This window comes from Macrotis lagotis, chromosome 1 (assembly GCF_037893015.1).
Source record: "Macrotis lagotis isolate mMagLag1 chromosome 1, bilby.v1.9.chrom.fasta, whole genome shotgun sequence".
Lineage (NCBI taxonomy): Eukaryota > Metazoa > Chordata > Mammalia > Peramelemorphia > Peramelidae > Macrotis > Macrotis lagotis.
This window is the reverse complement of record NC_133658.1, coordinates 788247486-788369648: the sequence shown is the minus strand read 5'-3', so window position 1 is coordinate 788369648 and position 122163 is coordinate 788247486. Positions and strand designations below refer to the sequence as shown.

At 35.9% G+C, this 122163-nt stretch overlaps 2 protein-coding genes and 2 pseudogenes across 2 annotated transcripts in view; all 4 read left to right on the top strand.

The window, feature by feature from the left end:
- The window catches only part of LOC141488410 (interleukin-18-like), a 12223-nt gene extending 10329 nt beyond the window's left edge, over positions 1-1894 (top strand). Inside the window, exon 5 of the mRNA XM_074188457.1 lies at positions 697-1894. Coding sequence (XP_074044558.1) covers positions 697-954 — 258 coding nt within the window. The 3' untranslated portion in view covers positions 955-1894. The remainder of the gene's footprint in view (positions 1-696) is intronic.
- A 14314-nt stretch (positions 1895-16208) lies between these two features.
- LOC141507039 (adenylyl cyclase-associated protein 1-like) lies at positions 16209-44274 on the top strand (annotated as a pseudogene).
- Positions 44275-58733: 14459 nt separating this feature from the next.
- Positions 58734-82194, top strand: LOC141508250 (interleukin-18-like). The gene is made up of 6 exons (XM_074216685.1): positions 58734-58863; positions 68320-68449; positions 69565-69576; positions 71956-72084; positions 77458-77594; positions 79896-82194. The coding sequence occupies exons 2-6, from the start codon at positions 68329-68331 to the stop codon at positions 80133-80135; spliced, it is 639 nt and encodes a 212-aa protein (XP_074072786.1). The 5' UTR covers positions 58734-58863; positions 68320-68328; the 3' UTR covers positions 80136-82194.
- A 37208-nt stretch (positions 82195-119402) lies between these two features.
- The window catches only part of LOC141507033 (uncharacterized), a 16759-nt pseudogene continuing 13998 nt past the window's right edge, over positions 119403-122163 (top strand).

Sequence of the window (122163 nt, the reverse complement as noted above, 5' to 3'; positions counted from 1 at the left end):
TTAGAGAAGTCTTCCAAATTCAGTACAATGCTCTCTCTCTGTTTCCTATCATTTTCCATATCTCACAGTTCACAACAGGCAGTATTCTATCTCCAAACAGTTGGACAATAGAAAATGATTAAACACTGAGAGAGGTTATAGAATATTCCATAGGGTTTTTCAGTGAGATGAACTCTTAATAGATGAATTACCCGGGCCCAGTTTATGTTCTTTGGGGACTAGAGGGTGATTACAGCAGTGAGCTTCTGTCTCCAACCTTGTGACAAGGCCAAGGAAGAACTATTCTGATGATCTCCCACTTCCTGCTGAGGGGAGAGCAAAGTCTGGCACTGCTCTACCAGAATCTTATCTGCCTGTGAGTAAAAGAGATGCCAACTAGGCAAAGGAGAAGAGACTGGGTATGCTGGGTTTGGGGGTGTGCTGGGAGATACACTGGGGTTACAGATTATCACGGAGGTAACAGCACACACATGCACACACATATATATTTATATATAAATAAAATTTGCACATATATATGAATAATATATACATATAAAATATATGTGTATGCTTTGAACTTTGTAATACACACATGTATACACATATTTCCACCCATATTCTATATAATATAAATACTTGTACTTCTTCCCATTTAAGCTGTCTATGGCCCAACATCATAATATCTGACATATTTTCCTTTCTTTTTTCCTATAGGATGGTGATTTTCCAGAAAAGATTGAAGATAAGACCCAGGATATCTTGTTCTGGCAAAAAAGAATTATAGGCTTGGATAGTATAAAATTTGAGTCATTCTTGTATCCAGAACACTATCTAGCATGTGAGGAAAATTCAAATGATTCCGACAAGTTGGTTCTGAAGGAAGAGCTTGACAGTGATGAAACATCTACAATGTTTGTTTACAGAACTTGTAAGAAAAAAGATAAGGAAAACTATAAGAACTCTGAGAAGTGAATATTTTTCTCTTGTATTTAATAACTAGTTATTGAATGAGGACCAAGTTTTTCCCCCTCTTTTCTACTTCTTCATCCAAAAACCCACCAGTGTGAGAAATTTCTCTTAGAGAGTTACCCAAACCAAAACCTAATAAGACAGTAAAAAAAATTCTAAGTTTGAGCTAAGGGGTATATTCTTGCCCAATGTGTTTATGCTGACAGATTAGGGAAAATGTTGATTTTCCTTTTTGTCAGACAGGTGATATGAAATGGATAACCAAGATTTAAATCACCCAAGTCACAAACTCCAAGACCCTCATTTTAATATAGCCCACCTCCTATTATGTTAACCAATCAGAGTTGATTGGTTACCCTTTAGGAATACCTACTTTTCAAAAGGCATATAAACAGCAAGCCCACCCCCACCACCATGGTCTGAGACAGACAGCAAATGACCATCCTTTTATTTTTTTTTGAGAAAACATTAGCAATTTATTAATTTCTTCAACATAACTATAGCACTAATTTATGCTTTGGGGTATTACCTTCTCCTTTACATTATGGAAACATCAAGGGAGCACAAAAATAATAATCAGATACCTAGCTGGCTACTATAAAAGTTATCCACTATAAGTTTCTCTCTTGGAATGAGAATAAGTTTGTTTTCATTCGGAACTTTCTAACAAACTGGACAAAGTGATACAGACACAAACAAACTGTCCCTCTTAGAGATGTTTAGCTGATGACATTCTTGTTACTGAAAGAGAAAATAACTCAGTCTTGGCAACAACCAATCATATATTTTACTCAGTTGTATTGGGTCATATAAAAAATATCATAAGGCAACTGTTTTGTTTTGTTTCAAATAACTCTCCACTGGAGGAAAAAACAAGTAAAGATGATTTATGTTTTGCAAGATTACTAAATGTTCTGAATACCTATAAAAATTTTTAGAAACTCTTCTCTCTTTTCAAATAATAAACATATCTTCAATAAGAGGGCATAGTTTTTGGCATTGTTTTTATAGTTTTTACAGTAGGATTAAATCTCTTCTTTATTGAGATTCAGAAATCAATCTGTGTTGCCTTCTAACATTAGACATGTAGGTCTTACCCTTTATAAATCATGTGGATAGGTTCTATTGCTAACTGAGTTTTATTAATTGGTGAAATAAACTGTTAGCTTGAAGGACAACAGGTTCTGAGTATTTTAGACTACCCTTATTTAGAATATATGATCAACCTAAGAGGGGCTAGGTTGAAATTTATCTTTGTTTGCTTTTTTAATAGATAGTGAAAATTCATGCTATAAATGAAATGTAAGGAAGAATTTTTTCAAAACACCCAACATAACTATTTCATGCAACCTCAGGTATAGGAGAATGGCCTAAAGTTACATACAATTAATATGTTGAATAAGAACCATCAGATCTGGACCTTTTATTTGTCCTGGTGACTCAGTTAGAAGAAAGGACCACAGAGGCCTTGAAATCTACCCCCTAAGCTGAACAAGAACTTACTCTACAATATCCAATTTTTGCTTGGAGATCTTGAGAACCTGTCCTCACCCCAACCTATCCCAAAATAACCCCATTTCATACAATACAGCTCTAATCAGGGGTTGACTAGTAAATATTTAACAAGGGGAGAGAGAAAGAAAAAAATGACCCCATAACACACTTTAAATTTAACTTGTATTATTAATATTGTTTTTAAATCCTTCTTAGGTCTAAACAATTTTAAAAAACTGATAAATAAAGTCTAAATTTATCAATTTTATCCATTTATCAATTGACTCCAGCATACTCCTAGCTCTAGTTATCAGGAACTTCTCTCTTATATCATTATTAAAATTTGCTTCTTTGCAACATCTACTCCTGGTTTTTTCTCCAAGCCCAAGCAGAACTTTTTTCCCAATCCTCATTAATTCCATCTTTTTAAAGCAATTACTTCAGGGACTACTGAATATTACTATTAATACTACTATTACTATTACTATTACTATTACTATTACTATTACTATTACTATTTATTACTATTACTATCACCACTACCATCATCTCTACTACTAGCTAGCTAGCTAACATTTTTTATAGAACTTTAAGGTCTACAAAGCATTTAACTTATATCACCTCATTTGATCCCCATAACAATTCTGCAAAGCTATTGTTATTATCCTCATGGTCAGTTTCATAGAGGGATCTAGAGATATTAAACCTGGAGAAGAAAGGATTTATTGGAGATATGTGAAGGTCATTTTCAAGTATTTGAAAAGCTTTCATAGGGAAAGAGGGATTAGATGTATCCTGCCTAACTTCAGAGTACAAGACCAGAAGAAATAGATGAAAATTTTGGAGACATTTAGCTGATGAAAGGAAAAAGACTTCCAAATAATTGAAGTTATCAAAAATGGACTACTTTAGGAAGTAACAACTTCCTCATCACTGATGGCAATCAGATGAAGGCTTGATGATGGTATGTCACAAGTAGTCTAGTGGAGATTCCTCTTTAGGGACAGGCCAGGATAGATTACTTCTGAGGTTCATTTTAACTCCATTTCTGTGATTGTATGACATGCTGGACACACTTTGGATTGTTGATCTGATAATGCTATATAAAAAACATCTCCCCAATATCATGTGGGCAATATAATTTTTGTTTTATTATAATTATATTTGTAATATCATTTGTTTCTCAATAAGAAGCTGGTTGATTGACATTTTACTGTAAGCTATTGGTGGGCTGAAAGCTCTGGAAGCAACAGCTGCTTCCCAAGAAGTTCCCAAGCCCTGCTCTGGTTTGTTGGGACCAGATCTGCACTGGACTATGCTCCACTCTCACTGATTTCTAAGTTATCTTTGGCATTCATGGGCTGAGAGGTGCTGCTGCCACTGATTCAGCTCCCCCAAGACCTACTCCTGGTTTTCTGGGACTGGGGAGCTATGCTGAGTTGCTCTCACCCTGGAGTAACAGACCTTTTCTGCCAACCTTCCAAGTTGTCCAGGACAGGAAAATTGTTTCACTCCTCTTTTTTGAGTTTTTCTGTTCTGGAATTTATTTTGAGCTATCATTTGGGGTTTGTGGGGAGAATTCAAGTGAGTCCCTGCCTTTACTCTGCCACCTTGGTTCCTCCCTCCAACCATCCTTTTATTATTAAACCTGCTGATCTTATTAATAAAATGATTAAATTACCCAGAAACTATATCTCTCAGAATTTTTTAATCATCACTGAATTTTAGATCTGGCTGGGACAATAGTGTCACATTGTGATTCTTAACAGCTAAAGGTCTTCTTAAATTGCTTTTAGTCCAAAAGACATTCAATCAAACATTCTTAGGGAAGTGAGTAACAAAGCGTATATTAAGATCTATAAACAAAAAAGCAAAAATTATATTAAATTATAATTAAAGCAGCAACTGTTACTGTAGCACTGAATTTTTCTTCTTAGGGATGTGTGGTGAAGGATTGGGTACATAACTGCCTATCCCAGCAAGGGATAATATGAGTCATAAAAATCTGATGAGGGAATTTTTAAACATGAGCTTAATAATCCTAGAAGAAGTCTTTGAATTCAAAAGAATTCAATTATATTGAAATTTATCTTGAATACATTACCTGGAGGAGTGATGGTATATTAGGGATTCAGTTCAATTCAATGAACATTTATTAAATTCCCACCATGTACAATATGCAAAATTCAAGGGATACAAAGACAAAAAACAAACAGTTCCTGCCCTCATGAAGCTTCCATTCTTCGGTAACATGCAATATAAAAGTTACCCAAGTATTTCTCACCTTTGGAAGAACCTGCAGATGATAAGTTGTTCCATGCTTAGCAAGGACAGTCTAAGATGTGAGAAAGTCTATCTCTGGGATTACAGCAAAGCTTTTTTGGCTTGGTAGAACCTACCAAAGCTTACATTGTATAGACATAATCATAAGTGATGAAGCAATAAGCATTTATTAAGTACCTAGCATATACCAGGACAATTAAGTAGTGCAGTGGATAAGGGGGCAAAAAAGACCTGAATTCAAAAGTTCCTGAATTCAAAACTGGCTTCAGATACTAACTAGCTGTATAACCCTGAGTAAGTCATATCATCTATTTGCTTCAATTTTCTCAGTTGTAAAATTGGCTAGATATGAAAATGGCAAACCACTCCACTATCTTTGCCATAAAAATGACTGAACAACATATACCAGACATTACCATAGACTCCGAGGATATGAAGTCCTCCAAGATGCTGTTTCAAATCCTCTTCTCCTATCCTTCCATACTATTTTTCTTGGTGATCTCATCTCCCATGGAATCAATTTTATTCTCTATACTAATGATTTTTAGCATACCCTTATCCAACCCTAAACACTCTTAGCTCTGGACTCACAGCTACAATTGGCTACTGAACCTCTCAAACTAGATGTAGACAGATTAAATTCAACTTTTTCAAAACTCAACACATTTTCTCCCCTCTTGAACCTTCCCTCCTTTCCTAGTTCTGACAAGAACACCATCCTCCCAGTCACCCAGGTTTGCAACCTAGTTGTCACCTTTGACTCTAAGTCTCTCTTGCCTAACATCTCCAATCTATTGCCAAGATCTGTCATTTAACCTTCATAATATCTCTTTTATATGCCCCTTTCTATCCTTTGACACTGAAACCACCAGAGTGCAGGCCCGGATTCCCTTACTGATTGACTATTGCAATCCTGGAAGGGAAAAGGAGTAGAGGGAAAGGAAAGGGAAATTGTGATAGGTGAAAGATGAAATGACAAAGGAAAAGGTTTGAACTTTCAAGCTATCAGTTTATTAAGCAATGCATGCCAATTGCCTAACAAACTGAAACTAGTCACCTTCTTTTGTCATTGAATACAAGGAAACATATTATTATTCATTAAAAACAATTAATCAAATAAGTCCAATTAATTAAGGGGAAATAACAAAACATTAGGTAATCTGATTTCTAATAGAAGAAAGTTTAGATACTTTCCAAGTTGGGAGGTATCCCACTTTCCACAAGTGTCTAAAAACAATCAAAAGAATATGGAAACAATAACTGATTGATTAGTATGGAGCCAGATTTCAGAAAAGACATAGGAGTTGCTTGAGGTGTACAATCCTGAGAAAATACCTTGCATCAATATTCAGATCTGACTTGTTTTCTGGCCAGCATGACTTAGATCCTCAGTTAAGAATCTCTAAGCAGCAGGCAGAGGTGATCAGCCTTCCCTTCCACACAGGACTAGGATCAAACAACACAATAAGATTTTCTCCCAATTCCTACAATTAGATAAAGTTTTCTTCCAAAGTAGAATTTGGATTAGATCCACAATTGAATAGAAAGGGAAGTAGGCCAACTACAGAATTAAGTCCAAGAAGGATTTAGTATGGCTCATTCAATCACCACATTTAGCCACTTGCTTTCTTAATCTCTTCAATTCTCTCGAGAAGGGAAGGAAAAGATGGAGGCAAAACCTTTATTACAAACCTATAATGTCCCAGATATTATGCTTTACAAATAGTATCTCATTTAAACCTGCTACTGGTCTCCTCCAAGCTGTCATATTAATTCTTCTTAAAACACAGATCTGGAAGTTTCACATACAAAATACTCAGAAATTAGTCGCATATTTCAAGAATGAAGACATAGAGAGTATTTTGTATATCCCTCTTGGGATCTTAAGAATTTTTTTTAATTGAGCCAAATTATAGTGCCTATTTTCCTTGAAGATAAAAGTGAATCACCTAACCTTCTCAAATATGGCAATGAGCACAAAACCCTTTAATGGTTGAAAATTAGTTCAATTAAATCTTTTTTGTTGAAGATGTTGTCCAACAATTTTTAAGTAGGCAATTTTATGTCATCTCAAGGCAATTCTATGTCATCTTCCCTCTGAACTACCTCTTCAGAGTATAACTACACTTAAAAAAATCAAAGATTACTTTTATGATTCTATACTCTTATATTCATAGCCCACCAGTTAGGTTTTTTCACCAAAAATTATTAAGAATTTATTTTTTTCTCATTCCTTCCACTGGGAAAAGATAAAACAAAAGCAAAATCCTTATAACAAATTCATAATCAAGCAAAACAAATCCCCTTATTGTATATTTCATTCTGTATCTTTAACAAATCATCTCTTTATTAGAAGGTTTCTAGCATCAGTCTCTGAAATTGTGATTGGTCATCTAATTAATCATAGTTCTAAGTCTTTCAAAGATGTTTATCTTTGTAAGATTCCACAGAAATTGTTTCTTTCATCATTTCTTATAGCTTGGTAAATCCTACAATATGTTTTATTACTTAAGTATGCCATGATTTTGTTCAGTCATTTCCCAAGTGATAGAAATCCCTTAGATTTTAATCGTTGCCACTGCCCCCCCCCAAAAAAAGGTTGCTATAAATATTGTGTACATCTGTGTTTTTTCCTATTTCTTTGATCACTTTGAGAATAGGCCTAAAAGTGCTACCACTGGATCAAAGAGTATTTTGAGACAGTCAAATGGTTTTCTAAAATGGTTGGACCTTACCAACAATGGTTTACTGTACCTGTTTTCCCATAGTTCCTCCAACATTTGTTATTTTCCTTTTTTATCATCTTTTCCAATCATGCCTGTGAATTGGAAATTCAGAATTGCTTTAATTTAATTTGCATTAAATTTTTCTGTTCCTAAGTTAGAACATTTTTACATATGACTGTTAATAGTTTAGATTTCTCCCTTTGAAGATTGTCCATTCATATCCTTTGACCATTTCTGGGAGGACTCTTCTCATCAATTTGAACTAATTTGATCTTGGAAGTGAAATCTATATCAAAGACATTTGTTGATAAGATTCTTCTGTTAAAATTTTCCCTTCTAATATTAGTTGCATTATTTTCATTTATGCAGAAACTTTTCCATTGTATGCAATCAAATTACCTGTTTCATCTTCTCTGAACTTCTCTATTGTTGTTTGGTTATCCAGATAACTGAAATGAAATTTTTCTTTATTGTTCTAATTTGTTATGATGTGATCTTTTAGTGTAAGTCGTGTATCCATATAGAGGTTTTCTTAGAATATGTTGTTAGACTAAATCTAAAAACTAGACTAGTTTGTTTGTTTGTTTGTTTTTCTCCAGTAGTTTTTGCCATTTAGTGAGCCCTTATTCTAGTATCTAGGGCCTTCGGTTTTATCAAATGCCATATGACAAGGTTCATTTGTTCCTAATCCCTCTACTTTTTCAAAACAGTAACAAGTCATTTTGATGATTGAATTTCCACTTAACAGTCAGAAAGTAGATATCATTATCCCAACCAATGGCAATTATTTACTAAAAGTCACAGCAAGAACAGTAGCAGTGAGACATCCTCCACCCTCAAACCTGGGCCACATGCTCCCACAAATATTCATAACATCTATGGCAATATAACCAAATTTTGGTACAATGGGAATGAGACATATATTCGGGAAAACATGTGGTCAAAGCAAATCACACTTCTGGTACTACAAGTCCTCAAGATCCTTTGTGTCCTTATGGCCTTATGAGGCTCCTTTGAGAAACATTTTCTACAGGTGAGTAATCACCTTTCCTCCCAAGGAACATGCCTTTCTTGTAGCTCTACTCTCCATGGCAGAACTAGTTCTACCTAGACTAAATGGTGACCTCTTTTCTGCTGCCAGAGGGTGTGTTTCTTGAAACTGCTGCCTCCTTTAAGGAATTGCTCTGTGTGACCATATCTTTGTGGAGATTGTCTCTACTCAAATATTAGCTACTGCTTAAACTATCCTCAATCAATGAACTCTTGCACTGATGGATGGGATGTCTCCTATCAAATGAGAAGTTCTAAAATTAGACATCAAGGCTGATGGGGAAACAGGAGAGAGAAATCCCTTCTCTCCTCCCTTTACCCTCTGGCACAAGGGTGACTCTTTAAAAAGTCACTCCCATATCTAATTCATTCAAATTAAATGAACTATCATTTGACTGTCTTTTTAAGGGCTTCCCAATGAATGGCCTATCTTTTCCCCAGCCAATGGCTGGACTCCTTTTCTTATTCAATAAAAGAACTCATTTCATAAAGGCATTGCAGAGTATGACCAACTCTTTATAGTTAGTCTAACATCTACCTTTTACTTTCTGTGATTAGATCCTGGGCTTTTTAGGCTGGGAACTTGTTAAAAGTCCAGTCCCCCCAAGCTATATAAAATAATAGTTTTTAAAAACCAATAATACCATTTCCTAACACAAAAGGCAATGGTATTCCTTTATGAGATGTGCAATATCCAAAAAATGGAGGAAGCTACTGGGGGAACTGCTTTTGTTTACTGATTTTGATAACAGGAAAGAAATGACTAGAAAGGCTAGAGATTTGAATAGATGTCATCCCTTGTTTTGTAGCACTTGATTTCAGTGTTTATTGGCAGCATGGCATAATAAATAACTAACACTTTTATAGCACTAATTATGTGACAAGCACTATACTAATCTCTTTATAATTATAATTTCATGTGATCCTCACAAAAACCCTGAGTATAGGTGCTATTAATATCATCATTTTATAGATGAGAAACTGAGACAAACAGAGGTCCACTGACTTGCAGAAGGTCACAAAGCTAATAAGTGTCTGCAAGTGGATTTTGAACTTAGGTCTTTCTGACTCCAGGTCTTGGCTGTGTTTTCTGCTATGTCATTTAACTACTTAAAAAACTATTCTCAGACCCAGGAAGATCTGGGTTCAAATCCTGTCTCTGAAATAAACTGCCTAGTTGACCCTGAGCAAGTAATTTAACCTCTTATTCTAGGCAATTCTACAAGACTACAAATCAAAGAGAAGTTGTCAACATGATCTAATAGAGGAAATTTTCCTCATTCATTTCTCATTCCTCCCATGAAATTCCAGATCTAGTATTCTTGCTGCCCTTTGTTGGCAATTAAATTTTTAAATTAAAAAAACCATTTTTTTTCTCAAAACCAAGAATAATCCTTTGAGAGCACCAACAGGGATATTGATCATACACCAATTCTCTAAGAATAAATGGAGGCTGGAGATGATTGTTAATGATAATAAGAAAGGCTTTGAGGGCCATACTGTGAACAAGAGGAAGATCAAAGAAGGAAGACTATCAATACTTGGACTGGATGGGAAGATGAAAGAAAAGAATGGAGAGAAGGCATAATTATTTTTATTACATTGTGTCTGTTATTTCTACCAAAGATATGAATCTTTGGGTCAAGGATGATAGAAGAAAAATGATTGACAAAAAATAAGAATATCAGGGAAGGGTGTAATGTCCAAGATATGGAGAGAAGAAAAAATGAATAAATGATCAAAATTTATTCTAAATAGTCAAAAAAACCATTTGAGAATCAATTCTAAAAGAACTGCAAATATCAATAATTGACAGTCCTTACAATTCCCTTGGAGACAGGGTAATGTAGGCTATGATTCATTTAGGTGAGTTGGGAACAAGTCATCACAAGGAATCAGAGCTGTGTTGATGTCAGTTTGAAGGCAGGAATCTAGAGTTTACTGGATCTGGTCTTATCCAATGAAGATGAAGCAAAAATGAAAGTATTTACAATGCAGGCTTGCTATGTTTATATATGACATCCAGTTGATAGACATAGCTAACATAATATATTAGTCAGGTTCCAAAAAGATTTCATCATGCTACAATGAGTCATATCTAATAAGGAGAAATTTTCAAGGATAAATGCTCAACTTTCAACTTCATAATAACAGAAAGGTAGATTATTCTCTCTTTTCTGCCCTCTTTTTCTTTTCTGATCTCTTCTCCCACATGGAGCTAGAAATAAGGCAAGTTTATATTATTTGCAAATATTATTCTCCACCCACTTCACCTTTCTAGTCTCCTCCCATTGAAACAGCAGATATAAGGCTCTCCAGAAACGTCAGCTCATCATTTGTGAAGAACCTTCCACAACTGCACCTGCAACTGGCAGAAGGTAGGAACAAACCAGTGAATACTCAGTGGTTCTCATGAGAATGGACACGTGCTAGAATTTGGAGTTATAGATCTTGGGGTCACAGGAGTTCCTGAATTGTGCAGTCAAATAGATGCAGGGGGCAGAGTAATCTATATCTCCTGCTTAATTGCAATGATAGCAGGATGAGCAATAGTTCCTTCAATATTCTCGTCCTACTCTGTTTTTTGTCAAGTTCTTAGAAGTTCCAACCAATTCTTTTCTTCTTCCAGAAACATTGAGACAGCAAGGGGAACCTGGATTCATAGAATGTTAGATGAGAAGAGACCTTAGATATAGTCTGGTCCAAATCTCTAATTTTATTGATGACAAGCAGGATCAGAAAGGCCATAAATTATCTAACTTAGAGCTAGAAGAGGCTTTAATGATTATCCAGTTCTGGTCCTTCGTTTTACCAATGAGGTCATCAAGGTTCAAGAGGTGAAATATCTTTGCCTAAGACAACATAATAGATTGAAGGAAGAGTCAGGAGTAGAACCCATATTTCCTGGGTCCTCCATAAATCATGTAAAAAAGTAGTTACCAGGCTAGGCAGAAACATGAACTCTTAAAAATAAAGAAATATATTTGATGCTTCAATGAGAATAGTAGATTATTTAGAAACATAATCCACTTTGTCATGTCTCTTAGCAATATTTATTACCTGTGTGCCTCAGTTTCTTCATATGTAAAATGGGGACACTAACAGCACTTACTTGTCCAAGTAGTCATGAAGATAAATAGATAATATTTTTAAAGTACTGAACCCAGTGTCTGATAAATGATAGCTATGATATAAATGCTTATTCCCTTCTCTGCCTTCTATTCCCATGGGTCTCACCACTTCACTTAAGTTGCTGCAACAACCTCTTAGCTGTTCTCTTGACTCCAGTCTCTCCCTTCTCCAATCACTGTGCTTACTGCTCCCAAACTAATCTTTCTTATTCATTACCTAAAGAATGCCCTTCCCCACCTATGATGCCCCTCTATTGTTTATCAACTTAAGTCCAAACTCTTCACTCTGGCATGAGGATAAAGAGGTCATAGTATCATAGGGATCATAGATTTAGATTTGGAGGTCATCAAACCTACAGCATCCCTTACCCCTACTTAGTCCTCTACTGCTCCCAGTAAGAATTGTTGCCTTCCTATTCCCCTCGTACATTATTTGCATTGTTCCACATGATTTCAGTGCCTTTGTTGCTGCCATAACTCAAACTAGAAGGGTCTATCTTTTCTACCTATTGAAATTTCCCTCATCCCTCCTGTCCCAGCTCCAGTTCCATGTTAACCACATAAAAGCTTCCCTTAAAACTTTAATTCACATTGATCTCTCCCCTCACTCTCAATCCTTGTAGGACATTAGTATGTCCCACACAGTGTTTTTTAAAAATGTATCTGTGAGTGTTATCTTCGCTACTAGATATGAAGCTTCTTAAAGGCATAGAGCTTGAGACTGCCAGGTAGGTGGAAGGCGACAGGAAGGAATAACAACCAGGTCTACTACTCCTGGCCCTGCTGTGAACTATATATTCTTAGGCAAGAGACGACTTCCTCCATTTCATTTAACTAAATTTTAAATGTGGATAATTATGCCTGTCTTACTTGCTCAAGCTCTCTGTGAGGATAAAGAGGTCATAGTATCATATGGATCATAGATTTGGATTTAGAAGGGACTTATTAGGGTCATCAAACCTAACTCTTCCCTCCTTTTTACAGATGAGAAACCTAGGACCTTGACTCTAGTGTCTGTTAGGATTCAAACCCAGGCCACTATCCTATGTTTCTTTTGACTATAAATGAGAAACTTGTTTGAAAATTTCAAAGACTGGATGATTTTCATGTGTAATTAGTCTTGTGTATCCCTCCTGACTCTTAATAAATGATTGAGCATGTAATAAATTTTGGTCTGAAAGAACTGAGTACTCAGGTGAGAGTTAGCAATCGGGTGAGGTTATGGAAAGACCATTTTAATTTTTTTTTAATATTGAGGAGACCTGGGCAAGTTTATAAGAAGAAGAGAAGATGATTGCCAGAGGAATGGCCTGATAGAGGAGATGGAATCAAGGAAACAAGCTGAGGAATTAGCCTAAAGAAATAGTAGGGACACCTTTTCTTCCTAGACAAGAAGGAAAAAAAGGGAGAACAATAATAATAATGTTGAGTTTTGAGGAATGAAGGTGGAGAACTGGGGGAATTACCTTGGGAGGGGGAGGGTCTCTAGCTTCAGAATGCAATTATGAGATTTAAATCTCCAAAAGCACAGAAAACACCATTATTCTGGGAACTCTGCTCTTTTGGCAGTTAGGTAAATTTGGCACTGATTGAATGTCTAGAGCATCAAAATAGAGATTAATAACTATTGCCAAACTAGAGGGAACTCATTCCTCTTGGCCCTGGGCTGATTAACATTTTTATGAGGAATTCGGATGAAGAGATAGATGACATACTTATTAAACATGTATGTGACACAAAACTGAGAGACAGTCAATATGGACAATGGAGTTGGTATCAAGAATGATCTCAACAAGTTAGGATGATGAGTTGGTTCTAATAAGATGAAAATAAATAAAGATGAAATCACCAAAACAAATATAGAGTGACTGGACAATAGGTTTTATGATAAAATATCTGGGAGGTTTAATGGACTGCAAACTCAGTGAAGCAAAAATGCAATATAATAGCCAAAAAAAACTGTTCCCATTTTGTATCAAATAAATATATTTCTCATGACCAGAATTAAGTAGGTGTTCCTTCCTGAAAGCATCATCCTGATCAGATTTCATTTGAAACACTGTATTTGATTTTGGCATTATAATAAAGGAATGTCAACAAACTTGGACTAAATACAAAGAACCAAGATGGTGAAAGGACAGCTCACACTAGATCTCTTCAAGCAAATGTGATAAAGGCCTGTGAATTGAAAGAATTAGATATGGTCTGCCTGCCACTGACAGCAGAACTAAAAGCAATGAATGGAGACTGATGTTGAGTTCAATTGGAAAGTGAAACTTGTTAATAATTAGCAACACCCACAAGTGGAATTAGTTTTCCAAAAAAAAAACTGAGTTTCAATTCACCAGAGATTTTCAAGTAATTTTCAAAGACCATCACTTAAGATAATTTTCATCAATGGAAATCTTAAAGTGATCAACCAGATGACTACTTGTAAGAGAAATTGTAGAACAGGTATGTCCAACCATAGGCTACATGCAGCCCTCAAATCCTATTCCTGCTCATTCATGTGGCCCATGTCTCATTTGTTATTATACTCATTGGTAATCATAAGTTACATTAAGGCAAGCATAGCATCTAGAAGGAAGGAAATCAGAGTGTTATTGTACTTAATGCTAAGGTAGACTACATCTAGACCATCTGTCTGGTCAAGGACACCATATTTAATAAGGATTTGACAAGAGGACAACATTCAAAGGTTCATAATTAGACTAGTAAAGGAAATCATGCAATATAAGAATCAGTTGAAGGTAATAGACTATTTTGTAGAAACATATGAGCTGTGTTAAGGTACCCAAGAGAAACCACTGTAAATCTGTTCTGCTTTTCCCTAAAGGTAAGAAATAGGAAGAAGTATGAAAGAAGTTGTGGAAAGGCAGGTATTGACTTAATTTAAAGATAAATTTTCTAAGACTTAGAGCTGTCCCAGAGGGGAAAGAACTGCCTTGGAAAGAAGGGCATTCTTCATCACTAGGAAGCATTCAAGCAGAAACTGGACAATCATTTGTCTGAGATGTTGTAGCATGAATTTTTCTGTAAACCTTAAAACCCATTGGTATGGGACTCTCAGCAGAATTGGAAAAAAACAAGAGGGAAGAGATCCTGGCTTTGGGGGCTTCTAGTGGGTTTCCTTGACCAGGAAGATGGTCAGTCCAACCTCTCTCCAGGTCAACAAAAGGAGAGAAAGATTCTGAAAAGAAGACAATATAAGAGGAGCTGGCAGTCTCTATCATGTCCTTACCTAATTATTCTAGAGGTTTCCAGGAATTTTCTGCCTGAGTGAAATCTAGAATCTTTCCCCTGTGGTTGAACTAAAATATCCTGCTCTCAATAGAAAAGCTCTTTCAATCTATGTTGTCTGGCATATATTTCTGTACGTATTTGTTTCTATGGTTTTTTTATTTTACTATCAGCTTGAACAAATTTTACTATTTACTATGAATGTTCATTGCAGAATGATATTTGTAGGGGAGAGCATCAAGCCTGGGATATAATACTGGGGGGGGGGTCCATTTCCCCTTTAACCAACATAGATCAAGAATTTAGCTTAAACCTAAAAGTTACTTCCCCCGGACAAATAATATTTTAAGGCAGAAGATGAGATATCATTCTAGTCCAGTACCCCTTCTCTAAGGATAACAGAGCATATAGCCTCTGGCTATACTGTTTCCCCTCCTAGTAGGAATTAAAATTTTCCTTAGAGGCGTATATTCTTGCTTGTGAGAGCCACATATAAAACATTCATGTTTATTCCTATTTAGGTGCAGATTGTATATCCTTTCTAACTTTGAGTTTGTGACAATTGTGAAATTTTTGAAGTTTGTGATTGGTGCCTTTGATCTCACCATTCTTTTTGTTTTCTTTTTCTTCATTCATGAAATCTGATTCATCTTTTCAGGCACCCAGAATTTCCCATTTACTAACTTCTTTGCTCTATTAAAACAGAAAAAAATCATGTTATCATTTCTACATTGATAAAAATCATTCACATTATTATTGTTGGTTCATTCATTTGTTCATTTAACAAACATCTACTGAATAAATGGTAAATTCAAAGTACAGTGCTAATGCCTGAGAGTCAAGTATTCAGCAAAAGAATTCATAAGTTTTTACAAAGAATGACACAAGCAGTCACCTATCTTGAACTAAGTTTTACTTCTAAAAATATGACAAGACTATTCACATGATTAGGAGAAACCCCTCAGATAACCAAGAAATTAAACAGTCAATAGAATACAGCATTCAACAAATACAATATGAAATATTCAGAATTCTAATTGAAGAACTGACTTCAATTTTAAAAATATATAAATTAACTACCTACATTGCATGTGCAAAGCACAGTACTGAATGCTGCAATATAAAAAGATAAAACTAATATAATATTGCCTTCAAGAAATTTATAATATAACTTAGAAAATAAAAATATCCCTAAATAATAGAGTGCTATCACAGCAAAGAAGACAAAATACTAACAGGGAAAAAAGTGCTCTAAGAAATATGAGTTGGGAAAACAGAATAAGATGTCAAAATAACTTTGGTTATCTTTTAACAGTATTCATTAAATATAAAGATGGTAGGTGTAAATAACTGTCAAGAAGTGGCCTGTGCCCCAGAAGTGGACTGTAAATTTAATCCTGATTTTGCCAATACCATGGAGCCAGAATTTGGAGTGGATGCATACTGCAAAAGAGGTAAGCAGCCATAGGCATATAGTTATAAGCATTTTCGGACATGCACAGCATGTGGATTTGTTTTGCCTGACTCATTTATTCTAATGGTCATTATGATTTTGTTTTTTAAGGTGGAAGGAGGGGAGAGAAAGATTTGGGACCAACAATAGTGATGAAAGGAAGACCCATATAAATGGGACACTTTTGAAATTAACATAATACACACATTTTAATGTAAGCTATATATCATAGAGATTTGTGCTTTCATGTAAAAACCTTTTTCTCTTCTATATATATGAAAATGTTCATGTTGATATTTTTTAAGTTCAGAAGAAGGACAAAATAAAGTTAAGTAGGCCTGTACATCTATTTTAAATCAAAAGAATTCTTAGAAATTCACTCACAGCTCTTCTTTTTAATAGGTTGTTGTAGACTTTCTTTGTCATTGTGCTCCCTATCTCAGGGGATTGCCATGAGGAAAGTGTCTGATAAACTGTAGTATGACATTAAATAGGAAGAAGGAAAATCAGAATGGTGGATCAGTGGAATAGATTAGATGCAAAGGAAATAGTAGCACATGACTATAGTGATCTGTGTTTGGTGAACCCAAAGACTCCAGCTTCTGGAATAGGAACTCACTCTGAGAGTTCTGGAAGAACTGGAAAAACTGGAAGATAGTTTGGTAGAAATTAGGCATAGAACAACATCTTACACCCTATACCAAGATGAGGTTGAAATGGATACAAGATCTGTACCTAATAAGTGATATCATAAGCCTATTAGGAGAACAAGGAATAGTTTATCTGTCAGATCTATAGAAAAGGGAGCAGTTTATGACCAAAGAAGAGATAGGGAGTATTATAAAATGCAAAATAAATCATTTTGATTACATTAAATTGAAAAGTTTTGCACAAATAAAACCAATACAACCAAGATTTAAAAGAATACAGAAAGCTGGAAATAATTTTTACAACTAGCATTTCCAATAAAGGACTCATTTCTAAAATATATAGAGAACTGAATCAAATTTATAAAAATATAAGTCATTCCCCAACTGATAACTAGTCAAAGGATATCAAAAGGTAATTCTCAGATGAAGAAATTAAAGCTATCTATAGTCATATAAAAAATGCTCTAAATCAGTGTTGATCAGGGAAATGCAAATTAAAACAACTCTGAGGTACCACCTTACACCTACCAGATTGATCAATATGACCAAAAAGGAAAATAATTAATATTGGAGGGAATGTGGGAAAATTGAGACACAAATGCATTGTTGGTGGAATTTTGAACTGAAACAACCTTTATAGAGAGCAATTTGGAATTATGGCTAAAGGTCAATAAAACTCTGTATACCCTTTGATCCAGAAATACCACTATTTGATCTATATTGCAAAGAGATCACAAAAAAGAATTAAAAAAAATCATTTGTTCAAAAATATTTATAGCAGTTCTATTTAAGGTGGCAAAGAATTGGAAGCTGAAGGGATGTCCATCAATTGGGGAATGGTTGAACAAATCATAGTATATGAATGTGATGGAATATTATTGCTCTCTAAGAAATCATGAGGGACAGGATTTCAGAAAAGCCTGGAAAAACTTGCATGAACCGATGCTGAGTGAAGTGATCAGAATCAGAAAAACATTGCCCACACTAACAGCAACATTGTGTATTGATCATCTATGATGGATTTACTCCATATAATATACTCAGTATAATAATCAAAGATAATTCTAAAAGAATTAGATGAAAAATACCATCAATATCCAGAGAAGGAACTATGGAGTTTGAATGCAGACCAAAGCTTACTATCTTCAGTTTTTAGAAGTTGTCATATATTATGCTTTTTTCTCTCTAATGTTTTTCCCCTTTTGATTTGTTTCTTCTTTCACAACATGATTAATATGCATATATATTTAACATAGTTATATATGTATAACCCATATTTGATTGTTTTCTGTCAGGTGGAGGAAAGGGAGGGAAGGAAAAATATATAAAACTCATCATCTCACCAAAAATGTTGAAACTTATCTTTGCATGTAGTTGGAAAAATAAATAAATAAAACGTTTTTTAAAAAAAAGAAATTGTATATAACTACAGAAGTTATAGGAAGTGGAGCAAAATGGGGAGACAAAATAGTGAGGGAAAACAAGAAGATGCTGAGAGAAAATGAAAACATTTCTCTTAATGTATGATTTAACTTTTTTCTCCCTACACTGATAAAAAGAAAGGATTATTTGGTTTATATAAATATCAGTTCTAGATGGGGAAGGAGAGGACAAGTTTCTTGTCAGGGCATACCCATATTCCCTTATCAACTTTCTCAGCTATGAGAAAAATTGTGTCTCCATGGAACAGATCTGGTTTGAGAAGCTTCCATGAAAGGGATGTGAGTCATATGAGCTCAGAGTCACTCCTACTGTATGAAAACAATGATACTGCAAGAAGGAGACTGTGGCCAAGTGTTCTTTGTTGCTCTGGAAATTCTTCAACTCTCAAAATCCATCCTATTGGGGCAGCTAGGTGGAGCAATGGATAGAGCTTCAGCCCTGGAATCAGGAGTACCTGACTTCAAATCTGGCCTCAGACACTTAATAATTACCTAGCTATGTGGTCTTGGGCAAGCCACTTAACCCCATTTGCCTTGCAAAAACCTTTAAAAAAATCCATCCTATTTACACTGATTATGTGCTGCTGATCAAGGCACGATACAAGAAGGAAATCATAGGTTCTCTGAAATGTCCAGGAAAAAAGTCAGGTACATAGTATTTGATGCCAGGACATCAACACAGGAAGGAATTTATAAACAAAGGGAACCTGACCATTCATACTTTGTTCTCATTCCACCTTTGAGACTGTGCTTGGAAATATACTCCATGGAATAAGAGGAGTCTGTTGCTGTGTTTTGAGACTTTAGTCTGTCAGTCAGTCAACCATTTAAGTGCCTACTCTTTGTGGAGAAGTGGATGGATAGCATGCTAGGCCCAGAGACAAGAAGACCTGAGTTCAAATCCAGACTCAGGTAGTTACTAACTATATGACACTGGTCAAGTCATTTATCCCTATTTGCCTCAGTTCATCATCTGTAAAAATGAGTTGGAGAATGAAATGGCAAACCACTCCAGTATCTTTACCAAGAAAACATCAAACGAGATCATGAAAGTTGGATGCAACAGAAAAACAACTGTGTGCCAGATATTATCCTAAGCCTGTGGATTCAAAGAAAGGCAAAGGACAGTCCTTGCTTTCGAAGAGTTCACATTATAATGGGGAAACTTTACAATAATTATCTCATTTGATCCTTATGACAATTCTGGGAACTGGGGGGCTACTGTTATCCCCATTTTATAGATGGAAAAAACAGAGCCAAATATAGGTGACAAGCTAGGATCACAGAGCTGGGAAGTATCTGAGGTCACATTTGAACTCTGGTCTTCCTGACTCCAGGTTCAGATCTATCCATAGTGCCATGTTATTCCCGCTGTAGGCTCTAGTAATATACAGGATAAATTGCAGTAATCTCAGAGGAAAGGCTTTGTGAGATTAAATAAATCTCTACAAAAAATGTAGGGGATTCTCTCTGCACTTTCCAGACATTGTGCTTCCATGAATCCCTATAGGCTCTTGAATATGGATGGTTTCTCCAATTTTTAACTACCTTTTTCTTAAGGAAGTAATTGTCATTTATTAAAGACCTACATTTAGTAGGGGTAGCTAAGCAGTGCCGGGGATAGAGCACTGGTCCTGAAGTCAGGAGAACCTGAGTTCAAATGTGACCTCAGACACTTGACTCTTACTAACTGTATAATCTTAGGCAAGTCACTTAACCCTGATTGTTTTGCAACTAGAACCATCTCCTATTGTACTGATTCATATCTGGCCACTGGACCTAGATGGCTCAGGAGGAGACAGTGAGGCTGGTGACTTAGCACAGCACTCCCTCATTCAAATCTAGTTCACATGCTTGTCATAGTATCACCTCCCTGATGTCATGGTCTTCTTGAAGAATGAAGGACAAATAACACCTAAGCACAAGATATTGTGTAGGCACTGAGAACATATAGACAAAAATGAAAAATAGTGCTTACCTTCAAGATGGTAAAAAAAATTCCCTTCTCTCTTTGTTTATTGTAGTATTCCTTACATTTCTCAAAGAATTCACTTTTTTCTATATCTGTGATTATCATGTGCAATGAGTTCAAAGAAATAAGTAATTTTGTGATCAATTTTTGTAACTAAAGGTGGTCATCAATCACTATGAAAAAATTAAGCCTAAGGTCTACTGGTAAATGTGAAAACCTCCCATTTGTTGTTTATTTAAAACAGGTGCTGCAATATGCAAAAATATTGAAAATCCCATTTGTGTCATGTTAAGAAATTCAAAAAACAAAGTTCTCTTCTTTGTGAAAAAAGAAGAAATGGCCATCTTTGAGGAGATGGTTGATATTGATACCAAAGGTATGGCATTCATTTCATTTCATTCCAAAATCATAGCATAGGAAAGGATCTTAAAAAGAGTTAATACAAGCCGTCACTTTACAAATGCAAAAATGACGTTCCTGGAATAAAATAAGGATATAGGTCTGATAGAAGTTAAATGACTTGTTAAAGGTCAAATGACCAGTTAGTAACAGAATTAGCATTAGCAACCCAATTGTCCTGACTACCAGTTTAGGGATCTTTCTTTTTCAAAGACCCAAGTTCTTTGTTCTTCACACTCTGCTTTGCCACTTAAATTCCTAAATCCTGCTAAACCCAAGTCTTAAGTGAAAGATACAGGAGTAGGTCCAATTTAATGCTACTCATACCAGACTGCGTTGGAATTTTCCATTTGTCTTTGTTGGATCTGATTATTAAGTACACTGCTGGGGACTTCATTTGAGAATCCAAAACCTTACACATTTCTCTTCTTCTCTATGTGGTGTTTATGCAGCTCATAGTTGTTATGGGCTTTTATTTGTTTTACAGAACATTTTGTAATAATTATCCTTATAATCTAAGAATCTTCTAATTGGAGGAGGCTTAAATGGTTATTTAGTTCAAACCCCATCTCTAGCACCCTCCTATCTAATTCAGGAAGTCCTATTACCATTCCTTATGATGATTATCCAAACCTCTACTTGAACACATCCACTGAGAAGGAACTCACTGCTTCATAAGACATTCCATTCCATTTTCAAATAATTCTCATTAAAGAAATACGAAATTTTTAGTCAGATGAGACCAAATCCCTGACCAAACTTCATTTCTTTCCAAGCCTTGAGGATCATGACAATTTTGATTTTTTATTTTTATTTCCAATGCTAACCACAGTGCCTAGCACTTAATAAACACTTACTAAATTTTCATTCATTTATTCATTCTAGAATAGTTAAATATTATCAAAACAATATTCTCATCTATCATCAATTTCAATTTTATGATCTTGGCTCTATTAGTTCAAATCTTAAGAACAGTCTCCTTTTTAGAGAAGACATAAAACATGGCCCTTCATTCTCTTTGAGTTTCGATCAGTCCTGCTGCTGATACAGAATTTGCTATAGAAAGAGAGAAATCCAAAATTATCTCAACTGGTTTTTGCCTTCAAATATGGCCTTAAAATATCTCAAAATAAAGTCAACTTCTTGAGCCTTCCACTCTACAAATTCTAAGTCACCAAAAGAGTGCTAAAGGCTCTGATTGTTCTTACTTATGAAATATGTCAAATTGTGTTTCAATAAGAAAGACTAAGAAATGCAAGCATCAGAATTCTGACTTCTGAAATGAAGTAAAGGCTCAAATTGGATTTTTAAAGTTAGAAAGTATATTAGATAGGCTAGAATTTTTTGCATGTAGAGTGAATATTAAGAAGTGTGAAGTAGTCATGGCAAGATAAACATATTCTTCTAGTCCACTTCAACTATCCAGACACAATGGAAGATCAAGATGAAAGTTCTGCTAGAAGAACTTAGTAACTCTTTTTAAATGTTCAAATGTGAAGGAAAAAACCTTTCTATTCAAAATAATCCTAATTCATAAATATTTAATCTCAGACAATGTACCCAGGACTCAATTAATCCTGCAGTACTATAGATGTCATGGTTCAAAATCCCTAATAGCCATTTCTGTGAAGGACAGAAATAAGAGCTACCTACTATCCTGCAAAAGTGATAAAGAACTTCAATTTAAGGTAAGATTAAATCTCTTAAATTCTTAGTTTCCTTTCTAGGAAAATACTAGAAAGAACTCCCAGGGGCAGCCAGGTGATGCAGTGAATAGAGCACCGGCCCTGGAATCAGGAGAACCGAGTTCAAATCTGACCTCATACACTTAATACTAATTTAGCTGTATGACATTGGGAAAATCACTTAACCCCATTGTCTTACAAAATAAAAAATAAATAATTCCTAGTTCCTGAAACTAAACCAAGGTCCAGAGAATAAAAAGGAAGTGATAAAAAAATTATAATGATTTGCCAAAGTCAGTGAATGACTTTTGCTCATGGGATGGACCCAGGATCAACATTGAAACCTAATTCATCTCAACAATTAGTTGGCACATCAATTATGGATTATAACCTACAAAGTGAATTGCTATATTAGTCTGAAAAATGAATGAAAGCATAGTTTTTTGAGCTTCTTTTCAGGAATGAACCTTTAATTCTCAATGAACTCACTTAGCCAAAAGAAAAGAAAATTAGCAACGTAAAAATGCCAAAGTGGAAAAAAATTATATGTTATCTCAAATTATAGTTATTTATCAGTCATGTATGATTCTTTAGGACTCCGTTTGGGGTTTTCTTGGTAAAACTACTGGAGGATTTTGCCATTTCATTCTACTACTCATTTTACAGAGAAGGAAACTGAGACATAGGGTTAAGCAATTTGCCTAGGTGTCACACAAGAAGTGCCTGAGGTCAGATTTGAACTTTTGGCCTAGTACTCCATCCACTGTGCACCTAGGTGCTCCAAGATATTTCAAAGTTAATTATAAGCTGTCTTTAATCCCCTCTTCTAAATTAGTAGCATCATCAGGATTAGGTTTAGGGGATGAAGAAAATATGGGCAAATCTCATTATATGGTTTTCTTTCTACCCCTTTAACAAAAGGAAGATCACTGAAGTGAACATCAAAATCAAGCTTAAAGGTAGAAAGAGATCATTTTGAGGAGAAAGCATGAGCAGCTGGGAGGATAGGAAAAGGTTTTGAAGTTTGAAGCTGAGTGGAAATCCTTTGGTGGAGAGGATATTGCAGTGGGCTAGGAATCAAAAAGAGCTGAGTTCAAATGTGGCCTAAGATACTTATTAGCTGTTTGATCCTGCACAAAGCATTTAGCTCCTATTTGCCTCAGTTCCTCATCTGTAAAATAGGGACACACTGGAAAAGAAAATAGCAAACTAATCAGTATCTCTGCCAAGAAAACTCCATGGACAAGTGCTTGGAGTCATAATGAGTCAGGCATAACTGAATGATTGTACAACAACAAAGGAAATAGAATTGGGGACAATGCATTCCAGGCTTGCACAAAGTCATGCAGAGAGGAAATGGAATGTTGTGCATGAGGAGCAATGGTATCAGTTTGTTATAACAGAGATTGTATGAAAGGAAATAATATAGAAAAACCTGGAAAGGTAAGCTAGCCCCAGGTTTTGAAAGTCTTTAAATGCCTATCATGAATACCATAGGAAGCAACCAGAGTTCATAGAGTTGGGGGATGCCATGATCAGATTCATGCTTTTGGATAATCATTTTAGGTATCTGTGTGAAGGGTGGATTAGAATGGAGAAAAAATTGGAAGTAGGGAGACTAATAAGGAGGCCATTGTAATTGTCCAGGAAAGGGGTGACTTGGGCTTGAGCAAAAGTAAACACAAGAGGAGAAATGTTAAAACAAGAAAAAATTGGGAAAGAAATTGTATATTGAGGTACAAAAGAGTGAAAAGTCAAGGATAACAGGTTTCAAACCTGGATGATTGAATGATTCATAATGTCCTTGATAGAATAGAGATAGCTAGATAACTTGATCCATTACTTAATAGATGAATGAATGCATAAAATAGATAGATGAATAAATATATAACTAAATAGCTACATAGAATATCTCTATTCTATGAGGAGATATTATGTTAGAATTAGAAGAGTTCTTGTGCACACAGGGTTATAAAGCTCTGTATAACCTTTGATCCATCAAAGCGATCATAAAAAAAGGGAAAGGAGTCATATGTACAAAAATATTTATAGTCACTCTTTTTGTGCTGGGAAAGAATTGAAAATTGAGGGGATGTCCATCAATTGGGGAATGATTAGACAAGATATGGTATATGAATTGAATGGAATGCTATTATGCCATAAGAAATGATGAGCAGGCAGAAAAACTTGGAAAGACTTAGATGAACTGATGCTGAGTGGAGTGAGCAGAACAGTACCAGCAAATTTGTGTGATGATAACTATGATAAACTTTTTTGTGGGGGAGGGTGTTGCAAGGCATTGGGGTTAAGTGACTTGCCCAAGGTCACACAGCTAGGTAATTATTAAGTGTCTGAGACCAGATTTGAGTCAGGTCCTCCTGACTCTAGGGCCGTTGCACTATCCATTGTGCCACCTGACTAACTCTTCTCAGCAGTTGTCCAAGATTATTCCAAGACTCAAGATGGAAAATGTTAAAATCCAGAGAAAGAACTATGGAGTCTGAATGTAGATAAAAGCATACTGTTTTCATTTGTTTATTTGATTTTTGTTTATTCTTTCTCATGGCTTTTCTGTTTTATTCTGATTCTTCTTTCAAGAGGGACTGATGTGAAAGTATCTTTAACATGATTGAACATGTATAACCTATATCAGAGTGCTTGCTGTCTTGGGGAGGAGAAGGGAAAGGAGGAGAAAAGAATTTAGAACTCAAAATCTTACAAAAATGAAGGTTGAATAGTATATTTACATGTAAATGGAAAAAATATTGATAAATATAAAAAGAATTAGAAAAGTTATTAATAACTTCCCAGTCCAACTGCCTCAGATGGGAAACTGAGTCTCAGAGGGGAGAAGGAATTTTGTCAATGTTATCCCAAAAATCAGTGACAAATGATTAGAGAGCACAAGTCCTAAGAATTTTGGTGTTGGTACAATTCTCTCTCTCTCTCTCTCTCTCTCTCTCTCTCTCTCTCTCTCTCTCTCTCTCTCTCTCCCTCTATCTCTCCCTCTCCCCATACTATTTTCTATATCTTACGGGGCAGGAGGCTCTCAGTTCTTGGCAGTTGGATTCTTGTCTCCAGGCAGTTGGACAATGGAGGAAGTCACAGAATATTCTATTGAATTTATCAGTAAGATGAACTCTTGATAAAGGAATTAATTGGAGCAATGTATTTCTTTGGAGAATGAAGGGTGATTGCAGCAATAAGCTTCTGTCTCCAACCTTGTGGCAAGGCCAGGGATGAACTACTCTGTTGATCCTCCAGTTCCTGCTGAGGGGAGATCATAGTTTGACTACTGTCCTACTGGAATCCTGTCTGCCTGGGAGCAATGAGATGCCAACTAGGCAAAGGAGGAAAAACTGGGTGTGCCAGAAGTATAACCATGGTTTGGAACGTGCGGGTAGATACACTGCAAGAGAATGGGATTACAAAGTATCACAAAGGAAAGAACAAACACACATATGTAAATACATACATATTTATGTTTAAGCAAAATTTGTGTGTACATGCAAATATGAATACATGTATGCATACTTACACATATATTGCATATATAAACTAATATGTATATACATATAATATGCATGTAAGTGTGTGTTGTTAACTTTGAAATATACATATGTATTAACACTCATATTCTATATAATTTAATACATATTCTTCCCATTTAAGTAGTCTATGGTCCAACATTTTAATATCTGGATCTTTTCTTTTCTTTTTTCCTATAGGATGGTGATTTTCCAGACAAGGTGGAAGACAAGGACCAAAATATATTGTTCTTGCAATCTAGAGTTATAGGTTCTAATAAAATAGAATTTGAGTCATTTTTCTACCGAGAACATTACCTGGCAAGTGAGGAAAACTCTGACTCTGATAAGCTGGTTTTAAAGAAAGGGCTGGACAGCAGCGATACCTCTACAATGTTCACTTGCACAATTTGTAAAAAACAAAAGAAGAAAAACTATAAGAACTGTGAGAAATGAAATATTTCTCTCTTGTATTTAATAACTAATTTATTGAATCAAAACCCAAAATCAAGACCAAAATTTTTCCCCATTTCTTTTTCTTCATCCAAAAACCCACCAGTACAGAAAATCTCTCTTAGAGAGCTACCCCAGGCCAAGATCTAATCAAACAGTAAAAGAAATTCTAAGTTTGGGCTAAGGGGTGCACTCCTGCTCAATGTATTTGCTCTAACAGGAAATGTTCTCCCTTTTGTCAAATAGGTAATTTGTAAATGAATAAATCTCTTTGACCAAGATTTAGGTGACCCAAGACACAACCACAAGACTCTCATTTTACAATAGCCCACCTCCATTTATGATTGACCAGAGTTGATTGGTACTCTTCAGGAATACCTACTCTTCAAACTGTGAGCCCATCTCCATGAGGGGCCTTTGATCTAAGACAGACAACAAATGACCATCCTTTGATTAATAAACCTGTTGGTCTTATTAATAAAATGATTAAATTGCCCAGAAACTAGGTCTCTATAGTATCTCATGATTTTTTTTCACATTGTGATTCTTAACAGTTAAATACCTACTTAAATAATATAATCAAAAATATTCAATCAAAACTTTTTCAGGGAAGTAGATAATAATATAGAGAAAGTATATTAAGATTTACATGAAATGGATAGAGCACCAGCCCTGGAGTCTGGAGGAACTGAGTTCAAATCTGACTTCAGACACTTGATAATTGCCTGTGTGACCTTAGGCAAATCACTTAACCCCATTGCCTAAAGTAAATTATTTAAAAAGATTTACATGTAAAAATTAAGTTGTATTAAATTATAATTAAAGTAGTAGTTGTGACTGGAGTCTTGAATTTCTCTTCTTATATGTAATAGTAATAATATGAATCATAAAAATCTGATGAGAGAATTTTAAAAGATAAATTTAATACATCCAAGCAGTAGTATTTGAATTCCAAAGGAGTCTGAGAATTGGCTTGAATTCATTACCTGAGGGAATGATGCTATATTAAGAATTCAGTTCATGATGCTGAGTGAGATGAGCAGAACCAGAAAAACACTGCGCATCATAACAGCAGCATGGGGACAATGATCAACCTTGACAGACTCAATCATTCCAACAGTGCAACAATCAAGGACAATTTGGGAAAGAACCATGGAGTCTGATCAAAGTCCAAGGACTATTTCCTTCAATTTAGGAAAAAAAACTGATATCTTATTGTCTGATCTTGTTATCTCTTATACTCTATGTTTCTTCCTCAAGGATATGATTTCTCTCTCACCACACTCAATTTGGATCAATGTATAACATAGAAACAATGTAAAGACTGACAAATTGCCTTCTGTGGGGGGAGGGAAGTAAGATTAGAGGAAAAATTTGTAAAACTCAAAATAAATAAAATCTTAAATGGAAAAAAAAATTCCAAAGAAAATTTGAATCTTAAAAAAAAAGAATTCAGTTTAATTCAATGAACATTTATTAAATATTCACTGTGTACACTGTTCTGAATACAGAGAATACAAAGACAAAAACAAAACATTCCCTGTCCCCAAGGAACTTCCATTCTTCTATAATATGCAGTATGAAAGATATCCAACAAGATGACTAAAAAAAAAAGATGCAATTCAACATCAAGCTTAGGAAAACCACGAAATCTCCAACAACAATAACATTTTAACTGTTCCATTCCCTTTATGATAAAAGTATTTGTTACCTTCAGATGAACCTGTTCATGAAAAGTTGCTCCTTACATAGAAAGTCTATCGCTGGGATTGCATCTAAAGTCTTTATAGCTTAATAGAACCTACCAAAGGTTACATTGTTTGAGAATCCAGGATTACCTCTCTACATCATAATTAATTGATGAAACAAAAAGCATTTATTAAGTACCTTCTATATACCAGATAAGGGCAGCTAGATGATGCAGTTGCTAAAGTCCTGGGCCTGGAGAGAGGAAGATCTATCATCCTGAGTTCAAATTTGGCCTCAGGTACTTGCCCCAGCTGTGTGACCATGGGCAAGTCACCTCACATTATTTGCTTTGGTTTTCTCAACTGTAAAATGAACTGAAGATGGAAATGGCAAACCAATCCAGTATCTTTGCCAAGAAAACAACAAATGTACAAAGAGTGGGACATAACTAACAATGACTGAACAACATATACCAAACTTTATGGTAAATTCTGGGGATATTAAAGTCAAAAATGAAATAGTCCCTCTCCTTAAGAAACTTAACAGGGAAGTTGACATTTCAAAGTGGCTTTGGTCATACTTTTAGAAATAGATCCAAATTATGAGATGTGTGTAAATATGCATATACATATATGTGTGTTTATGTACATATTGTTGACCTTCATGAGTTTGATTTTTTTTAGGGTTTTTTGCAAGGCAAATGGGGTTAAGTGGCTTGCCCAAGGCCACACAGCTAGGTAATTATTAAGTGTCTAAGACCGGATTTGAACCAAGGTACTCCTGACTCCAAGGCCGGTGCTTTATCCTACGCTACCTAACCGCCCCTAGTTTGATTTTAATAACTAATTAAACTAACATGTATTAACCTCTAGAATTTGTCCTAATAAGAAACAAACAGAATTAGGCTAACAAATGTTAAGTCTCCAGAGTTTGGTCCTAAGAAAGAATAAAATTAGATTAGAATTAGATTATAATAGAATTAGGTTAATATAGATATTTGATGATTTCTCTAAACTAGAGGATTATTCTTCCCAGTAGGATTTGGAGAAATGGTTTTTATACAATTGCACCATCAGAAAGCAGGATCTGATAAAGCTGCTTCTGCGCTCATACATCAAGGGAGCAATCCTCAATTCAGGATGTGCTTCTAGTCACATTCCTTAAAGGTAAGGAATTTGCTATTGAAAATTCCATTAGATTAAGAGTTCCCTTTCTCAACTCAGAAGCTCTGTGCTCATCAGTTTTGCTAAAGACCTTCAAAAGTATGAAAATCTTCCCCTTCCAGGATGTAGGTGCCATCCAGCAATTGTTGATACAATGAAGAGATTCATATTTGTTATTTGAGAGAAAAAAGCAGACAAAATTTATATTTGTTTTAGATGACATCATAAATATATATATATATATATATATATATATATATACAGATTTATAAGATACTTTTAACACAACAATCCTATGAGACAGGTAGCAGTATACATTATTGTGTCCATTTTACAAATTAGGAAACTAAGACTTCACTAAAGTATAAAATTTGTTTAGAGGTACTTTGTTTAGAGCATCAAAAGAGACATTCTATCAATAGAATCACAGCTAAATCTTTTAATATCTTTTTAGCTAAAAAGTCAATGGTCTTTCCAAGAAAATATCCTTCCTCCCTTTCTCAAAGTGTCTGGATTCATGAATGTGCTCCAGGATTTACTTCCACCACAATGGAGAATGAGCGTAAACCTGTTATATAATAATTATGCAAATTACCTATTTTTCAATCTGCTTAGTAATGACAATAGCACCAAATGCTTATCCTTTGGGGAGTTCCTGAAACATTTCATTAAAAAATTTATCTTAAAAAAAAGTATAGCTAAAGCACAAGGATTCTATTTATCCTATTATTTGATGTAATGTTTGTCCTTTGCTCTCAAAGAAGGCCATGACATCAGTAAGGTGACGCCTCCTTGACAAGTACATGAATTGGATTTGAGTGAAGGGGTGCTGTGCTCACTTTATCCTCCAAAGCCATCTGTGTCCAGTGACAGATATGAATAAGAGAGACAGGAGATACCCCTGGATGTGAGGCAATCAGGATTAAATGACTTGCTCAAGGTCACACATCGAGTAAGTGGCAAGTGTCTGAGGCCAAATTCAAATTCCTATCCTCCTCATTCCAAGACTAGTGTTCTATCCACTGTGCCACCTAGCTGCCCTTCCTATTTAATAATGGTAACAATGACCGATTGCATAACTGTACAATTCTCTTATTTCATGAATATTCCATGTGCTAGTGTTAATGATGGGATCTGAGGTAAACAGATAAGCATAAGAATTTTGGGACCACTGAAAAACAAAAGAATTTGTGCACACTCTGGGATGTTAAAACTGCACAGGATTTTATTATGAAAAATAACAAAGTAAACAGGTTAAAAACTTTTCCTCCAGAAGAGTCAACCAGCACTTTACGACAGGGTGAATGACAAAAGGCTAGGCTTGGTAAGACAGAGGCTGAGACAAAGAGAGAGAGAGAGGGAGTCAAGGAAAGACAGTCAGAGAGAGAGTTGACTGGGTCAGAGAGAGAGAGAGAGAGAGAGATGGCCGAGCAGAGGTCCACTCAGGTTTTATAGCCTTGCCCCTTATCTGGGCACTGAGAGCAAAAGGGGAACTCCCTCCCCTCTATGTGACTGCAACCAGGTGGAAGCTTGGAAACTGGTATTGGGAATGAGGAGACAGGACACAAATTTTACACTAAACAATAAAACAGTAATAGTCAATTTACATCTCAAGAGCAAAATTCCTCCACCCATTAAAGAAGAGTTAACAGCATTTAAGATTACAAAATTTGTTTCTGAATATAAATTTTTACATTCATAATTCTTTACTTATCAGAATTCTTTTTATAAGAACATGGTTCCAATATAGCACAGATTTATTAATGGAGGTCACATTAAGTTGTAATCAAAAGCTCAAGAATAGTATAAATAAATGTACTGAATAAACATTTTAAAAGTGCACATGTCCAATAAGCAATTTGCCACACAATTTTCTATTTTAACTTTGGCCATGTTTAGAATGAACAAAAATTGTAATTGAAGAATGGATCTCTCCTTTAAAGCAGTTTAAAAAAATAGACCAATAGGCATTATCCTTATATAAGTAGCCATACTGATATTTCTTTTTCCTAAGGAAACTTGTCATGATAGTCACATCCTATGTTTTAAAAAAAGGCCAAGACAAAATACTTGCCATTATTTAAGATTTAGAAGATAGAGTTCCAAGGACTCACTCTCAAACTTAATTATTGTGCATGCACCTTATGGTGCAAGATTATGCCAATCTGCTAAGAAAGAGCATGTTCCTTTATGTATTAGATATCCTTTATAGACAGAGGTTCCAGACAATCCTTTCCAATGAGCCAGATTTCAGGTCTGCCACTTTAAAAGAATCCTACCACAGTTGAGGCTGAGATCTTTCTCACAAAGGCCACTCACTCCCTCTGCAGCAATAAAATCAAACCTCAAAGGTTTAATGGCTTCGGGGCGTGCTGCTGTTTTTTTTTTTTTTTATTTTAACATACCTGATGTCAGACAGATCAATTATCAATATATTGCAATATAGCAATTACCTATAATCAGAACTTCAGGTGGCTTGAGTACTAAGGGAGAATCAAGAATGTGCCAGGATATAATTTGGTATGAGATCCAGGGGGAAAATTATAATTCAATTGCTGCTCATGTATCTATGGACAGTGCTGTAAACGAAATACAATAAGCAGACTTTGAGATGTAAAAATAAAATAATCCTAATTCACAATTAGAACTGAATTTTTATAAGAATAACTTTTTGCAATGAACCCATTTAGTTATTAACTATGTTTAAAATAATTAAACACCTCCTTCTGCTAGGAAATTGCCCATCATCTCCTGGCTTCTTACATAACAATTAGCTACAGATTGCCACAGAGAACTCTCAAATTATCACTATTATTTTAATCTTCCTCATGTTACCTAGGTACTTTTCCCTCAAAGCAAACAACCACAGTTTTGGGATATAAATATATATTTATATATTCATATGTACATATATACATTCATACATATATACATACAAATATACACATATATATATATATCAAAAAAGTTCCAGTTTACATATATAGCTAGAAACTTCTATACATAAACTTCTTTAAGGACTAGCTATTTTCAAAATGCAAATTATTATTTTCAGAATGTTTTGAAACCATTAGAAAATCTTAGGTGACTTTAAATTTCCAACATGTGTTGTTAATTCCAATGTAATAAACCAATAGGAAGAACAACCAAGTAATCAAGTTAATTAATACATGACTTAATATGAGTTAATAATAATATGATAATGAAATTTTATAAAATATTTTCATTATCATATTATACATTATGTAGTAATATTTGGAATCATAGTGGCGGTCTTGGTTTTGAGATTTCCCTTTCATTATCCTTAAAAAAAGAATCAGGTATTAATTCCAGACTTCAATACTCTTACAGTATTCAAATAGCTCATATGGTCTTAAGAGTTAACCAAATAATTACACAGATGACATAGCTTTACAATATGATTCTCTCAAAACTTACAATATTTGCTTAAAATTCCTAGTGATAAAAAATCTCACTTAGGTTGGAGGGCAAATTTTAAAAATAACAAGATTTTTTCTTTCCTCATTCAAAATGTCTCTTGAGTTTTGTTCATCAGGTAAGGAATTCACTAGTGCCATCACCAAGATGATCAGGTAGTATTGACTAAGTCAGCATTGTCGGAGATAGGATTTACATAGCAGAGTGACATTTTATAAGTATTAGTTAAAGGATAAGAGACTAATTTCTGATCAGAAACATGCAGTTCAGAAGTATTGATTCCAATTTAAAGAATATCAGATTAGACAATACATTTTCTTATTTTCAAATAACAAATGCTAAGTAGATTTTACTTTCAGTCTCTCTCTCTCTCTCACACACATACACAAACACACACATATTCCCTTCTATAAACATATAATGAAAGACAAGATTATTACAAATTTTTTTACCAACAATAAGACCCTGTGAAATTATTGATAAAGTATTGTCAATATTAATTTAACATCAAAACAAATCAAATTATAAAATTTAGAACAGTATTTTCTTTCCCATAAAAAATCAGTAAATATACCTGGAAACATAATTATGTATTATTCAATATCATAGATTCCCAAGTTTCTTCACATATAGTCAATCCCAATTATATATGTCTTCTTAGTAACACATATAAATTTCCAAATTTGTTACAGAACTTCCAAATAGCTTAAAATTAAGAGGAGATTAAATTACTCTTCAATTCAGCATTTTTCTTTTTTAACCACAAGGAGAGATTTTTCCTATCAAAAGCCTTCCAGTCCCCTTTTTAAAGCATCTTGAGGGCAGGATGTGCCCAAAAAAGAATTCAGCACTTTTTCCAAGACAAATGAAACAAGTCAACAAATAGCTGTATTTTCCTAAACCCAAGAGAATACTTAGTCTCAAATAATTGTCATAGGTTGAATACAGCTGTCAATCAATATTAGGCTAACAAAAACTTAGCTCACAGATATTTTGCAAAGCTATTCATAATACAAAGCTCATAACTTACACACTTTCAAATATAAACCACAGATGGATCTCAGTTAACAATCAGGAACTATTTCAGATCTGAATTACACACAGAGAGGAGTTTAGTCACATAGACGCAAACACAGAGACAATTTTTTTTTTTTGTACAAAGATTAAACATTTACCAAAGTAAGATTTTTGGACACCCTGATAGGCATCAAAGTCTCAAATACAGAAACATTTTCCCATCTTTCCAGGTCAGTGGAGAGGTGTGAAAACATCCAATTGATGTTTAAATATACACATTCACACAAACACACACACACACACACACACACACACGCTTATAATATTAATTTTGAATTGTACTAATTAAGACCAGTCAAAAAATAATTTTTAGAATCAATTAGAACTGGGGGCAGTTAGGTGGCACAGTGGATATAGCACTGGCCCTGGAGTCAGGGGTAACTAAGTTCAAATCCGGCCTCAGACACTTAATAATTACCTAGCTGTGTGACCTTGGGCAAGTCACTTAAGCCTACTGCCTTGCAAAAAAACAAACAAAAAAGAATCAATTAGAACTTCTTGAGGAACCTCATATGCACATTAAGATTTTAAAATAGCCAATCAATAGTGAAAATTCCTTAATATAATCAAATGTATTAGTAAGTTACTTTATAAAATTCAAATACAGTTAATTAAGAATGAAATCTGAATTTCCCAACACAAGTTCATTCTTTCCCTTTCCTTCTTTTAGTCAACTGACCACGAGGTCAGTCCCACTTCCCATTTCCCCCTCCCCTCTCAAGGGTGGGCCTTCTCGGCTGAGCTAATGCCTTTAAGGGATGGAGAATTAATAACCACTGTTAAGTCTCTAAGGAAAAGACAAATCACCCAACCCCATTCTCCCCAACTCAGAAAGAAGATATGGGGCTCCCTATTTCTAAATTATGGGGCTAGACCAGGTTTGGGAGAGATCTTATCCATTGGTAGTATAGATTACATTCCAACTAGGACAGAAGATAAGCCTCTGCAGCCTAAAAAGGGTGAAAACTCTTTTCTTTCCTGCTCACTATCCTAAGAGGATAGGGAGTTGCAAAGAGGGAGAGAGTATTTTACTCTATTCCTGCCCCTTTCAGAGACAGAGACAGAGACAGAGAGAGAGAGAGAGAGAGAGAGAGAGAGAGAGAGAGAGAGAGAGAGAGAGAAGCACAGTGTGAGTCATAGGACTGAGGGAAACTATGAACCATGCAAACCAGATCTATAAAGTCCTCCCTAGTCTACTGTGCAAAGTTTGCCAGCCTCCCTAGGGGAGCAAGGACACTGACTGGAATTTTAGCTGGTTAAAATTATGTTACCAAGTGACCCCCCCAGAGGTCCGAGAAAGAGTCACAGTGCCCCCCTCAAAAGTAGGGGGGCCTAGTCACAGTACCCAGAGCACTGCCTTCTCTTGTCAGTGTCTGACTCCCTGCAAGGGGGTGGGGCACTACCAGTAACCCCAACCAGGTGCCCCTGAAAGAAAAGTCAGCTGGTCAACCCAAACACACCACAAAACACAATTTTCTCAATGACTGGCACAAAGGACATGGGGTCTCCCCCACCACCCCAGGAGCAAAGGGAGGGCAAATAAAATAAGAAGGTTTTGGCTAAATCCAATCTAGTCTGATCTGGGGGAAAATGACCTAGTTCAAAGTTTCTCTCACCTCATAGACATCCAAGCAGATCCAGAGAGATTCAGTGTGGTCCTTTTGTGGTTGCCAAAATGTTGTCAATAGGATCTGGGGTAACCAGATAAGCACAGGAATTCAGGGGCCACTGAAAAGCAAAAGAATTTGTGTGCTATCTGAGATGTTAAAACTGCCCTGGATTTTTTTATGAAATATAACAAAGTAAACAGGTTAAAAACTTTTCCTCCAAAAAGATTCAACAAGTACTTTATGACAGGGTGAATAACAAAAGGCTAGGCATGGTTGCTTGGTAGACAGAGGCTGAGACAGAGAGAGGGAGATAAGGAAAGATAGTCAGAGTGAGCTGACTGGGCCAGAGAGAGAGAGAGAGAGAGAGAGAGAATGCTGGCCCAAGTGGAGGTCCAGCTCAGGTTTTAAAGCCTTGCCCCTTATCTGGGCACTGAGGGCAAAAGGGGAACTCCCTCCTCCACTTATGTGACTGAAACCAGGTGGAAGCTTGAAAGCTGGGGTTGGAAATGAGGAGAAAGGATACAAATTTTACATTAAACAATGAAACAATAGGAGTCAATTTATATCTCAAAAGCAAAGACCCTCTACCCAATTTAAAAGGATTTAACAGCATTTAAGATTATAGAATTTGTTTCTAATTATAAATTTTTTCATTCATAATTCTCTACATCACTAGCTACTTGTATATTCTAGTCTCAAACATCAAGCCTGCCTCATTTGTCTTCACACTATTGGCATCTGTCTATCCTACAGAGCTCTATCCCCTGAACTTGGCTCCTAACAGCTTTAGGCTTCCCATTTTGGACCAGTGTTAGATTAATGATCACTGTTATCCCCCTTAGCCAATTAGAAGACCAAGCTGAAGTTGACAGCTTGACGTACCACACTCATCCTCATAGACAGTAAAAATTCTAAATGAATTGAACTAAAAAACATTTTCTCATAAGAAAACTAGAATAAATTCAATAATACACCTATTTTAACTGTGGCAGAAAGGTAAATTCCTTATTGTTGAAGCAATGGAAGAAATTATCAAAGGACATGATAATTTATTCAATTATGGAAATATTTTAAACTTCCACATCCTCCAAAATAATAAAACTAAAATAATTCACATTCTATAAAATCCTTTAAAGTTTGCAAAGCACTTTATAAATAGTGTTTCATTTTGTCCTCATAACATCCCTGGAAATTAGTTTCTATTCCTATCAAGAGTTATGTGACTTGTCCCAGGTCAGCTAGTCAATGTCCAAGGTAGAAATAAAATTCATTGCTAAAAAAAATAAAATAAAATAAAACTCATTGCTGCTGTTGTTATTGTGGTTGCTCAATGGTTTCAATCATGTCTGACTCATTGAATTTTTTTTTTATTTTTGGCAAAGATCAATCTGGAGTAGTTTACCATATCCTTCTACAGTTTATTTTATAGATGTGAAAACCAAGTTAAACAAGGATAAGTGACTTGCCCAGGGTCACCCAGCTGCTAAGTATCTGAGGTCAAATTTGAACTCAAGTCTTCCTAACTCAAAGCCTGGGACTCTATCCACTAGGCTACCTAGTTCTTTCTTGAATTCAGAACTTATAACCTATCCATTGTTTCTGGGGAATCTACATGATCCAGTGGATAAAGTGTCAAGTCTAGAGTCAGGAAGATTCATCCTCCTGAGTTCAACTCTGATCTCACATATTAGCTATATGATCCTGTGCAGGTCACTTAACCCAGTATCCTCATCACTAAAATGAGGTGATAATCACTCCAGTATCTTTGCAAAGAAAATCCCAAAAAGGAGTTGTACAGATACTTGTATTACCTAGTTGCCTGGAAATATCCATAGAAAAATATGCCAGATAAGAACTTGATATCATGAATTTATAGATGTAGCATCTTGGGGCACCTCTTAAGTTGCATATGAATTCCCAAAATAGAATTGGAGATATTCTGAGTCTTCAACCCTTCAAAACCATAGTTGGTGACCCTATAAATGTATTTACCTGTACCAGTCAACTAGAAAATAACATTAGTTGAAAGACTAGAAAGATGTAAATAAAGAACATATTTGGAGTGGGAACACATGGGCAATAGAAGGAGAAAACACACATGTTCAGGGCTCATGTACAGAGAGACAAAAGGGGAAGATGTAGACATCCTGGTTCTGTATTAAATTAGCTTAACTATTAAATTACAGAATTATGTTTCAAGGAAATGACTTAAAAGAAAGGAACCTATTTACACAGGAATGTTTTCATTTAACACATATATAATAGCAAGGAAAAAAACAGGAAACACCCCAAAAAGCTAAAGCAAAAGAAGTAGCAAAGAAGATTTGGATACATTAACAAATTTGAGTATCTGAAAACAAGGACAACTCTGAAGTCTATGCAGAAATCTGCAAACTTCTGTTTGAAGTACTATCAAGTTTAAAATCAACTCATGGGGTCAGCTAGGTGGTACAGTGGATAGAGAACCAGCCCTGGAGTCAGGAGGACCTGACCTCACACACTTAATAATTACCTAACTGTGAGACTTTGGGCAAGTCACTTAACCCCACTGCCTTGCAAAAAAACACAAACAAATAAAAAACAACTCAGATTGAAGTGTGTTGGTTCCTTGGATTTTTAAGGCTCAGAAAAATATAAAGTAAGGTTATTTGTTGTACCTATTTTGATGGTTATGTTGAATTTTCATTGTAGACTTCCTTTAATAGTCAATCAATAAAAGCCCATCATCTCCTTTGAAAGCTATCATAGAACAAATGAAAAGATGAAGACAAAAGGAAAACATCAAGTAAACTAAAAACTGAGCAGGGATCTTTACTTGACAATAAAGATTGAAATAAACATACGCTATATGAAGAAAGCTGTTATTTAGTTATTTCGGTTGTGTCCAACCCAATTTGGGGTTTTCTTGGCAAAGATACTGGAATGATTTGTCATTTCCTTCTCCAGCTCATTTTACACAAGAGGAAACTGATACAAACAGGTTGAATTGACTTGCCCAGGTTCACACAACTAAAAAGTATCTGAGATCAAGTTTGAACTCAGAAAAATAAATCCTCCTGACTCCTGTGCAAAATTCTTCGGTGACAAGAAATCTATCAAAAAATCATCATTTATTATCAAATATATCAGTTGTGTCCAACCCAATCTGGGATTTTCTTGGCATATATATAGTGTTTCTGAGGGTGATTAATGTCTAATCTGCCTGAAACATAGAATAGGACAGAGCTCTTAAGCTGGGATATATGAACATAGACTTATAGACAGATAGATAGATGATTTTTTAAGAAGTTGGTAATACGTAGACAAATGTTGTTTGTTGTTGTTTGTCCTTTGTTCTGGAAGAGAAACATGGCAACAGGGAAGTGATGCCAAGACAGGCATATGAATTGGATCTGAGTGAGGGAGTGCTGTGCTAAGTCACCAGCCTCACTTTCTCCTCTGGAGTCATCTGGGTTCAGTGGCCAGGTATGAATCAGGACAACTGGAGATGGCCCTGAGTGAGAAGCAATCAGGGTTAAGTGACTTGTCCAAGGTCACACAGCTAGTAAGAGTCAAATGTCTGAGATCAAATTTGAACTCAGGTCCTCCTGCCTCCTGCCTCCAAATAAAAGAAAGATACATACATACATATGTACAAAGATAGATAATAAATATTAACACAACAAATTTGATAAAAGGAATATGGAATTTATAACAGATAAGGAGGGAACGTCAGTATGATACTCCTCTAAATTTGGGGAGAGCAGATTACAAAGATTTCAAAGAAATGGTAGTTAAGATTCAAGAAGGATAAAAAGTTCTCAAGATTTAATTCAGATTTCACAAATACAAATTATTATCATTAGGAAGAAAAGTTGTAAGAATAATCAACTAAAATTAAATCACAAAAAAGTTCAAAAACTTCTGTTGGGAAATCTAAAGCCCAGAATAAGCTGAGACTTGCAATGAATAAAAGAAAGCAAATAATAAGGAATTTTATTTATGTTAGTGACAAGAAGAAGATTGAGAAGAAGTAGAACCACTGCTCAGGATAAAAGGTTGATAATAATAGATGATCAAGAGGAAAGAGGGATAATAAATTCATTTTGCCTCTGACTAGACCTTTACAATGGAAAATATAGAAAAAATGCCTAACAGTAAATTAAAACCCCAAATAAGTGAGAAGATAGAAAAAGAATACCCAGAAGGCTCAAGAAGTTTAAGTCACTAGACCTAGGAAGATATATCCCAAGGCCTTGAAGCACTTTATAGGTTTGATTTCTGAAGTAGGGAATCATAATGAGCAGGACAGGGGGTTTAGGACTAAAACTAAAGGCTAATGAAATTGTGAGTTTGTACTTAGAAAGAGCAGCTAGGTGGCGCACTGGGCCTGGAGTTAGGACAGTTTTTCTTTGGGCCTAAAATGCTCATTTTCTTCAAATGACCTCATAAGCCTTGAACTCAGCCTAGTAGCTTTCTTCTACCGGGATGGTTTGACAGGAGCCTTATGATGTTGTGGTTCATCCTTTGTTTTCTAAAGATGACCAGTGGCATCATAGGTGATGTCTTGACGAGGATGAACTGGTTTGAAATGAGGCCGAACTGCACAAGTTGTCAGAGAAGGTCTTCCTGAGCCTTGGGAAAGATCTTCCTAAAATATGCTACTTAGAACTGAAAATAATACTCTAGATGTGGACTGATCAGAGAAGACTACAGCAAGACTATGGCCTCTCTAGATCTGGATATTTCATTTGCATCAGGAAGAACTGGGTTCCAATCCTGCCTCACACACTTGGGATCAAAGGGTCACCAGTTTAAAGTTTAGCTAATCACTTAACCTCTCTCAGTTCTATTTTATCCATCTGTAAAATGGGATGATAATAGCAACTACCTCAAACCATCAGTGATTAGGGGGTTTACCCTAATCTACCCCAAGCATGGGAAGACCTCTCCCAGAGGAATGGGTACAGGAGAACAATTACATCCAACAGTCATGAAGATGACTGAAGCATATGCCACTGAGCACTTGGAGCTTGGTCAGATATGGAAGATGATGAGGCCATTAACTGCATCCCAGACCATCCAGGCCAGTCTTCCTGACTGTTGTCCTGCCACTGGACTTTGATGGCTTGGGAAGAGACCTTCTCTGACAACTTGTGCAGTTCGGCCTCATTTAAAAACCAATTCATACTCAAGTCAAAACATCACCTATGATACCACTGGTCCTCTTTCGAAAACAAAGGATGAACCACAATCTCACAAGGCTCCTGTCAAGATCAAATGAGAAAATACAAGGCTTTGAAAACCTTAAACACTATGCCAATGTTAGCTTTTATTGCATGACATTTCAATTTTTAGTCAAGTCATTGACAAAAATGTAAAACAGAATAGGTCCAAATAGATTCCTGTATTTTGGGGCATTCCACTAGAAACCCAATTTCAAGTAGACCTCTGTCAATAATGATTATTCCTTTGGTGAATCTATAACCCAGCTCCATTCAGCTAGTATTTAATCCATCTAACTTTAGCCATCATAAGCATAGGAGCGCATGTGCTTTGCATGGATCTAAGTAGATCTAAGTAAACTATATATGCTGCCTGATTAGGCTGACTGACCTGGTTGACCTGATTGACTTGAGGGGACTGACTGACCAGTTGAGTAGTGCTACTAGAAAAGGAAAGTAAGTGAATCTGTCATAACTTATTTTTTTCTTAAATAATTTTTTTGAATTTATTTTTGTTTTTCTTAAATTAGGAAACTGACAAATATGACCTTTTTGTATACAAAGGGAACAGAAAAAAGAGAAATGCATGTGAAAGCTTAATCTCCATTATATACTTCTTACATTTTCTTTTCAAAATTTATCATAAATTCAATTGTTAGTTTCAAGTTATACTTTGGCTTTCTGTTCTCTCCTGTTCAATTTTTAATGCTACAATGATCCACTTTTATTTTTTTTATAACTATCATTGCTATCCTCTCAACCTTCCCAAATTCGACCCCTTAACTGAAAAGAAAACAACTTGTAATAAATAATCACAATCAAACAAAATTAAACTACACAATAGCCACATGACCTGTCCCTGATAGGAACTCTACTGGTTGTCTTTAATCATGACTTCTTTTTCTAGAGATTCACTACCCATCTCTTTAACAAGTCATTCTAGAATTTGACCAGGAATCTAAGACATGGTTTCTGGCCTAGAGCTTACATACTCAGTCCTCTAGCCTTTTTTGAAAATGTGTCATTTACCCTTCACTGATCCTATGATATGATTTCCCTTCTTCAGTCTCAGCAATTGTTCTGCCAACTCTTTCCGTTCCCTGGGAGGTAGTTCATCTGGGCCTGGTGACTTGAACTCATCAAGAGCAGCTGGGAGCCTTCTTACATCTGCCCTGTTTCATTTGAGTTTGATTTGACTCCCCATTAATCATTTCTATTCTAACCTTTACAATTCAAAGATCTTTCTCTGTGATGGAGAAAACAGAAGAGAAATAAATAATAAAAAGTATCAATACTGTACAAAAACTCAGATCAATTAATAAAGTAAAGCAGTTATTCAGGGTCAAGGAATTGCAATGCACCATCTTGGGGAAGTTCAGGGGGGGGTTGCAGAAATTATATACCCCAGAAAAGGGGGGGGCAGCTATGTAGATAGATGGCACAAGTTATTTATTGAAAAAAATCACAGAATCAGTTTAAGCCACCTCTAAACAAAAGAAGCAGGCCACCAACCATGCCCCTAGCCAAGGTCACCTGCTGGGTCACCAGAATAGAATGGAAGGATCACAGGCTACTGCTGAGGCAGACAGCAGGAGGTGGTGAGCTATAGCCGATATGCAAAATCTGGTGGAGAGGTTGAAGAAAATAGTAGGCCAGCTAGAGGCTGTATCCCACTCCACTGGAATACACGGAGGAGACAGTTCTCTGAAAGGAGGATTAGCTCCATATGTGGAAGCTTTTGACTCTCTGCTTGCTGATGCAGTAGCAGAATATCTAAACATCAGCAAAGAAACTAGGGGAGATGTTCAAAAACCATGCTGAGGTGGTCCACAAAGGACTGAAGATTGAACGCTCTCTTTTGATGACAGCCTCTCTGTGCCAGCAACCAGATGGGAATAAACTCTCATCATTATTGGCACCCATTTCTGAGCAGTTCCAGGAGGTTCAGACCTTTTGGAAGAAAAACTGAGGCAGAAAATTGTTCAATCATCTGTCAGCTGTCAACAAGAGTATCCCTGCTTTGGGTTGGGTGGCAATGGCTCCAAAGCCTGGCCCTTACATGAATGATGCTGCAATGTTTTATATAAATCAGGTATTCAAGCTGTTCAAAGATGTGGATAAGAAGCATGTGGACTGGGTAAAAGCTTACCTAAATATCTGGAGTGAGTTTCAGGCATACATTAAAGAGTACCACACCACTGGCCTAGCCTGGAGCAAGACGGGACCCACAGCAAAAGAATTGAGTGGCACGTCATCAGGCCCCTCAGTAGGATCAGCCCCTCCTCCTCCTCCACCTAGACCTCCTCCACCTGTGCCCACTAGCACTAGCTCTGATGACTCTGCCTCTAGGTCGGCATTATTTGCTCAGATTCATCAGGGAGAGGGCATCACACATGCCCTGAAACATGTATCAGATGACACGAAGACTCATAAGACCCCAGCCTTAAAGAACCAAAGTGGACCTGTGTGCAGTGGACTCAAGCCTTTTACAGCTCCCAAGCCTGCTGGCGGTACCACTCCCAAACCAGCCACCAAGAAGGAACCCCCCAGTCTTGAAGCTAGAGGGCAAGAAATGGAGAGTGGAAAACCAGGAGAATGTTTCACCTAGTGAAAAGTGATACAGAGTTGAAGCAAGTGGCTTACACATACAAGTGTGTGAGTTCTACACTCCATATCAAGGGCAAAATCAATTCCATCGCATTAGATAACTGTAAGAATCTTGGCCTCGTATTTGATGATGTTGTGGACATTGCAGAGATCATAAACAGCAAAGACATCAAAGTTCAGGTGATGGGTAAAGTGCCAACTATTTCCACCAATATGCGCAGATGGCTGCCACATATACCTGAGCAAGAATTCTCTGGACTGTGAAATAGTCAGTGCTAAGTCTTCTGAAATGAATGTCCTCATTCCCACAGAAAGTGGTGACTTTAATGCATTCCCTGTCCCTGAGCAGTTCAAGACAATGTGGAATGGGCAGAAGTTGGTTACTACAGTGACCAAAATTGCTGGCTAAAGAGAGTGTCACTGTGTCCTGTGCCCTCCTCCTTCCCAAACCATGGGATACACCTGCATTCAGATGATTCTCTTCTAGATTTCCTCTACCTTTCTGCTCTTAAAGGCTTCTCTCTCCTTGGAGAAGTACAGCTTCCTGCCTTCACTGAATATACCTCAGGCTGAGATGTGGGTTGGGCATCTGCATGTGACCTACAGGTTTCTTCTCCATGTCAGCTTGAACCACCCCACCAATCTGTTCTTGGTGAACCCAGGACCCTTTTAAATAAGCTTCAGTTTGGGGAGGGGGACACATATGGGTCTCTCAAATGAATGGACCAGCTTGTTCCTGCAATGGTCAGGCCTTTTTGTAAAGTGGAAGCTGATGTGTAACCCCAGCTAGATATTCTAACCAAACTAATTCACTGGCACCAAGGGCCCTGGTGACACAGTTACCCACCCTGGACCAAAGGTCAACCCTTGGGCATACAGCATTCCAAGCTGAGTTGTTTCCCTGTTAACTTCCCTCTTATTCCACATTCTCCTCTATTCTGTCTGTGCCATGCCAGGAGGTGCCTAAGGAAGTTGGGGCTACAGCACAGTTCACCCTCCAGCAGTCAAGTGAAAGCTGAGCACTCTTCATGTGAGCCTTTGGGGTGTCAGCCAAGCACCTCCCTTCAGAAAAGTTTTTGTAAAAATCATTCCAAGGAATCTGGCATTCTTTCTTCCTGAATTCCATTTCCTGATAAGGTGCCTATCATCTATTCTCTTTCAGAATTGTCTTAGCTCATGCCACATTTCTTGTTGCCTACCTTCTCCTTGTCCCTAAACAGTTTGACTTTTTCTTGGCTGGGAGACTTAGGGCTTTTGTTTATATCCCGAACAGAAGCTTGAAGCCTCCAATACAGAATGTGCATGGGCTTAAACTTGAATCACTTTTCCCTATATATAAATGGTTTTTATTTTCCCTTTAGAGTATTTACTAAAATGTGCAAGTTTTTTTTTAGTTTTGGCAGGTGGGGGAGACTGTCCTGTGACTTCTACCAATTCCTGAGGCATGTGGGAATAAACCTTTATGTACTTAAAATTATACAGAAACTAGAATAAAGTTAATGCAAACTTGCTCCAAAAAAAAAGATTAGAATGGAAGGAAAGGATTGCAAAACTGTCCTTGGCATTATTTCTGACCAGCACCAGGGGCAATTAAAAACTGCTAGCCACAGCAGAGATTCCCAGGACTTTCCCTTAAGGGTAGAGGATGATTGGAAACTGCTAGTCAGAATAGGGTAGGGGTCTCAGAGTTTCTGAGGGATTGACAGAAGCTAAACCTTTTCTCCATTATTATCCCTTTCACCCCAAGCTAGGCTTTAATATTCCTTTTTGTCCCAGGAGAACTTTTAAAAAAATATCCGTTGGTCAGCTCCCAAACTAAACTGTACTATTAAAACTTGTTAATACAAGATTAGTATCTCAACATTATAATGCCCATAACAGCAAACACCCCTCTAAAGTAAATACAGCCTGTCTTGCTACTGGTGTCTAAGTGAGTTATGTATAGTTCTTCTAGGTCCCCAGATCACACATTAGCAGGAAAGGATTTTTCTCTCTTTGATTTTCTCAAAAGTCAAGATTTTAAATTCATGTCCCATGCTTCAGCAAAAGTGCTAAAGGCAGATAGATAGTCTTCCTGCCAGAGCAGGGTTTCTTTTCTGAGTATGAAGTCATTAGTTCATCTAACAGTGGAGTCTTTTTACCAGGAAGAATAGTGGAAAAGGAAAAGGGGGAAGGAGGGAAGAAGAGACAGAGGAGATTGTAGGTGATAAGAACCAGGGAAGGAAGATTTTTTCTTCTTTCTATTTTAGTTTATTTTTTCCCAATTACATGTTAAAATTGTTTTAACATTCATTTTTTTTTTAAATTGAGTCCAAAATTTTCTCCTCCCCCTGCTTCCCTCCCTGAAATGGAAAGCAATTTGATGTAGATTATACACATGTAATCATGAAAAATATTTCTAAATTGGTCATAAAAATGGGGAAAAAATGAAAAATAGTTATGTTTTACTCTGTATTCAGACTCTATCAGACTTTCCCTGGAGGTGGACAGCATTTTCCATCAGGAGCCCTTTGGAAATGTCTTGGGTCATTGTGTTGCCGAGAATAGCTAAATCATTCATAGTTGACCAACAATATTGCTGTTACTGTGAACAATATTCTTCTGGTTCTGCTCATTTCAATTTGTATCAGTTTATGTTAGTCTTTCCAGATTTTTCTGAAAGCACCCTGCTTGTCATTTCTTTTATTTATTTATTTTTTTTTAAAAAAAATTATTTTTTTTTTATTTTGCTAGGCAATGAGGTTAAGCGGTTTGCCCAAGGCCACACAGCTAGGTAATTATTAAGTGTCTGAGACCGGATTTGAACCCAGGTACTCCTGACTCCAGGGCCGGTGCTTTATCCACTATGCCACCTAGCCACCCCTAAAAGGAACTTAGCATGCTTGTCATTTCTTACAGCACATATACCATTGAAATCATTTATGATGATTTGTCCAGTCATTCCTCAGGTGATGGATATCCCCTCAATTTCCAATTATTTGCCACCACAAAAAAGATATGCTATAACTATTTTTATAGAAATAGATCCTTTTCTCTTTTTAAAAGATCTCTTTGGGATACAGATCTAGTATTGCTCAGTCAAAGGGTATGCACAGTTTAATGGCCTTTGGGCATAGTTCCAAATTGCTCTCCAAAATGGTTGTATCTATTCACAAGTCCACCAATAATGCAATGTTTCAAATTTCCCATAACCCCTCTAACATCATTTTCCTTTTCTGTCATATCAGCCAATTTGATATGGATGAAATGGTACCTTAGAGTTGTTTTAATTTGCATCTCTCTACAGAATTTTTTCAAATGACTAACATATAGTTTTGGTTTCTTCTGAAAACTGCCTGTTCATATCCTCTGACCATTTATCAATTGAGAATGACTTGCATTCTTATAAATTTGACTCAATTTTATATACATATGAGAAATAAGACTTTTACCAGAGAAATTTGCTTTAATTTTCCCCCAAAACTTTCTGTTTTCTTTCTTATCTAGCTTCATTGGTTTTGTTTGTACAAAACCTTTTAATTTTAATATAATCAAAATTACCCCAATTGTCTGGACAAACAAAATTACACACATACATATATGATCAAAATTATCCCTTTTACATTTCATAATGCTCTCTATGTCTGGTTAGAAATGCTTTCCTTTTCTATAGATCTGTCAGGTAATCTATTTCATGCTCCCTTAATTTGTTTTCCTTTATGTTTAAACATATTCCTTTTGACCTTATCTTGGTATATGACATGAGATGTCGATCTGTATTTAGTTTCTGCTAGAGTGTTTTTTAGTTTCCCAGTAGTTTTTGTCACATAGTAAGCTCTTATTCCAAAACTTGAAACTTTGAGGTTATCAAACATTAAATTACTATGGCCATTTACTACTGTGTCTTGTATACCTAATCTATTCCACTGATCCAACACTATTTCTTAGCCAGTAACATTTTGTTTTGCTGATTACCATTTTTAATACACTTTGAGATATGGTTCTCCTAAGCCAACTTTCTTTGAATTTTTTTCATTAATCCCCTTGATATTCTTGAAAAATTTTGTTATTTTTTTCTAGCTCCATAAAATACAAGTGTAATTATTATTTCCATTTGACAGATGAGTAAACTGAGGCAAACAGAGATTAAATGATTTGCCCAGGAATACACATCTTGACCTGAGGATAAATTTAAAAGTTAATGTACCACCTAAATTTCTCTTGCCTTGGAGTCAGGAAGGCATGAGTTTAAGTCATGCCTTTGACACTAGCCATGAAACCATAGACAAGTTCCTTAATGTCTTTGTTCCCCAAGCAACATGTTCTTTGTTCCCCAAACAAAATTCTAGAACTATGAACTAAAGATAACAGTTTTTCTGTATGGACCCTATCAGAAACTTCCTGTACCTATGAAATTACAGATCCCCTCCAAAAAAAAATGGCATTAGATGTCAATAAATGAAAAGAGTCCACATTCCTGTCCTTTCAAATCCCAAGTTCTCTATACTTTATTTGAAATGTTCCTGGTATTTTTCCTATTTCATTATTAATTTATAAGCATTTTTTTCTTCAAAGAATCATAATTTTAAAAGTTAAAAGGACTTTTGAAACCATGTCCAAAGGTTTGTTACAAAATACCTTTTCTTTCCTGTTTCAGCATTAGGTTTTTTTTTTCCTTAAAGAATCATATTTTTAAATCCTTTGAAGGATTCATCTGGTCACCTACCATGTAAATTAAGTCAGTCAGTAAATCATCAACAAACATTTATTAACCCCTTACTATGTGTTGCCAGACAGAACACTAAGTGTTCTGACTTTGTTGTTTAATATGTGAAATGATAAGATTAGATTAGTTGAAAGAGGTCTAAAGTCTTTCCTAATTCTAAATCTTATGTTTATTTGCAAGTTCAACTTCCTCATTTTTCTACATAATAAATTTTAACAATTCACTGTGTCCTGACTGCATCCAAGTATAAGGAGGATTGGTAAATAGGGTCCAAGTCCCTCAAACATATGGAATGTGGTCTTCTGGGTGCCAAGATACATGGATACTTGGGGAATCTGACTTGAAAAAATAGAATGGAGAACCTTGTCGTCAACTTTAGAACACACATATCCTATGTATTACTAATTGCAGCAAGAGAAAAAAAGGAGGAAATTCTACTTAAAATAACTGTAGATAATATAAAATACTTGGGAGTCTACCTTCTAAGACAAACCCAGGAATGATATCAACATGATTACAAAACACTTTTCATACAAATAACATCAGATCTAAATAATAGGGAAAATATCAATTGCTCATGGATAATCAAGCTAATATAATAAAAATGAACTTCTACCTATATTAATCTACTTGGTCAGTGCCATATCAAACTACCAAAAAGTTATTTTATAAAACTAGAAAAAATAATAACAAAATTCATCTAGAAGAACAAAAAGTCAAGATATCACTGAAAAAAATGCAAAGGAAGGTGGCTTAGCATTACCAGATCTAGAACTACATTATAAAGCAGAAATCATCAAAATTATTTAGTACTGGCTAAGAAATAATATGGTGGATCAGTGGACAGATAGGCAACCAAGGTTTGGTAGTAAATGACCATAGTAATCTGTTGATAAATCCAAAGACTCCAAATTCTGAGATAAAAACTCATTAGCTCTCAAAAACTGCTAGGAAAACTAGAAAATAGTATGGCAGAAACTAGATATAGAACCAGAAATCACATTATATATAAAGATAAGCTCAAAATGGGTACATGATGGGTGATACCATAAGAGAACTAGGAGAAAAAGGAATAGTTTATCTGCAAGACTTATGGATAAGGAAAGCTTCATGACCAAACAAGATATAGAGAACATTAGGAAATGCAAAATGGATAATTTTGATTAAATGAAGCTAAAAAGTCTTTGCACAAACAAAACCAATGCAACCAAGATTGAAAGGAAAGCAGAATATCGGGAAAGAATTTTACAAGTGTCTCTGATAAAGTCTTCATTTCTCTCTTTTTTTATTTTCATCCAATTTTACATGTATATTTCCAAGTTTCAAAATTTCCCTCCACCCTCCCTTCCCACCCCACCCCCCAGCAGGGAATAGTCAGGTTAGCATTTTACATACATATTTACAAATTAATTTTTGGCATGAGGAATTAGGATTAATGGAAAGAGATATATAAGTAATAATTTTTATAAAGTGTTCATCAGATTCAGAAGGATTGGGTTTCTTTCTGGTTTTTTGTTTGTTTTTCTTTCTCTGGTTGCAGATAATATAATTCATATTCAGTCCATTACAGTAGTCCTAGCTCTCTGGATTGTTAAGAGGAGTTGCTTCCATCAAGGTTGTTCATCTCATAAAATTGTTGATATGTACATGGTTCTCTTGGCTCTACTCCCTTCACTCAGCATCAGATCCCACAAGTCATTCCATGCTTCTCTAGAGTGTGGACCATTTATGGTTTCTTATAGAACAATAACGTTCCATAGTATTCATGTACTATGACTTGTTTAGCTATTCCCCAATTGATGGGCATCCCCTCAATTTCCAATTCTTTGCCACTACAAAAAGAGCTACTATGAATATTTTGGAACATCTGTACAACTTTTCCCATTTTTTACAATTTCTTCTAGATATAGTCCTAGAATTGGAATTGCTGGGTCAAAGGGTATAAACAATTTTATTGCTCTTTGGGCATAGTTCCATTTTGCTCTCCAGAAAGGCTGTATCCATTCACAATTCCACCAGCAATGCATCAATGTCTCAAACGTCCTACAACCTCTCCAACATTGATCTTCCCTTTTCCTCATCTTTGCTAATCTAATAGGTGTGAGATGATACCTCATTGATGTTTTAAATTACATTTCTCTAATCAATAGTGATTTGGAGCATTTTTCACATGATTATATATAGTTTTAATTTCTTCATTTGAAAACTGTTCATATCCTTTGACCATTTATCAATTAAGAATGACTTGTGATCTTATAAATTTGATGCAATTCTCTATATATTTTAGAAATGAGACCTTTATCAGAACTTCTGGTTGTGAAAATTGTTTCCCAGCTTTCTGCTTTTCTTCTAATTTTGGCAGCATTTATTTTATTAGTGTGAAAACTTTTTAATTTAATATAGTCAAAATCATTCATTTTGCAGTTTATATTGTACTCTAATTCTTGCTTTGTCATAAATTTATCATAGATCAGATACAGTATTTTTTAGTCTATTAATTTATCTATGGTATTACTCTTTATATCAGAATCCTATACCCATTTTGACCTTATTTTGGTATAGGGTATGAGATGTGAATCTATGCCTAGTTTTTTCCATACTATTTTCCAGTTTTCCAAAAATATTTTCTCAAATAGTGAGTTCTTGAGTCAAATTTTAAAAAAAGAAAAGCCATTCCCAACAAATGGTCAAAGGATATACAAAGGCAATTTACAGATGAGGAGATTAAAGCAAATCCATAGTCATATGAAAATTGCTCCAAATCATTACTTATTAGAGAAATGCGAATTAAAGCTTCTCTGAGGTACTACCTCACACCTCTCAGACTGACCAATATGACCAGAAAGGACAATGATCATTGCTGGAAGGGTTGTGGGAAATCTGGGACACTATTACACTGTTGGTGGAGCTGTGAACTCATCCAACCTTTCTGGAGAGCAATTTGGAACTATGCCCAAAGGGCAACCAAAATGTGCATACCCTTTGATCCAGCAATACCACTACTGGATCTATACCCTGAAGTGATGATGGAAAGGGATAGAAACATCATTTGTATAAAAATATTCATAGCAGCCCTGTTTATGGTGGCAAAGAACTGGAAAGCAAGTAAATGTCCTTCAATTGGTGAATGGCTTAGCAAACTGTGGTATATGTATGCCATAGAACACTATTGTTCTATTAGAAACCAGGAGGGATGGGAATTCAGGGAAGCCTGGAGGGATTTGCGTGAACTGACGCTAAGCGAAATGAGCAGAACCAGAAAAACACTGTACACCCTAACAGCAACATGGGGGCAATGATCAACCTTGATGGACTTGCTCATTCCATCAGTGCAACAATCAGGGACAATTTGAGGCTGTCTGCAGTGGAGAACACCATTTGTATCCAGAGAAATACTTGTGGAGTTTGAATAAATACCAAAGGCTATTACCTTTAATTTAGGGAAAAAAACTGATATCTTATTGCCTGATCTTGCTATCTCTTATACTTTATGTTTCTTCCTTAAGAATATGATCTCTCTCTCATCACATTCAATTTGGATCAATATATACCATGGAAACAATGTAAAGACTGGCAAAGTGCCTTCTGTGGGAGGTGGGGGGAGGGAAGTAAGATTAGAGGGAAAATTATAAAACTCAAAATAAATAAATATTATAAATATTTTTTTAAAATAGTGAGTTCTTAATCCAGAGGATGATGTCTTTGGGTTTGTCAAATAGTAGATTGCTATAGTAATTTTTTTTTAGGTTTCTGCAAGGTAAATGGGGTTAAGTGACTTGCCCAAGGCCACACAGCTAGGTAATCATTAAGTGTCTGAGGTCAGATTTGAACTCGGGTACTCCTGACTACAGGGCCCATAGTCTATCCACTGCACCACCTAGCTGCCCCTGCTGTAGTCATTTACTGCAGTTTCTTTTGAACTTATCCTAATCCATTGATCCATCACTCTATTTCTTAACCAGTACCAGGCAGTTTTGATGACTGCTTCTTTATAGAAGGCTTCATTTCTCAAATCTATAGAGAACTGAGTCAAACTTATAAGAATACAAGTTATGATCAGTTTTCAGGCAGTTTCCAGATGAAGAAATCAAAGTGACATATAGTTATATAAAAATGCTCTAAGTCACTATTGATAAATGAGATTCAAATTAAAACAACTCTGAGATACCAGCACATACCCTTTGATCCAGCAATACCAGTACTATATCTCAAAGGGATCATTAAAAAAGAGGAAAGGATCCATATTTATAGCAACCCTTTTTCCAGTAGCAAAGAATTGGAAATTGAGATAATACCCATCAATTGGGGAATGGCTAAACAAGTTGTGATATACGAATGTAAAAGAATACTATTGTGCAATAAGGAATGATGAGCAGTCAGATTTCAGAAAAACCTAAAAAGACTTACATGAACTTATGCTGAGTGAAGTAAGTAGAACCAGGAAAACATTGTACAGTTTAACAGAAACACTGTGAGATAATCAACTATGACTGACTTAGCTCTTCTCAGCAATATAATGATCCAAGACAATTCCAAAAGACTCATGATAGAAAATACTATCCACATCCATAGAAAGAACAATGGAGTATGAATGCAGAAGAAAGTATACTATTATTACCCTTTTTTTGTTCCCTGTCACTTTATTGCATGATGATGATAAATCACCTTCAAGATTAGTTCAAACCATCCTCTTACTTGCCAGAATCTTTTTGATTGGCTACTGACCTAGAATTGGGGGTGTATATAGAAAAGGCACCAACAATACAAATCTCTTTTTCTTCTTGCTGGCCACAAAGTATAAAAATGAGACTGGAATCAAAAGAGTTAGTGAGGAAGAGGAGATGCTAGGCTCTTTTTTTCCTTGTTGTCTCTGGCTCTTTGCAACCCAACCCCAGAGTTCCAGAGAAAATTACTTTAAAATTACTTAAAGTTGTAGATAATAAATGGGACAACTATTTATTTGTTTCACACAGAAATAATGCTTAAAACACAAAAGCCTCATAAACATGCATTGACAAAGGCTTAAAACATGAAATAATAACCTATAACCCCTGTTATACTTTCTTTCAGAAAAGTGATTCTTAAAATTTAAAAGCATGAAACAGGGGCAGCTAGGTGGCACAGTGGATAGAGCACTGGCCCTGGAGTCAGGAGTACCTGAGTTCAAATCCAGTCTCAGACACTTAATAATTACCTAGCTATGTGGCCTTGGGCAAGCCACTTAATCCCATCTGCCTTGCAAAAAAAAAAAACTAAAAAAAAAGCATGAAACATTTTATGAGCTTCTGAACAAACATTTTACCTCCACTTTGATTACATTATCTGATTAATTTCTTCAAGTTCTATATCTTTTGGCAAGCCAGATCTTCTGGAAGGTGATTTTCTTCCTCTCAAAGAAATATTTATTAGTTGGGGGGAGGAAGAAGTTACTATTGTCAGTCACCTGGATCTCTTAAATATTCCAGACCTGTCAAATAGAAACAAGGTTTGAAATATATCCCTCACAACTAATAAATCACTTTTATTTAGGGAAAGAAAGACAGCAAAAGAAGCAACCAAGAGGCATCTGGGTGGTGCAGCGTTCAGAGCATGAACCCTGGAGTCAAAAGGACCTGAGTTCAAATTCAGTATCAGACATTTAATAATTACCTAGCTGTATGATTTGGGGTAAGTTCCCTTGCAAAAACATAAACAAAAACAAAAAAGAGGCAACCAAAGCTACAAGATCCAGTCTCAGACTCTCCAATGTCTTTGTTGCCATGTAAGAGTAGTGACTATGGAGTAGCAACTATGGATGGGAGAGGATGGGAGTCCCTCCACCCCATGGGAAGTTCAAGTGAGGGATAATGAGTGAGAGTAGAAGTTGTTCTTCCCTTCAAAATCTACTTAGTAGGTAGCTAGCATAACTCAGTGTTCTCAATAGCCCCATCCTCATTATGGTTGAGGTAGGTTGCAGGTGGGGATCAAATAGAAGCCTCTGGTCCTGCATATCTTTTTAAAAGGGAAACACCAGAAAGAGCCCAGCTCTAAGAATGTTTCCCAGGAAAAAAGATTAGGGGTGGGTAATATCTTGCCCCAGCTATATAAGGTTGGCAAAATCATTTGGTCTGGCGATATCACAGCAAATGCAGGTGGGACTTGAAATTCAATAAATCTAGGAGCTTTTTAGGGGTGGAGTAATTAAAATGTTTGACTACATAGAGTAGGCTAATTTTTAAATTGACAATTTTGTATGGTCCAAGAATGATGTTACAAATATTCAAATGGCCCCCAGGAGAAAAAAAGTTTCCCCAACCCTGTGCTAGATAGAACAGAACAAGTAAGAAAGTAATGTGGATTATAAATCCTCTTGCTTATTCCCATTACATTCATTTCTATTTTTCTGATTAAAGACTATCTGTAAGTCTGCCTCTGGGTAAGAAGTTTAATAGAAACACAATGAGTAATCAGTTAACTTAATCAATAGACATCTATAAAGTGCCTGCTATGTGTCAGACCCTGGGGAGGGGGATAAAAGTACAAAAGTGAGACAATCTTGGGAAGGCAGCAGTTCCCTAAGTAAGATAGGAGCCACAAGCTAGTAATCAGATTGGCTCAATTTACAGCAACCATTCGATGAATAAGAAAGCATCATCCACAAACCTAAGGCTATGGAGCTAATGTATGAATGAATGAGGTGGTCAGCTACCTGAGAGCCACAGAGGTCAAGAGAGCTAGATCACTCTGGTGTTGGAAAAGGTTGAGAAAATAACCTTGATTCCCACTACTCCACAAAATAACTCCTGGTTATATTACCTCTATATTATCACATATACACTATATTAGGATACTCTCTAAAAAATAAATTTGTTTTACTTCAATTTAGTGGATGGTGATATACTTAAAATAATGTAATTGGGAGTTTAAGGAATAAGGTACTAGAGTTGAAGTCAAAAAGACCTGGACTCAAATAACATCTCTGACATCTAGTTGTGTGACCATGGAAAAGTCACACAAACTTCTTTAAGACTTAGCAGCCTTGTCTATAAAATGAAAATAATAATAATTATACAGAACCTATCATTTTGTGAGGATTAATTAAATGAGATCATGATTGTAGGAAGCCATAAATGTACTATAAACATAATTATTACTATAATTCAGAGCTTTAGGGTATCTTAATTTGTAATAGTCAAGCATCTACTGTCCTAACAAATCCCATAACTGCTTCCTTAGTCAGAATATATAACCTCTAGCCAAAGAAAAACCAAGGCAAGCATCACTAGACAATACTACTGCGCCTTCCCATCTGCCCTTCTTTTTTTTTCTTCTCTAGTGTTCTTTTTTTCATTCTTTTTTTCATTTCCTTCTCACTCTGTTTCCTTTTTCCTCTTTCTATTCCTGTCATTTAGCCCTGTAGGCTCAAAAGGCTGCTGAACACATTTCTCACACTCCTGGACTCTTTCTCCCAGGTAATCATTCCTGTCTCACCTCAACCATGACCCTTACAAGATCACAACTTCTCACTTCTGTCTCACTGCTCCCTGATGAGGAATACATTAGCTTGAGACTTGACCCTGTGCTCTGGGACACAGTGGAAGGTTAATCCATGATTTTCTTAGGATCTCCTAGTATACCACTGCATTCTATCTCACAATTCCCTCATGTGTATTTGATCTTGTCCTTAGCATTCCTCTAGTCCTCCCACTCTCTTTCGGAAACCATGTCCCAGTTCCTAAAGAAATTAATACACTCACCTTTTGAGCTCCTGCCCTTGGACTCAAGCCAGTATGGAATCAGGAAGATTTAAATTGACTTCCACCTCAGATGCTTACTAGTTATGTGAACCTGAGCAAGTAATTTATCATGGAGATAATGGAAACATCAAAGGTCAGACTGGTTGGTCAAGCACAGATGAGACCACACCATCCTTGGTTTCATATGGCTGCTAGATTAAGGAAATTCCATAGATATAATTGCTTGTAATTCAATGAGTCATTTAGCAAATAATATCCTTTTGGACAAATTACAGAGATGAAGTTTTGGTGATAGCATAGTTAGAAATGGTTAAACAATTGAATCTAAATAAAGAACAGAGTCAGTATGAAGAGTGGTTTCTAGATAAGTGCCCTACAGATCTAAACAGGTTCTGTCATCATTTTTATAAATTAATCAGCAAAATTAGCATGAGGTAAAATAACTGGGAAAGATATCACAGCATGCTAGAATGTCAGACTAAATCAAATAAACTTTAATTTGACAGAGTTAGAGACAAGGTCTTATATAAGGTTTAAAAAAATCAATTTTGAAAGTATAGAATGGGACAAAAACAGGTAGATAACTTGTCATTAGAAAAAGATTTAGGGGCCTCAGTGAGCTACAAATTCAATATGGGATAATACTATGACAAAAAAATACAAAAGCATTAATGTCATCTTAGACTGCATTTATAGAAACAAAGTGTTCAGAATGAGGAAAGCTTTCCTGTACTGTGGTCTCATCAGATCCCATTTGTGGAATTTTAAGTTCTTAGCACCACATTTTAGGAAAGATATCAACAAGTATTAATGTAATCATAAGAAGGCAAGCAATATGAATGAATGAATGAATGAATGAATGAATGAAAGCATCTAAGTGCTTATGATGTGCTAAGTGCCAAGGATACAAATATACAAGTGAGAAATCTCTGCCTTAGGGAGCTTACAATCTAATGGGGAAGACAATACTTATAGTCTGAGTGGTAGCCAGGGAGAAGTGTTTTGGTTTAGAAAGTTTTAAGGATGGTGGTAGAGCCATGAGGAAGTTGATTGACATGTTCTTTCCAGGAGCAATGGCAGAATTGGTTCAATTCTGGTTCCAGAGCTAAAAGGGAGACACTACTTTTATTCCTGAGGATTTTGCAACAGAAAAATCTTAAGAACACGTGGTTTAATCATTTTTAAGTCATGTCCAACTCTTTGTGACCCATTTTGGACTATCTCTGCAAAGATACTGGGGTAGTTTGTCATTTCCTTCTCCAGCCCATTTACAAATGAAGAACAGAGGCAAACAGGGTTAAGTTACTTGCCAGGGTCGCATAGCTAGAACATGTCTGAGTCTGGATTTGAACTCAGAAGAATTAATTGTCTTTACTCCAGCCTGGCGCTTTACCCATTGTACCACCTACATGCCCAAGAACATAAATGGCATAGAAACTGAAGCAAGGTTAAGGTCAGTTATATAAGAGAGGTCTAGTAAAGGAGTCTAGTAAAGGTCTAGTAAAAGAGGTCTAGTAAAGCCATACGAGAATCAGTTAAAGGAACTGAGCATACTTTCTCTGAAGAAAAGAAGAATTCAGATGGCCTTCATATCCCCCAATACACTAGGTCATGTGGGGGAGGAAACATAATCCTTCTACCATACTGTCACTTGCAGACACTCCCTCTTTCACCATGCTTCAGCAGTTTCTCATCCTTTGGAGTTTTCTCAAACTAAATATATCATTATATTTAGATTCCAGTGTTAATTATCTATCTCCTGTTAGATCATTCTCTCTCATTTCCTAAGCTCAGAACCTAGTCTACAATCTTCTTCTCTGTTTTGACTTGGGATCATGGCATGTATGGAATTTTCCTTCAAAAAAATCCCTGCCTCCCAGTTCATCAACCTCAACTTCCATGATCTAATCCTTTTTTTAATCTCAATTACACAGAGATAAATTTTTCTATCAGTCATAAGTATTCCATTTCTAAGATCAAGCATGATATTTCTGATCCAGTCATAATCATTTACCATTCCATCTCTTCCTGTAACTGTACTTCCTGTAACTTCCTGTAACTCAGTCACTCAGAAACTATTCTTCATTCCCTTTTTTCCAATGACTTTATCTTACTCAATGTTCTCCCCAGTTATTGACCCCAAACTGACTTTAATTTCTTCTCTTCCCAATCTTGACCCTCATAGACAACCTGTTCAACTTTTTTTCTACTTTAAAATCCCTTGCTCCCTAGTCATCACCCATGACTTATCAAATCTACCTATATTATCCACATCATCCTCCATACCTATTCATATACTGCTAAACAGTGCTGCAAGTCATACAGCTTTGCTGACTAGTTCAACTACAGATTCATGTTTTCTAATTTCAACTGACATTCATTGAAAGAAAATTTTTTTTCTTTCCCTAACAATCTCATTTCCCATACCAGCGGTTCCAAACCTTCTTTCCTCAAGCCTTCAAAATCACTTCAAAATTCCTTCTCAGTAGAAACCCTCACCCTATACTTCATTGAGAAAATTGAGGTCATCTGCCTTGAGATCCCTTTTCTCGCCTATTTCACCTCTCAAAACCTGTTGACATCATTCACCATTCTCTGAGGAAGAGGAAGCCTTTCTACTCAACAAGTACAACTCCTCTATATGTACACTTGATCTTGCTTCTTTCTCTTTCCCTCTCTGCTAGCAAAGACTGTGGAGAAAATGAGGTATTAGGAAATATTGGTAGAAGTCATAAGAAGACATATTTTCATTCAAGATAAAGCAATCCTCATAAAAATGACAGCCAGACAAAATGGAATGAACTGCTTTGAGAACTTGAGTTCTTATTCATATTTATAACTAGAAGATTTGAATTCTGTGGCAGCACAATCATGATTTTGCAAAAACAGAAAAAAAAACAAATCCTTTAAGACATTTCTTTCTCTCTTGGTATTGGTTATCCTTTAGTTATCTCTCCATGAAGAGGTGGAAGGATTGGGTTAGACTATTCTTGGTGGGAAGGTTGAATCAGTCATTTGCCTAATTATATCCTTCTCATAAGACTATCTTCCTCCCACTTCACTAAGACATACTCAGGCTCTCCAGAAAAGCTACTCCATTAATTCTGAAGAAGCCTGGAGGAAGGTAAGAGTACCTGGAGGCATACCTGACGATTGGAAGAAAGACATCTGGCAGAAGGTAGGAACCAACCATTGAATTCTTAGTGGATCTTGGTGGGAGGGAGTGTGTAGCAGCACCCTAAACTGAAGGTATCAGGGTCACAAAAGTCCTTGAATTGTGCACTCAAATACAGACTCCCATGAATTTGCAGTCATCTATCTGTTCCCTCAGGATTCTTATCCAACTCACTGTCCTGCCAAAATCTTGAATATACTCAGGAAATAGAATTTTCTTCATCTCTTCTGGAAACACTAGGATAGTAGTGAGGGTCCTGGATTCATAGAATATTAAAGTGAAAAGGACCTTAGGCATAGTCTAATCCAAATCTCTGATTTCATAGATGAGTCAACAGGGTCAGAGAAAGACCAAAATTAGAGAATTTAGAAATCAGAGATTAAGATTATCTAGTTCAGTCCCTCATTTTATAGATAAAGGAAACTGAGGTCCCCAGAAGTAAGTTTTCAAGCAGAACCTGGAGTGGAACCCATCTTTCCTAATAGGCCAGTATGCTTTCTCCTATAATCTCCTAGGGGAAACAAATGAACTATTGGGGAAAAAGAGGCATATTAGGTGCTTGGAATGTTTCCCAGAATAATCAAGGCTCTCTAGATCTGTTGGAATCAAGTGATTCCTCTTTTCTCGTATCAAACCAAACTCTTTCAAAGCAGCCCAAGTCTTCAAGATTTCGGAGGAAAACCTCATTATAACTTGAGGGTTCTGCTCCTAAGATGCCCAGAATTCCCCTACCAGAAACAGAAGTTTCTGCCCAGCCCAGAAGCAATCAATGTGGACAAAAGTGGCTCCAAGAAATCGACTTCATATTTGTGAGTGCCATCTTTTTTGTCTCTGAATAGTAAGGTTACATCACTGCAGTTCTAGTTAGATTACATACTGAAGAAGAGACAAAATATTTGGCTCAAAATAGATTTGCTGTTTGGGTTTATTGAAGATGACCCCAAGGGAGTAGATGTAAGAGTTCAAACAAATGCAACTGAGGCAGGATTCTATCTGGACTTAATTGTCCCCAGACTTTTCCCATTAGATGACAGACTTTCACATTCCATTCTAAATGCTTAAATTTATTTTGATTGTTGATAGTTTTTATTTTTAATTATAAAATACAACCTCTCTGTACTATTTTGTGGAAAAATCACAAGTGTTTTGGAGTCCTTCAAGATGAGAAAGAGACACATCTAGAATTCAGCACCAAGAAGTGTACAGTAGGATCCCAATCCTCATATGTTATTTCAATAATGAGTAACTTAATATAGAACAATAGTAGGGATTTTTCTCAGAATTGAAGCTCCAGATCAGACACATACCCATCTTCTGATTCCTAAGGCAGGTGAACTATGCAAGACAAATCTGACCAGAGGCAGATCACCTGTGCTCACTGGGGTCAACCTGAATTGCTATGATGCTTTAGAAATTAACCTTCGGGGGTGGCTAGGTTGCTAGGTTGCGTAGTGGATAAAGCACCGGCCCTGGGTTCAAATCCAGTCTCAGACACTTAATAATTACCTAGCTGTGTGGCCTTGGGCAAGCCACTTAACCCCATTTGCCTTACAAAAAAAAAAAAAACAAAAAAAGAAATTAACCTTTGACATTTCAGACACAAGAGATCCAGAATCAAGTTTTTCCTTTAATCCAGTACCAACCCTGGTCAAATTTGTAAAAAAAGAAGCAACATCATCTCAAGCTCTTCTCACTTTTTCAAATTCTTTTCTTTCATTGGTCTCATCAGTTAGGTATCATCTTTGCCTAATTCTTCTCTTCCTAGATACTTATCACTCCCCAAGTTCTTTTATCTTATATCTTATATCAATCCTTTTCTTTCCATTTCCTATATTCCATTCTCACTTTCCTCACCTGAATTATTGAAAATGACAATTGTTTTACTGATTTCATTTTCTCCCCCTTCCATTTCATCTGTCACCTGTTGCCAAAATAATCTACCTTAAAAATTGCTTCTTTAAGGTTCTTCCCCCATCTCCATATTTCCTTTCAACATAAATTCAAACTCCTCACCTTGCCATTCAAAGCTCTCCAAAATCTGACCCCACCTTACTTTATCCTCCACAACTCAAGCATGAACCCTCCATTCCAGTCAGATTTGTCTCTTTTTTGATCTCCTCTTAAACCCCTCAAATTTAATGAGTCTTACTGTATGCCTTTGCTCATGCTGGTTCTCCATCTTTTAAAATTCAATCAATCCTTCAAACTCAGCCCAAGGGTCCTCCTCTTCCACATAAAGGCTTCATTATATTAACCTAGGGTGATTCCTCCCCTCCTCAGTCTGTTTAATCTGTACTATATGATTCTATACCTGATTGATTATAAACTGCCTCTCATAAATCTCTGGGTTATTTTTTATCTATGTATCTTATCTCATAAACCAGCTTTCAAACTTCTCCAGGGCTTGAGACTGCCTGGTTGGGGGGGGGGGGGGCAGAGAGTGGGGAAATTAGGACAACTGGCTTGTAATCCTGTGCTTCATTCTGCCCATCTGTGAAATGTGTGTCACGATGTCTCCCCAATCAACCACATGGGGGTCTATGTGTGGATAAAAAGAAAAAAGGTATGAAAGGTCCTCGAGTCTTCCTGATTCTTAAATTCAGCATAAACATATATATATGCATATATAAATATATTCTACTACTACTAGCAATATGTCTAGATGCCCAGAGAACATCATGTTCAGTTCAGGAAGCACTGAAGACTGTGATTATGGGAATGAGCAAGCATCTGTTTCCAAAGATCTATCCAGACTTGAGTGTCCCAGGAAACATTTCATAAGTTGATGGACTTGAGAATGTTTAGTTAAGTTAGGGGAAGACTTAGGGTGAACATGGGAGCTCCTTTCAGGTATTTGGAAGGTTATAAGTAGAAGCAGAATTAGGCTTATTCTGTTTAACCCTGCCCCCCAAAAAAGATAGAATTAGGAAGGAAAGGAGGTTGCAGAGAGAGATAGATTTAGGTGTGATGTAAGGAAAAGCTTTCCAAAACAATTAGAGGTATGCAAAGTAGATAAAACAAAATTGTTTGAGTAATCATTGGTCAGAAATATTAATGTAAAAACATTCATGTTCAAGCAAAGGTTGGACTAAATGACCTCTAGGATCTCCTTCAATTTGATCTTGAGATTGTCTGAAATAAATATACAAATTGAAATGTGGGCTTATATGTGGTGTACAAGTTCACACTTTGACCAGAACTAGCACTAGATATAAGAAAAACTTAAGAAATACCTACTCAGTTTGATTTTGGTATACCATGACATGACCCTGCCTAAGGTAGCTAGGTAGCAGAGTAGCTAGAGCATCAGGTCTGAAGTAAGGAAGACTCATCTTCCTGAGTTCAAATCTGGCCTCAAACACTTGGTAATTGCAAGATCCAGGGCAAGTTATTTAACCTGTTTGCCTCAGTTTTCTCATCTATAAAATGAACTAGAGAAGAAAATGACAAACCACTCCAGTATCTTTGCCAAGAAAACCATAAATAGGTCACAAAGAGTTGGGCACAAATGAAATAACTAAACAACAACAGGAAAAGCAAACATAGTGGTATAGAGTTCAATAACACCCAACAACACAAGGCCCTAACTACTAAAAACAAAGCTTCCCCACCATTAGGCCATGGTACCACCCTCCCCTCTTCTTCAACCTGAAAACCATGCCAGAAGAGTTACTCCCCTGGATGACACTAAAAAGAAGAATATTCAATAGTCTATAATTATATTAACAAAGTCATATTATTATGATAATGATAGAAGGCTAAAAAGATTTTATCTCCTGGGAATTAACCAGGAGGTCATTAGTTATATAGTTCCTTTAGCAAGAGGAGAGGGCATATGCCAACATTCTGCCCTGGACTTAGCATAGGTTACAAAGTACAGAAGGAGATTCTCTACTTCACAAGAAACCAAAAAGTAAAATTATCTAGAAGACTAGAAAGAATATAACTCAAAGAACATGGCATAGTACTGCATGCTCCTCGTTCAGTCCTTTGTTATCACAGTGGCAGTCTTAAATTCTCATTAGAAGTAGGTAGGGAGAAATCTGGCATGACTTCACAAAATAAATTAAACACAGAGACACAATATGTAACAAACAACATCATAAAGGGAAAAAACCATAGGAAGTATCCCTAATATATCCATGTCTGTAAATCAGCCACTATGAATCCCCCTTCCCTTCTCTTCCCCTTTTAAGTAGAAAAGCTAATACTAGATAAACCAACAACATATTTTTTCCACTGCTAGTGATTCTGAATGGGCTTTACTCAGCCTTGCTCAAAAGTTGTGATAGTGCAGTGTCAGATACCATGGCACCTGGCAACATGGGCTGGTATGGATAAAAGCAGACATGGGACCGCATCACCCTGAGGCAACAATCCTGACCTCAGTATGGTTAGCTTTTCTGATCCTCACCATGTTTCATCTGTGGTTTTCTTTTATCATCTACCCAGCTATTCATGTAGACTTAATGACCCCAAATTAACTCCTTCATGCCACATTGATAATGAACCTGACTTATTAATTCATCTCTTAGTTTAATAACTACAGTAAAAATAACTCCACCCAGTTATTGGAAAATGAGACCATATTAGTATTGCACATGCCTGACTATTCTTGGGGTGGATCCACTTGGTGTAGGAGGATGGGGGAGGAAGGGAGGAAGAAGGAGAAATGAAGAAATATCCCCAAAACCCAGTTGTAGGACAGAACCTCTGTACATCAAAGTTGAGAGCACTGAAGCAAAAGAGGGCTTACATAGAACCAAGAGCTGAAGACACCCTTAACTCAAAGATAAGGTTGTAGTCTTGGCCACCATACTCAAGATCAATCAGGGAATGACCACACCATTCAGGAGTTTGGGTGTGGAGCTTCAACACCAACACCCCCAAACTAAACAATGAAGAATCTGAAATGAATAAACTAAAGGCAACACCAAATACTAAGAGGAAATACCTTGGACTGAGAATGCCCATAATACCTCAAAGGAAGAGGAAAAGCCCTACAAAAAAATTCCAAGTAAAGCTTCAGAGAAAAAAAAATATCCTAGCCAAAAGGAATATAAGAGAAGAAACAAGATATAAAATAGAATAGCCAGGGCTAGTGAGGAAAGAATAACAAAGAGAACTGATACATTAGCACAGATAGAGGAAAATATCACATAAGAACTGAATATCCAGAAAACTAGAATGGGTCAAAGAGAAAGTAATGATACAATGAGGCAATAAGAGATATTAAAACAAAATTTAAAATAAATTTAAATGAAAGAATATAAAAGAAATATAATATCAAAAACAACTGACTTGGAAAACATGTCAAAGAGATAATCTAATAATTACAAGACGATCTGAAAAATATGACCAAAAAAGGCTTTAAACCTTATTTTAAATGAAAACCATCTCAAGCTCCTGAAACAAGAGGGAAAATAAAAATAGAAAGAATGTAATGGTCACCTACTGAAAGAAACACCAAAATGAACACTTCTACTAATGGCATAGCCAAAACCCAAATCTTCCAGTTCAAAGAAAAAAAATATAAGAATTCAAAACTAAAATGTACCAAGTACCCAAGGGGCTACAATAAGGTTCATACAAGAAATGGCAACCACTAATACAAAGAAAAAAGAACTTGGAATATGATCATCTAAAAAGTTAACCATCAAGAATAATCTATCCTGCAAAACTAAATAAAATCATGAAGGGAGAAAATGGACCCTTAATAAAATAGATTTTCAAATATTACTGATAGAAAGGCCAGAATTAATAGATATTTTGAAATGAAAATGCAGGAACCAAGAGAAACTTATAAAGATACAAACATTAATTTAATTGGAAACCTCAATATCTTTAAGTGCCTTAGAAAAAAGATAAAATAACATAAAAGATGGGTGATTATGTTCTTCTTTGATGATCTCAGGAGAAGTCAAAACTGAGAAGAATATGTATGGGAGATCACTAAAAGCAAAAGAAAGGATAGGTAAGGGAATGTTAATAAGCAAAATAATTCAAAGTTTGAAGATAGAAATATAAAGATTGAAAGAATTATAGAGGAAAAAGAATAAGGTAACAATAAAGGGGAATTAACAATTAATCATTTTAGTGAATGGGATAAACCCACCCATAAATTGAAGGTCCATAGCAAAATGAATTAGAAAACAGAATTCAACAATCTGTTCTTAATAAAGAAATATACTTGAAATAAAAAATTAAGATAAGAATTCAAATAAGTTAGAGCAAAAATCTATACATTTAGAGGAAAGTCATCAAACTGTGAGAAGAAAGAATAAAATTATAATAGCATATATAACATAGATAAATATAACCAAAAAGTCAAAAAAAAAAAGGTGCTAAGAACCTGAACAGAACTTTAGAAAAATAAAAGATAATAGATTTCTGGTGGTTACTGAAATGGAAATAGAAAGTAATTTATATCCTCTCAGTTGAATATGGCCCCTTTTCATGACTATGCAATAGGCCATAAAGATCTCACCAAAATGTGTAGAAAAGTAGAAATGCTGAATATGTTGATAAAAATTGATAAAACTATATTTAATAAAGAGCCCTTGAACAAATTTTTAAAGTGATTGATATCTAGACAACATAATTCTAATGAATTAGACATGGGAGTCAAAATATAAATTATAGAAAAATAGAAAATTTCACCTGAAAAAATAACAATGAATCAATACAACAAAATTTATGAGATGAGCTCAACAGTTCTTAGAGGAAATTTTATATCCTCATCAATTAAAGAAGAAAAACTTAAAATCAATGAATTGGTTATACCACTTAAAAAAAACTTGAATTGTTGCTTGAAAACTGATAAAGTAGAAGTTATGAAATTTAAAGAAGAGATTAATAAAATAAATAAGAACATGGAATTGATAAACAACCATAGGAGCCTATTTTTTAAATAAATATGTAAGCTGATTTTTCGAGAAATTTTAAAAAGGGAATTAATAATTGAAAAGAAACAATCAGAAATTGTTTGCTCATTGATATGATATCAAAACTCATATTTGCCCATATTTGCAAAGTATATATTATTTAAATAATATGAAATTGCAAAAATAAATGGAAAAATCATAAAAGAACTACCAAAGAATAAAGCTTCTTGTCCACATGAATTTATAAGTGAATTCTATTCAATATTCAAAAAACAATATTTCCAATTTTATATAAAGTATTTGTAATAAAGGGGAAAGAAGACACCTTTCCAATCTCTTTCTATGATATAAATATGGTCTTGATATCAAAATAGGAAAATAAAAAGTAGAAAAAGAAATCCAGAGACCAATATTTCAAATAAACTTTGATGCGAAAATTTTGACTAAAATATTAATGAAATAGCATTCGGTAATATATTAGAAATAGTATATACTATAGGCTGAATTTAAACCAGGAATGATAGGGATGGTTAGACATAGGGAAGGTTATAAATATAATAAATTATAATCAAAATATAAATGATAGAAACCACACGATTTTTTGAACCAATATTGAAAGTCTTTAGAAAAAATAGTCAAGTACCCATTTCTGTTGAAATTCTGGAATAAGTGGTCCTTTCCTTTAACATGGTAAATATCACCTATCTAAAACTAAGAATAACTTTTTATATGTAACAAGAACAAGAGTAAAGTAAAAATAATAGTTAGTCCTACCTAATTACTATTTCACATAGTCCTAGAAATAATTAATAGCTAATATTTGTTTGTCACTTTAAGATTTGCAAAGCACTTAACGAATACTGTCTCATTTTATCCTTCCCATTAACCCAAGAGAAAAATACTATTATTATCCCTTTTTTACACATGAGGTAACTGAGGCAGACAATAGTCAAATGATTTCCATAGGGTCTTATACATAAGAATTTGAGGCAGAATTTCAACTGGAAGACTACACTGTACCCACTGTGCCACCTAACTATAGAAATATAACTACTGATTATAACAATAAGATAAGAAAGACAAATTGATCAAACAAGAATAAAGAAAGAAGAAGAAAATTATTTGGGGGGTGGGGGTGGATGGTATGATTATTTACTTAGAAAACCCTAAAAAGTTAACCAAAAAATTAATAAAAATTAATAAATTCAACAAAGTTGCATAATATAAAATTCATGTGAATCATCCATATTCATATATTTTCAACAAAATCCATTAAGATCCAGAAAGAGAAATTTAATTCAAATTAAGTACAGAAGGCATAAAATATTTAAGAATCCATCTTATCAGCTACATGGTATGGGAAAGCAAGTGGTGTACCTGAATTCAAGAAGTCTTGAATTCAAATTTGACCTTAGATACTTACTAATTGTGTGAACCAAAGCAAATAACTTAACCTCTATTTAACTATTTCCTCATTTTTAAATTGGGGATAATAATAACACCTCACCTGGATTGTTGTGAGATGATCAACTAAGATAAAAATTGTAAATAAAGCATTTAGCACAATGACTGGCAGGATAAGAGCTTGTAAATATTATCAGGGGTTTACATGACTACACATTTTTAACTTATGTCTGTCAAATAATTTGCTTTCTCACTGAGGGGCAGCAGGGTGGGAAGAAGGGAGAAGAACTCAAAAGTTTTAAAAATGAACAAAATATTATCATGGGCAGTTTGAACAATTATAATAAAAATGATAATACTATGATAATTAATTTTCTTATTCAGTGCCATACTATCAAAGTCCTATTTTTGTAGAATTAAGAAAAAATTCATTTTGAGGAACAAAAGAATCTTAAGGTTAACAATGAAAAAAAGTAAAATGGGAAGGAAGACAGTATCTTAGGACCAGATCTCTAATTAGTAAAAATTAATAGCAGAAATACTTAAAATTATTTTATAATAGAAAAACAAAAGTTAATCCATGCCACAGATTAGAGACAAAAAATGCAGAAGCAAAGGTAACTAGGCAATACTGTGTATGAAGTGCCAAGCCTGGAGTCAGGAAGACTCATCTAGCCTTGGATACTTCCTAGCTATGTGACTCTGGGCAAGTCACTTTACTCTGCTTGCCTCAGTTTCCTCATCTGCAAACTGAGCTGGAAAGGAAAATGGCAGACCACTCTAATATCTTTGCCAAAAAAAAACTGCAAATAGGGTCACAGAGAGTCTGAAACAACCAAATGGCAATAACATTCAGTCACAGCATAGCCTTCAACTTGGGCATTGCTACAATAAACACTGCCTAAATCAAAAAATAAAAAATAATTTTAAAAAAAGAAGAAATAAAAATGATGTAGTCTCTACCCTCTACCCTCGAGGAGCTTACTATCTAACAGGGAAAAAGGGAAATAACATCTACAGAAATAAATGCAATTCAAGGTAGAATGTGATGAGGGAAAAGGAAGAAATGTAAACAAAGTTTTCTAATAAATGAGGGAGAGAATTAGGAGATGATACAAGCTGCAAAAGAACTTTATTTGTCCTTCAATAATTTGATCTCCACTTCTATTAGGTATTAAAGATGGCAACTTCAGCTAACCACTCAGGAGCAGCTTGTGCTTCAGAGATGGACTTTGATTTCGATATTCATGCTATCAATATTGTGGACCTAGATTTTAGAGATGACACCCTTTATTTAATAGGTAAGTACATATATATATATAATATATATGCAAAATTAAATAACAAAACAGACACATAGCTACAAATATATGTTAGATAAATAAGAATTTTTTGTAAGTATCTTTAATATTTAGGATGTGAGGCTCATTAGTTTAGAACCTGAAAGTCCATCTTCCTCATTTTACAAATTAGGAAATTGAAATTCAATGATTTATAAGCCCTTGGAACTATGTGATCATCATCATCATCATCATCATCATCATCATCATTGCCATCATTGAGTCAGCATGCTGTAGTAGACAGAGATCTGGCTTTGGGTCAGAAAGACATGAGTTTAAGTCCTAACTGACATATACATTGTATCATTTGCAGAAAGGATCCTGACCTTCACTAGTGAATGAAATTTTGCACCTGGGAGCCCCCAATACCAATGATATTATAGGTCCTATAGTGATCTCATGCAGAGTATTCTTATTATACCATTAACCCTCATTGTAGCATTGAAAAAATATGAACCTATAAGTCAAGTACAATTTTTATTTTAAAATCTAGGAATTGGTCAAACAAAGTAGTAGGCCCATATTATCATACAGCACTCAAATTCCAAAAAGTTTAAGATGTGTTATTTCTTGAGAAACTAGTAACATACTATTAATCCTCTTTAGTGACTTTCTATTAAATGAAGATTGCCTCATTATAAAGCTTTTTAGCAAGTTTTATTTTGAATACCCTAGAAAAATCTACTTTCATTTAAGATTCTATAGATAGGTTTTTCATTCCCTTTCCCTCCCTCCACCATGGAAGTATCACCATTTAAGGAATAAAATTAGTTAAAATATCTAAAGACAGCTCTTCTGACCTGATGAAACTCTGAAAGCTGAAAGTTCTAAAACCTGATTTAAAATTTCATATTTCTGCTTCCTGAGATTTCAGACTTAAGTGGTATGCTTTTAGTTCTCTGGAAACAGTTTCTCAAATGAGACGATATCTCTTAGCTATAGAAGCTATGGAAAACAGGGGAGGGGGAAAGGGGGAAGAGGAGAAGGGTGAAAGAAGGAATGAACTAAGAAGAAATGAAAATGTGCTTCTTTCATTGCAAGAATTTAATGGAATGTTTTCTCTTTTTCCCCCTAAGCTGAAGAAACAGGTAAAGTATGATTTAATTTTTTCTACTATTCTGTCTAAGCTTGGTGAGTTGCTTGGCAGCAGAGAACCATATGCCGTTGCCAACATATTTAGAACTAAAAGATATTGTTTCTACTTGGTGCAGATCTGGTTTGGGAAGCAGGATTCCTTCCCTGAAATGGGTGTGGACAATATACATTCAGTGTCACTCCCATTGGGACCACTTTTGCAAGAGAGAAGTCAGGACAAATCAACAAACATGAAGTTCTTACTATATATCAGGTACAGTGGGAAACATGAGGAATACATATAAATTGAGATAAAAACAATATCTGTCCTCAAGAAGCTCATAATCTAATAGGAAGAAAACTTGCAAACAATTATATACAAACAGGATCACACACATGCAAACATATGTATATATGATAAACTAGAGATAGTCACAAAAGGAAGACTTAAATATTGAGGGAGACTAGGAAATGTTTCAGACTTAGCAGAGACTTCAAAGAAATCAGGGAAATCAGTAGGCAGAGATAAGGAGGAAAGGAGGAGAATGTGACAAAGTATTCACTATTACTTTTTGAACATACTCTGGCTCTCAGAATCTATCTTATGTGAGTTGAAGGCTCATTTTTAAACTGGGATTCATCTAAGCAGAAACTGATGGTTCTCAGGAGTACACAAGAAAATAGGGTGGAGGATTTGGAAACTGGTCTTTGGAGGTTCCTCTGGCTGGGAACATCAAAATAAAGCTCAGATCTAGATTAAAAGATCTAGGTTTCATATAAGCATTAAAAGTAATAATACACATCAGGTATAAGACAGCCTTTATTTTACACCAAAGAAAATTAAAAACATAGATAAAGGATTCTTGGTAACACACATACAAAGTCTGCACCCTGCTCCAATAAGATCAAACCATCCTCTCAGGGAAGTAAAGTCTCCCAGATTCATTTTCTTGAATGAAAAATAAACTTGAGGGGCAGCTAGGTGGCGCAGTGAATAGAGCACCAGCCCTGGAGTCAGGAGTACCTGGGTTCAAATCCGACCTCAGACACTTAATAATTATCTAGCTGTGTGGCCTTGGGCAAGCCACTTAACCCCATTTGCCTTGCAAAAAACCTAAAAAAAAATGAAGGACAAAAATAAACTTGAAATTGTTGGGAGGTAACTCCCCAATATGCTAGTGAGTACCACTTTCTGTTTAAGTGATATAGTCCTTCAGGTTTATGACATTCTACTAAAGCCCATACTTCCCACAGCTGTAAAAGAAACTTGGAATTTCTAGGAAGGTACTCTTCCCATTGAACCTGCACTGTTCTAATAATTCTGGGTAACTGAAAGCAATTATTTGTTCTTCACTATCATGTCTCAATCCCTTGGCTGAGGGCTTTCTAGGTACAGGACTACAGACATTATCCTTATCTTATGACAAGTCTGGCACTACCCAGGAACTCCCTCTTCTCTCTTTAGAAGGCTATAGTTTAGTTTGGACAATGGACAAGGAATTCTTCTCTCTTGGGACTACCTTGTTGAACAAAAGCAGTGGTGATATCCTCTTCCATTACTTCTCTAGGTCTGTATTCAGGAACTGTCATTAGGTCAACATTTCCTACCTGCTATAATTTCCCATAATTATTAAGCCAAGAAGCTGTCATCTCTGAAGCTGGAAGGAAGGTATTCAGAATTTTTTCAGAATGCAAAAGCCCCCAACTGCAATCAAAGTTTGTTCTCAAATCTCTAACACACTCGGTTTTATCTGAACCTCCCCAAAAAAGAAAAAGATACAAAAGTCAAACTCTGCAATGAAAACTCCTTTTATGGGTCCATCCCAGAGGAATGGCTATAACCCACAATAATCTAAAGTAGTCAATTCATCCCTAATCATTGATCAGCCCTCATTTATGAGTTATGAATGAGTCTATGGGTATATCAATTTCTTTCATAGGAAAAGGCAAAGTCCTAAATAAAGTAACCCCTCAGTAAGCTCATCAAGTTGATAAGAGATTTACTCGATTAGTTCCTTACACTCTCAATTTAATTCAATTCAACAAATCTTTAATAAGTACTATTAGTGTAAAGCACTGTGACAAAAATTTAAAATATCATCTATCTTCAAGGAAGTTACAGTCGATGGAAAGGAAAAAGCTGCCTATTTTCTGCTTCTGTTACTAAAGTGGCATATTCATATTCCTTAAAGAAAATATTTTTCTCTTTATATGTCACCCTCTTGTTAAAAGAGAAAAAGTGAAAATTTTACTATGAATTACCATAAATTCTTCTATATCAGGAGATTGCCATTTAATTACTCTAGAGAAGCAAAATTTAGGAGAAGTTTGCTAATAGATATGAAGATCTCCCATCTCTAAGTGTATACTAAATACATATTTGTTTAAAACAGTTAAACAGGAGTTCAGCAAGCTGAAGACAAAATGTACCATCTTAAAAAACATAAAGGGCAAAACTCTTGTAATAGTCAAAGGAGGAAAAATGGCTGTTTTTGAAGAGATGAAAGATTCAGAGATAAAAGGTATGTTTTGGTTATTGTTTTTTGGGGTTTTCAGAACCACTCATTATAGAAATTCAAAAATTATAGGACAAAACCCAGGTATTGTATGAATATTATTATAAAACACTTTTCATGGGGCAGCTAGGTGGCACAATGGATACAGCCACCAGCCCTGGAATCAGGAGGACCTGAATTCGAATTTGGCCTCAAACATTTAATAATTACCTAGCTGTGTGACCTTGAAGTCACTTAACCCCACTTCCTTACAAAAACTAAAAAAAAAAAAAAATACTTTTCATACAAAATCAGATCTAAACAAGTGGGAAAATATCAGTTGCTCATAGGTAGGTTGAGCTAATATAATAAAAATGATAATTTGATCTAAATTAGAAAATCTGTCTAGTGCCATAGCAATTAGACTACTCAAAAATTATTTTATAGAACTAGAAAAAAATTTTTAAAAATTCATCTGGAAGAACAAAATATCAAGAATATCAAAGGAATTTATGGGGGGGGGGGGAATGCAAAGGAAGGTGGCCTAGCTGTACCAGATCTAAAACTATATTATAGGGTCAGCTAGGTGGCACAGTGGATAGAGCACTGGCCCTGGAGTCAGGAGTACCTGAGTTCAAATCTGGCCTCAGACACTTAATAATTACCTAGCTGTGTGGCCTTGGCCAAGCCACTTAACCCCATTGCCTTGCAAAAATCTAAAAAACAAACATAAAACACTATATTATAAAGTATTATCAAAACTATTTGATATTGACTAAGAAATAGAGCAGTAGAACAGTATAAATAACTATACTAATTTACTATTTGATTAAACCCAAAGACTAGCAAACAGTGATAAGAACTCACTATTTGACAAAAACTGCAGGGAAAATTGGAAAATAGCACAGTGCAATCTAGGCCTATACCAACATCTCACACCCTTCTATGAAGATAAAGTCAAAATGGGTACATGATTTAGACATAAAAGGTGATAACATAAGCCAATTAGAAGAACATGGAATCATTTACCTGTTAGATTTATGGAAAGAAGGAGAATTTATGACCAAAGAAGAGAGAACATTATGAAATGCAAATGGATAATTTCAATTACATTGAATTGACAAGTTTCTCCACAAACAAAATCAATACAACCAAGAACAGAAGGAATTCCCAGATTTCTGGGAAATAATTTTGATAGTCAATTTTTCTGGTAAAAGCTCATTTCTAAAATATAGAGAACTGAGTCAAAGTTATAAAGAATATAAGTCATTCTGCAAAGGATAAATGGTCAAATCTATGAATATGCAGTTTTTAGATGAAGAAATTAAAGTTACCTATAGCCATAAGAAAAATGTTCTAAGTTACTACTAATTAGAAAAATGGAAATTAAAACTTTGAGGCACCACCTTACAACTAATATGACACAAAAGGGAAATGTTGAGTGTTGGAGAGGATGTAGAAAAACCAGGATATTAATGCACTGCTGGTAGAGTTGTGAACTGATACAACCATTCTAGGGAGCAATTTGGATTTATGCCCAAAGGACAATAAATCTGGGCATACCCTTTGTCCCAGCAAAATCACCACTAGGCCTATCCCAAAGAGATCACAAAAAAAGGGAAAAGACCCCATGTACAAAAATATTCACAACAGCTCTTTTTATAGTAGTAAAGAATTGGAAATTGAGGTGATACCCATCAACTGGGGAAGGGCTGAATAAGCTATGGTGTTTGAATATACGGAATATTATTGTTCTATAAAAAATGATGAGCAGACAGATTTCAGAAAAACCTGGAAAGGTTTTACAAGAACTGATGTTGAGTGAAATGAGCAGAACTAGAGCATTATACACCTTAACAATAACATTGTGTTGAGGTGGCTAGGTGGCGCAGTGGATAGAGCACTGACCCTGGAGTCAGGAGGACCTGAGTTCAAATCTTGCCTCAGACACTTAATAATTACCTAGCTGTGTGGCCTTGGGCAAGCCATTTAACCCCATTACCTTGCAAAAAAAAAAAAAAAAAAACCAAAAACATAATAGCATTGCGCAATGATCAATTATGATGGACTCAACTCCTCTCAGCAATAGAGCAAAGACCATTCTAAAAGAACTGTAGTGGAAAATGCTATCCATATTCAGAGAAAGAACTATGAAATCTGAATACAGATCAAAACATACCATTTTCACTTTTTTTTAAATTTGTTTTTTGTTTTCATTTCTCATAGTTTTTCCCTTTTTGTTCTGATTCTTCTTTTACAGTCGAATATGAAAATATGTACAATATGATTGTACATGTATAATCTAAATAATATTACCTGCTATCCTAGTGTTGGGGAAGGGGAGGGTAGGAGGGAAAAAACTTTATAAGAATGAATGCTGAAAACTATCTTTAAATGTAATGGAAAATAAATTAATTAATTAAAGTTTAAAAGAATTACAGGACTAGAAAAGACCTTTGAAATGTTTTTTTCTCACTTTCTTGAGGAGAAAAATGCTTCCTATAAAATAGGGTCACGAGAGCCAAAAAGAGTGATTGCCAATATCAAAAAACATATTAAGACCTAGATAAGACACTTGGATAAGCAGTCTCTCCACCATACCTCTTCTGCCTTTTTCGTCTTTTTTTTTTAATTTTTCCAGGCCTTGATAGCCTCAAATCCAAAAAGAAGGGAGAAGAGTAGGTCCAACTCAATTCAATAGACTAAAATACATCTATTTCTCTGGTTGTTGATTAGGTTTTAATAATTGAACACACTGCAAGGGCTTTCATATAAAAATTCACAGCAGGCACATAGAAATAATTCCTTACCTTTTTAAAGAAAAACAGTGTAATCAGATCCACAGCATGCTTTCAGGATGGACTCCTATTGATTAAATAGAACCCTTTGCAATAATTAAATCAGTCAAAGTGTATTAAAATTAGAAGCAATCAATATTTATCTAGTCTAATTTACAGGCTTTCACCTAATACAAGAAGCCTTTCTTTCTATAAATATCCCTTAGTGATAGCTATTCAACATCTTGAACCTCCAATAATTCACTCCATCACAAAGCAACTCATTCCATTTCCAAACATAAGTTCTATCTCGTGCTTCATCAAAATCTGACTTCCTAGAATTTTTCCAGTTTCTCCTCTTGAGAGTCTAGCAAAACAGGCCTAATTCTTTTTTCCACATGGCAAACCCTTTGGATACTCAAAAATCACTACCTTGCCCTGCTCCTTCCTCTCCTTTTCTCCTAATTAAATATACTCTGCTCCTTCTCAAATGTCCTGGTCTCCAAACCCCCACCATCAACTAAGTGATACGTCTTTTGAAGAATTCTAGCTAGGTAATGTCCTTCCTAAAAGGTTTACCCAGAGTTCAACATAACATTCTATGTTGTATTCAAACAAAATAAAGTGGGATTATTACCATGCCTATCTTAATCAACACACAGTAATTCTATTGAAGCTGAACTAAGATTACATTGACTTCTTTGACAGCACCCATATTAAACCTCCAGTCAACTGAAATCTCTAAATATTTTCTTCATGAACTGTAAGTCTTTTCTCACCCATTCTGTATTTGTGCCATTGCATTTTTTAACCTAAACTTTACATTTAGCCCTGTTGATTTTGGTCCATGGTTCCAGTCTACTGAACTTTTTTATATCTTAATTCTGTCATCCAAGATAATAACTATTTCTCCAAACTTTGAGCCATTTTTGGGCATGATTATTATGCCTTTATCAAAGTAATTGATTTAAAGATTTAATATAAAAAAAGCCAAAGATAGGGCATACTACTAGATATCTGCCTTTAATTGATTAAATTATTAATAAACATTTTTAGATTTAACCAATTACAAAGCTAACTAGCTGTGCCACCATTCAGCTCACCTTAATCATATCCACAAAAATATAGAGACTTAACAAACAATATGCTAAAATATATGCAGAGAGAGATTTTAGCACATGGATGTATATATGGATGTTTATATATACCATACATGCACACACACAAAAGTCTGGCATATTGGTTTTATAATTCTAGCAAAAAGAAGCAGTATGGCATGGAGAAGAGAAAGAGGAAGACCCCAAACCATATCCCAACCCTGCCACATAGAAGTTGTATGATCCTGGGAAAGTCATTCAGCCTCTCAATGTTCTAGGCAGCTCACTAAGTTGCAGAGAAGGTGCCAGCTTGTATTGATGTCACCAATAGCCTTGGAGTTTACTTCAGTCTAATTTCTCATAGAACTCATAAGGTCAATTCCTCTGTTAAAATCAGCACCCCCAAAAAGATCAATATAATCTGGAATGACTTCTAAGTGGATCTCTGGTTCTTTGATAGTACTAGGTTGAAAGTCTTCTAATTCATTAGAGGATTTTGTTGGTGATAGATGCAAAGTTATCCAAAAATCTCAAGTCAGTTAACTGATTTCAAAAAGAAAAAGCAGTATTTCAATATTTCCTTCTTCTTCTTTCTCTTAAAGACTATTATTGAAAGCTAAAAGGTACAAACGATTCTTTTTTTCTCTTTTTCTTCTTTTTTTCATTTAGAAAGATTTTATTTATTTTGAGTGTTACAATTTTCCCCATATTCTTGCTTCCTTCCCCCCCACACCTCACCCCCCCCCCCACAGAAGGCATTCTGTTAGTCTTTACATTGTTTCCATGATATACATTGATCTCAGTTGAATGTTATGAGAGAGAAATAGCCTTAAGGAAGAAAAATAAAGTATAAAAGATAGCAAAATTACATAATAAGATAATGGGTTTTTCCCTAAATTGGAGGTAATAGTCTTTGGTCTTTGTTCAAACTCCACAATTCTTTCTCTGGATACAGATGGTGTTCTCCATTGCAGACAGCCCAAAATTGTCCCTGGTTGTTGCACTGATGGAATGAGCAAATCCATCAAGGTTGATCATCACCCCATGTTGCTATTATGGTGTACAATGTTGTTCTTGTTCTGCTCATCTCACTCAGCATCAGTTCATGCAAATTCTTCCAGGCCTCCCTGAATTCCCGTCCCTCCTAGTTTCTAATTGAACAATAGTGTTCCATGACATACATATACCACAGTTTGTTAAGCCATTCCCCAATTGAAGGACATTCACTTAATTTCCAATTCTTTGCCACCACAAACAGGGCTGCTATGAATATTTTTGTACAAGTGATGTTTTTTTTACCCTTTTTCATAATCTCTTCAGGGTATATATAGACCCAGTAGTGGTATTGTTGGATTAAAGGATATGCACATTTTGTTACCCTTTGGGCATAATTCCAAATTGCTTTCCAGAAAGGTTGTATGAGTTCACAGCTCCACCAACAATGTATTAGTGTCCCAGATTCCCCACATCCCTTCCAGCAAAAAATTCTTCTGAACAGACTCTAATTTATAAATGTTTGTCCTCAGCCAATGCACCTCGGACTCAATTTATAATACAGTATTATAAAGAGACTCTCCCCAAAGGGCTAGCTGCAGCCATCTCTGTGAAGACTGAGAAAAAGACTTATACACTAAGCTGCAAGGACAAAAAACTTCATTTTAAGGTAAGAATGAGCCTGTTTTACCAAGTTTCATTTCTAGGAAAATAATAGGAATAAATAACTTGTTGTAAAGTTCAAATCCAATCCCCTGAGAAGAAAAATAAAAGGCAGAGAAGCATAAGAGCAGAGGATCATCCACACCTGCCTAAATCAATGAACAGTTATGTTTTGGAATCACAGCACAGGTCTGAACCCAGCACCTATTGCAAAATTCACACTATTCAGACAATTAGCCAACACAAACATCATGGAAAAGTATCTCTAGAGCTGGAAGGAATTCTCGAGGATACCAGGGCAAAGACATGGATATTGCCCTCAGTTAAAAATAGTTAACAAAGCAAATCTGCCCAACAAGTTGGGGGGGGGAGTCACTTAAAGTATCTCAGAGTCATGTAGAAAAGATCTTATTTTTAAATTTTTTTCTAATGGACACATTTTATGAAATCCACTTGGAATATGGTTAGCTGATAGTTTCTTCCAGTTCTTTTTTTTTCCTTTTGGCAAGGCAGTAGGGTTAAGTGACTTGCTCAAGGTCACACAGCTAAGTAAGTATTAGGTGTCTGAGGTCACATTTGAACTCAGCTCCTCATGACTCCAGGGCCAGTGTTCTATCACTAAGTCACCTAGATTCCCCTCTTCCAGTTCTAACATTCTATTTGGCAAATGAAGCTGTGTGGAATTCTCCCTCCCCTCTCAGCATTTTGACCCAGACCAAATAAGGGTGAAGTAAACTCCAAGGCCAAGATCAAAGAAAAATCAATAGCTGACTTTTGTATAGGCCTTGTGACTTGCAAAGTATTTTCTCTCCTTTGGTACTCTGGAAAGTCCTGTGAGATAAGAAATACAAAAAAAAAATAAATAAAAAGATGGAAACTGATATTTTAGAGTTAAAATGGACCTGAGAACTAATCTAGAATTAACCTAACTCCCCATTTTACCGATGAAGAGGTTTAATGATTTTCCTAAAGTCACACAGATATGAAATTGGAGATTAGACCTGTTCTTTTGGTTGTTACTCAGTTATTTCAGTCAAGTCCATATAATAATTTCCTGGCAAAGATACCGGTTTGCCATTTCCTTCTCCAGTTCATTTTACAGATGGGGAACTGAGGCAAATAGGGTGAAGTGACTTGCCCAGGTTCACATAGCTAGTAAGTGTCCAAGGCTGAACTTGAACTCTGGTCTTCTGACTCCATGGACTGTAGTCTATCCACTGTACTACATAGCTGCTCCTGGGTTCTCCTCAATTCCAGTCCAGCCTAGCTTCTACTCACCCTATAGCATTTCACAAAAGAGCAGCTTAATGGAGGCATTTGGAAGAAGAGAGAGAAATGCCTTTGTACTGAAAGGGAAATGTATATATTGATTGTATGTATACATAGTATAACAAAGTATTGATTTCAATGAGCCAGTCAAAAATTCGATCTTTTTTAAACTTTATAGTGAGTATAAAGTAAAGGCCTCCCATGGAGGGGCACAGCCAAATTGATTGTTTACAATTATTACATTCCTTTCTAGATACTCATCAACTATCCTTTCAATGACCTGGTCTAGAATTGAAATATTTGCGTAACAGGGAGGGGAGAAAGGAAAATTACTAATGGGGGGTGTTTGTAAGTGTGTGTGAATGTTTGTGTGATAGATGAGGGTGGGGGTGGGGGTGCATCTATCTACCCACACAAGATCACAAAGGTATACTTGTGCTAAAGAGAAAAAGAGTTCTAAACCTAAAGGGCCCAACATTAGAAACAAGAATCCAACAGGTGACAGACTGGTCCAGATGGACTGCTGCCTCCAGAAGGAACAAGAATTTATTAATTTGTTAAACATTAAGAAATATTATAGAATCTCCTAGAGTATTTAGGAGTGATATAAACTCTCACCTCACCTTGTCAATTAGGACATGGGAGTGCCGGACGGGAGGTGACTAGAGCAATGGGAGCTATTTGGATCATCCTGCAGCCCCTACTGATGGAGGAGCCTAACCTGAAGGGACTATTGCCCTACCAAAGCACTGTCTAACTGACAGCAGACAAAGTCTCATCTAGGTGGGAGAGGAGAGACAGATAATGTGCCAGAAAGGGAATAGGGGTACAAATGCACAGGAAATATACTGCAAAACGATGGTGTTCCATGACATCGTGGAGGGAATTAATATATATGGAGATTTACTTCTCCATATTCTAGCAGAACTCTCTGGTTCGATGTGTTATCTATGCTAGAATTTTCCTTACTCCCACTCTCTATGGTCCATCACAGTAACATCTGGGTTGTCTTTTATTTGTTTGTTTTCTTCCTCTGTAGGAAGGTGCTGCACCAGACAAAATTGATAGCAAAGAACAGGATATCTTATTCTACCAAGAGAAAATTCCAGGCCAAACTGACAAAATGCAATTTAAATCTTTTTTGTATCCAGAATACTACCTGGCATGTAAGCATGTAACCCAAGGAAAGGATATTTTTAAACTGATTTTAAAGAAAGGGAACAAAGATGAGGAAGGGTATACTAAATTCATTGTGAAAGACTGTGACAAAACAGACTAACAGAATGATAGTTTTAATCCTGGAATTATCAGAGCAGTAGCTCAGGTATAAGGATGAAGAAATATATGGAGATAGAGATTATTGAAATAGAGATGGAAATTTAGAAACACAGAAATAGATAGAAATAGAGATATACAACTTCATGGTTTACAAAAAGCATTCATTTCTCAACAGCTCTGTGAGTCAGCACAGTATTATTATCATTATCTCCCCCCACCAAAATAGATAGATAGATAGATAGATAGATAGATAGATAGATAGATAGATAGACAGATAGATAAAGGAACTGAGTTCTCAGAAAGGTTAAGGAATTTGCCAATGATCACACAGCTAAATCATCTCAGAACTGAGACAAACATCTGATAATTCCCATGTTCTTTCCACTGTAACATCTTCCTTCTCCCAAAGCATCAGATTCCAGCATATGCTTTAGTATTCACTATAACTCCTCCAACGAATGTTGAGTCAAAATCAGTTATATAACAATTGCACACATGGCTTCCTTTTTGATCCATCTAGCATGATAAAAGCATCTAGAGACTATCTTTTGGGGGGCTTCCTGAAGCATTGCATCAAAGACACAACTCAAGCTGGGTGCCTGCCAATTTCATAACTAAAACAGCTTGTCCCTTCCCTCATGACTTTCATTAGTCTGTTTTAAATCCCTAATCACTCCTTTACTTCCTGTTCTAGTCTCTTCCTCTAGTCTCCATTTGTGAATCAAACTCTAAACTAACTGATTTAAATTGGCATTCTATTTAGAAGGGAAGGATAAATTTATATGAGGATTTAGGCATATGGTAGGCAATAACAAATTACCTTTCCAAGAATAGACTCTCACATTTCATTGTGAATGTCTTGGTTGTTCTCCAAAAAAAAAAAAAATTTCTTGCTCTATTTAGTTTGAATATGTCAGCCCAACCTGATGCTTCATGACATAAGGAATGCCCTAATAGCTGGCCTACAGTCCACTACTCGGATCCACATTTTCTCAACCCTAAATGGCATGTGTTTTTCAGGACCCAATCCATTAGACCTGACTCTGTTCAGCTTCTGACGCCCTGGGTTTAGGTCATAGATAAATTTATAACCAGTGCCCCTTCCCTTTGTTCAATTAGAAAATCATTCCAATGGTCATAATCTGGTCTGGTAATACCTCCTCCAATACTATAATAAATTCCAAGGAAATTGAATTAACATGTTTATAAAAGTCTAAAAGAAATGTAGTGATATACTATTTTTCCACTGTAAAGAGGAGATAAAATATTTAGAATAGATATGAACAGAGATAAGGTCAATTATAGCTCAATTATATAAAGTTCAATTATATAAAAACTAAAAACTTTCATACTTAGAGGCAATAAAATTAAGATTAAAAAATATCTTGATTAAATATGATGGATAAATGTTTGGTTCCACAGTTTATAAGTTTTATTATATAGGCCTATAAGAGAAGCACCCAGTCTTCAATGGACAAAAATAGATAAAGGGTTTTTAAAAATTCAAAGGGGGAAAATAACTAATAAATTGGAGAAATGATCAAATATTAAAACAAATTAAAATTGAAATAGGAAAAATCAATAATATTTTGTTCTCTCTCTTTTCTCATTAAATTAACAAAGTAGAGAAAGACAAAGGAGAGGGGGAGAGCAAAAGAAAGGAAAAAGCAAACGAGAGAGATATAAAGAAAAAATACTAAAGTCCATTATTAGCAAAGTGTAGGGAAACAGGTACACTCAAATGGCACTGGCAGCATATACATAAAGACAATCCTTTTAGAGGGCTATCAGTCAATTCCCAATAAGAGTTAACAGTTTTATCATATCTTTTGATTTTACTAGGAATGTATAACAGAGAAATTAGTCAAAATACAAACAACCTGCTTCTGCAGAGATTTTTTTAGTTCACTAAATTTATATTAGCAAAAAATTACCTGGATATTCAAAGTTTGGGAATAACAAGGTAGGCTGAAGTATATTAACAAAATTGAGCATCAAATTAGCATTAAGAAAAACAAACATAAATGTATAGTAAAAAGTTAACAAGGAAAAACTTATGTAAAGCAATATAAAATGAAAGAAAAACTCAAAATCAAGTGTATGTGTACACATACACTTGATTTTGAGTTTTTCTTTCATTTTATATATATATATATATATATGTATATATATATATATATATATATATATTTGCTTCCAATAATGTATAATTGTGATTAAAAGAACCTGAGGTTATAAAGTGCTGTGCTTTATTGTTGATGTTCTGGTGTTTATGTTTTTTACTAAAAATTTATTGAATGCTCAATCAACAAAAATCTCCCCACTCTTGAACACACAACCATCCAAAGTCAGAAAATTCTTTTGAAAATTACCACAGAATGCATAGATGAAAAGATACATAGATAATAGAAATGAAAGTAGCAGAGATTTATCATGATTTGACAATAAAGTCTGGAGCATTGTCTCCAAAAGGCTACTGTTATTTCACCAGCGATAATTCTGGTGTGTGTCTAAAACACTGAACGAGAGAGTCAGATTGAATAGAGACATACAAGCAAGGTCGTGATACAATTCTACTGATTTATTCTTGGAAACTCAAGACCTTTTATAACAAAAACTTATCTCAGGAGTGATAGGTTAAAAGAGACCCAATTTCACAAATTCCTGGGTAAATTTACAATGTTTATTCTTAGAAATGTGCATACTTCCTTATCAGAAAAGCCTTTTACAACCACCTCCAGAGCCACAGATTGTCCTGGATCAGGGTTCACTGGAGAACCAACAAATCCATTTAATAAACAAGAATACATACATATCTCTAAAGGGAAAGATCACCAAAGATATGTGTAAATCACTCCCAGGAGCTGGCCCTCAACACTGTTAACAATCCACTTATGTTACCTTCAGCTCCTTTTTTTATTAGACTAGATAGAGCACCAGCCCTGGAGTCAGGAGTATCTGAGTTCAAATCTGACCTCAGACACTTAATAATTACTTAGCTGTGTGGCCTTGGGCAATTCACTTAACCCCATTGCCTTGCAAAAAACAAAAAACAAACAAAAGAAATTAGATAATAATCCAACAATTCAGGAAATACAAAACAAACAAAAATTAACAAATATGGATATTTTCATGGTTCATGTTAACACAGCTCTTGGAGTTATAAAACAGTGGAGATGAGAGAGTTGAGTGGGGAGGAACTGAATTCCTCAAAGGCTCCAGTTGGGTTTTTCATCATTGTTGCTGCAAAATTGACAGTAAGACCTTCAGAAGAGAAAAGAAGAAACTGGGAAACTAGATTTAGTTAACAAGGTCCTATGTGACAAAAAGATTTTGATTTTGGGCCAGGACTTAATATAAAAGCAACAGGTTCTTAACTAGGGATATATTGCAAGTACTGAAAAGAATATATTGATCTGGAGACTTAAATATCTGATCAAGAGAGCTTTAAAATGAAAAAGATGTTACCAGATCAAAAATTATATTATAAAGCATCAGTCATCAAAACTGTCTGGTATTGGCTAAGAAATAGAGTGGTGGATCAGTGGAATAGACTAGGTGCAATAGCAGGAAATGCTATTGAGTCCAGCTTCTGGGAATAAAAACTCTCTCTTCGATAAAAACTTCTCAGAAAATTGGAAGTTAGTATGGCAGAAATTTGGATTAGACCATCACCTCACACCCTATACAAATATAAGATCAAAATGGGTACAGATTTAGACAAAAAAACAATATTATAAGCAAACTAGGAGATCAAGTAATAGTTTACCTGTCAGATCTATGGAAAAGAGAAGCAGTTTATGACCAAGGAAGAGATGGAGAGCATTGTTAAAAACAAACTAGATAATTTTGATTATATTAAATTAAAAAGCTTTTACACAAACAAAACTATTGTAACCAAGATCAAAAGAAATGTAGCAAATTGGGAAACAACATTTACCACTAGTATTTCTGACAAAGAACTCATTTCTAAAATATATAGAGAACTAAGTCAAATTTATAAAAAAAAAAAAAAGCCATTACCCAATTGACAAATGGACAAAGGAAATGCAGAGGCAATTTACAGATGAGGAAATCAAAGCAGTCCATAGTCATATGAAAAATTACTCAAAATCATTATTGATTAGAGAAATACAAATTAAAGCATCTCTGAGGTACCACCTCACACCTTTCAGACTGGTCAATATGACTAGAAAGGACAATGACCAAAACTAATACATTGTTGGTGGAGCTGTGAACTGATCCAACTTTTTTGGAGAGCAAAAAGGCAATAAAAATGTGCATACCCTTTAATCCAGCAATATCAATACTGGGTCTATACCTGGAAGAGATTATGAAAAAAGGTAAAAACATCAATTGCACAAAAATATTCATAGCAGCCCTGTTTGTGGTGGCAAAGAATTGGAAACTAAGGGAATGTCCATCAATTAGGGAACAAATCGTGGTATGTGTATATCATGGAATACTATTGTTCTATTAGAAACCAGAAGGGATGGGATTTCAGAGAAGCCTTGAAAGACTTGCATGAACTGATGCTGAGTGAGATAAGCAGAACCAGAAGAACACTGCAGACCATAATAGCAACATGAGGATTATGATCATAAGGGATTTGCTCATTTCATCAGTGCAACAATCAGGGACAATTTTAGAGTATCTGCGATGGAGAATACCATCTGTATCCAAAGAAAGAATTGTGGAGTTTAAACAAAGACCAAAGATTATCAACTTTATTTTTAAAAAAAGTTATCTTATGTATTATGTAAGTTTGCTATCTCTTATATTTTATTTTTTCCTTAAGGATATGTTTTCTTTCAACACATTTAGTTTTGATCAATGTATAGCATGAAAACAATGTAAAGACTATCAGACTACCTTCTGTGGGGTTGGGGGGGAGGGAAAAGAGATTAGAGGAAAAATTGTAAAAATAAAAAAAAAATTTAAATGTAAAAAGATACACAAGGAAGAAACTGCCCTAACATTAACTAAGTCAGATACTACAGCACACATTAGGCATAACATAGGAAGGAAAATGGCAATAGAGGGTTCAAGTAATTGAGAAGAAACAGTTTCCAAGGAAGGGCTAATAACAATTCTTATAGATTCAGTTATCTAAATAGAAATATTAAGAACAAAAAAGGGAGAAAAAAAGGTAGAGATCTTAATTTAAGAAGACAAAATTGAATTGTTAGGTATCGCAGAAACTTAATGGGATGTGACTCATGATCAGAAAAGGCTTGTAGAAAAATATAGCTTATATAAAAGAAATAGATAAGATTGGGAAGGGAGTGGTGGTAGAACTCATTGTGTAGCAAGAAAATATATTCCTGCAAGGAATTCTACAAACCAAAAGGAAGAAGTATCTAGGATTGTTGCATACCTGCCAGCTAACTTATCTTTACTCATAACCTACTGCTTGACTCAGTCCAGCTATAGTCAAGTTCTCTGGCAAAAGACAAAGATAACAAGTTCTCTGTTTATTTTTCAGAATGCAAGAGCTTAAATACCCTTTTTTAGTCCCTGGTTCACTCCCAATCACATGGCACTCTCTAATTAACAGTCAAACAATGCTCCCAGTGGTGCTCTTGAGCAGCAGGTGATAAAAGTTTATTTCCTCAAGGCTAGCACTCCCAGTAATATTGCTATCGGCTTAGTGTTTACACACAATGCTCCAGGAAGTGCCAAAACAGAAGGAACAGATGAGAAGATCCTAAGAGCTGACCCAGGTGAGTAGGCCTTTGATGTTCTCGGGCAAGAGGACCTTCAAGGCATTCCCAGTCACGCAATGGCCTACCTATGACCCTCAACAGTCTCGTACAAAGGACCTTATTTGAGAGCCAATAGAAACTCATCAAAACAGCACTGTTGGTAGGAGGAAACTACAGGTCTTAGTTATGGAAGTAATTGATACCAGAAACAACACAAAGCTGGGGATTTAAAGTCTCTAGACATCTTCTGGAGTTCTTTCCCTTCAAAGCAAAGTTTCTGACAAGTTCTTAACTTTTCTTATTGATTTCATTTTTTTAAAGTTAGTGGAAGCAATGAAGGAAACAGTCTTCTAGACTTGAGTTTTACTAATAGGAAGGACCTGGTTTATGAAGTAGAAATGAGAGGAATCTTAGAATTCATGTGCAGCATTCACTTGGAGCCTTGGTATTTGGTTTTATCTCACTGGTGCTTTCACTTATGTTTGAATCAACTTAGATTGCAATATCTAACTTAGCAGATGGCACTTGCCATACAAGTTTATACTAGGAAGGGGAAAAAAGAAGTGCAGGTGGGTGGAGAGGAATGTAGAGAATGGAATAAGTATTTATGGATAGATAGATGCCAGGCCCTGGCTAAGTGCTTTAAAAATGTTATCTCGTTTTATTTTATATATTCTCAGTTCATAATATCCTTCTTGGATATCATATTATTTTGTGAAATCACTCAAAATTCCCAAATACCTAGATGCTGTTCTAAAAATGGTATAGATTCCACATTTCTACTTAAAAAGCAGCTTGTCCATTCTGAAATGCTACTGATTCTCAAGATATACTCTAGAAGATAAAATTAGTATTAAAATTTATTATGATGATTATTATTAATTGGTTGGAGTGTTGTTTTGAGGTTGTCTGTCTTTGTTTTGAGGGGGGGTTGAGTTTTTCCCCCAAAAAAAAACCCATTTATCCAAATCAGTAACAAACAAAAATCAGAGAAGGTATAGTTTGGAGAATATACATACCAGAGCACACAGAATAAAGGAGTTCTCTCATTGGGAGTTTACTCAACAGAAAGAAAGTTCCATATCTTCTCCAAGAGGTAGTTAACTCAAAGTAGGAATATGGGACATGATGGAGATTGCTAGCTCCTCTCATACTGGCTTCTTCCCAGAGTCTTTTTCTTCAGAAATCTGAAGTGGGGCTGATCTCATTCATTTTACTTCTGGAAACTGGAAGCCAGAAAGTACCCAAAGTAACTTGAAGCTTGAAGGGAACTTGAAGAAGCCTAAAAAGATACCCTTTCTCACATTCACCAACTCCACTCTACTTTTGTCACAGTGAATGACTGCCAGTCTAGCTATAGATCCATCAGTCCATACTGATCCTGATGGTTGATCTATACAATTGAGATTAATTCTAGTGTAGAAGCAGAGAGATCACTCAGTGATAAGAGAACAGAGCCTATTAAACCAATCACTAAGCTAATGTGTGGGACAAACGCCACTTAAATAAATTTTGGAGATCTCTCAAGGTATGAAGAGAAAGCTTTATTCATTTCTCAAGGAACCGGCCCCAATCAATTACAGAAATTGAGGCAAAAACAAAAGGTCCAAGAATCACATTTATCCTAACTGGATCCTTGCCCCTCCCCCCATTTACCTACCCTCGTTAATGAGGAATGTGGTTTTACAATCTAGACTAATCTAAAGAAAAGAGCATAAAATTCAAACCAGATTATCTCTTCAATCCCAGGAATTGAATGGATCTCTGGACTTCAACAGATAAGGTGGGGTCAATTGACTCTTCATCAATATCAAAAGTTGCTTTGTCAAGGGAGGAGAGGCACAGAGTTAACTATTCTCCAATCTATAATATTCTACTGAAGAGAAATTTCAGACTTTATCCCACTCACTAATTTATGATGTCACAAGTTATGAGACTGCATATTTTTGACTGTATATATATATATATGAATTATTACAGGTTTGAGTATTTTAGTTTTTATCTTTTTATAATGTTCATTTCGCTATTTTACGTTATGTTTGTGCTATAACAATATCTGTTAAAATATGAATATTAAGATAATTAAAATTTATTCTGCTCCTACCCCAGATTTAAATGCCCTCTTTTGGGTCAGCTAATATTGATTTAGTTATCCAGTATTTGTTTCAGCTTTATTGTACATGGAATAAAACATTAGGAAAAGAGGCAGGGTCTCCTCCCTCTCTAGAAACATAGTCATTGATAATTAGCTAATAATGTTGCATCCTCTCCTGGTTCTGAGATTCTATGATTCTATGATAGAAAAGAGAAAGCAAGGAACATTGGGGATAGGGGCAGACAGGTTAGCAGCATGGATGTGGTAAGTAGGGTAGGTTCAGGGATGGAAAAAGTCCAACAAAAGAAAAAGATGAAGTTGAACTGTGTCTAAATTTCCAAGAAACTCCCAGATCTTTCAGATATCTTGACCTCCCTAGAAACAGAAACAATCTAATGTTGATTCACAATTTAATAGCTAACATTTGTAAAGGACTTAAGGTTTAAAAAAAGTCTTATTTGACCCTCACAACACTTCTGATAGTCCTGTTTTACAAATGAGAAAACTGAGGTAGAAGCTAAATGATTTACCCACAAAGCTATTAAGTATCTGAGACAGCATTTGAACTCTGATCTTCCTGACTCTAAGTCAAAGGATCTCTCTCTATGTCATCTGTTATAAATGAATGAAAAGAAGAACCTGTTAGAGTGAGAGAAAATTGTACATTTTATTCACAAACCTTGCAAGATACAGGTACTTCAACTGAGGCATGAATTGGTCTTTGACAGTCAGGTAAATTATAATCCTCAGAAACTCTTTCCCCTCCTCTTGGATGTTCATAGACTCTCAGAGTTTGAGTTACAGTCTGAGAGGTCCACCCATTCTATGACATGTCCCTAATATGATTCCTCCCCCCACATCATAGACTCATGACATGCTAATGAACCCCAATCAGGTGTGTGGGTTAATATTCAATTACCTAATTGTGCCAGTTGCATTAGGTCAAGACTCTGGGTCACTCTTGACTGGTTGAGAACTGGTTTGGGGTTTGCTATCCCTGGAATGGGATTAGGAAAACTCTTCCAGTCTTGTGATTGGCTGGGCCATTCCCCCTTGGTAAAGGGTTCCTGTGAAGACACCCTGTGAAGACCAACACCCTACATTCCTCACATCATCTAATTAAACTCTCTGGAAGAATTTCAGGCAAAAGGTGTCAAAAAAGATTTATAACCCTGTACAAATGGGCTGCCAAGTCAGTATAGGTTTAAAGAATTTCAATCAGATAATGAGGCTTTAAAATCCAAGAAAACACTTAACGATATGGAATCTAAAATATACAAATAATAAGACAGACATGGCTTCTACCCCTGATATTCTCTCCTGTCCTTTCCATCCCCTTCTCTTTCTCTGCCTATATTTCAATAAGAAAAAGTATAGGGAACGCAGTTCATATTTATTTAACAATTTGCAGTTTCCAAAGTTCTCGGCTCATAATCCATGAGTGATACAGATGTTATTATCTCCATTTTACAGATGAGGAAACTGAAGGTTAGAGAGGTTAATTAACTTAACTAATAAATAGAAGAAAGAACCAAGGACTCGAGGGAAAAGAGGAATAGAATGGAGAGAAGGTAAGAAAAGTAGATAACTAGAAAAAGAAAAAAGAGCTTTGAATGATGATCAGGTTCTGTCCTAGAAAGGGGATGGAGTCCTTCTGTTTTCTTTGCCCCTGCATCTTCTTGGGAGACTATACAGTGAAGAACTCCTTGATAGATTGTAAGTTCCTTGAGGGCATCTATCTTTTGCCTCTTTTTTGTATCCCCAGAACAGTATTTCATACATAATAGATGCTTAATAAATATTGATTGATTGATAGACCACATGGGACTAATATTAGAAAGAACCCTGATTCTGCAGTCAGAAGACTTGATTTCAAATCCTTCCTCTGAGGTTCACTACTTCTGTGACCTTAGACAAGTCATATAATTTACATGGTCCTCAGTTTCCTCATCTTTAAATATAAGGGAGGTGAAATCAGATGATCTCTTTGCTTCTTCCCAGCTCTGCATTGATTGATGGATTGATATCCATTGCGGCTCTACTGTTCACTTTGCCACAAAGAGACATTGAACAAATGAGATAGTCTAAAAAACCCTGAAGTTGACAGTCCTTTGTGAGCCTTGTATGGCTCCCCTTCCTCTAGACTAAAACCCCCATCATTTTCTTTTAGATCAACTTCCATATACCACATGTGTTCCTATTTGTCACTGGGTCATAAGATTTCCCTCTCAGACAAAACCTCACATCTTCCTGTCTATGACATCAGAGATGGTGACCCAATCCATCAATCCCTAGGAGACAAACTGTGCCCTCCTGGTCAGTCCCCTAACTTATATTCACACTGAGTCCACAGAGGGGTTACTGCTACTTTGAATTCTAAAGGTAATCCTATGGATAGCTATTCCTAACACTGGAACTCATAACATGTGAGATAAAAACTATGCTCACAGGAATCAAGAGTCTGGAGTCTCAGTCAGGGAATGGGAAAGGTTTTTTTTTTTTAATTTCCTCCAGGAAGGACGTCTTCTATTGCAAAACCAGGAAGTGTGTCAGAAATAATAATTTGCAGGTCACTTTTATAGTAATTAATAATCCTACCTCTAAATTCTGTCATCCTACTGCTGCTGGTAAGACAAGCTCGCAATCTCTTCCCTAATATTACTCAACTAGTGCAAAGCAAATTCAATCCTTCTTATCCTAATTATTCATAACTAAGCTCTATCCTATTAGAAAGTTATAATTTTCAATCTCTTATTACCATAATTACTCATAGCTAATCTATACCCTATAAAAAGTGAAGTTCCACAAAACCTCATCATGCATTTCCTTTGACCAAATTAGTAGATACCCAATCAGAAAAAGTCACATTAATTTTCTTAAAATTACCTCATTTTCCAAGAAGTGTAGGTGTTATGGAAACCAGATAGTATTTTTCTTTTTACTTTCTCAGTGACGCCCAATGATAACAGAAAGCTTTACTTGAAAGTCATTTTCACCACCTGCATAAGAATGTTTTCCTTCTATATATGAGCAACAAAGCCCAAGGGCAAGAGATGGAAAGAGAAGTTGCCTTTAAAGTAAATGTAGGGGCAGCTAAGGTGGCACAGTGAATAGAGCATCGGTCCTAGAGTCAGGAGGACCTGAGTTCGAATCCAGCCTCAGACACTTAATTGCCTAGCTATGTGACCTTGAGCAAGTCATTTAAAACCCCATGGCCTTAAATAAGTAAAAAATAAAAATATAAAGTAACTGCAGACAACATTAAATCCTTGAGAACCTACCTCCCCAGGCAAAACCCAGAAATAGTATGAAAAAAGGTTTTATGAGGAAACTACATGGGAGACCATTTCTAACAATAAGCCCCTTGCTTGTATGCTTCCCATTAACAATCAGATTCAGTTTGATCTTTAGAAAAGACATTTATTCAAATAGCATAGCGAGAACAATACTTACAAAAATTGTTTCCCAAACCAGAAATATATACAGAGTCTGTATATGAGGAAGGGGTGCAATTAGATCATCAATTTAGTGAACAGTGGTACAGAGGCACACATATAGGGAACACTGAACAATTTAACTTGTGTTCTTTCTTCCTCTGAAAAGTCTTTAAGAAGTTCACTGTGAGGTGAGAGATCAATGTTGATAGTCCAGTAATTGGTGCTTTCCTTGTCTGGATCCTTAAAGGGAATTGGGGTCATTTGTTATCATATACACAACTTAAGGGAAAAGACTACACCATCTACCCAACAAGCAAGGATAGACCTGAGGCTGCAGCTCACATTATTCTGAATGGGTTTGTGGAAGGAATTTAGCTTGAAAGAAAGTAGCAGAGTCTTTAGACAGAGAAGGGAATAGAGCCAGGAGGAAGAGAAGGCAGGCAACCATAATCAGAAACTCTATTTGAAAACCAGGAGAGGGTAGCTCACATGTCTTTTAGTCAACAAGTGTTTATTAATCATTTACTATGGGGGCAGCTAGGTGGTACAGTAGATAGAGTACTGGTCCAGGAGTAGGGAGGACCTAAATTCAAATCTGACCTCAGACACTTAATAATTACCAGCTGTGTGACCTTGGGCAAGACCATTGTCTTGCAAAAAACCTAAAAAAAAGTCATTTAATATGTCAGACATTCTTCTAAGTACTGGAGATACAAAGCAAGACAAAACAAGGGAAGAAGATGGAGGGGAAGGGGATAAGACTTGGGAGTCCAGAGGTATCAGACAGGAGATAGAGGTGATGGGAGCCCAGAAGCATCTAATTTACTACCTGGATTTACAGGATCATTCAGCAGCTATACTATCAGGGAAATAAGAGAAATAATTACAGTCCCATCATTTGGGAAGAACCTCAGAGATCATTTAGTCCAAACCATGCCTGAACAGGAATGCCCATTTACAATGTACTCAACAAGGTGTCTTTCAGCCTCTGCTTAAATATCTCTCAGGAAAGGTAGCCCACTCCCTCCTGAGGCTCATCACTTCCCCTTTGGACTAAGAATTGCTGAGAAATGTTTCCTGAAGTCAAGTCTAATTTTGCTTCCTTGCAGCCCACCTTGTGCTATTTAATTCTTTTTTTATCAATGATTTGCATAAATCCTCTTAGTTCCCTTCTAGTTTTGTACCTTCAGGCAAGTGGAACAAATTTAATCAAATTGATTTGACAGCTTTTCAGATCTTTGAAGATAGTTACCAAATAAATGCTAAATTTTCCTTTCTCTAGCTAAACTGGCAAATAGGTAGTCCAGTGGATAGATTGTTGGGCCTGGAATCTCAAAGACTTAAATTCAAATATGGCCTTAAATACTGTGTGTGTGAACTTGGGCAAGTCGTTTAAACCTCTTTTTTTCTTCAATTTATAGATGAGGATCTGTAAAATGGAGATTATAATAGCACCTACCTCCAGTAGATAGAATGCCCAGCCTAAAGTCCAAATGACTCATCTTCCTGAATTCAAATCTGGTCTTAGTTGTGTGACTGGGCAAGTCACTTAATCCTGTTTGCCTCAGTTTCCTTATCAGTAAAATACAGAAACCATGAGCATCTAATCTTACAGAATTATTAAAAAGATCAAACTATATCCTGACATCATGGTCCTCTTGAAGAACAAAGGACACACAACAACAATTTGTAAAGCACTTCCCTTCCTTAAATATCCCTATTTTTCTCAATTGACCTCTATATGTCTTGAACTCAAGGTCCTCCACCATCCTGGCTGCCCTTATTTAGATAATTTCCATAACTCTTACAAGAATACAGTGCCCCCCAGGGGGCAGCTAGGTGGCATGGGGGCAGCTAGATTTCGCAGTGGATAAAGCACGGGCCCTGGAGTCAGGGGTACCTGAGTTCAAATCCACCTCAGACACTTAATAATGACCTAGCTGTGTGGCCTTGGGCAAGCCACTTAACCCCATTGTCTTGCAAAAAAAAAAAAAGAAAGAAAGAAAGAATACAGTGCCCAGAGAAGAAAGCAATATTATACTTGTAGTTTGACCAAACCAAAGTCCCAGAAAGAAATGTCTCTGAAAGCAGACTAAAATCACACTAGCTTTCTTGTCTACCACATTACACCACTGACTTTTATGAAGTTTTGTAAAATCTTTAATTTTTTAAACCAAGGGGAAATATTACATTTATTCATATTTAATTACATCTTACTACATTTAACCCAATATTTGATGCATTAAGATTTTTTTTAAATTCTGTTATACTTATTATCTAACCTTCCATTCTTTGATTCATTTGTCAATGTTATGGGTATATCATGTAGGTCCTTTTCTAAGCAACTAGTAATGTTAAATAACCTCTGACCAAGTACTTAATCTTGGGACATTGTAATATCAAATTATCAATGACAAATTATCTCTGCTTCAGCCATTCAAATACTACTTTTGTCTCCACCCTATCCATGAGTAGGTGAAGCTTTGGCAAAGAGCTTTCTAAAAACTAAGTAAACTATATATATTGCAAAAAAAGCAAGAGTGTATCTGACATGGTCAAGCTGCTATTGCTCCATAATCATGACTTCCTTTAATAATTACAGTCTAACCCCTTTAACAATAAGCCATAGGGAACATTTAGGTGGAACAGTGGATAGAGCACCAGCCCTGGAGCCAGGAGGACCTGAGTTCAAATCAGACCTCAGACACTTACTAATTACCAAGCTGTGTGACCTTGGGCAAATCACTTAACTGCCTTGCAAAAAAAAAAAAATAAGCCCTGGTTTAAGTCTATATTCCAGAAGAGATGAAATATGGGAAGAAAACAGATATAAAGTGATTTGCAAAGCTCTGTTGGCACAGGATCAGGGCTTGGCTTGATATCGCTGGTATTGAGAAAAGAAGAGACCTTTACCCCATTCCACTCATCACTCTTGGCTGTCCCTGCAAGTATGTCTTCCTTGTCATCTGTTCCCAGATATATGGTCTTGACTAAGTAAATAAATATAGTTTGAATTATCATTTTTATTATATTGATTTGACCTACCCATGAGCAGCTGGAGATTGAGGAGATGGCTAGTGGTTGGGGAATGACTGAACAAATTGTGCTATGTGATTCAGATGAAATGCTGTTCTGTTATGGGAAATGATGAACAGAATGCTCTCAGTAAAAAACTTACATGAGTAGTTGTAATGAGAAATGTCTCTTATACAGAGTTACAGCAATATTGCAGGATGATCAGCTATGAATGACCTACCTTTGCTCAGCAATGCTGTAATCCAAGGGAAGCATGAAGGACTTAAGATAATGAATGAGAGATAGAGCTGATGAGGTCTGAAGACTGACTGAAGCATACTTTGTTTTTTCATTTTATTTTTCTTGAGGTTTCTCTTTTTTGTAAGGGAATGGTTATATTTATTTTTATAACATGATTATTGTAGTAACATTTTACATGGCTACACATTTTTAACCTACACCAAGTAACTTGCTTTCTCAATGACAGAGAGTGGGATAGGAAGAAGGGAGAGAATGTAGAACTTAAGGTTTTAGAAGTAAATGCTGAAACTTGTTTTTGCATGTCACTGAGGGAAAAAAAATTAAAAATAATAATAAAAACAATAAGCCATGGTTTTGGGAATAAAGTTTTCAGACTCTTTTCTCTTTGTTTTTTTTTAAATGTGTCATACTGTCCAGTATATGATTCTGTTCTTCACAATCTCTGTGACTGTTCTGACAACTCTTTGAAATAACTTGGGATAAAGTTTGCCTGGGCCTAATGACTTGAACTTATCAAGGTGCTCTCTTACTATAGCTGCTTGATTTGAGCATAAATTTTCCATTGCTCATTTTTCTTCATCTCTTATAAAATTCTAAGATATTTTTTTGTCAGAGAATGGATGCAAAATAAGAATGAAAAAGTTTTTTTCCATTCGCCACTCTCCCCACTCTTTCCACCCTAAACAATGGTCCTCTTCCTTAAAGTTCCTTTTTCACCATAAAGTTAAAGAATCTGTCGCTTGGTTAGCATTCAGAACAAAACTACACTATCAAAACTAGTTATACAAGATTATAAATTCTTACAATAGCAAGCACTCCTTTAAAGTAAACATGGCACTATGATGCAAATATTATAAATCAATTTCCCTAATGAGTATTGATGCAAAAATTTTAAATAAAATACTAGCAAGGAGATTACAGTAATATGTCATGAAGATCTTATATAATAAGCAGGCTATATATATGAGAGAAATGCAGGGCTGGTTGAATATTATGAAAATTATAATTACATACGTTATAAATATAATTATTATATTTATTATATAATTATTAATTATATATAAAATTCTATTAAAAACAATTAATAATTTTAATTACAAAAACAATAAAAGTCATATGTTAATAAATTCAGGAAAATTTTTGACAAATTATAACACTCATTTCGATTCATAACACTAGAAAGGATAGGAGTAAATGAAGCTTTTCTTAAAATGATTAAGTAGTATCTATCTAAAACCATAAGTAAGTATCTTCTGTAGTAAGATAAACTAGAAGCCAGTAGGATAAGAAGTAAAGTAAGAATGTCCAATATCACCATTATTATTCAATATTACACTAGAAATACTAACTATAGTAATAAGACAAGAAAAAGAAACTAAAGGAATACGGATAGGCAATGAAGACCCAAAACTATCATTCTTGGTAGATGATATGATGATATAGTTAGAGAACACTAGAGAAACAATTAAACTATTTTAAACTAATAAAAACTGTTACAAAGTTTGAAAGATAGAAAAACCCACAAAAAAATCAGCAGGAAGAGATAGTAAGAAAATTTCTGTTTAAATTACTGCAAACAGTATAAAATATTTGGAAAACTACCAATCAAGATATGCTTACTTTTACAAACACTTTTCACAAAAATAAAGACAGTTAAACAACTGGAGAAATATTAATTGTTCATGGGTAAGTCAAAGTAATATAATAAAAATGATAATTCAACCTAGATTTATTTACTTAATCAAAGTCTTATATCTGGGGACAGATGACAAGGAAGAGAAATATGCAAAGGCAGCCAAGGATGTTAAGTAGAATGGGGTAAAGGTCTCTTATTTCCCCAACACAAGAGATATCAAGCCAAGTCCTGATTCTGTGCCAGCAAAGCTTTGCAAGTCATGTTATATATGTTATCTAGTTTGAGCACACCAACTCTGTAAGGTAGGTGCAATTATTATTTCCTTGTTATGGAAGAGGAAATTGAGACTGAGAGGTTAAGTGAACTGCCCAGAGCCATACTATTAGTGTTTGAGGCAGAATTTGAACTCCAGGCTTCCTGAATCTCCTTGAATCTTTCAGAAATTCTAGGGCTCACTTTCTCATAGAGTTGCCTGTTTAGAAAAGGAATAAACTTTTACTTTTTTTAGTTGGTTTTTTTTGCAAGGCAATGGGGTTAAGTGACTTACCCAAGGCCACACAGCTAGGTAATTATTAAGTGTCTGAGGTGGATTTGAACTCAGGTACTCCTGACTCCAGAGCTGATGCTCTATCCACTGTATCACCTAGCAGCCCAATAAACTTTTTTTTAAAAAGCTGAAAGTAAATGAACCAAGCAAAAGGGGTTTGACTGATTGGATAGAGAGCAATCCTGAGAGAGTTCCCTAACGTTAACTGTAGGAAACTCAACTAATCATTCAATGTTTCAGTGCTGTTGGACACTCAGTAAAGCTATAAGCTTCAAGTAAATTGCTACAAACATAACTTTCATCCTCCATTAGAAGTGCCCCCAAATTATAAAATCACAGATACCAAAAAATGTGGTCAAAAAGGAGAGTGCTAGGTATTTATAATGTCAACATATATGTTATGGGAAATTGCTCTCATAGTCCTTTAAAATTTCATGACATTTTCTAGAGATTTATATGAAATACTTCTTTCCCACCCCCAAGCTTCAATTCTGATTCTTAAAAACATTCTTCCTTTAAAGAATAACTTTTTTTAAACAAAAGAAATCATCACCCCCTCTTTTTTTTAATAGGTAAGTATTCCAGAGCTAAATTTTAAAATATCTATTGAGTCTGTTTTAGGATTAATCATTTCTCCCCAAAAAGATCTTTAAGATGATAAGATTATCAATATTCATCTGGTAACATTAAGAAAATCACTTCCCTTTTGGGGGGGGTCTCAATTTCTTCCTCTATTAAATGGATGGAGGAATTGAACTAGAACACTACTCAAGTTCCTTCCAACTCTAAACCAATAATTATTTCAATGCTAAAGTTTATATTTCTTCTCAAGTCTTAACTGTCTTATTTTTGCATAAAAGGAAGTCCAGTTCAACTCATTTTTCATATAATATTTACTAGGCTCACACTCTATGCAAGTCATAGTACAAGAGACTGGCAAGGGGTGAAGGGGAACCACAGGATTGGGAGGGGATGAAGTGTCCAAAGATAAATAAAATCAGGATTTGAACCCAGGTCTTTTACTATTGAGTCCCTTCCTATCACACTCAGACTAAAAATGAACCCTCAACAAACCTTCAAAGTTCAGGGGGTTTATTCGTCTTTTTGATGATAGTCAACTTTTCTTCTATCATTTTGAACATTTTTCCTTTGTCTGAAGGATTAAGCTTAAACTTTTAGGAATTTATTTTAGAATTTAGGAATATCCTCAACTCACCCTACATGCTGCCTTCTGTGATGTGAGAACCCTTTATTAACATCCCAAAATTGTCCTTTGGCAAAGTTGAGTTGATCTAAGTCAAGTTACTGAAATAGGGAGAGCATAGATCCTGTTGGCTTCTTAGTGACTCTTCAGGTTATACTTGTTTTTTAGAAAACAGAGTTGGTCTGATAGGAAAAAGTTAACTTTATTTAGCTATAGTCCATTTCCTTAAATAGAGGGAAGATCTATAACAGGTAATTATGGCATCAGAACTTTACCTTATTTCTAAAATACTCTATCTTTAAACGTTTTCATTCTATTGTGGTCTACTTAGAAAACTTCCTTTTTTAGACATCTCCAGTGAACTGAGCAGAAACAGAAATAACTGTTTCATGACTCTCTATGACCTCAAAATTTCTGGGTTCATATTCTAATCTAGAGATAAGAATGTAATTTGCACACACTGTTGATTCAATAAACATCTGAAAGAATAAATGAATGCTTTAGGAGATTAATAAATGTTTATTAACTGACTTCAAGTCAACACATCTAGAAAAAATGTCCTTTCTCTCTTCTCATACACTTCTCAATCTGTTGCAATATGGCTTCTGAGCTTATCACTCAAAAGTTATTGATGATCTATTCTTTTCTAAATTAATTTTACTTTTGCTATTATATTTATTTCATTTCACTATTGCTTTTCTCTTCCTCCTATCTCCAGAACTTAAAAAATAAAATAAAAATAAAATCTTTCGTAACACATAATTCATCATCAAAACAAATTCATATCAGGCACATCCAAAAGCCCATGTCTCATTCTGTACCCTGAGTCAATAACCCCTCTATCTGGAGATGATTAGTATTCATCATCAGTTCCCTGGAATCTTGGTTGGTCATTGATCTGAGAACTTAGGTCTTTCAAAGTTGCTTATCTCTTAATATAGTTATTACTTTTCATAACTAATAAGGAAATGAGTTTTTCAAAATTACACACACACACACACACACACACATATATAAAATTTCATGCCTTCTCAATGATGGAAGAGAGGAGGGAAAAAGTTTGGAAATGAAAATTTTTTGAAAACAAATTGTTTTTACATGTAGTCAACTAAAAAAATATTAATTAAATACCAATATTGTTGTCACTGTAAAAATTGTTCTCCTAGCTGTGTTCACTTCATACAATTCTTCCTGGATTTCTCTGAAACCATCCCTTTCATCAGTTTTTATGGCAAAATAATATTCTATTACATTCATACACATTATTTGTTAACTCTAATAAAGATCTTATCTCATTTCTCATCATTTTTACCCTTTCTATGTATTTCACACAGATTATCACCCTCTCTTCTTAGCCACATTATACTGAGCTTTCATGACATTGTTCTTCTTTGTTTCTCCTCAGTTTGTCTGACTTCTTCCCAGGTTCTTTCCTCTGATTATCCTCCATTACATATTGCCTTACTCTAATGTTTTATCCTAGATCCCTTTCTCTCCTCTTCATATATGCTCAAATGTGACCTTATCAAATGCCATGGAATTATCAACTCATTCTATATGAAACAGATCTCATATTTCTCCCTTAAACTAATCAAATGAGATATTTTAAAGCATTTAGAACAGTGTTTGACAATAGTAGGAGCTTCATAAATCCTTCTTCCCTTCCCTTTCTTACCCCTTCTCCCAACCTATTCCATTCAAGATGACCTTTCAGATTCCCATATTCACAACTTCAGTGTCATCCTCAATTCTTCATTTCCCAAGCTATCTACAAAGACTAAGAGTGGGAGGGAGGGATATAATTTCTATTAAGTAGATGAGATGTAAATTTCTTCTATTTAGTCCTAAAGAAAAAAGCTAGGGAAGCATATTTTTATTAAGCATGAAGAAAAATAATTCTAACAGTTAAAACAAGCCAGAATAGAATGAGCAGCCATGGGAAATGGTATGTTAGCTACTCAGATAGGATTGGACCTTTTAAGTCTCTCAACAACTAGAACTCTATGTCAGTCCAATAATTTTTATAAGAGAATTTTTTTTACAGAAAGAAATAAATCAAATCCTTTGATATATATTTCATTTTCTCCTGATATTGGTTTTCATTAAGTAATCTCCCCATGAAGAGGTAGAAGAATTGGGCTAGAGACACTTCCTGGTGGGAAGGTTGGTCCAGGCATTGGTCTAATTTTATTCCCCTCCCATTTCAGTAGACATACTCAGACACTCCAGGAAAGTTAGTCCATAGCTTGTGCAGAAATCAGGAGGAAGGTAATGATACTCCCTGAAGTACACTTGACAACTGGAAGGAAGACATCTAGAAGAAGGTAGGGACCAACTATTGAATACTTAGTGGGTCTCAGTGGAAGGTTGTGTGGTGCAACCCACTAAACTAGAGGTATCAACATCACAAAGTTCATGAATCGCGTAACCAAATACAGGGGATGGCTATGTGCTCCTCTGGACTTGCTGTTAGTAATCTGTACCTTCAAGATTCTTATCCTACTCAGTGTCTTGTCAACTCTTGAACATATCTAGGAAATACTAATTTTCCTCCTCTGTTCTGGAAACACTATGATAATAATAATTGCTCTGGATTCATAGAATATAAAAGGTAAAAAGGACCTGAGGACTAGTCTAATCCAAATTTCTGATTTCATAGATAAATCAACAGGGTCAGAGAGAGAGACTATAAAATCAATGAAGGGACATCAGAGAGTAAGTTTATCTAGTGCAGTTCCCTCATTTTACAGAAAAGGAAACTAAGGTCCAGAAAAATAAACTTTTTAAGGATAGAAAAGTTAGATAGTTGGCAGAACCTGGAGTAAAACCCACCTTTCCTGACTCACAGGCCAGTGTGCCTTTTTCTATAATCCTCTAGGAGAGGGGGGGAATCAGTTAAGGTTTGAAAATTTGAACTATTGAGGAAAAAGGAGTACACAAAATGCTTGAAATGACAGTTAAGACTCTCTAGTTATGTTGGAAATAAATGTTTCCCCTCCAGTCTTAGTCTATCCTCAACCATACTCTTCCAAAGCAGCCCAAGCCTTCATGACTTGGATAATGCAAGAATGGTCCCATCTTTTTGAGCTTCCAGGATTCCCCTTCTGGCAACAGGAGGTTCTGCTCAGCCCAGGATCAGTCAATGCAGGAAGAGGTGGCTACAGAAAATCTTATTCATACACTTGTGGGTGCCACTTTGTTCAGAATGGCAAGGTTCCACCACCACAGTCCTAGCTAGGCAATACAGAACAGTTTAACTGGCAGAGAGGAGGAGAGTACTGGTCTGGGAGCCAGGAAGATGGGATCTCAAATTCAGTCTCAGGCATTAGCTGTATAAATACTGAGCAAATCATTTAACCGCCTTTACCTCAGTTTCCTCATCAATAATAACACTTATCTCTCAGGGTTGTTATGAGAATCAAATGAAATAATAATTGTGAAGTACTTCACACAATTCCTGGAATTTACTAAGTCCTATAGAGATGATAGCTATTATTAGCTAAATAATATATTTGGCCCATGTTTGGGATCTAATGTTTGAGTTTGGGGATTACTGAAGATGACCCCAGGGGAGTATTTAAAGGAACTGAAACAAATTCATTGGAGACAGAAACTCCTTTCTTTTATTTTTATTTTTTTAGGTTTTTGCAAGGCAAATGGGGTTAAGTGGCTTGCCCAAGGCCACACAGCTAGGTAATCATTAAGTGTCTGAGACCGGATTTGAACCCAGGTACTCCTGACTCCTAGGCCAGTGCTTTATCCACTACGCCACCTAGCTGCCCCTGATTTTATCTTTAACTAGGAAACATATCTTCCCTAGGCCAAAACAATATACTAATCTGACAAATATTTAAGATATTTTCCAGTCTTTCAGAACAAGGAAGAATCACACCAGATTACAAACACCAAAGAACTCTCTAGAGCACTGATCTTTATTTCTTACTAACATATTGAGAAACAACTATTGCACAGGATGAAAATTAATTTCTTCTCAAAGGAACTGGTACATTAGGATCAATCCTACAATCATGTATTAAATATCTGCTGTATACCAAACTTTGCATTGGGGAAGCAAAGACAAAAACTACATAGTCAAGTCAACCAAATCCACATACTGTTCATGTCTAATTCCAGACCTGTAGTATACCACCTCTCTGCCAGAAGACCCAGCCAGAGCCAGTTTGCAAGGCCATTGTTAAATTTACATTCTAAGTATTTATACCTCTATCTGAAATCTAAAAATCAGGGTTTGATTTATTGTTTTGTTAATTGACTAGACTTAAGAAATCGTTAATGATACAGAATAAAATTAAAAATATATGTGGGGCAGCTAGGTGGCGTAGTGGATAAAGCACCGGCCCTGGAGTCAGGAGTCCCTGGGTTCAAATCCCGTCTCAGACACTTAATCATTACCTAGCTGTGTGGCCTTGGGCAAGCCACTTAACCCCATTTGCCTTGCAAAAAACCTGAAAAAAAATAAAAAATAAAATATATGAGCATGCAATTTTTTTTCCTGGAAAACACAGTTGTTAAATCTTTACCAGCACATCCCTGAACTGTCCTGTAAACATAGTTTGATCCCAGTAAGAGTGCATCAGAAAGTTCAGGGAATGAAGTTATCTCCAGGCCTGTCTGGTTATTGTAGCCTAATTTTGACATTTAGACAATGTTTTTGACAATCTAGACATTTTTCAAATCCTAAAATGCCAATTATTAATAATAATAAAACATCTGGCACTTTAAGGCCTGTAAAATATTTTACATTCATTATTTCATTTGAGCCTCAAAACATTCCTGGGCAGGATGTTAGTCTCATTATCAGTCCTCTAAAGTCAAGATTCTGTACCTAAAGAAAATATTTACAATTAATTCAAACTAATTAATTAAAATTTGGAAATTCAAATTATTTTCCCTCCCAAGTCTGTTTTCATTTTAACACAGGATAGGAGGGATAGGGCAACTGACAACACAAATAAATGAATCATTAATCACTAATGGAAATTACGATATGATAGCACTCTAGGCCTAGAATGGATTCAAACTCTGTGAGTCATCTTTGCCTCATCCTTTTACTTCATTGCTTAGGGCAGCAGTCACAATATCTTATTCTTTTCCTCAAATATCTCTTACATCTTCCTTTCCATTCCCATAAATCTCACCCTGTCACCTGAATTCTTACATGGCCTGTTGCCTACTGTTTCTAAACCAACCCTCTTTAAACACTGATTTCACAATGTCCCTCACTCATCAAGAGTCTACCATTTTTGTCCAATACCTATCAGCAAAAGTTCAAATTTCCCACTCTGGCATCGAAACCTAGTCTCATCTTATCTCACTTTTCACTGCTCTCTAGCAGGAAACCTCTCATCTCAGAATCTTTGCTTCATCTTTACCTTGCTATTCACTTAACTTAAAGTATCCCACCATCTCCATCTACTTAAATCTTTCTAATGCTCCAAAACTTAACTCAAGGGCCCTCTTCCTTGAAGCTCCATGAGGACATCTATGCTAGCCCTTGAAATCTCTCACTCTTCCGAATCTTTACAGCAAATTTATTTGTTCTACACAATTGTATACTTGATTAAGTACTGTCTTTTGTAGTTTTTGTAATGAGTTTTTTTCTAAGGTGTTAATACCTTTCCAACCAGACTTCAAGATATTCTAGGATTCACAAACACTTGAGGAGAGGGAGGAGGGAGTTAGAACAACTGGGTTCTAATCCTAATTAATACTGGTCATCTTTAAAATCAGTGTCCTACAATTACTTGTAATGGAAAATACCATTCAAATCTAGAGAAAGAACAATGAAATCTGAATTATTATTTTCCATTTTTATAAATTTATTTTATGCTTTATAGTTTTTCCCTTTCATGTTTTTCCCTTTTGTACTCATTCTTTTTTTCACAACATGATTAATATGGAAATATTTTAACATGGATAACTATAAAGATGTGTAACTTATATCAGATTTCTTACTGTCAAGGGGAAGGGAGAAGGAGGGAGAAAAATGTGAAACTCTAAACCTTACCAAAAAATGAATGTTGAAAACTATCTTTACATGTACTTGGAAAAATAAATGAATAAATTTATATTTTAAAAATGTGTGTCATAATGCATGACCCACTGCACAGGTCTCTTATAAGGATAAAATTATTAAAGATATGAAAGTGCTTTGAAAATTTAGGTTAGGATTTTTTGCATTATTATTCTCTATATCCCTTAGAGCTTCTATGAAACCACTGGGCACATGATATTAAGTTGTTGTTCAGTTGTGTCCAACTTTTCATGATCCCATTTGAGGTTTTCTTGGCAGAAGATCCTAGAAGGGTTTGCTATTTCCTCCTCCAGGTTATTTCCAGATGAGGAACTGAGGCAAAAAGGTTAAATGACTTGCCCAGGGTCACACCAGATTTGAACTCACAAAGATGAGTCTCCCTGACTTTAGGCTACTGCACCACCTAGCTATCCCATAAAAACAGATACCTAAGATTTAAGGATGAGGAAGAAAGAAGACTGGAAAGAGATGGCAGTAGGACAGGATTAAGGAATAGCTTTTTTTTAGGATTATAGAAATCTGAGCATGTTTGTAGTGGAGGATCAGACACAACCTCTTCTGATACAAAGGGTCCCTTCAAAAGCTCCCTGGGTTTGTGATACTCAGTAGATCTACACTGATACAAATTCTTAGTTCATAAGTCCCCACTCATGTGTTCCCTTTTATAAATATACAAATGAAAATACAACCAGCTTGAAGTAAAGATACTACATGAAGCAGCTATATTTCTCCAGACAACTGTTGCATTCTCTCCTGCAAATATGCATATTCTCAACAGTAGAGTAAATGCAGTTTGAAGGCAAAAGTATAAGGGGCACTCAGGTAGGGAAACACACATATTCATGGTGAATGTATGAAGTAGTAGACTAGGTATTCCTAGTGTATGACAAAGCAGGGGCACCCATGGAAAGACCACATGTGGTCAGAAAACATGCATCAAGAAACAACCCATCCTGATACTTTCAGATGATGTCTTCATGCTGCTCCCTTCCATTGGGCCTCTTCCCCTCTTCCCTCTGCCAGGTGTATCCTCTCTGCTACCTGCCATTCTGCTTGCCTCTATCTGCTGGAATTCTTTGGTTTTCATGATCATTACTAAGATTTGACTTGTGATCACTACTAGAATTCTTTTACTGACCTTATGGTTATGAATCTTCTCCATTTTTTCATTGGAAATCCTCAGCAGAGCTGACTCATAAGAAGAAGGGTAGGCACTACCATCTTTTTTTTTAATAAGAAAGCCATCCTTTTTTTCCACATCCATTACCAGACCAGGAAAAACGTTCACCTGCTCTTTCTCTCCATAAAGAGAAAAAGTTACCAAAATTTTGTGAGATGCTTCACTCCAGAAGGAGATCCTCTACCTCCAATGGTCAATCTTTTAGAAAACCGAACAAATATCCTGCTAAGTAAAACACACAGGCATTTAATTTACCTTTTGACTCCCCTAAGTCTAGGCCTGAATTATTTAGTACTTGGTTCTAAACAACTACCTCACTTCAGCTTGGAACTCCCAAGATTCTTTGAATTCTCACACAAATGAAAGGAAAGGGTGAAGAAATAAGGGAAAAGAAAACTTAGACTGAGTCCTTTTGAACTTCACCTTCTACTTCAACTCTTTATTCCAAATTTTTGCCAAAATAAGCCTCTAGATTTAGAGACACCCTAGGAGAGGGGACAAATAGACTAAGAAAGATTGAACATGCATGAAATAGAGAATGATTGATTACTGAAGCAAGGTTCTGGAGGAGTTGGGAGAAAATTGAATCAAGGACAAAGGGAAATAGGTTTGCTTTGGCAAATTTATCAGTATGAAAGCAAAGAAACCAAACCAAAATACTCCCACAAAAAAAAAAAAATCTGCCTTTCTCAGTCTATATTAAATGACTGCACTGTTTCCAGAACAAAGGATATGGTCATAAGTATTCTGCTTTGACAATTCCACTTCTGGAACATTGAGGTCTTTCCTGAATAGTGAAGAAATACTATTTTAAACTAGAACCAATTGAAGAAACTGAATTATAGTTTATGAAAATAAAAGACTTTTTCTAAAAGAAACATGGGAGAAATAAATTAAGTTGTCACATATAAGAGAAATTCAAATTATTCCACCTGGCTCCAGAAAGAGGAAACTAGAAAGATGTTCAGGGAGTAAACTAAGATTAACTGTAAAGTAAACCTTCCTGACAATTATAGCTTATGCAAAAATAACCTTGGGAAGTGATACACTATTTCTCGCAGAAGGTCTGCAAGCAAAGATCACATTTGTCTGGGAGGTTGCAAAAGGTGTTCTTGTTCAGGTATGAATTGGACTAGAAGTCCTTACAACCCTAAATTTCAGAGACACTCTAAATGGCATGCTTATGTACATAGAAAATAACTAACTTATGAAACAGGCCAGCCCTAGGTATAAACAGCTATCTCAGTAGTACAGCCTACATCTCTGTAAAGATCCTACCTACCCTTTTGTTCCCCCACCAGCCTAAAGAAATACCACCCTTTTCTACTCTCTAAACTGAATTTCCTATTATGAGAGTAACTCCCCTTGCCTAGATAATAAATAAGAGCAAGTTATTATTAGAATATACACACATGACCCCAGGTCCTTTTCTCTTCCTAATTTTTCCATTATTGTCAAGTATGCCAAAATCCTCCCAGTCACCCAGGCTTTTGTCATCCTCTGTTCCTTATTCTCTCTCACCAAGCCTCACCAGCTCCCTATCCTTTGTCAAGTACTGTCATTTCTTTCTTTGCAATATCTCTCGTATACTTCCTCTTTCTCTCCTCTGACAGAGTCACCATCCTGGTACAAGCCATCATCACCTCATGCCTGAACTATTGCAATAGGCTGTTGTTGATGCTCTCTGACTCCAGACTCTCTACCACAGCAATTCCTAAACCACAAGTCTGACCTGTCATCCCACTAGTCTTCAGTAACTCCCTATTTCTTCCAGTATAAAATAGAAAATCCTCATTTGACTTTTAAATCCTTTTGTAACCTGGTCTCTTCTTGCCTTTCCAGTCCTCTTACTCATCATCTTCATGAACTCTGTGGTCCAGTGACATTGGTCTCCTTTAAGTTCCTCAAACATAACACTCTTATCTCCTATCTATGACCATTTTCACTACTGTTCCCATACTGGAATGCTATCCAAGCTCCTCTCTACCTCCTGGTGTCCCTGGTTGACTTCCTTCTGCAATAATGCTTTTTCCACTGAGACTACCTACCCTCAATTCATTCTGTATATATCTTGTTTGTATATTGTCTCCCCTATTCAAAGCAGACTATCATTTGCTTTCTATGTATTCCTAGCACTTAATATAGTATCTGGTACATCACAGGCACACAATAAAAGCTAGCTAAATCACTGAAAACTAGAGTGAAAATGTTTTAGCCTCTCTTGCTGGCTTATCAACATGATTTAGTTTATTTAATTAAGCTCTTTGTCTTTAAATATATTGTCCCCTATTCTTGTAACTCCTATCCTCTTTCTCCAAATCATTTAATCTTTATCTTCTTTCAAGCTTAGATTAAATGTTACATCCTTTAATAAACCATAAAGATTTCCTTAGTTAATATTTTCCTCTCCAATCTCAAGTTGGTCAAACCCTGATCCAGAAATACCACTGTTGATGATGTTGACCTTGATGGTCTGGTGGTTTGTAAAGACATATTGACTAAAACATTGATCTTCACAGAAAAGTAAATACCATAATGTTCTATACTAACCTTGACACGGCTTCTCACTAGATTTTACTCTAGACCTGTTACTAGGTTAAAGGTTCCTGAGTGAGGTTCTTGAGTGTGATACCTCACAATTTGGTAGAAGATGGAGATGGTTGGAAATGAAGGAGAATAGTAGTGCGATATTTCAACAGCCATACAATCTCATCAATATTCTTTCCAGCAGTATATCTCACAAATACTTCCACAACTTCTCATCCTTTACAATTCTTGTCAATCTTCTTCCTTAAATATTCAATAAAATGATCTAACAAAATGGAGGTCCTTCTCTAGGCCTTCTAACATTTCACTGATATGAATGACAATCTATTGGTTCCTAGACAGAGATTTTACCATGAGAATGCCAGCAGTTAAATTAATGTTTGTAGTCTCAAATGATCATCTGTCACTCTCCTCCCTTTCCAATCACTAAGGAAGGAAATAGGCTGCCCAGGACTGAGTCATTTTTATTTTTCTTTGTTTAATGGATTACCATAAGCAAATATCAATCTTTACTATGAGAATGCCAGCAGTTAAATTAATGTTTATAGTCTCAAAATGACCATCTGTCACTCCTTCCACTTTTGCATCACTATAGAAAGAAATAGGTTGTCCAGGACTGAGTTATTTTGTATGGTTATCTGTTTCATAGATTACCAAAACCAAAGATCAATCACTGGCCACAAACCTACTAGTAAATGAACCTGTCTATAGTTAGCTACACTGGTCCTTGGAAAGTAAACATATCCTATTGCTGAGAATTTTGTTGAAGTTTTGCCAGCTTGGTAGACTCTTCCAAAGCTTTCACTCCATTGGAATAGATTTGCAAAATCCAGTGCTACCTCCATACCACAATGGAACATCAGAGTAGGATTTTTGTGGAGGCAGAAAAAAATGAGTCACTGAAATTCTAATTCATACCCAAGTCTTTATTTGTCTAAGACATAAAAGATGATGAGGCAGCCTAATTAAATAGAAATAATAATACTTGGCCCACCTAAATCACAGAGTTATAATAAAATGCAACTGAGAAAATATTTATATGAAACATTTTGAAAAAATAGGGTTTTCCAAAAGAGGATGTCAGCAATGCAGTTAAAACACCAATAAATAGAAAACCCAAGTTCAATCCTATCTCATACCACCTGAGAAACATTTAGTTTACTTCATCCCTCCATCTTCCAAGCCTTAGATTATGCATTAGAAAAATGAACAACAAATATCAGCCACCAACTTGCAACTCATAGTATCACTTAAAAAATTTTTATGGATGTCTTTTATTTTTACATCATCTTCATTTCTGAATAGAGTTCCCCCTTCTCTATCTGGTAAAACCAACCAAAAATTTTAAAAGAATGGAAGTATATTATGGTTCAGGAGAAAGAATATGGACTCTGGAGTTGAAGGACTCAGATTTAAAACCTGATTCTGACCCAATGTGAACTCAGATAAGTCATTTAAGTACTCCTGGGTCTCAGTTACCTCATCTTAAAATAAGGAGGTTATAAAATGATGGCCTCTGAAGTTATATCCAGCTCTGGATTTTTTATCTGAGATCCATCATCCAGTGTACCATATTCTCCTTAGGCCGTTAGAAGCTATTCAACAAGTATTTATTAAGAATCTACTATTTCAGGAACTGAATTAAACACTGGACCAACAAATAATTTATTTGTCCACTTGTAAATGAGAGAGGAATGGCCTGGACCCATAGAGATTGATGGGATTTCTAGTTTTAGCTTCTTCCTGGTACAAGGAAAGATTATGTGGTTTTAAAATTTGAGTGGGACTGAAAAGGGTCTTTGAAAGGAGAAGACCTACCAAAGAGGCAACCTTGTCCCAGACACAGACTTGCATGTCCTCAGGCTGGGCCCTCCTCTGTCACTAAGCATCATCCTTATACCTCCAGACTGAATAAAGAGGAGACCCTGAAGGATCAAGATTACCCCTTTATAATATGCACAGAGTTCCAACTCAGGAACCTAAAAAAAGAATTTTTTTGTGGCTAACAAGATGCAATCAGATATCTATGCCTACTTTGAAGAGAGTGGGAGTAAGTAGAGCCAAGATGGCAGAGTGATAAGAAGTAAAACAGTAAATTCCTCTCTATGAATTTTTTCTAACATATCTAAAAAGTGCACCAGAATTAATCCTGATAGGAAAATCAAGAAAAAGCCATCCAGAGTTCTTTATCCAACCTAGCTTGGCAAAAGGAGACAGATAGGGAGAGTCGATGGACATTGAAGGTAGGACCGGTTATAGCACAGTTCACCCAGAGGCCAGGAAGGGGCTGAGCAATAGAGCAAGAGAAGGTCTCTGCCCTTCCAGGGCATGATGTCACCTGTCAACTTTGTCATCCACTCCTCAGAAGCCCAAAGTGAAAAGGGAATCTGCAAACAAGTTAACATTCTGCCTAGGGCAGAGCATGGAGAAAGGAGGAAGCTCAGAAGCCAGTAGCAGCAGTAGGAGTTTGGCTCAGATCAAGTGAGGTCCCACTTCTGAAGGCTGCTCCAGTCTGCAGAGGAGTCATCAGACCAAAAAGAAGCCGACAGTTCTGCCACTTTGAATCATCAGAGCTTTTCAGCTATCTGACAGGGATAGAAACTAGCAGTGGCTGACCGTTAACTCAAATCCAAACTCAAGTCTGGAACTTGCAGGGCTCAGTTCAGGGGATAGCAATCAGACCCTCTGGGCGAAGAAATGGAAAGGAAGGAGAATTTGAAATTCGAGCTTTTAAAAATGAATGTTAAAAAAATGAATGTAATTAGGAAATATAGAAATAGTAGAAGAAAACTACTTGAGGAAGAAATTGTAAAAGCAATAAGAACTGTGGAAGAAAGAATTGAAAAAGGAATTAATAGTTTGGCACAAGTGTCACAAGCAATACATTTATCCAAGCAATATACTCGCTGAAAATTAGAATGGATCAAATAGAGTCCAAGAACTCCATGAGCAAAAAGAAATACTAAAATAAAATCAAAAGACTGAAAAAATAGAAGAAAATGTAAGTTATGTCTTGGTAAAAAACAACTAATCTTGACACAGATCAAGGAGAAAAAACTTTAAAATTATTGGGTTATGTGAAATTCATGACCAAAAAAAAAAAGCCTAGACAAAATACTTCAAGAATTCTTAAAAGAAAATTACCTAGATCTCTCAGAATCAGAGAGCAAAGTGTAATCAGAATTCACCACTCACTCTGGAAAGAAACCCTAAAAGGAAAATTCCTAGGAACTTCCCAGTCAAAAATCCAGAGCTTCTAGGTCAAAGAAAAAAATACTGCAAAAGAAAGAAAGAATTCACATACCAAAGAATCTGAATCAGGATCACGAAGGATTTAGTAGCCACCCCTATAAAGAAGTGAAGAATTTGGAACACAATATTCCAGAAGATAAAGGGTTTGGGTCTATAGCCAAGAATAATTTGCCCAGCAAAACTATAGGAGAAGAAATAGAATTTTATTGAAAAAGAACTTCCAAGCATTCCTGATGAGAGACTAGAGATTTAGAGACACTCTGAATTGCAAACACAAGAGTAAAGAGAAACATAAAAAGGACTATGAGAAAGGATTAAACAGGATAAAATTGCTTACGTTCACATATAAGATATAGGCATCCCCTCTGATTCTTATCATCATTAAGGTTCATAAAGAAAGTTCAATTAGTCAAGGCCAGAGAGTGGTTCTGTTATGACTTGATGATCTTAAGAAAAGAATGGAAAGAGAAGGGAAGAGGAATGTACTTAGGGATGGGGAGGGACAGGTGAAGGTTTGCTGAAAAATATCTCCCATAATAAGACAGATCTATACAAATAAGGAGGGTAGAAGGAAGTGGTTGACACTTGAATCTCATTCTAATATGAACTAGTCAAAAGAAGAAATAATATACAAAGAGAAAGTTGAGTACAGAAATATATTTCATTTAACAGGGAAATGGCAAGGAAAGGGGAAAAAAGGGGAGAAGAAGAATTATAGAGGATAGATTAAGAATCAGACAGTCTAAAGCAAAATAAATTCTAAAGGTGCACAGAAATATTTATAGCTTTTTGAGATGACAAAAAAATGGGACTCTGAGGAGGTATCCATAAATTGAGGAATTGAAGAACAAGTTATTGTATATAAATGACTCTTCATGACCCCAGTTGAGATTTTCTTGGGAAAAATACTGGAATAGTTTGCCAATTTTCTTCTTCAGTTCATTTTACAGATGAGGAAACTGAGGCAAACAGGATTAACTGACTTGCCCATGATTACAGAATTAGTCAGTGTTTGAGCCCTGATCAGAACTTAGGGAGGTGAGTCTTCCTTATTTCAGGTCTAGTATTCTATCCACTACAGTACCACCTAACTGCTCCTTGGTAGCTTGTTCATTTAGACATGAACAATGAGAACAATTATCCCTTCTACATCAGAACTTTTTTCCATCACAGATTCAATATATTATAGGTGGTATGTGAACGTAAATGAGAATTTGAGGGGGAATTTTTCCAAAACCAAGATGACACATGAAGGTTCAACAGATGACACAGTCTATGATTTAACCAAATTTTACAATAAGAAGAAAAAAGAAAAGAAAAAAGAAAAAAAATCCTGACTTCTCCAGTATGAAGGGAGAGTCAAAAAATTTTGCATGGGGGCAGCTAGGTGGCACAGAGGGGCAGCTAGGTGGCACAGTGGATAGAGTAGTGGCCCTGGAGTCAGGAGTACCTGAGTTCCAATCTGGCCTCAGACACTTAATAATTACCTAGCTGTGTGGCCTTAGGCAAGCCACTCAACCCCATTGCCCTGCAAAAACCTAAAAAAAAAAAAATTTGCATGATTTTCCAGATCACTGCAGCAATGTGGATGAGATAACTGTAATTTTTTGTTTAATATACATAGAGTAACAAGAATTTTTTTTTGCTTTCTCAATGAGGGGAGGGAAAGAAATGAGAGAAAAAGGTTTAACTCTGTATGAAAATAAAATAAAATTTAATTAAAAAGAAAAAACTAAAATAATTATATTTAAAAAAATAAAAAAGAAGTATAAAGGAGCACAAAAGTATGATATGTGAAGAGAAAAAGAAAATATCCTCTGCTCCTAAGGAACTTATATTCTACATAGAAAGTAACATGTGGACACATAGGTATCCACTATATATACCCTTTTGGAGGGGAGAAAGCACTAGCAATTGACAGAGAGAAGGATCATAGAAAGGCTTCAATCTTAGCACCGTTCCTCAAATATAACAAGTACTTAATGAATGCTTTTTGCTTAATTAATTGATTGCTTTTTTAAAAAAAGTGACCTTAAACAAAACTAAAGATTCCAAGAGGCAGAGAAGAGGGTGAACATTCAGGCGTAAGATGATTTGGGGAAAAGTACAGAGATAGGAGACAGAATGGGAGCAGAAGGAGTTTGCATCAAATGTTTACAATATTCTCGATAAAATAAGAGGTAAAGTTCTTTGACAAGAAAGAAGGGAATAGGGAGGTTTGGAAACATTCAAGAGAACAGAGGAAAGGTTGGAAAAGCTTTCATGAGGAGCAAGATAAAGAATTAATTAAAGTGGAGTGAAGGATCAATTATAGTTGGATAATATATCCAATCTAGGGTCTGAGAATGGGGATAAAGGTCATCATACATCTTTACAATACTTCAAGGTCATTGTGGACCCAGTGAGGCCATCAGCCACTCTTACATGCCTCCTAGACACCCCAAAGTCGGCCCGATATGTAGTTTTGACTAGACTGCTCTTCTTTACAGCTACATCACTAATTGTGATGTGAATATGTGAATAAGACTGACCTAGGGAGTTAGCTTCCTGTCTTTTCTGAGAGTGGTCAGGTAGGGACATCCTCTGACACAATATGGATCTCATGAATTTAGCCTATAGTGGGGCCCCAGTGGTTTACCTTCGTCATTTCTGAGGGATTCACTGAAGTTATATCAGGGTCAACATGGTCTTTGGATTAGAATTTCACAATGAAGTCTTCCTTTTGCCTCATTATCCTAACTAGTTGAAAGCCTTGAAAGCAGTAATCACTCTAGTGATTTTTTTTTCATTTGTAACCACTTAAATAATCATAAACTGATCCTGGTAAATTGTGAGCAATCATCTCCTTTAGATGTTCACCGAGGTCATTTTCTCTTGTTTTCTTTCATTTACATAAACCCTGCATCTGATGATTGTTCCACTCTGCAAATCATGTCCTTTCATTATAGTTACCTGAGGCTCTGGAAAACATCTTAATAGACCAAAGTTACTGTCATATGTGTTCTTAGGCTATAACTCAGAAGTTGTTGGGGTTTTTTTCATTATTTCTAAATAAATTGTTAAGAGTTGTAAAAGAATCAAATAAAGGCCACAAAGCATTCTTTGGCTATGGCAAAAGGGGGCTGGGGGAGGGGAGGAAAGAAGCAATATACAGAGAAATGGAAAGAGAAAAGGAGATTGAGAGAAGGGAAGGAAGGAAAGAAAGCAATTAAGAGAGAGAGGAGATATGGGAGAGATAGTCAGACTGATGGGAGAGAGACAGACAGAGAGGTAGAGGTGGAGAAAGAGATTGAGAAAGAGGAGGTAGAATAACATGGAAGGAAGTTTATGACAATAATCATAAATCTAAATTGAATGGAAATATTTGATACTGTGAAACCTTTGGGAGAGGTTAATGAATAATGGTAGTAAAAGGAGAGTCTAGAAATAACAATGGGCTCAAGGAGCATTCCAAGTCTCTTTCCAGAAACCATGTGGGGAGTGTGAGTAAATATGGAGAGGAAGATCTGATTATCAGGCAGGAGTCAACTCTCCATGAAGACTAGTAAATAGGCAGGGATAAAAAAAGAGATCCAGAATAAAGAGAAGTTTGATGACAATTCTAGAAGATACAGTGGAAAAGGTGATCAGGCTTAGAATGAGAAGGATGAGGATGTTTTGCTTTTGTGTAATATAGGGATGAAGAGAGAAAGAGGTGATGGGAAATTGTAACTAAAGGGATATTCATGGGTAGTAGATGAAAAATAAAGCTCAAAAAGTCTCTAAGACTTTGATTCTCTAAAATTTCCTGGCTCTGGTTCTCAGCTCATCTCCTATGTCTGAACATCCCACACCTCTCAAACTCTACTAGGAAATATTTATAACCCTCCCAAACTGTGAAGGGTAATCTAACAAAGTCAGACTCACTGACCAATGGGCTTTTTATGATAGAGTAAATAAAATATAAATTTAAAGTAACAGGGAAAAAAACCTAGCTTGTACAGGTTGGTTACATTGAGTGACAAGCAAAAGGGGACAAGATCAAGCTGCTTAGTTGGAGATGAAAGGGTTCCATGGCATCTGGAAGAATAGGGGTAGAGATGGGGAAGAAGAGAGATTAATCCAGGTGAGTATTTCTAATCACAATCAAGTCTGCAGGCTACTGGCAGGCTCCTTTCACTGGTTTCTGGCAGAAACAGTCTTTGACCTGGAAATTTCCTCCTTCTCCTCCTCCACCTCCTCCTCCTCCTCCTCTTCCTCCTGATCACTGCTTCAAGACTTAATTCTCTGGCTTGATACTAATGGCTTATCTTTTAGCAGTTATTCCAGATGGTGTTTACTGGGCATCTCCACCTGCAATGTCCTTCTTGTTTGACTTGTCTGACTCCCTGATTCTTCTTCCCACTACTCCTTCAAGTTTAAGGTCAAAAACTGTGATCCTAGGATCGAGACTGAGGAAGGTTGGAGAAGAGGAGAATTTCTCTTTGTCTTCCTCCAGGAACAATGGTAACTTAGAGCAATAGCATATGGCTGGGGGAGGCATGCTTTTACAAAGTCCAAGAGGTGGGGCCGCTAGGTGGTGTAGTGGATAAAGCACCGGCCGTGGAGTCAGGAGTACCTGGGTTCAAATCCGGTCTCAGACACTTAATAATTACCTAGCTGTGTGGCCTTGGGCAAGCTACTTAACCCCGCTTGCCTTGCGAAAACCTAAAAAAAATAAGTCCAAGAGGGGTGTTTAGGGAACCATTCCTGGACCTCAGCCTCCCATGCATGAGAGGAATTTTGCAGCCCTATGTAATATGATCCCAGAATCTGTCATCCTAGAAGAGGGAGACTTTCAACTTTGAGAATGGCCTTTTGGGTAAATCCTAGAGTTCTTCAGCCAGGTATTACCACTCAATGGATATTTCTTTCACAATAGCATCTCTCAGAGGAAAAGAAAACCACTACCTGGGGGTTCCTGTAGCAGGAAGATGAAAATCATACCATAGAGGAAAGGAGAATAGATCCTTGGCACCTCCCATTTTTGCCAAGAGTTTCTCAGGTGGTATATCAAAGATGAAGGGAAATATCTATTCAATGGAACATATCTTTACTTTCTCGGAAAACCTAAAGAATGATAATCAACTTGAGACCAATCTGAAGATGAGACAGAGACAGGCAAGTCAGGGATTATACAGAAGTTCAATTTCAAAGTGAGGAAAATCATTTCCAAGCAAAGTCCTTCTGAGAAGGAATGTCTACTCACTTGTGGCAGGGGTGGGATTTTTAAGCATGAAAAACACAAAAAAGGAGAGATCCAAAACAGTCATTTCTAGGTCTTGAGTAAACCATTTCCACAGAAGGCCCACAAGGGCAGATATTTTGGGGACACTTCAGGCATTCTTGGGTCCCACTAGTAAAACAGGAACAGGAGTGTAGCACCTGGCATGGTTCACTTAGCTGTTACAAGCGTAGAATTGTTCAGTTGTCAGGAGATGTGATTGAGCACTTTCTACTGTGGTATATCAGCTGCAATTCCCACCCTCAGGTCTCCTGGGAAAAGGGGAAATCATAAATTCCAGTTCTGGTGTTTTGCTGAAGCTGAGATCATTCAGAGGGTGAGCGCAAAGGATTTTTGTTATGCCAAGTTCACAGCCTTAGGCCTGGAAAACAGGGTGTCTCCTAATATCTTGGCATGAGCTAATTAAATACTTTATATTTTTTGTCTTTCATCATGCATACTTGTGAATCCCTTGTGTCTTATACATTTTCTGTAGTGAAAGAAATGAAAAAGCAATCTCTTATTTGATTGTTGCTTTGTTCAGTTGTTTGTCAGTAATGTTCAACTCTTTGTGACTCCATTGGGGGTTTTCTTGGCAAAGATACTTGGAAGGTTGATCGTTTCTTTCTTTAGCTTATTTTATAAATAAGGTTGAGGCAAGTAGGGTTAAGTACCTTGCCTAGTGCCAGTCACTTGATATGACAATAGAGACCAAGAGAACTAAAGTCACTGTGAAAATCTGCAGATTGGAAATCTACCTTCCTCTGGCATGGAAGCCAGATTAAGCCTTAAAGGGTCATTTCCAATGTGAGAGACAATCTCCAGTACATATGAATTGCAGCTCTCAAGGTGTTAGAAGATTCATCTCATATTCCCTCTTTTAAAACTAGCATTCTCTGTGTAGCTTTTAAGGTAGTAATATCCTGCCTTGGCCCCAGCATGCATCAGGGAAATCAAGAGTATAAAGCACCAAAGAACTTTGCCGGCAAGAGGAAGGGGCTTGACTGACAGACTGAGATGGTTAGAGATCTAACATAGCAGTAACTGACCATGTGCCCAGCCTATATCATATCTCTACTCTTCATCAACCTTGAGCTATTATTGTTCACTTGTTTTTTCAGTCCATGTCCAACTCTTTGTGACCCCATTTTGGGTTTTCTTGGCAAAGATAGTATGCCACTCTCTTCTCCAGTTCGTTTTATAAGTGAGGAAACTGAAACAAAGAGGGTTAAGTGACTTTCCTAGGGTAATAAGAAATTAGCAGGTGTCTGAGGTTAGATTTGAACTCAGGGAGCTTACTCTATATACTATGGAACCACATTGCTACCCCATTATCTTCATCAACAGCAGCTCCCAAAGTTTGTTCAATGAAGTAGAAAGACAACTGTTCTCAACCGCAGCAGAGAGGCCCTTGGGACACAAAAACAAATGTACAATCAATTGTAAATGATCCCACAAATGAGCCAGTGATAGATACCTCCTCTAGATATGACTATAGATCAGGCACTAAGTTTTTGCCTAATCTCCTCTTTACTTTTGAGGCAAATTCATCCTATTTTCAAGTAACAAGTTGTTTCTACTGGTGATGATTCTCTTCAGCCTCTTCCCAGTGCTGCTGATACATGTATGTTCAGCATTTGTGTAATGGTGTAATGGTGACACAAAGGCACCAACCAGCATGGACTAGTATAGGTATAAACAGATATGGCATGAGGGAACAACTCTGGCCTCAGTACTGTTAGCTTTGTTACTTCCTTTGTCTTCTTTCCAATTACAGCACTAAGTTGTCAGTGTGAACTTGCCGTCTCAGAATCACCATTTTCATGCCTTCCCTACCAATCATGGGTTCATTCCTTTGAGTTAGTGACAATGGCAATGGGGACGGAGAGAACTTAATATTGCATTTTTAATTATTGCAAAAACATGTAGTCTCCTGTTGCCAATTGGAGACGCCTACACATGGACCAAATGACTCACAAGTTTGTGTTTGGAAGAGTTCAAATAGAAGCTGAATAACTATAGTAGAATGGACTTCCTCCATTCTGCAAGAGGTTGAATTAGATGTTCTCTTAGGTCTCTTACAACTTTTAAAATTCTATTATTCCATTAATGTCTAATATTCCTTCCTTCCAAAGTATATGGCAAGACTATTAGCATAAATGGAAGAAAATCATCAGATGGGCTGTAGCATGATGTGGTGGATAGAGCAATGACCTTGGAGTTAGAAAGAGCTAGGTTCAAATCCTCCCTCAGATATTTTACTAGCCGTGTGATCAGGGACAAATCACTTAATCTCTCTGTGCCTCGGTTTATCATATGAAAAATGGGATTAGACTCAGTGACTTCTATTCCCCCTTCCAACTCTAAAGTTATAATCCTATGATCAGGAATTTGGTTAGATTAACCAAAACATTCAACAAATATTATCAAAGTCTCAATGTTTTGGCACAGTGGATTGAAGGTTAGACCTAGAAGACTCATCTTCCTGAGTTCCAGGGTCATCTTCAGTCATCTTGAATCATATCTGGCCACTGGATCCAGATGACTATGGAGGAGAAAGTGACAGTACAGCATCCCTTCACTCAGATCCAATTCATGTGCTTGCCATGGTATCACCTCCCTGATGTCATGGTCTTCTTTGAGAATGAAGGACAAATATCATCAAGCTGTGTTTCCCTGGACAAGATAACTGAATCCTCCTTACCTCAGTTTCCTTATCTGTAAAATGAGCTGGAGAAGAAAACAGCAAACCACTCTAGTACAAGAAAACCCCAAATAGATTATGAAGAGTTGGACATGACCAAAATGACTTAGCAACAAGAACCAATTCTTTTTTTTCCTAATGTATTAACTACCTACTAAGAACAATAATGCTTTCTTTTAAAAGAAAAATGATGCAGTCCCTGTTCTCAAAGCCATTTACTAGGTAATGAGTGTGGGGAATAAAGCACATCCAGAAATAAGTTTAATACAGGAGAGACTATGATAAAGGGAAAGGAGGGAGTACTATAAGCAAAATGAGGAAGGAAAAAACTGGAAAGAAGTACAAAATATCAAAATAATCTTGTTTACCTTTCAATAGTGTAGTCTCCACTTCTACTAGGTGTAAAAATGACAACTCCAACTAACCACCCAGCCTATGCCACAAAAGTGACCCCTGAAGCAAACCCTAATACTGTCAACACTGAGAAGCTAGAATATAAGTAATCCCTCACATTTATTTAAATCTAAGTAAGAGAATTCTATGGGATCTATTCACCTCTATTCCATCAAAGGATTGCCTACTATAATCTCACAGGGTTATTGTGGGAGGTGGAGGGAAGAACTTTATAAACAGAAAGATACTATCTCATGCAAGCTATTATAATCTTATTATCATCACTAAGGGGGGGGGGGAAGCATTTATTAGGTCCTAGACTTTGTGTTAAGTACCAAATAAACAAAGATAAAAACAAAAAACCAGTCTCTGCCCTCTCAGAACTAACATCCTGCAAAATGGAAGGTAACTTCCTAATCTTGTTGGAGTCCATAAATATCTCTTACAAATTAAATATATCCCTTAAAAATGCATCTCTCCATTGCTGTTATTTTTTTAACAGTTAAAAGAAATGAAGCAACTTTTTCCTAGGTTCCTTTGGAACAGGAAATTGTCATTAATGACACTTAAAAACTGAAATCAAAGGGAGTTTTTACTGGTACAGATTTAAAAAAACACAAACCTTTCATTTGTATGGTGTCTATTAAACATGTCTATTTAAAGCAGGTGTGAACAGAAATTCAGCAAGTTCAATGGGCCCATTCCTGTCATCTTATGGAATACAAAGAACCAAGCTCTCATACTAAATAATGAGAAGAATGCCATTTTCGAGAGATGACTTACTCTGAATTTGAACATTATTTTTTTTGTTTAGATTGGGACACAAAAACAAATGTACAGCTCTCAAGGTGTTAGAAGATTCATCTCAAGGGACAGCTAGGTGGTGCAGTGGATAGAGCACCAGCCCTGGAGTCAGGAGTACCTGAGTTCAAATCCGACCTCAGACACTTAATAATTACCTAGCTGTGTGGCCTTCAGCAAGCCACTTAACCCCACTGTCTTGCAAAAACCCTAAATAAATAAATAAACAAACAAACAAATAAATAAATAAATAAATAATTTCCATGGCAGAATTCTAAGAATCATAGAACTAGAGTGGACTTTCAAGCTCATTTAGTCTAAAATCTTACATTACAGATAAGGAAACTCCTTCCTTCAAAGATATGTAGGTGTCCTATATCTCAAAGAGTATGAGTGACTTGTCCAAGATCAAATAGTTAATGATGGAACTGGAATTAGAAAACCAGATGTCCTGCCTTATGGCTTTATGATCTCCCCCTAAAAAGACAGCAGGGGACAGTAGAAACGGCAGAGGATTTGAAGTCAGAGGACCAAGGTTCAAATACCAACTCTGTCACTTAGTGTTTATGTAACCTTAGGCAACTCAAAGTCTCTGGGTCTTAATTTCTTCATTTATAAAATAGGAAGGATCCTTTCCAGCTCTAAATCTATGAGCCACATTAATTCTTCCCATTCCATTTTATCACTTAAGTCTCTAAATCAGTGTCTATGTAGTTTTTAAAAATATTTTGATACAGGCAGCTAGGTGGTGCAGTGGATAGAGCACCAGCCCTGGAGTCAGGACTACCTGAGTTCAAATCCGACCTCAGACACTTAATAATTACCTAGCTGTGTGGCCTTGGGCAAGCCACTTAACCCTATTTGCCTTGAAAAAAACTAAAAAAATAAAATAAAATATTTTGATAATTATTTTAATACAGTTTCCAAGGCCCTGGTGATATCCAGGCCTGCTCTGTCTGGCATGTCGTTCAGTAACTTCAGTTATTTCTTGACATTTCTTTCTCCAGTTTATCTACAAAAAAGGAAACTGAAGCAAAGAAGGTTAAGTGGTTTCCCCAGGGTCACATAGCTAGGAAGTGTCTGAAGCCTGATTTGAACTAGTACTCTATCCACTATGCCATCTAATTGTCAACACATTAATAAATTATAATTTATTCAGTCATTCTTCAAGTTATAGGTACCTATTTTGTTTCCAGTCCTTCAAAACAACAACAAAAAATTCTCTAAATATTTTTTAAAATTTTCCTCCTTCTTTAATTTCTTGGGGGGGGGGGATAGCTTTTGTTCCAAGTTAAATATGCTCAACTCTTTCAATAATATATCATGACCTTGTCTCCAAACTCCTAACCTCACTTTTCTAAATTTATTCTAGATTGTGAATAAGGTCCTTAAAATGATTTAAACAGGATCAAACACAATATTCTAGCTGTGGTCTGCCCAACATGATAGAGCTATTATTTACCTTAATTTATGCACTTAAATCATATTAATGTAATTTAATTACAATGGTTTTTTGTTGGGGATTTATCTTTTTTTGACAACTCTCACACTGAGTCTGCAGTAAACAAAAACTTCAAAGTGGTCATCTTCACATGAAGTGTGATCAAGTCAGATTTTCCTAATTCTGCATTTATGAAGTTGATATATCTATCTTAAATTTCATCCTGTTGATTTTGATCCATTATTCCAAACTGTTTAGGCATTTTTATATCTGAATTCTGTCATCCAAACTATTAGATATTCCTCATAGCTTTGTACTATTCAAAAATCTGATTAAAAAGATAGTCTTCTCAATTACTGCCTCTCTCTCTCTCATCTTTCACTTGCCCTATCTACTTTCTTCCTTGCAGACTTCAGATATACTTCTCTCCACCACCCTCAGAAAACTTTCATAAAGCCCTATTATGGGGGCAGCTAGGTGGTACAGTGGATAGAGTAGTGGCCCTGGAGTCAGG

Bases quoted from the DNA above. Each gene is read 5' to 3' on its own strand.
- LOC141508250 (XM_074216685.1), top strand. From the start codon at position 68,329: ATGGCAACTTCAGCTAACCACTCAGGAGCAGCTTGTGCTTCAGAGATG. The intron at 72,085-77,457 runs GTATGTTTTGGT...GTTTGTCCTCAG, and splicing joins GAAAGATTCAGAGATAAAAG to CCAATGCACCTCGGACTCAA. The intron at 77,595-79,895 runs GTAAGAATGAGC...CTTCCTCTGTAG, and splicing joins ACAAAAAACTTCATTTTAAG to GAAGGTGCTGCACCAGACAA.